The following is a 143596-nucleotide window of genomic DNA, read 5'->3' as shown; positions in this document are numbered from 1 at the left end:
ATGAATGAATTATTTAGGTATGTCGGAGGAGGAAGCAACCATTTGGTACCTTCAACGTAGTCAAGAACCAAGAATGGTTTAGCTTCCGCATCCGATAGTTGTTTGACGAATTTCTCTCGTGTAGCAGGAGTCGCGCCTTTCCCCGTGCATTTGTATTCCCCGTAGTACACAGTGCTGCGTGTCAAACCATTCTCACATTATATATCTTAAAAAATTTATCAATAAGTTGGGAAATATTAGTTTACTTGTAGGCATGTAACGTTGTAATGTTGAGAAAGTAAAGAAACAGTTGTAGAAAGATTTCTGTATATATTTTGTAAAACCACAGAATACACGTATTTAATGCATACAGAAAGTTGTTACTTAACTGCTTTTCTAACTAACAGTAACTACTAACAGAAACAGAATTGTTTTACTTCCTAATATTCCCCATACTTCTCTACTCTTCTTAATCACCCTCTAACTAACAGTAGCTACTCTAAGTTGACTGCGAAATCTACTGAACAATGGTACGGAGAGGGGCTTTGTTAAGATGTCCGCAAGTTGAAAGGAACCTGGAACATGACCAACTTGAAGTTTTCCAGCTGCCACCTTTTCTCTAACAAAGAAGACATCCAACTCCACATGTTTGAATTTGGAGTGCATGACGGGATTTCCTGCTACAGCAACCGCAGCAGAACTATCACTCCATATTAAGGCTTTAGATGGAACAGAAACACCCAATTCAGCTAGCAATGACTGAATCCAAAGTATCTCTACGGTTGTATGCGCAACACTTCGATACTCCGCCTCGGCTGTGGATCGGGAGACCACAGATTGCTTCTTGGAACTCCAAGAAATGGGATTACCTCTAAGAAAAATACAGAACCCGGAAGTAGACCGACGGTCATCAATATCAGCCCCCCAACTGGCATCCGAATATCCTTCTAAGAGAAACTTTGAGGCTCGAGTGAACCGTATCCCATAGTTTAAGGTTCCTTGTAAATATCGTAGAATCCGTTTGACAGCTTTGAAGTGAACATCCAGTGGATTATGCATGAATTGGCATACCTTGTTCACTGAATAAGCTATGTCGGGCCTGGTGATGACTACATATTGTAGTGCACCAACGATACTTCGGTAGTAACTTTGATCTTCAACTGGATTTCCTTCACTGGCAGATAGGTGACAAGCTGCGACCATGGGCGTTGGAAGGCTATTCGACCGATCCATAGAGGCTTTGTGAAGCAAGTCTCGAATATATTTGGTTTGAGATAGAAACACCCCGTCAGCCATGTATTGGACCTCAATACCGAGAAAATAACTTAGCTTGCCTAGGTCCTTCAAGGAAAAACGATCATTGAGTTGAGTGACAAAGTTGTCAATAGCCTGAGAATCACTTCCGGTGACGATGATGTCATCGACATAAACCAGAACATGCAACAATTGATCACCCGATCGAAGAATAAACAATGAGCTGTCCGCCTTCGAGACCATAAATCCTGTAGAAACCAAAAAATCCCGTAACTTTTGAAACCATGCACGAGGGGCTTGTTTAAGCCCATATAGTGCTTTGTTCAACTTGCAGACAAGTGGTTCACCATTTAACCCACTCTGCTCAAAACCGGGTGGCTGAAACATGTAGATATCTTCACTTAAGTCCCCATTCAAAAAGGCATTATTGATATCAACCTGTCTAAGGGGCCAATTAAGAGACACGGCCAAAGCAAGTACCACCCTTATAGTGGTTGGTTTGACCACAGGGCTAAAAGTTTCTTGGAAGTCCACTCCAGCTTCCTGTAGATATCCTTTAACAACTAACCTGCCCTTATACCTGGCAATAGAGCCATCCGCATGCTTCTTAAGCTTGAAGACCCACTTGCAACCGACAGCACGACGACCTACTGGTAAGGCAACAAGGTCCCACGTATGATTGGCAAGCAAGGCATCATACTCATCAGTAGCTACTTTTGTCCACTCAGGACTTTGAAACGCCTCACGAATGGTAGTAGGCTCGGTTTCATCCAAAACAGAAGCAAACACCTTGGGTTTAAAAATCCCATTCTTCGAGCGAGTTACCATGGAATGACGGTTCCTAGGAATGTCAGCAGGAACGGAAGGTAGTTGAGCTGGTGCTGTGTTAGTACGTTGAGTAGTACACACAGGATCCCCTACAGCTTCAGAAACATCATGAGAGGAAGACACTGGGCTACGTTCAGAGTAAGGCCCCGCACCAGAACATGCATCCATAATGGGACTTATTGGTAGATTCGGAACTGTAGTAGGTAAACTCGGAGAAAAGGCAGGTTGAGTAGTGGCCTTAACCACAGGAAGAACAGACCGAGAAGAACACCGTGGAACATCTCCAGAAGATGAAACTGTTTGAAAACCTTCATTAAAGGGAAACTTGGTCTCATCAAAGCGGACATGGCGCGACAAGAATATTCGACCATCCTCTGCAAGACAACGATATCCTTTAGCTGTAGGAGCACTGCCTAAAAACACACAACGTTGAGACCTGAAACTGAATTTGTGCTGTTGAAACGGCCTAAGATCGGGAAAACAGGCACACCCGAAAACCCTTAGGGAATCATAATCGGGTCTAGCTTTGTGCAGTAGTTCATAAGGACTGGACTGATCCAAAACAGGTGTAGGCAACCGGTTAGTCAAATGAGCAGCATGTATAAATGCATAAAACCAAAACTTCAATGGCATATGAGACTGTGCTAACAGGGACAGGCCCATATCAACAATTTGGCGATGTTTCCTTTCAGCAATGCCGTTTTGCTCCGAGGTATAGGGACAAGTTGTCCGATGTTGTATACCAAGTTGAGATAAAACAGTCGTTAAGACACGATATGCACCTCCCCCATCCGTCTGAAGGACCTTAACAGAACAGCCAAATTGTACAGTAACCATGCGATGAAAGTTGATGAAGCTTTGAGCCACTTCAGACTTGGTTTTGAGAAAATAAAGCTAAGTGTATCTGCTATAGACATCAATAAAAGAAACATAGTAACGATAGCCTCCTGAAGGCACACTTGCAGGACCCCATACATCCGAAACTACAAGTGAAAAAGGGGAAGTATATACTGTTGTGGAAGCTGAAAAGGGAAGTTTATGTGCTTTCCCCAGCTGACAAGCTGTACATAACAGTTGGAAACAATCTCTTTTGAAGGAAACATTACATGACTTTAAAACACGAGCAAGAACATTACTACACGGATGACCGAGTCTATTGTGCCATAAGGAGAATGAAGATAGTTCAGCATTATTTAGCAAACTGGAACGGGGCTTCAAGGTAGTGGTGGGTGTCGACTTGGTAAGATGAAAGCGATACAACCCGTCATGCATGCGGCCCTCGAGTAGTGTCACCCCTATCTGAATATCCTTCACAAAACACAAAACTAGATGAAATTCAAAATAGACACCATTATCCTTGGAAAATTGTGCCACAGACATCAAGTTCTTGCACACTGCAGGAACATGTAAAACATTCTGAAGTTTCAGTAATCTATCCCCAGCTAAGAAGGAAGAAGAGCCTATGTTAGCAATAGAAACTGATTCTCCGTTGCCCATAGTTACACGACTGTTACCTGCGTATGTAGAGGCCGTTGTAAGATTTGATACATCAGAAGTAATATGATTAGTAGCACCCGAGTCAGGATACCAGACGGTGTCAGACTGCGAGGACGGTGTAGACTGAGAATGTAAACGACCACAACAATGAACCCCCGTTTGACAAGAATGGACAGTAAAAGAGCACCCAGATTCATGTAACTGATGACAGTTAACCTGAACCGAATTGGACCCTGTAGCACCAGAAAAGCTCTCATCAAATCGGTGATAACACGTTTGAACCATGTGCCCTACTTTTCCACACAACTGACACTCGGCCTGGAACGAGACCAGCCCCTTCCATTTCCGCGGGACCGTCCACGAGACCAACCTCTCCCCGACCCCTTAGAATCCTGTTGAGTGCGAGGAAAAGAACCACCAGATTGTTTCAAAGGAGCTTCCGTGCCTTGTTGATGAGTTGCAAGATTAGCTTGACAAGACCCATCTGTTAACTACTCTAACTGACGAGATTCACAATCAAGCAACAGTTCCGTTAACAAGTCAAGCGACAAAGGAGTGGCAGAAGCAAATATTCTGATTGACTCAAACTCAACCAAAAGACCGGCCAAAATCACACTAACTTGTTCTTGTTCTGAGATAAAACTACCAGCAGCAGTCAAGTCATCACTTAGTTGTCTGACCTTAGAGACATAATCTTTAACAGATAAAGATGACTTCTTGAGGGAATATAATGCATGTCTCATGCTGGAGATCTTAAGATTGGACTTTGCACTAAATCGTCGTTCAATAACAGTCCAGATATCAAAACTAGTTTTGGAATTAGTGAGATGAACTAATAACTCATCAGTAACAGTTGACAAAAGCCAGGAGGCAAGAACCTTATCTTGTTTACGATCCACAAGAAATTCTAGATTATCAACTTCCTGACCATCTGAACCAAGAACAACAGGAGGAGGAGAAGGAGTAGTACCTAACACAAAACTTTCAAGGCCATAGCCTTCAAGAATCAACAAAATCTGATGCTTCCAGCGAAGAAAATTATGCGGAGCAAGCTTTATAGTATCATGTTTAGAGAAATATTGAAATGTTGTAGTACATACACCATTTCCTTGCGAATGACCAGCCTCACGAGTATTGGAACAGTGACGCGGTGTATCAACTGTAGGAACACCATCAGGAGCTGTATCTGTAGCCATGAGAGGAAAAAAAAAATATGACTGCAATCAAAGAACCTTAGCTCTTGATACCATGTTGAGAAAGTAAAGAAACTGTTGTAGAAAGATTGGCTAAGTCTTATCTTACTCGGCTCGTTCAGGTTGGCGATTACTAGACCATCCACCAGGATGGACGATTTCGTCCATTTCAGTATAAGAATAAACAACCCTCGGACTGCTCTTCCAGGCCCTGCCCAAAAATACGTCCTTCGCTGTTCCTGTAATTCTGCCATGCACGAACGAATAACCCGTGTCCTCCGATGAACTTTCTCGCGCTTGTGCTGTAATTATTGCCATTTTGGAATCTCCTTCTGGATCTCCTACCACGAATATTTCCGTGTTCTGCATCCCACTTTTCTTGTCAAATATATATATGGGGGTATAATACATCATATTTCACGCATTGGGAATATGAATACCAGATATAAAGATGTCCCGCTTCCGAAAATGAAATCAACAGTGCCACGAATATGGCAATCCTTAAAGAAATGGTTGCCCCTGTCATCGCACAAAGTGTCCTGGAAGCCAATGATCTTGCAGTTATAGAAAGCCGACCTGTCGCCGGAGACTCTCAGAGCAACCGCTTGTGCTCCTACCATTTTCCCGTCTGGCCTTGGAGCAGAGTTCTATATGCATAACATGCCACCATAAAAAAAATCCCTTTAATAATCAATTCAATAAAGGACAGATCATGGTTGTCTAAACTCTACATTAACTTACCACTATATTGAGATTAGCACCCACAAAGTAATTACTCTCAGTAATAAGAGTGGCACTATCTACGGTTCCATATTGCTTGGCGGTGCCGTCAAATGTCAAATTTGGCATGTTTTTAGGATCTCCTAACAATGTAATGAAAGGCTTATTTCTTTCAATTCTAATTTTCTCTTTGTAAGATCCAGGTCCGATGGATATAATCACGCGTTTGGCGTTCCCTGATGGAACGCTCTCGATGGCTTTGGTTATGGTATCGAATTCTCCACCCCCACCTTGCATCACCTTTATGATTCTAGGTTCTGTCTCGGCTTGAACCAATTCAGGGTCTAAGGTTGTACCCCTTTCCTTCACCGGCTTGATAATGCCATTAAACCAAGCTTCTACTTGGGATTTATCTGCCGGTATTGGTTGTGACACAACAATCGGAGCAAAGAGGAGAATACTTGCACACATTGCTAAAGCATAAACTTCATTGCCCTCGATTCTTTTTCCATCCATTTCCTCCTCCTGCTTCTTTCCTTTTAATAAAAAGAGTAATTTGTTTATTTTCTTCGTTTATTGATTATTGAGGTTGTCTTTGAATTCTAAGTGACTCCAATTTATAAGATAAATTGGTGACAAAAAAAATATTAAAAAAAATGAGCCTTGGAGGATTCCTCGCATTGCCACTCATTTGCGTAGTTCGTGGTGCAAGCATTGCTACAGTTCAGACCGAGCATTTGGCAGTTGATCGCCATTAATGAGTATAAATTGAATATAATTGTTGCCAAATACACGGAATTTGGACTTCAGACACCCATGATCATTGAACAATAATCCTAAGTGCAAAACCTAAACCGGTTGAATTTAATGTAAGGAATGGAAATATTTTATGTTGTTGCCTTCCTTTGTTGCCCCGTTAATACTTACTTGTTTATTTTAAAGTTATTACTAAATTAATTATCTATTAGGTTTATATAAATGAGGAAAAGTTTGATTCTAATTGGAAATTGCCAATTAAGTTTTATGTTTCCTTTTCTTTCATTCGTGAAAGGTGGAAAAAATTTGTTGATAGAATCTACTGAAACACAATACCGAACATAAAATATCTATAACGTACTAAATTTCTAAATAAAACTACAAATTTTATAGGGCAATTTCACACGAGTTGTGATTATATAAAACATAGGGAATAAATCTTAAAGTATATTATAGGAACAGATTTAAATTAAGCAAGTATTTATATTACTGAAAAGGAATCAAATGGTAATTAGCAAAGTTAATATTTATATTACTTCCATACTTTGTGGTCACGACATCAGCAGCGGTTTTGGCCTGAAATTCCATTATTAACTCTCGGTTCATCTTGTAGAACCACATAACCTTTTTTTAGCTATCAAATACAATAAAATCTATTAAAAAAAAAACTAAGTTAACTATTTAACCTGTAAAAACATATATTATTGCAAAATGACTTGATTTAGCTATTAAAAAAAAGCCAAAATTTTGTGAAAAGGGCTATAAATAACATTATAAATCGTGGATTCGAGCATGAAGTCGTGTACTTGATATACCGTAATTCCGTGTATTAGATTAAACTAATTTCTGCACTTTAGGAGGTTAAAAGCAAGCATTTTCGTTAGATTTTAATTATGTTCTTGCAACTTTTCTTAAATGTAATGTGATGTACAAATTGAGCCTTTTATTAACCTTAAGGGCTGGATGAGGTTTAAGGGGAAGCTAATGAACTGTGTAAGTGTGCAGGAGAGCATCAGAAGGAGTAATTAACAGATGCTGGTCACTATGTCTCAACACAAAATGATCAATGTAGCAAATTAGGGAGCAGAATAAAGAAATCACGAAACTGCTTTCGATGTTGCGACACAATATAAGGGTGTTGCGACATACCCCTAAAGATATCCCAAGAGGAGTGTATAGAATCCTTTGTTGCGACACAGGTCCTGATGTATCGCGACATCGACTCTGGACGGAAACTAACACGAGCCAGAGGGCGTTTTGGTTTGCATAATCAAACTTAAAGCTCTAGAACTTCAACTAACCTAGGGTTGACGATGAAGGCCAGTTGAAATCTATAAATAGGATCTTTTTTCACATGTTACGGACATCAATTACTTAGTATAGTTTTTTTTCTTTTAATTCCAGTTCAGATATTCTTTCTTTTAGGTTTTTAGAATTATTTTCAAGTTGTTCTTGCTTTATCTCGAGAGATCTGATTTGTAAAGACGATCAAACTTTGTGAATTCATATTCATCTTTACTACAAATCAGGTATTTTTTTTAACTCTACACCTCAATTCAATTATCATGTTCTATCTTTAACTCAATTCCATATTATTTATGAAAACCTTGAGGATCTAATCCCTCTATGGGGGATTAGCGAGTGGAGGTATGATTTGTTAGCTGTTTTATAGGGCTACTCAACGGACCAACTGTTTGGGAAAGGAAGAACCTAAACCCTAGGAAGTCATTAAGGGGGGCATGAACCCAGCAAATACTAAATAAATAATTAAAATAAGTTTATCAAAGAAAAATTAATTAAAATACTGACTGCTTGTCAAAATCGTGGTCCCAATTCCACTATTTACGCACTCTCGAAAACGAATTTATTACACAAATATCTGATAATGGTCCATTTATTTGCTAAAATGCAAAATTTTGTGAAATCACCTTGACTTATTGAATCAATGAACTTGGATATATGATGGATATTATTACATAATTTTAACTTGATATGATGGAAATTTTCTACATAATGGCAAATATCAACATCCTTACTATTAATAAAAATAAGACTAAATTCTGCTTCTTATTGACATTTGGCTATTTGTTAAAATACAAGCCGTGGGAAGGAAAAAAAAAAAAAAAAATGGACGGCTAGTTATTTCCACCCAGCAAAGAGGTAGACGAGAGTCTGCTTGAATTAGCAATACTGTGAGGATATGTTGCCGGCATGAAAAAGTTGGGAATGAATGAATTATTTAGGTACTGTCGGAGGAGGAAGCAACCATTTGGTACCTTCAACGTAGTCAAGAACCAAGAATGGTTTAGCTTCCGCATCCGATAGTTGTTTGACGAATTTCTCTCGTGTAGCAGGAGTCGCGCCTTTCCCCGTGCATTTGTATTCCCCGTAGTACACAGTGCTGCGTGTCAAACCATTCTCACATTATATATCTTAAAAAATTTATCAATAAGTTGGGAAAGATTAGTTTACTTGTAGGCATGTAACGTTGTAAGGCTGAGTATTATCTTACTCGGCTCGTTCAGGTTGGCGATTACTAGACCATCCACCAGGATGGACGATTTCGTCCATTTCAGTATAAGAATAAACAACCCTCGGACTGCTCTTCCAGGCCCTGCCCAAAAATACGTCCTTCGCTGTTCCTGTAATTCTGCCATGCACGAACGAATAACCCGTGTCCTCCGATGAACTTTCTCGCGCTTGTGCTGTAATTATTGCCATTTCCGGATCTCCTTCTGGATCTCCTACCACGAATATTTCCGTGTTCTGCATCCCACTTTTCTTGTCAAATATATATATGGGGGTATAATACATCATATTTCACGCATTGGGAATATGAATACCAGATATAAAGATGTCCCGCTTCCGAAAATGAAATCAACAGTGCCACGAATATGGCAATCCTTAAAGAAATGGTTGCCCCTGTCATCGCACAAAGTGTCCTGGAAGCCAATGATCTTGCAGTTATAGAAAGCCGACCTGTCGCCGGAGACTCTCAGAGCAACCGCTTGTGCTCCTACCATTTTCCCGTCTGGCCTTGGAGCAGAGTTCTATATGCATAACATGCCACCATAAAAAAAATCCCTTTAATAATCAATTCAATAAAGGACAGATCATGGTTGTCTAAACTCTACATTAACTTACCACTATATTGAGATTAGCACCCACAAAGTAATTACTCTCAGTAATAAGAGTGGCACTATCTACGGTTCCATATTGCTTGGCGGTGCCGTCAAATGTCAAATTTGGCATGTTTTTAGGATCTCCTAACAATGTAATGAAAGGCTTATTTCTTTCAATTCTAATTTTCTCTTTGTAAGATCCAGGTCCGATGGATATAATCACGCGTTTGGCGTTCCCTGATGGAACGCTCTCGATGGCTTTGGTTATGGTATCGAATTCTCCACCCCCACCTTGCATCACCTTTATGATTCTAGGTTCTGTCTCGGCTTGAACCAATTCAGGGTCTAAGGTTGTACCCCTTTCCTTCACCGGCTTGATAATGCCATTAAACCAAGCTTCTACTTGGGATTTATCTGCCGGTATTGGTTGTGACACAACAATCGGAGCAAAGAGGAGAATACTTGCACACATTGCTAAAGCATAAACTTCATTGCCCTCGATTCTTTTTCCATCCATTTCCTCCTCCTGCTTCTTTCCTTTTAATAAAAAGAGTAATTTGTTTATTTTCTTCGTTTATTGATTATTGAGGTTGTCTTTGAATTCTAAGTGACTCCAATTTATAAGATAAATTGGTGACAAAAAAAATATTAAAAAAAATGAGCCTTGGAGGATTCCTCGCATTGCCACTCATTTGCGTAGTTCGTGGTGCAAGCATTGCTACAGTTCAGACCGAGCATTTGGCAGTTGATCGCCATTAATGAGTATAAATTGAATATAATTGTTGCCAAATACACGGAATTTGGACTTCAGACACCCATGATCATTGAACAATAATCCTAAGTGCAAAACCTAAACCGGTTGAATTTAATGTAAGGAATGGAAATATTTTATGTTGTTGCCTTCCTTTGTTGCCCCGTTAATACTTACTTGTTTATTTTAAAGTTATTACTAAATTAATTATCTATTAGGTTTATATAAATGAGGAAAAGTTTGATTCTAATTGGAAATTGCCAATTAAGTTTTATGTTTCCTTTTCTTTCATTCGTGAAAGGTGGAAAAAATTTGTTGATAGAATCTACGAAACACAATACCGAACATAAAATATCTATAACGTACTAAATTTCTAAATAAAACTACAAATTTTATAGGGCAATTTCACACGAGTTGTGATTATATAAAACATAGGGAATAAATCTTAAAGTATATTATAGGAACAGATTTAAATTAAGCAAGTATTTATATTACTGAAAAGGAATCAAATGGTAATTAGCAAAGTTAATATTTATATTACTTCCATACTTTGTGGTCACGACATCAGCAGCGGTTTTGGCCTGAAATTCCATTATTAACTCTCGGTTCATCTTGTAGAACCACATAACCTTTTTTTAGCTATCAAATACAATAAAATCTATTAAAAAAAAAGTTAACTATTTAACCTGTAAAAACATATATTATTGCAAAATGACTTGATTTAGCTATTAAAAAAAAGCCAAAATTTTGTGAAAAGGGCTATAAATAACATTATAAATCGTGGATTCGAGCATGAAGTCGTGTACTTGATATACCGTAATTCCGTGTATTAGATTAAACTAATTTCCGCACTTTAGGAGGTTAAAAGCAAGCATTTTCGTTAGATTTTAATTATGTTCTTGCAACTTTTCTTAAATGTAATGTGATGTACAAATTGAGCCTTTTATTAACCTTAGGGGCTGGATGAGGTTTAAGGGGAAGCTAATGAACTGTGTAAGTGTGCAGGAGAGCATCAGAAGGAGTAATTAACAGATGCTGGTCACTATGTCTCAACACAAAATGATCAATGTAGCAAATTAGGGAGCAGAATAAAGAAATCACGAAACTGCTTTCGATGTTGCGACACAATATAAGGGTGTTGCGACATACCCCTAAAGATATCCCAAGAGGAGTGTATAGAATCCTTTGTTGCGACACAGGTCCTGATGTATCGCGACATCGACTCTGGACGGAAACTAACACGAGCCAGAGGGCGTTTTGGTTTGCATAATCAAACTTGAAGCTCTAGAACTTCAACTAACCTAGGGTTGACGACGAAGGCCACCTGAAATCTATAAATAGGATCTTTTTTCACATGTTACGGACATCAATTACTTAGTATAGTTTTTTTCTTTTAATTCCAGTTCAGATATTCTTTCTTTTAGGTTTTTAGAATTATTTTCAAGTTGTTCTTGCTTTATCTCGAGAGATCTGATTTGTAAAGACGATCAAACTTTGTGAATTCATATTCATCTTTACTACAAATCAGGTATTTTTTTTAACTCTACACCTCAATTCAATTATCATGTTCTATCTTTAACTCAATTCCATATTATTTATGAAAACCTTGAGGATCTAATCCCTCTATGGGGGATTAGCGAGTGGAGGTATGATTTGTTAGCTGTTTTATAGGGCTACTCAACGGACCAACTGTTTGGGAAAGGAAGAACCTAAACCCTAGGAAGTCATTAAGGGGGGCATGAACCCAGCAAATACTAAATAAATAATTAAAATAAGTTTATCAAAGAAAAATTAATTAAAATACTGACTGCTTGTCAAAATCGTGGTCCCAATTCCACTATTTCTGGCACTACTGAAAACGAGCTGTTACACAAATATACAGTAATGGTCCATTTATTTGCTAAAATGCAAAATTTTGTGAAATCACCTTGACTTATTGAATCAATGAACTTGGATATATGATGGATATTATTACATAATTTTAACTTGATATGATGGAAATTTTCTACATAATGGCAAATATCAACATCCTTACTATTAATAAAAATAAGACTAAATTCTGCTTCTTATTGACATTTGGCTATTTGTTAAAATACAAGCCGTGGGAAGGAAAAAAAAAAAAAAAATGGACGGCTAGTTATTTCCACCCAGCAAAGAGGTAGACGAGAGTCTGCTTGAATTAGCAATACTGTGAGGATATGTTGCCGGCATGAAAAAGTTGGGAATGAATGAATTATTTAGGTACTGTCGGAGGAGGAAGCAACCATTTGGTACCTTCAACGTAGTCAAGAACCAAGAATGGTTTAGCTTCCGCATCCGATAGTTGTTTGACGAATTTCTCTCGTGTAGCAGGAGTCGCGCCTTTCCCCGTGCATTTGTATTCCCCGTAGTACACAGTGCTGCGTGTCAAACCATTCTCACATTATATATCTTAAAAAATTTATCAATAAGTTGGGAAAGATTAGTTTACTTGTAGGCATGTAACGTTGTAAGGCTGAGTATTATCTTACTCGGCTCGTTCAGGTTGGCGATTACTAGACCATCCACCAGGATGGACGATTTCGTCCATTTCAGTATAAGAATAAACAACCCTCGGACTGCTCTTCCAGGCCCTGCCCAAAAATACGTCCTTCGCTGTTCCTGTAATTCTGCCATGCACGAACGAATAACCCGTGTCCTCCGATGAACTTTCTCGCGCTTGTGCTGTAATTATTGCCATTTCCGGATCTCCTTCTGGATCTCCTACCACGAATATTTCCGTGTTCTGCATCCCACTTTTCTTGTCAAATATATATATGGGGGTATAATACATCATATTTCACGCATTGGGAATATGAATACCAGATATAAAGATGTCCCGCTTCCGAAAATGAAATCAACAGTGCCACGAATATGGCAATCCTTAAAGAAATGGTTGCCCCTGTCATCGCACAAAGTGTCCTGGAAGCCAATGATCTTGCAGTTATAGAAAGCCGACCTGTCGCGGAGACTCTCAGAGCAACCGCTTGTGCTCCTACCATTTTCCCGTCTGGCCTTGGAGCAGAGTTCTATATGCATAACATGCCACCATAAAAAAAATCCCTTTAATAATCAATTCAATAAAGGACAGATCATGGTTGTCTAAACTCTACATTAACTTACCACTATATTGAGATTAGCACCCACAAAGTAATTACTCTCAGTAATAAGAGTGGCACTATCTACGGTTCCATATTGCTTGGCGGTGCCGTCAAATGTCAAATTTGGCATGTTTTTAGGATCTCCTAACAATGTAATGAAAGGCTTATTTCTTTCAATTCTAATTTTCTCTTTGTAAGATCCAGGTCCGATGGATATAATCACGCGTTTGGCGTTCCCTGATGGAACGCTCTCGATGGCTTTGGTTATGGTATCGAATTCTCCACCCCCACCTTGCATCACCTTTATGATTCTAGGTTCTGTCTCGGCTTGAACCAATTCAGGGTCTAAGGTTGTACCCCTTTCCTTCACCGGCTTGATAATGCCATTAAACCAAGCTTCTACTTGGGATTTATCTGCCGGTATTGGTTGTGACACAACAATCGGAGCAAAGAGGAGAATACTTGCACACATTGCTAAAGCATAAACTTCATTGCCCTCGATTCTTTTCCATCCATTTCCTCCTCCTGCTTCTTTCCTTTTAATAAAAAGAGTAATTTGTTTATTTTCTTCGTTTATTGATTATTGAGGTTGTCTTTGAATTCTAAGTGACTCCAATTTATAAGATAAATTGGTGACAAAAAAAATATTAAAAAAAATGAGCCTTGGAGGATTCCTCGCATTGCCACTCATTTGCGTAGTTCGTGGTGCAAGCATTGCTACAGTTCAGACCGAGCATTTGGCAGTTGATCGCCATTAATGAGTATAAATTGAATATAATTGTTGCCAAATACACGGAATTTGGACTTGAGACACCATGATCATTGAACAATAATCCTAAGTGCAAAACCTAAACCGTTGAATTTAATGTAAGGAATGGAAATATTTTATGTTGTTGCCTTCCTTTGTTGCCCGTTAATACTTACTTGTTTATTTTAAAGTTATTACTAAATTAATTATCTATTAGGTTTATATAAATGAGGAAAAGTTTGATTCTAATTGAAATTGCCAATTAAGTTTTATGTTTCCTTTTCTTTCATTAAGTGAAAGGTGGAAAAATTTGTTGATAGAATCTCTGAAACACAATACCGAACATAAAATATCTATAACGTACTAAATTTCTAAATAAAACTACAAATTTTATAGGGCAATTTCACACGAGTTGTGATTATATAAAACATAGGGAATAAATCTTAAAGTATATTATAGGAACAGATTTAAATTAAGCAAGTATTTATATTACTAAAAAGGAATCAAATGGTAATTAGCAAAGTTAATATTTATATTACTTCCATACTTTGTGGTCACGACATCAGCAGCGGTTTTGGCCTGAAATTCCATTATTAACTCTCGGTTCATCTTGTAGAACCACATAACCTTTTTTTAGCTATCAAATACAATAAAATCTATTAAAAAAAACTAAGTTAACTATTTAACCTGTAAAAACATATATTATTACAAAATGACTTGATTTAGCTATTAAAAAAAAGCCAAAATTTTGTGAAAAGGGCTATAAATAACATTATAAATCGTGGATTCGAGCATGAAGTCGTGTACTTGATATACCGTAATTCCGTGTATTAGATTAAACTAATTTCTGCACTTTAGGAGGTTAAAAGCAAGCATTTTCGTTAGATTTTAATTATGTTCTTGCAACTTTTCTTAAATGTAATGTGATGTACAAATTGAGCCTTTTATTAACCTTAGGGGTGGATGAGGTTTAAGGGAAGCTAATGAACGTGTAAGTGTGCAGGAGAGCATCAGAAGGAGTAATTAACAGATGCTGGTCACTATGTCTCAACACAAAATGATCAATGTAGCAAATTAGGGAGCAGAATAAAGAAATCACGAAACTGCTTTCGATGTTGCGACACAATATAAGGGTGTTGCGACATACCCCTAAAGATATCCCAAGAGGAGTGTATAGAATCCTTTGTTGCGACACAGGTCCTGATGTATCGCGACATCGACTCTGGACGGAAACTAACACGAGCCAGAGGGCGTTTTGGTTTGCATAATCAAACTTGAAGCTCTAGAACTTCAACTAACCTAGGGTTGACGACGAAGGCCACCTGAAATCTATAAATAGGATCTTTTTTCACATGTTACGGACATCAATTACTTAGTATAGTTTTTTTCTTTTAATTCCAGTTCAGATATTCTTTCTTTTAGGTTTTTAGAATTATTTTCAAGTTGTTCTTGCTTTATCTCGAGAGATCTGATTTGTAAAGACGATCAAACTTTGTGAATTCATATTCATCTTTACTACAAATCAGGTATTTTTTTTAACTCTACACCTCAATTCAATTATATTTAAATTAACCAAGTATTTATATTACTAAAAAAGAATCAAACGGTAATTAACAAAGTTAATATTTATATTACTTCCATACTTTGTGGTCACGACATCAGCAGCAGTTTTGGCCTGAAATTACATTATTAACTCTCGGTTCATCTTATAGAACCACATAACCTTTTTTTAGCTATCAAATACAATAAAATCTATTAAAAAAAACTAAGTTAACTATTTAACCTGTAAAAACATATATTATTACAAAATGACTTGATTTAGCTATTAAAAAAAGCCAAAATTATGTGAAAAGGGCTATAAATGACATTATAAATCGTGGATTCGAGGATGAAGTCGTGTACTTGATATACCGTAATTTCGTGTAGTAGATTAAACTAATTTCCGCACTTTAGGAGGTTGAAAGCAAGCATTTTCGTTAGATTTTAATTATGTTCTTGCAACTTTTCTTAAATGTAATGTGATGTACAAATTGAGCCTTTTATTAACCTTAGGGGCTGGATAAGGTTTAAGGGGAAGCTAATGAACTGTGTAAGTGTGCAGAAGAGCATTAGAAGGAGTAATTAACAGATGCTGGTCACTATGTCTCAACACAAAATGATCAATGTTGCAACTTAGGGAGCAGAATAAAGAAATCACGAAACTGCTTGCGATGTTGCGACACAATATAAGGGTGTTGCGACATACCCCTAAAGATATCCCAAGAGGAGCGTATAGAATCCTTTGTTGCGACACAGGTCCTGATGTATCGCGACATCGACTCTGGACGGAAACTAACACGAGCCAAAGGGCGTTTTGGTTTGCTTAATCAAACTTAAAGCTCTAGAACTTAAACTAACCTAGGGTTGACGACGAAGGCCACCTGAAATCTATAAATAGGATCTTTTTTCACATGTTACGGACATCAATTACTTAGTATAGTTTTTTTCTTTTAATTCCAGTTCAGATATTCTTTCTTTTAGGTTTTTAGAATTATTTTCAAGTTGTTATTGCTTTATCTCGAGAGATCTGATTTGTAAAGACGATCAAACTTTGTGGATTCATATTGATCTTTAATACAAATCAGGCGTTTTCTTAAACTCTACACTCAATTCATTTATTGTAACACCCCTTACCTGTATCCAACACCGGAATAGGGTACGAGGCATTACCAAAACACATACACTTGTAAATATATTTTAACCGAGTTATAAAATTTCATCTAAATTAAAACTTTCAAAATAATTAACATGTTTCTATAACTTTTCACAATATATCCTCAAAATATTATAATCATAATAATTAGGGCCTACGAGACCCGATACATACTCATGCAATTTAATGCTTCATTTCCATTGCATTCAATTTGTAATTTCTCATGCTCATAATTTAAATCATATCACTAACAATTTCCATTTAATTCACGTACAATTCAATGACATTAAGTTCAACACTAATACGTATTTACCATTTAACTCAACGTTTATCGATTATACCATTCTATAACACATTTATGAAATTCTCAATTTTGCAATGAAAATATCACTTTAGCTTAAATAACAACATCATCCTGGTATAAATACACTACCAGTTATCCATTTACTTTAATTCTTTTGGGTCCATTTGTCACTTACCATCCTTAATCAAATTAGGGAACGGTTACGGAAAATTGAGTACTTCACTTCCACTTTGCCATAGTATAACTATGGTCTTACGTATGATCACTTATCACTTGTCCCTGATCAGATAAGTGTAGCTAGGCTACCACTTATCACTTTGTCACTTGATCAGATAAGTGTCGCTAGGCTACCACTTATCACTTTGTCACTTGATCAGATAAGAGTATCTAAAGCTACTACTTTTCACTTTGTCACTTGATCAGATAAGTGTAGCTAGGCTACCACTTATCACTTTGTCACTTGATCAGATAAGTGTAGCTAAAGCTACCACTTATCACTTTGTCACTTGATCAGATAAGTGTAGCTAAAGCTACCACTTATCACTTTATCACTTGTCACTGATTAGAAGTACTCAAATCCGGCGTTCCGCTCAATTTGATTATTTATTCAGTTTTCGCATTTTTATTTTATTCTCATTTCATCAATAAATATATATTTCATCATACATTATATAATTTACGAAATTAACATTTAATCATTAGATTTCAGCCATATGAACTTACTTTTCATTGTCTTTCCACACTCGTTTTCTATGCACATCACACAAGATATAAACATATCATTCAACCATAGTCGCAAGCTAGTGTATTTAAACATAACTCTTTTTGGGGCTAACCACATGATAAACCATTTCAATGCATAACTTATAAATTTAACGTGGCATAGTCTAGCCACTACTTGGCCAAAGCCTAAGCATGTATACCAAATATGTTAGCCAAATAAACATATAGCATAAGCATTATAAGCATGGATGAGCACAACATTTATTCATGTATCAGGCTTACCAACATGTGTTAATTCATAAACCATTCATGACATTATTTCATGCCAAATCATATACCGAATATACCATACACACATACTATGAAACTTTATTTTCACACATAAGCTTAAACCCTGACCAATAATGCACAAATATAAGCATCATTTCTATTTCATCGTTTATCAATTATAATCAAGCATATGACCAATTATACACAAATCATTCATATATTTCCCAATTTTCCTCCACCTCCTCTCCATTCCTCATCCTTAATGTGTATAACACATTTAAACAACATTATTCATACTTTCACTATTTTCTTATATGTAAAATTCAAGCTGTCCATCTGAGTCAGGGTCACTAAATTATTTTTATCTGGAGATACAGAGCTTAAAATTAAGATCCGTAAATTTTCCCTGAAACTAGACTCACATATCTTCTTACCATAAAATTTTCAAAATTTTTGGTTCAGCCAATTATTACAGTTTATTCTTTAAAGTTTCCCATGTTTCGCTGTCTGACAGCTCCAACCACTCTTCACTAAAAATGAATTAGATAATTGTACAGAATTCCGATGATGTTTTCGTTTGTTTCCTATGAAAATGGATTCATTAAAGATTCTAAGAATATAAATTATAACTCATAATTATTTTTCTTCAATTTTTGATTATTTTCCAAATTCAGAACAGGGGAACCCGAAATCATTCTGACCTTATATCACAAAATTTATTATATCTCATGATTTAAAATTCTATTGCTTACACCGTTTCTTCTATGAGAAACTAGACTCAATAAGATTTAATTTCATATTTTATTCACCCTCTAATTAAATTCTCACAATTTTTGGTGATTTTTCAAAGTTATACTACTGCTGCTGTCCAAAACTGCTTTAGTGTAAAATGTTGTTTCCATTTTGCCCCAAATTTCACAATTTATACAATTCGGTCATTTCTCAATTAACCCCTCAATTAATCTAATTTTCTCAATTAATACTTTACCTAGACATTATAAGTTGTACCACAACTATTGAAATTCATAATTTTCACATGTAACTCTATCTTCAAACTCTTTTACTATTAGGTCCCAAACATTCACTTTCTATTCAATTCTTCCAATAAAATCAGCATATGAACAATTTAAAGCTCTAATTCCATGCTAAATCATCATATACTTCCAGCATGTATTCATAACAACTTTCAACTTCTTTCATAGAATCAAAAACTAATGAATACAATAAGTGGGCCTAGTTGTAAAAGTCACAAAACACAAAATTTTCAGGAAATAATCAAGAATTGAACTTACCTGCAGTAAAAATAGGAAGAACCAGCTTAAGGAAACCCTTCTATGGTGTTTTTTCTGATGAGAATGCAGAAAAATAAAGAGAAATCTAGATAATTCCACTTTGGTCCTAACTTTATTAAGTAAATTTTGCAATATTCCAATTTTGCCATTAATTCTCCTTACTTTATTGCTGATTTCATGCCTTTGCCGTCCAGCCCAAATAGGACTTGGGTCTATTTGCCTTTTAAGCCCTCTTCCTTTTATCATTTAAGCTATTTAATCATTTCTCATAATTTTGCATTTGTTACAATTTAGTCCTTTTTGTTCAATTAATTATGGGAACTTTAAAATTTCTTAACGAAAATTTAATACTAACTTTTTTAACACTACATAAATATTTATAAAAATATTTATGGCTCGGTTTAAAATCCCCGAGGTCTCGATACCTCATTTTCGATTCTAATTATTTTAATATTTATTTCTAGTGTACTATTCACTATTTCAAAAATTTTCCTAACTTCACATTAACTTATACTCACTAAATTAATAATATTTTCTACCCATTTGTCGAATTTAGTGATCTCGAATCACCGTTCCGACACCTCTGAAAATTCAGGTCATTACATTTTTCCCCGTCAGATTTGTGGTCCCAAAACCACTGTAACGGCCCAAAATCTGTGGGCACCGGAAAAGTGTGTGTATTATCGGGCCTCCGTCTTAGTGAATTGAGTTCGAAAATAATTATTAGAAGTAATTATGAGTTTAGTTGAGTGATTATTAGGTATTAATTAAGTGGATTTAGTCTAATTAAGAATGATTAGGAAAAAGGATTAAATTGCAATAGAAGTGAAAGTTTAATTATAGATTAAAAGAAAGTTAAAAGGACTAAATAGGCAAATATGCCAAGTCCCATAAATGAGGTGGCATATGCATTAAATTCAAGATTTTGTTTAAGTTATATATAAATATTATATGTACATAACTATTACAATTATTATAATTATTTATTCAAATGGTAATTTATATTAATTGAATTATTTTATTATAGAATAAATTAAAATTAAGACAAAAGTATGGTGAAAAGATGGTACAAGTGTAATAATAATATATATACACTTGTATTATAATTATTATTTACTTAAAATTTAAGTAAAAGACATTAATTAATTAAATAATTATATAATGAGATTTTTAATTGATAAACAAATTAAGTAGTGACAATTGTAAGGTTATGATGTGGTACAAATGTATTAATTATATTTGTTATTAAAGTAGATATTTTATAAATAATAATTAATTAAACATAAAAGGAAATAAAAACAAAGCAAAAGAAAAGAAACAGAATAGAAAGAACAAAGAAACAGAGAAGCAAACGAAACAGGGGAAAGAAAGAAGAAAAAGAAAGAAAAAGGGAAAATAGGGTTTTTAAAGCTTGGAATTTAATTTGCTAATATCGCACCCGAGGCATCCACGAGGAAAGGAAAAGAAAAAGTGGACGAGGAATAGACACGAGAATCACGGTTTGTATCACTATAATTCAAACTTTATTATTATTAAGTGTTTAATTTGCTAATTATGTGTGGTAAGTATTTTAAGGTAAGTGTTTAATAAATGATAAATTTATAACATGGTATTGAAATTGAAACTGATACTGAATTGATTTATTGGAATACTGGATATTGTTTTGAGTACTGAGTGAATTGTGAAAATACTGAATATTGTTATATATAATGCATTGAATTGTGAAATTACTGAAGTAATAATTTCTCTTGTATCTTGTGGCCCGATTGAAATAAGGAATTTATAATTGATACTGAACTAAGATGAAAAACTGTTCTGAAAAGTGAATTAAATACCCTATTAACTAGTCGGGCTAGTCGGATATAGTTGGCATTCCATAGGATATGGAAGAGTACGGGGTAATTGTCGGCTTACTGATCAGGCACTTATGTGCTGACTACTATTACTATTACTGATTTGGCACTTTGTGTGTCGAATACTGTTACTGTTATTGTTATCGACTCGGCACTTTGTGTGTCGAATCTTTATTACCGTTCTTTATTACGAGTTCAAGACTTTGTGTGTTGAATCTTTATCTTTATTCTTATTCTTCGCTACCGTTCTTGATTCTTTTTTCTTGGTGTGTTTGGTTGGAATCCGTGTATCCGCCGAGTCCAAGTCAAGTTAATAGGGATAAATAAAATAAATTTACTGATAAAACTAATCTTGTATGATATAGTATATGTGAAAAGTGAAATTTGAAATAAAGAAATAAAAATGATATATATAATTAACTGATAATATTAAAAGATTGAATTGTTTATTTGTGGTGATAATTGTAATGAAAAGTATGCGTGTGATTTAATGTATTTAATTATAAATTGAATTATAGTGATACCACTGAGTATATGCATACTCAATGTTTGTTGTTTCCGTCTTGAGTTGTAGAAGTCAAATCTTGAACCGACATCCAAAGCCGGACGACTTGACAAACTTTTGGTGATGTATATTTTCTTTTGGTAATGTGGCATGTACATAGGATGTGTATAAAGGTTATTATGTTTTTAATATAAATGGTTAAAAAAATGTTAGTATTATAAGTTTATGCATTAAAATGAAAGAAGTTTAATTATTTTTATTTAATTTAGTATATTGTTAAATTTAAATTGATATTATGTTGATTAGGTTGATTAGAAGATATTTGGAATAGAAATTGAGAATGTGAAATGAATTGGTTGAATTGATTGAATTGGTTGTGATTGGAAATGATATGGTTTTTAAATTGCAGGGGGTTTTATGTAAAAATAAGCAAAAATGCTGCCGAAATTTTTTTAAAAATAAAAATAATAATTCGGAGAACTCGAAGGAGTTTCATTTTACTTTAATTTATGTTTTAAACATTGAAAGTTTATTACAGAGACTTAGTTATACAATTATATTACGATTGATATTTTATTACGACTTATCCGTAAATTGTTTGATATGTCTGGTAATGCCTCGTAAACTTATTCCGGCGACGGTTTGGGGTTAGGGGGTGTTACAACCACTGTTCCGACTAGACCCAAAATCGGGCTTTTACATTTATCATGTTCTATATTTACCCCAATTCCATACTGTTTATGAAAACCATGAGGAACTAATCCCTCTATGGGGGATTAGCGAGTGGAGGTATGATTTGTTAACTGTTTTATATGGCTACTCAACGGATCAACTGTTTGGGAAAGGAAGAACCTAAACCCTAGGAAGTCATTAAGGGGGGAATTAACCCTGTAAATATTAAATAATTAATTAAAATGCGTTTATAAAAAAATAATTAAAATACTGACTGCTTGTCAAAATCATGGTCCCAAATCCACTATTTTTGTCACCACTGAAAATGAGCTATTACACAAATATACAGTAATTATCCATTTATTTGCTAAAATACAAAAGTTTGTGAAATCACCTTGACTTATCGAATCAGTGAACTTGGATATATGATGGATATTTTTACATAATTTTAACTTGATATGATGGAATTTGTTTACGTAATGGAAAATATCAACATCCTTACTATTAATAAAAATAAGACTAAATTCCGCTTCTTATTGACATTTGGCTATTTGTTAAAATACAAGCCATGGGAAGGGAAAATAAAATAAAATAAAATAAAATGGATGGCTAGGTATTTCCACCCAGCAAAGATGTAGACGAGAGTCTGCTTGAATTAGCAATATTGTGAGGATATGTTACTGGCATGAATAAGTTGGGGATGAATGAATTATTTAGGTACCGTCGGAGGAGGAAGCAACCATTTGGTACCTTCAACGTAGTCAAGAACCAAGAATGGCTCAGCTTCCGCATCCGATCGTTATTTGACGAATTTCTCTCATGTAACAGGAGTCGCGCCTTTCCCCATGCATTTGTAATCTCCGTAGTACACAGTTCTGCATGTCAAACCATTCTCACATTATATATCTTAATAAATTTATCAATAAGTTAGGAAAGATTAGTTTACTTGTAGGCATGTAATGTTGTAAGGCTGAGTATTTTCTTACTCGGCCCGTTCAGGTTGGCGATTACTAGACCATCCACCAGGGTGGACGATTTCGTCCATTTCAGTATAAGAATAAACAACCCTCGGACTGCTCTTCCAAGCCCTGCCCAAAAATACGTCCTTCGATGTTCCTGTAATTCTGCCATGCACGAACGAATAACTCTTGTCCTCCGATGAACTTTCTCTCACTTGTGCTATAATTATTGCCATTTCTAGATCTCCTTCTGGATCTCCTTCTACAAATATTTTCGAGTTCTGCATCCCTCTTTTCTTGTCAAATATATATATGGGGGTATAATACATCATATTTCATGCATTAGGGATATTAATACCAGATATAAAGATGTCACGCTTCCGAAAATGAAATCAACAGTGCCACGAATATGGCAATCCTTAAAAAAATGGTTGCCCCTGTCATCGCACAAAGTGTCCTGGAAGCCAATGATCTTGCAGTTATAGAAAGCCGACTTGTCGCCGGAGACTCTCAAAGAAACCGCTTGTGCTCCTACCATCTTCCCATTTGGCCTTGGAGCAGAGTTCTATATGCATAACATGCCACCATAAAAAACCCTTTAATAATCAATTCAATAAGGGACAGATTGTAACACCCCTTACCCAAGACCATCACCGGAATCACGCACGAGATGTCATCTAACTTAACTTACTAGTTCGGAGCATAAAAATTTGCTTTTAAAATTAATTTCACTATTCACAATAAAACTATCCACCTGAGTGACTGTCACTAATTTAATTATAACTCGATTTACGAAACTCAAAATTTAAATCTGTAAATTTTTCCTAAAACTAGACTCATATACCTTCTTTCTGTAAAATTTTTAGAATTTTTGACTTGGCCAATTAGTATAGTTTATTCATTAAAATCTCCCATGTTTCATAGCTCGATAGTTCTGACCTCTTGGCACTAAAAATCAATTATGTCTTTTTACAGAATTCATATAATGTTATCGTTTGTTTCTTTTGAAAATAGACTCACTAAGGAATCTAGACATATGAATTATGGCCCATAATTATTTCTGTACTATTTATAATGATTTTATAAAGTCAAAACAGGGGACTTTAAAAACCATTCTGACCGTGTCTCACTAAAATTCAAATATCTCAAAATTTAAAATTCCTTTGCCTACACCGTTTATTTTATGTAAAAATATACTTGATAAGATTGAATTATATATCTCATTCACTCTCTAATTCCGTTTCTACTATTTTTTGTGATTTTTCAAATTCACGTCACTGCTGCTGTCCAAAAATTGCTTCTTTGTATTAGTTACCATTTAAACATAATTAACACCAAAACATATTCTTTACTAACCATTTCAATAGCTAATCTTAGCCATATCATTTGAACATACTCAAAATGATTAAGACTCTATACATTCCATAAATTTAAACATTTTGAAAACACATAATACCGAGATGGCTGTGATAGTGTGATACGAGCTCCGAGGATCCCCAATTCGAGTAAGCTCAAAACACTATAAAACAAAGGAAAGGAAGAAAGGTGTAAGCTACTAATAGCTTAATAAGTTACATGTAAACTAAAAGGATCAAATAGCTATGCAATTTAAAATTGAAGGTCCTTATATGGCAAATAAACCATTAAGAGGAGTTAGTAAATAAGTATGATGATTCATCCATGGAAAATTTGATAAAAAAATGACTAAATTGGAAAGTTGAAATAATAAAAGATGATAAGTTAAAAATAATAAAATATCATCTTTTTCATCATCTTTCCCAAATTTTTTTTATGGAAACCCTAGCTAAGAGAAAAAAAACTCAAGAAAGCTTATTTGGCTTAATTGGGTAAGCATTATTGTCCTGTTTTTAATGATTTTTATGTTTTCGAGATCGTAATAGCTTAATCTAGCTATCTCGGGGATTAATTTGTAAAGTTATCAAAGTACTAGGTTTTTTCCATGGTTGAATATGTATGAATTATGAAATTTATGGTAGAAAATGAAAGGTTGTTTATAGATAAACAACTTTTGTAAAGTGAATTTTGATGAAATTGTGATTTAGGGACTAAATTGTAAAGATGTAAAATTTATGGAAAAATTCTAAATTTTATGAATTACTTGGGCTGTAAATGTTACACGTAAAAATTGGTTAGGCTTGGAATAAGGATTAAATTGCATGAATTTCATTTTCCGAGCCTAGGGACGAAATCGTCATTAATTAAAAGTATAGGGGCAAAATGGTAATTTTGCCTAGGATGTGACTTGAATATGAATTTTATTAAATTGAGCTAAATTTACTCATATAGATCCAGATAGATCAAATATAGAGCTAGATCGAGGTAAAGAAAAAGTAACGAATTAGTAGTATACAAGTTCACGAACATTGTCGAGGTAAGTTCATGTAACTAAATTGTGTACATTTATATGTTTGAATTGATTGTTGTATATATATGAATTGTGTAATTGCTAATTGTATGAAATTGAGTACATATTTGACAAAGCCCGATAAATGTCAAGACTGGTTTGAATAAATGAAATTCGATGGATTTAGGATTTCCCGTATTGGTTGTGGTCCCGTATATGTTGCGGACACACCATATCTTGAAAGAGCGTCTCGTTAACAGCCCTCTCGAGTTTTTCATTATATGGTTCTTGCGAGCTTCCCGATAATAGCTCTTCGGAGCATCCCGATTGGTTGTGATTCTGCATGTTTTGTAGACACACCACAGCTCTTATGAGTGTCCCGTTATATGGCTTTTGTGAGCTTCCCGATATGGCTCACTTGAACTTCTCGATATATGGCTATTCAAAGCTTCCCATTAATGGCTCTTCGGAGCTACCCGTTATTGGCTCGCATGAGCTTCCCAATTATGGCTCTTATGAGCTTCCCATTATACAACCTGGATAAGCTTCCCGTTATATGGCTCACATGAGCTTCCCATTATATGGCTCGAGAGAGGGCTTCCTAATTATGTGCTCTAACGAGCACTCCTGAATATGAATTGACGGATTACAGTTTGTACACTTCAAGTGTACTATGTAACACCCCTAACCTGAATCTGTCGTCGAAACAGGGTTACGAAACATTACCGGAGTTTACAAATTAATTATCAGACATTTCATTTCATCTAGCATTCATATTAGAAACCAATCAAAATCATACATATTGTCCCTTAAACGAGCCCTCATGGCCCAAATTACGTATTAGAAATAAATAGGGACTAAATCGAAGACTCAAAAAGTTTTTCGAAAAATATTTAAAATTTTCAACACTACAGGGGTCACACGGTGGTGTCTCAGCCCATGTGAGTATACTGACTTGGGCCACACGGCCAAGTCACACGCCCATGTGTTAGGCCTTGTGAGCATTCTATTTTGTGCAAATTTAAGATACAGGAGACACACAGCCATGTCACCTGGTTGTATGTCACACACGGTTAAGACACACACCCGTGTCTCTGCCCGTGTGGACGAAAATTGGCCATTTTACAAGCCATATTTCTCACCCAATTTTATGTTAATCTATACATGTCATTATAACTAAAATCAAAACATTTGAAAGTACCGATAGAACCAATGGATAGTGTGATACAACTCAGACAAACTTCCAACCCAATCAAGCTTCCGATAATCTGAAAGGTAAAGGAAAACATATACATAAGAAATGAATTATTAGTAAGCTCGTATAACTTTAATCATAATACTTCTTTTCAAATATGAAATTTAAACATATCAAGAATAATCCAATATTTATACCACAATACCCATGAAGTTATATTTAATAGCTTACTAAATGAATAAATCTACAGTATCACTATATATATTATTCCTAACATAGTAGGAATTTTAAACAACTTTAACTCTTCCAAAATTTCTTTATTTTCATTTGCATTTCTTTACCTTCCACACTCATTCCATAAGCATAACACACCAGTTATAAGCATATCATTCAACCACAGCTACAAGCTAGTGCATTTAAACATAGACCTTTTTCGAATTAATCACATGATAACTTATTTCATAAGAAATTCCTTAACTTAAACATTACCACTATTTCATGAGCACAAGCATATTTTCATTTGAGCACTTACCATTTCAATGCACCTTATAATTAAACATATTACCATTCAACCAGTAATTTGGCATTTGCCTAAGCATCAAACAACAACACTTGTTAGCGTACTTGAACATATTTCATATAATTTTAACATCAATGTGGTTTTTAGAAGATTTTTGAATTAGTAATTTGTGTTTTATAAGGCATTCTTACGTCAAGTGATTAAGAAAAAGTGGTATCGAGACCTTGATTTTATAAACCGAGCAAGAGGCATCGAGACCTTGATTTTATAAACCGATCCGTAAATATTTTTATAAATATTTACAGAGTGTCATTAAGGTAGTATTAAAATTTTGTTAGAAAATTTTAACGTTTCGGTAGTCAATTAATTAAAAATGACTAAATTGAAAAAGGTGCTAAACTTGCTAAAGTGATTAAATAGTCTAAATAGTAAATAAATGAGGACTAAAAGGGCAAATAGACTCATATGAATTGCTGAGGTGGCATAGCATGAAAAAAAATCAAGGATTTTATTTGAAATAAGGGCAAAATTGTAAATTTTGCCAAATTAAATAGAAATAAACGGGAAATTGAAAATTCTAGACAAATTCATCATCATTTTCAGCTCAAAAACAACCATTGAATAGGGTTAAGTAGGGGTGAGCATTCGATCGAATCGAATCGAAAATTTTCGAGTTAATCGAGTTTTCGAATCTCATTTTATCATCCTAACTTTATTTGAAGTTTTTTCGAATCGAGTCGAGTGAGATGGAATTCGAATCAAATCGAATATATTTGTTCGAGTTAAATTTTAAAAAATAATTTTGGGTCCTTGTAACCATTGTCACCCATCGTAATAAAATTTGTCCACCTTAATCAAAATTTTTATTAACTTTCATCACTTCATAATTTATTTATTAATTTTTTATATATTGATTAGCTTCTTTGCTTGCTTAGTTGTTTCAATTATCTTGATTCTTGTCGCTATGTATTTTAGAATTAAAAATATATTAAATGTAAAAATATGATTTTTAATAAAAGTTATTTTAAAAATAAAATGTGAAATTGATACCAATATAAAATTTTAACACGAATATTTTATGGCATAATTAATAAATCAATTTTAATATAAAAATTCAATATGACTAAACAATTTAATAATATAAATAATATAAAATGTGAAATTTAATTTAATAATATAAATAGTAGATATAAATAAAATTATTACTATTTATGTTTAGTGATTTTTTGGATAATTTTGATTTTTATTTGAGAGTAAAGGGTGAGAAGTAAAAGTTTAGGGGAAAAATAAAAAGTTTTGGAGAATAAAAGTTTGAGGGAAAGTAAATAGTTTGGAGGGAAAATATTAAAAAAAAATTGGAGAGGGGAGGGTTTGGGATAGATGGGAGGTGGGATGGGAAGGAAATAAAAGTTTTAGGGGAAAAGTGGGAGGAAGTAAAAATTTTAGGGGAAAATAAAAGGTTTTGAGGGTTTTTGGGAGTAAAATTTTGAGAAAAAATAAATGGGAGAGTAAAATTTTGGTGGGAAATGGATTTTGGGTAGATTTTGGGGTTGGTAGGGGAGGGGAATAAAAGTTTTGGGGGGAAAGTGGGAAGGAGTAAAAGTTTTGAGGGAAAAGTAAAAAGGTTTGGGAGTTTGGGGTAAAATGTAAAATATTATAGTTTGATATTGAATTATTGAATTATTGAGTTATTCGAATTGAAAACTCAACTCGATTCGAACTCGAAATTGAAAAAATTGAGTTGATTGAATAACTCGATTAACTCGAATAACTCGATTCGTTTAACTCGAAATTCAAATTTTTTTCGATTTTTTCGAGTCGAATCGAGTTTTGCTCACCCCTAGGGTTAAGTTGGTTTTTCATATTTTAGCTTCATCTAAGTTTAATTCTTACATTTTCCTTGAAATTTTTATGTTTTTGGACTTTTACAACTAGGTCTAACTTACTATTTCATTAGTTTTTGATTTTGTTGAAAGTTTTGGAAGATACCATTGATAAGTTCATATGATTTTAGTTATTAGATGATGAAATTGAGATGTTGATGGGTATTTAAAGGTATTGTATTAAGGAATTTTGGACGAAATCATGTTTTAGGGATTAATTTGTAAAATTGTTGAATTTATGTGAAATTCTAAAATTTCATTGAATTTATGGGCTACTATTGATATATATGAAAGTATTTAGGCTTGGAATAAGGAATAAAATTACATGAATTTCATTTTCCGAGCCTAGGGACGAAATCATATTTAGTAAAAGTATAGGGGCAAAATATTGACTTGGATAGAATTGAATGTAAATTATATTAAACTGAGCTAAATTTACTTATATAGATCTGGATAGACCAAGTACGGAAGTAGATCGTGGTAAAGAAAAAGTATCAAATTAGTAGATTACAAGTCACGAACAATTAGTCGAGGTAATTCGTGTAACTTAATTGTGTAATTATATGTTTGAATTGATTTGAATAAATTGTATGTGATTTGTGTATTGGCTATGTATATGAAATCTGATCACATATCCAAAAAAACTGATAAATGTCAAATCCCATTTGAACGAATGAAATTCGATTGGATACAAGGTTCTGTTTCCTGAAATAGTAGTGGTCCTGCATTTGTTGCAAACATATCATAGCTCGAAAGAGCATCCCGTTATAAGCCCTCTAAAGCTTCCCATTATAGTGTTCTTGCGAGCTTCCCGTTAAATTCTCTTCGGAGCATCCCAACTGGTTGTGATATGCATATGTTGTAGACACACCTACGCTCTTATGAGTGTTCTGTTTATAGGCTCTTTGTGAGCTTCCCGTTAAAGGCTCTTCGGAGCTTTCTGTTAGTGCTCGCTTGAACTTCCCGTTATATGGCTATCCGGTGCTCTCTGTTAAAGTGCTATTCGGAGCTTCTCGTTAAGTGCTCTTCAGAGCTACCCGATATAGGCTCTTTGTGAGCTTTCCATTATTAAGCCCGAATAAGCCTCCCGTTACATGGCTCAACGAGCTTCCCGTTATAGTGCTTGAGAGAGAGCCTTCTGTTTAAGTGCTCTAATGAGTACTCTCGGAAATGAATTGATGGGTTTCTAATTTGTACACTTTATGTGTACTACCCTCGTATCCGTCGAGATTTCAAATGATTCAACGGGTGAAATTCTTACATGAAGACAAGTGAAATCAATATCTAAAATCAATATTTGAAAAATACATGAAATGCATGGAACTTGGTATTTGATGAGCTCATCTTTGTTATTGACATTTACATGAAATGAATAACTAATATATTTGATGAGATTGTGTGCTTAACCTATGACCAAGTTGTTTGGAATGCATGTGTATTTTTACTTAATGTTCAAATGAATGGTAAGTTAATTTATTGTTATATGGACTTACTAAGCATAATATGCTTACTCTGTTTCATTTTATCTATTTTGTAGTAATACGAAAGCTCATTGGACTGGACGCTTGGCAGAGATCACTCACATTATCCACCGGCACATTTCGGTACAAATATGATACTGATTATAGATATAATGGCATGTATAGGTTTTGGTTAGCCAATGTTAGCATACAAATATTTTGGTTGTAAATAGCCATTGGAATGGCTTGTGATGAATGTGTTTTGGTATATTAATATATGAGTTAATTTCATGTTTGATATAAGTGCTTAATTTGGTTTATGAATATTAGTATGATATTGAGTAAATATGGTCAAGTAGATAAATTCACAAACATGGATTTATGAAGTGATATGGCATGTATGATACTTGAGTTTGGCATGATTTAAATGTTTTGGATTGGCTTTTGGATGTGTTAAAATGTTTGTGTAGGTGGATGATCAAATGGGTGAGAAATAAGGCTTGGAAATGGCCTTATTTTGTCCATACGGGCAGAGACATGGGCATGTGTCTCAGTCGTGTGTGACACACGGCCTAGCACATGGGCATGTGTTCTGGTCGTGTGTCCCCTGCATCTTAAAATTCAAAATAGAATGCTCAGTATTTTTCACACGACCTGGCACACGGGCATGTGGCTTGGCCATGTGACCTCTGCACCTTAATGTTTTCCAAGTCAGAGAGTTACACAAGCTGGGGACATGGCCGTGTGACCTACTTCATATACCACACGGCCTAGGACATGGGTGTGTCACTTGGTCGTGTGAGCCGCACGGCCTGACCATACGGGCGTGTGACCCCTGTACCTAGGAAAAATTTTGAAATTTTGCGAAAAATTCTCTGAGTTTCTGATTTAGTCCCGACTTGTTTCTAATGTATGTTTTGGGCCTCGAGGGCCCTAATAAGGAACGTTACGATAAATTTTCTGACACATATGATAAAATAGTATAAAATGTCTGTAATCATTCTGTAAGTTCTGGTAATACTCCATAACCCTATTTCGGTGACGGATACGAGTTAGGGGTGTTACATACATTTTATGATACATATCATCTTTTACTATTTCTTCATATACATATATCATCGAAGAAAACTCCCGATAACTTACCATTCGAAGAATGACTTACGGGCTAAACAAAAGCTCATGAGAGCTAAACGGAAACCCATAAGGGTTGAACGGAAGCTCGTAAGACCTGAACGGAAACCCATAAGGGTTAAACTGAAGCTCAAAAGAGTTGAATGGAAACTCATAGGGGTTAAACGGAAACTCATATGAGTTAACTAAAGCTGTAACACCCCTTACCTGAGACCGTCGCCGGAATCGAGTACGAGATGTTATCCAATTTAACTTACCAATTCAGAGCATAAAAATTTGCTTTTAAAATTAAATTCACTGTTCACAACAAAACTGTCCACCTGCGCGACTGTCACTAATTTACTTATAACTTAAGTTACAAAACTCAAAATTTAAATCCGTAAATTTTCCCTGAAACTAGACTCATATTCCTACTTACCATCTAATTTTCAGAATTTTTGGCTTAGCCAATTAGTATAGTTTATTCATTAAAGTATCCCCTGTTTCACAGCTCGACAGATCCGACCTCTTGCCACTAAAAATAAATTATCTCATTTTAAAGAATTCATATAAGGTTACCGTTTATTTATTTTGAAAATAGACTCACTAAGGAATCTAGGCATATAAATTATGACCCATAATTATTCCTGTACAATTTATAATGATTTTCCAAAGTCATAACAGGGGACTTCAAAAACCATTCTGACCCTGTCTCACTAAAATTAAAATATCTCAAAATACAGAATTCCCTTGCCTACACCGTTTCTTTCATATAAAAATAGACTTGATAAGCTTTAATTACATATATAATTCACTCTCTAATTCCATTTCTACTATTTATGGTGAATTTTAACATTCACGTCACTGATGCTGTCAAAGAAACTGCTTCTTTGAATTAGTTACTATTTAACATACATAACACCCAAAACATAATTTTTACGAACTATTTCAATAGCTAATCTTAGCCATATCATTTGAACATGCTCAAAATGATTAAGACTCTATACATGCCATAGTTTTAAACATTCTAAAAAGCACATAATACCGAGATGATTATGATAGTGTGATACGAGCTCCGACGATCCCCAATTCGATCAAGTTCAAATCACTATAAAACAAAGGAAAAGAAAGAAAGGTGTAAGCTATAAATAGCTTAGTAAGTTACATGTAAACAATAATTACTCATTTAATAATTAACACTTTTAACATATAACTAATCAAAACATTTCTTAGCAATTTCAATCACTTACACATGCACAATCTTACCAATTCACTTGCATATACATTTCACACTTTAACATTTATCACATATGCTCAATTCTTTCAATTGTACTGCATACACACTTCATTTCATATTCACTTTAACCCATCATTAATCCCGTTGAACACTCGAATATACACAGATACGTAGAGATTTAGCACATAAGTGCAACAACGATATGTAGCGAAGCTACCATTGAAATGTAGCCGGTTACCATTTGTTATGTAGCCGAAGCTACCATGAAACGTAGCAAAGCTACCAGATCAATAACACTGGAAATGTCCACGGGCCTGCTCACACAAGCTGTCAGTGTGCGCAACACATGCTAGATCACCCAGCACCGGGACTCAACTGTAACATCAGTAACAACGATCTCTAGTGACATGTCACTTGTATCCACTTCTATTCCTAAGTTCAACCGGAATTTACACTTAACACTTTATTTTCAACACTTTAACACTTGAATAATTCATGAACAATTTTCCTTCCACATTCAATATTGATTCACATATCAAATAAAATTCACAATTTATAAAATATATTACTATTATTTACACATAACTTATCTCGGATGCAAAACGACTATTTTTGTAATTTAGTCGATAACTTTCTCTTTCCCGATCACTTGCACTATTTCTTCTTTCTTGATCTATATTAACACAATTTAATACATTTTATCAACATTTCATTCAAATACAATTCATACACAACATTTTGGAAAATTTACATTTTCCCCAAAACTTTTCAAAATTCCACTTTTGTCCCTAAGCTCGTAAAAATAAAATTCACTAAATTCTTAAATTTCAAACTTCACTAAATCATATTTCATGCTCATAACAGCCCTCAATTTCACAAAATCACAACTTTATGCACACTTTACCATCTTTTACAATTTAGCCCTTTTCAACATTTTCATTGAAATTCATCTAGTAAAACTTGTAATTAACACTTCAAACATTCATTATCTAACATCACTAATCAATTTACAATTACATCATGAATGGATCAATTTTTAAACTTCAATTTCATTTAAATTAAATGGTAGAAACATGAAATTCAAGCTTCAATAAGCATAAAAATACGAAAATAATTAAAAACGGGGCAAGAAATCACTTACAATTGAGCTTAGGAAGATCAAGAACCCTAGCTATGGTGACATGAATTTTTTTGGCAGCAAACGTCTGATTTTGAAGAAGATGGACACTTATTTTCACTTTATTTTGTCTTTTATTCAATTTGGACAAAAATGCCATTGACCCATTACTTAGATATTTTTCTAGAAATACCCTTTTGTGTCCATAACACTAATTTATGGTCTAATTTCCACATAAACACTTCCAATTTTATGCAATAATTCAATTAAGTCATTTAATCACTAATTAGACACACTTTGCATTTTCTCGATTTAGTCCTAAAAATTCAATTAGGCACTAAATCATTAAAATTTTCTATCCATATTTTCACACAATATTTCAATCAATCAGTAACTAATAAAAATTTATAAAATAAAATTATTTCACTTCGAATTTGTGGTTACGAAACCACTATTCCGATTAGGCCCTATTTCGGGCTATCACAATTCTCCCCCTTAGGGATTTTCGTCCCCGAAAATCTTACCAGTGAATAAGTTGGGATACTGTTTCCTCATAGCCTCCTCGGTTTCCCATGTTGCCTCTTCCATCCCATGTCGTTGCCATAACACTTTCACTAATGCAATTTCTTTGTTTCTCAACTGTTTCACTTCTCGTGCCAAGATTCGAATCGACTCTTCTTTGTATGTCATATCCGATCGAATTTCCACTTCAGTTGGTGAAATCACATGCGATGGGTCTGATCGATATCGCCTCGAGATAGAAACATGAAACACATTATGAATTCTTTCCAATTCTGGTGGTAAAGACAATCGATAAGCCACTGGACCAATTTTTTCTATCACTTCATACGGGCCAATAAATCTTGGACTTAATTTACCTTTACGGCCAAATCTCAAAATTTTCTTCCATGGAGACACTTTCAAAAATACTTTATCACCCACTTGAAACTCAATCTCTTTTCTTTTCAAATCCGCATACGACTTCTGTCGATCCGATGCACCTTTCAAACAATCACGGATTACCTTCACTTTTTCTTCGGTTTCTTTTACCAAATCAACTCCATGTAACTGATTTTCATTAAGTTCAGTCCAATTTAATGGAGTCCGACACTTTCGTCCATACAACGCTTCATAAGGTGCCATTTTTATGCTCGATTGATAACTATTATTATATGCAAATTCCACCAAAGGTAGATATCTCTCCCAATTACCTTCAAATTCCAATACACAACATCTCAACATATCTTCTAGTACTTGAATTACTCTTTCAGACTATCCATCGGTCTGGGGATGGAATGCTGTACTAAAATTCAATTTAGTACCCAATGCCTCTTGTAATTTCTTCCAAAACCTTGAAGTAAACCGTGGATCTCTATCAGATATAATAGACACAGGCACACCATGTAATTGGACTATCTCAGCAATATACAATTCAGCTAACTTGTCAAGTGAAAAACTCATTCACACAGGAATGAAATGAGCCGACTTAGTCAATCGATCAACTATAACCCAAATTGAGTCTTTCTTTTTCGGTGACAATGGCAATCCGGAAACAAAATCCATAGTAATTCTATCCCAATTCCACTCGGGCACCATAATAGGTTGAAGTAACCCTGAAGGTACTTGGTGTTCAGCTTTTACTTGTTGGCACACAAAACACTTTGTCACATACTCAGAGATATCCCGTTTCATACCCGGCCACCAATATAATTTCTTCAAATCATTGTACATTTTTACACTACAGGGGTGAACTGCCAAACGACTATCATGTGCTTCCTGCAAAATTTTCTGAATTAAATCAATATTTTTCGGAACACATATTCTGTCACGAAACATTAAACATCCATCTGAATCAATCCGAAAATCAGAATTATTGTCCACTGCACACTGAGTCTTTCTTCTTTGCAATTCATTATCCACTTTCTGAGCCTCACAAATTTCTTGAAGAAACAATGGTCTAGCTTTTAACTCTGCAAGCAATGATCCATCTTTAGTCAATGTTAATCTCGTATTCAAAGCTCTCAAAGCAAAGAGAGACTTTCTGCTCAAAGCATCAGCAACTATATTGGCTTTTCCTGGATGATAATCTATCACAAGTTCATAATCTTTCATCATTTCCAACCACCTTCGTTGCCACAAATTCAGATCTTTTTGTGTCATAACATATTTCAAACTTTTATGATCTGTGAAAACACGACATTTCTCACCATATAAATAATAACGCCAAATCTTCAAAGCAAAGACAATAGCAGCCAGCTCTAAATCATGGGTAGGATAATTTCGTTCATGCAGTTTCAATTGTCGAGAAGCATATGCTATCACTTTTCCTTCTTGCATCAATACACATCCGAGCCCATTTAACGACGCGTCACTATAAACAACAAATTCCTTTCCTGACTCGAGTTGCACTAACACTGGTGCCTCAGTTAAACACTTCTTTAATTTCTCAAAACTTTGTTGACACTCCTCAGTCCATTCGAACTTAACATCTTTTTGCAACAATTTTGTCATCGGTGAAGCTATCATCGAAAAACCTTCTACTGAATCGACGGTAATATCTGGCTAAGCCGAAAAACTCTTAACCAGATACATTTCTTGGAGGCTTCCATTCAACTATTCTTGATATCTTATTCGGATCCACTCGAATGCCATCTCCGAGACAACATGTCCCAAAATCCCGCTTCATTGAGCCAAAATTCACTTTTACTAAATTTAGCAAACAATTTCTTTTCTCATGATCAGTAGCACAATTCTTAAATGTTCGGCGTGCTCGGCTTCACTTGGAATAAATAAGAATATCATCTATAAACACCACCACAAATTTATCCAAATAGGGTAAAAATCGATTCATCAAATCCATAAAAATAAATGGAGCATTAGTCGACGAAAAGGCATTACAAGAAACTCATAGTGACCATACCGGGTTCGGCGATCTTTGGCACATCTGACTCTTTAACCCTCAATTGGTAATATCTGGATCTCAAATCGATTTTGGAAAACACTATGGCATCATTTAACTGATCAAACAAGTCATCTATTCGGGGCAATGGATACTTATTCTTTACTGTCACTTTGTTAAGTTGACGATAATCAATACACAATCTCAATGTCCCATCCTTTTCTTCACAAATAGTACAGAGCACCCACGGAGTAACTTGGTCTTACTGAATCCTTTATCCGTCAACTCTTGTAATTGCACTTTTAATTCTTTTAATTGAGTTGGTGCCATTCAGAAGGAGCAATCGATATTGGAGCGATGACTGCATTACTTCAATACCAAACTCTACTTCTCTAATCGGAGGCAAACACGCAACTCTTACGGGAACACATCTAGATATTCACATACCACTGCATCGATTCGATCTTTGTTTGAGACACTTTTGTATTCAACACATAAGCAAGATATGCTCACAACCATTTTCAAACATTTACGGCGGACATGGCGAAATCACAATTGGCATCACATTTGACTTATCTGTTTCAACCCGAAGAACTGTACCACTACTACACTTCAACTCAAGAATTTTCTGACTACAGTCTATCTTGGCCTGATGTAATGTCAACCAATCCATTCCCAAAATAACATCAAATTCATCAAATGGCAACAACATCAAATTGGCAGGGAAACACTGACCTTGTATCATCAAAGGAAAATTTTTGCATATTTTTTCAACTATCACATGCTTGCCTAAAGGATTCGACACTTTAACCACATACTTAGGCAATTTAACACACAAATTCTTATCAGACACTAAATTCATGCATACATACGAGTGAGTAGAACCAGGATCAATCAATGCAAGAACATTAGTGTCGTAAAGAGAAAATATACCAGTGATCACATTAGGAGAAGATGCTTCTTCTCTAGCTCGGATGGCATAAGCTCTTGCTGGAGCTCCCACTTCAGATCTTACAGTCGTGTCTTTTGTTACACCTTTACCGCTAGTTCCAGTCCCCACATTTCTCGGTGTCTTCCTCTAGTAGTCACACTGCTCGATCTCACATTCTGAAACTTTTCTATCTCTTCTCTTTCTGGACAATCGTTCACAAAATGATCTTGAGATCCACATTTAAAACATGCTCGACTGATTAAATAACATTCCCCTAAATGTCATTTTCCACAATGTTGACATTCCAGTCTAGTAGGTTTAACACTACCTACACTTGCCATAGAAGTCGCTTGAGCTTTAGAACCTGAATATTGTCTTCCTCGATCTCTTTGAAAATTCACACTAGAAACATTCGGTCGAGTATTCATTTCTCTAGACTTCTTCACTTGAAATTGAAATGACTTGCCCATTGATCTTTTTCTTGCATCTCTTGCTTCACTTTCCATCTTTCTTTTCTCTTTGCTCAATTCTTCACCCTTGATAGCTCTTTCAACTAGTACCACTAACTCTTTAATTTCAAGAATTCCCACTAGCAATCGGATATCCTCGTTTAATCCATCTTCAAACCTTTTGCACAATGTAGCTTCATTAGATACACACTCTTGGGCATACTTGCTTAATTTGACAAATTCTCGTTCATATTCGGCTCTAGTCATGCGCCTTGTTTCAATTCAAGAAACTCTTTTCTCTTTGATCAATGAAACGCTGACTTACATACTTCTTTCGAATTCTTCTTGAAAGAAATCCCATGTAACTTTCTCTTTAGGCACCACTTGACACTAAAGTTTTCCACCAATTATAAGCGAATCCTCAAAGAATGAGATAGCACATTTGAGACTTTCTTCGGAATACAAGATAATTCATCCAACACTCGATGGTATTATCAAGCGAACTCGCTCTTCGGGATCATCATTTACATTAGCTCGGAACTCTTCGACTCCATACTTTCGAATTTTGTCCACTGGAGGCTTTGACAATCTTAACACTTCAGTTTGTTGAGGAGCTATGGGAACAGCTTGAGGAATAGGAGGGGGCGGAGGAGGTTGAGCATTTGGATTAGTTCTAACAAACTCAGTGTACCAATTGTTCATCATCTGGAGAAAAGCTTCTCGAGCCTCATCTCCTTGACCTTGAGTCTCGACTCGACTTTCAAAAGGCACATTACTTTGAGCATCATCAGTTGTATCTCGATTAGGATCCATTACTATAAAAAAACATTTTAAGATGTCAGGAGTCGTCACACTATCATTATTGAACTATTGCATGTATAGATAGTCTATTACACTCGCTACGTTAGTCCGAGAATCGACTAAACTGTAGCTCTGATACCACTAAATGTAATACCCCTTACCCGATACCGTCTCCGGAATCGAGTACGAGATGTTATCCAATTTAACTTACCAATTCAGAGCATAAAAATTTGCTTTTAAAATTAAATTCACTATTCACAACAAAACTGTCCACCTGCGCGACTGTAACTAATTTACTTAGAACTCCAGTTACGAAACTCAAAATTTAAATACGTAAATTTTACTTGAAACTAGACTCATATTCCTACTTACCATATAATTTTCAGAATTTTTGACTTATCCAATTAGTACATTTTATTCATTAAAGTATCCCCTATTTCACAGCTCGACAGATCTGACCTCTTGCGACTAAAAATCAATTATCTCATTGTACAGAATTCATATAAGGTTACTGTTTATTTATTTTGAAAATAGACTCACTAAGGAATCTAGACATATAAATTATGACCCATAATTATTCTTGTACAATTTATAATGATTTTCCAAAGTCAGAATAGGGGACTTCAAAAACCATTCTGACCCTGTCTCACTAAAATTCAAATATCTCAAAATACAGAATTCACTTGCCTACACCGTTTCTTTCATATAAAAATAGACTTGATAAGATTTAATTCCATATATAATTCACTCTCTAATTCCATTTCTAATATTTATGGTGAATTTTAACATTCATGTCACTGCTGCTGTCAAAGAAACTACTTCTTTGAATTAGTTACTATTTAACATACATAACACCCAAAACATAATTTTTACTAACTATTTCAATAGCTAATCTTAGCCATATCATTTGAACATGCTCAAAATGATTAAGACTCTATACATGCCATAGTTTTAAACATTCTGAAAAGCACATAATACCGAGATGATTATGATAGTGTGATACGAGCTCCGACGATCCCCAATTCGATCAAGTTCAAATCACTATAAAACAAAGGAAAAGAAAGAAAGGTGTAAGCTATAAATAGCTTAGTAAGTTACATGTAAACAATAATTACTCATTTAATAATTAACACTTTTAACATATAACTAATCAAAACATTTCTTAGCAATTTCAATCACTTACACATGCACAATCTTACCAATTCACTTGCATATACATTTTCACACTTAACATTTATCACATATGCTCAATTCTTTCAATTGTATCTGCATACACACTTCATTTCATATTCACTTTAACCCATCATTAATCCCGTTGAACACTCGGAATATACACAAATACGTAGAGATTTAGCACATAAGTGCAACAACGATATGTAGCCGGCTACAAGCATTATGTTGCTTGAAGCTACCACTAAAATGTAGCCGGCTACCATTTTATGTAGCCGGCTACCATGAAACGTGGCAAGCTACCAGCGATCAATAACACTGAAATGTCCACGGGCCTGCTCACACAAGTGTCCGATATCGCAATACATGCTAGATCACCCAGCACCGGGACTCAACTGTAACACTTGTAACAACGATCTCTAGTGACATGTCACTTGTATCCACTTCTATTCCTAAATTCAACAGGAATTTACACTTAACACTTTATTTTCAACACTTTAACACTTGAATAATTCATGAACAATTTTCCTTCCACATTCAATATTGATTCACATATCAAATAAAATTCACAATTTATAAAATATATTACTATTATTTACACATAACTTACCTCGGATGCAAAACGACTATTTTTGTAATTTAGTCGATAACTTTCTCTTTTCCCCGATCACTTGCACCATTTCTTCTTTCTTGATCTATATTAACACAATTTAATACATTTTATCAACATTTCATTCAAATACAATTCATACACAACATTTTGGAAAATTTACATTTTTCCCTAAAACTTTTCAAAAATTCCACTTTTGTCCCTAAGCTCGTAAAAATAAAATTCACTAAATTCTTAAATTTCAAACTTCACTAAATCATATTTCATGCTCATAACAGCCCTCAATTTCACAAAATCACAACTTTATGCACACTTTACCATCTTTCACAATTTAGCCCTTTTCAACATTTTCATTGAAATTCATCTAGTAAAACTTGTAATTAACACTTCAAACATTCATTATCTAACATCACTAATCAATTTACAATTACATCATGAATGGGTCAATTTTTAAACTTCAATTTCATTTAAATTAAATGGTAGAAACATGAAATTCAAGCTTCAATAAGCATAAAAATACGAAAATAATTAAAAGCAGGGCAAGAAATCACTTACAATTGAGCTTAGGAAGATCAAGAACCCTAGCTATGGTGACATGAATTTTTTTGGCAGCAAACGTCTGATTTTGAAGAAGATGGACACTTATTTTCACTTTATTTTGTCTTTTATTCAATTTGGACAAAAATGCCCTTGACCCATTACTTAGATATTTTTCTAGAAATACCCTTTTGTGTCCATAACACTAATTTATGGTCTAATTTCCACATAAACACTTCCAATTTTATGCAATAATTCAATTAAGTCATTTAATCACTAATTAGACACACTTTGCATTTTTCTCGATTTAGTCCTAAAAATTCAATTAGGCACTAAATCATTAAAATTTTCTATCCATATTTTCACACAATATTTCAATCAATCAGTAACTAATAAAAATTTATAAAATAAAATTATTTCACTTCAGATTTGTGGTTACGAAACCACTATTCCGATTAGGCCCTATTTCGGGCTATCACAAAAGCTCATAAGATCTAAACGGAAAGTAAACATGAAAGTTCACACGAAAGTCGTAACAAATTCTGAACCTCGGTTTACTGGGGTAATTTGCCGTCGATTCACCCTTTACATTAGTACTGCCAAAACCCAGTTATGGTTTTATCATCAAAATGCTATAGCCCTACTATGGTCTTACATATAAACATTGCCATGGCCCAACCATGGTCTTACATTCATAGTGCCATAACCCAATTATCGTTTTATTCGTCAATTCATCCTTTGCCACAGAATGATTGTACTCAATCCCACGTTCCACTCGTTTTGAACATTTAATTCAATTTCATAATTTAAAAATAATTTTATTTTCAGAAATAAATATGAATAAATACATAATATCATTCATCAATTCAATAAATAAAAATCATAGTTTAACCATACGAACTTACCTGAATTGAATTGTAATAATTGCAGAAGTTTAGGGACTATTCGCTATTTTTCCTTTTCCTCAAGTATCTCTGAAATTTTGATCTTTAATTTGAAATTACTCATTCATTAGCATATATTTCAGTTCCAATTCATTTCACAATTTATACCTTCATTTTTCAAATTTACACAATTACCTCCACTTTTACAAGTTTTATAATTTAGTCCCTTAACTAGTTAATCTATCAAATCAACTAATTTTTATCAATTAATAATTTATCCAAATATTCTAGGCTATCATACAGCCCTTAATAAAATAGAAATTTAATACCAAACCCTAATATTTTAACTATTTTCATAATTTGATACTAACATTAATATTTAACAAAATCACTTTATAATATCATCATACAACAAAATTAAAGCACTAAACCCACTTGATATTAATAATTTCTTTCAATATATTAATTTAGACAATATAACAATTCATTTCATGCAATTTGGAAATTTTGAAATTTTACAAAATTGCCCTAAAATTTTACTTTTATTCAATTTAGTCTCGAGCCTAAAACATGCAAATTAGCCATTTTTAATGTAAACTCATGCTAGCTGAATATTCATATATATTTTCCTCCTCCTCTCCATTCCACATCTTTAATGTGTATATACATTTGTTAGAATCTTTAGCTTTTAGTATATAACATGCTTATATGTTCATATCAAAGTTGTCCACTTGAGTCATATTCACTAAATTATTTATATCTTGAGCTACAGAATTCTAAATTAAGATCCACTTGATGTTTTTAAAACTAGACTCAAAAATATTTCTACCATAAAACTTTCAGAATTTATAAATTATCCAATAAGTACAGTAAAATCTTCAAATTTATCCCTATTCGCTATTTAACAGCTTCGACCTTTCTTTACTAAAAATAAATTATCTCTTAGTACGGGGTTTGGATGATGTCTACGTTTGTTTTATTAAAAATAGTCTCATTAAAAATTTTAATATATAAATTTAAAACCTTAATTTTTTTTTTACAATTTTTGACAAATTTCCAAAGTCAAAACAGGGGAACCCGAAATCAATCTGACCTTGTCTCACAAAAATTCATATATCTCATAATATGAAACTCTTTTGCTTACATCATTTCTTATATGTAAAACTACGCTCAATAGGCTTTAATTTAATACTTTAATTAACCTCTAATTCAATTTCTACAATTTTTGGTGAATTTTCAAAGTCAGACTACTGTTGCTGTCCAAAACTGTTTTAGTGAAAAATGTTGATAACCAAGTTTATAACACCCTCCTTTCCTTTCTCTACAATATTTCCCTTCACTAACATATCATGAACATAGAACCTTATATAAGAAAACACTACTTTAACATCATTTTCATTCTTTTTCAATAATATAAAACTTAAAAAAATATTAAAATCTTGATGTTCTTACCTTGTTCTATTGATTTCAATCTTTAACTTGATTTTATCTCTCCTCCGGCTTCTATTTCTTGAATCTAACTTGATATTCTAGCTCCCCATAGTCTCCTTATTATTTTGCTCTCTTGGTAGCTATGGGAATTCTTTTGATTTCTAAGTGAAAATGGTGAATTTTTGGTTAAAGGACCAAATTATAAAAAAAAAGGAAAATTTCTTTCTTCTTTTCTCTTCTCACGTAGGTGCATGGAAAGATGAAGAGAATTCTTCTTCTTTCTTTCCTTATATACTAAATAAAATAATAATAAAATATCTTATTAAAATATTAATAAAATAATATTTATCTAATTAAATAATTATAATATATCATCAAAATATCTCTAATATCACCATTGCCTTCTAGAGTTCTCTCTCTTCTAATTGACCATTTTCCCTTTATAATATTTTAAAATTTCATCCTTGAGTCATCACTTAATTTGGTAAAATTGTGATTTAGTCCCTCATAATTCTTCACCTATTCAATTTGGTCCTAATTCATCCATTTTCCTTAGTTTCTAGATCATTACACCCTTAAAATATTTACACTATTGGTTTTTAACTTTTCATATTTACACTTTAACCCTTAAATTTTGAATATTTACTCTTGGACCACAAAACTTTTCTTACTTTTACGATTTAGTCCTTTCTTGAATTAATAAATCATAATACACTTCCCAATGTTGACATAACTCAAAATTTCCTTTTTGTCACTTTATTTCCTTATTTTACTATATCAAGGATAATACATTACTTTCTTCTTGTAGTAATTTTCGAGGTATTACATACTACCTGTGTATCCCTCGATATTTCAAATAAATTCAATAGGCAAAGTTTTGACATGAAATAATCTGAACTTGAGATGAATTATTATGGAAATGTACATGTTATATGGATATATGATGTGGAAAGCATATGTATATGAAAATTATTACATGATGAGCTCATCATTGTTTCATGATGCTCACATGAACTACATGACTAACATGTTTCTTGAGGTTATATGTGTTTAGGAAAATTGCCAAATTTCTTTGGATGAACTTTGCATGCTTACTTTAAATGTAAATGATTGGTAAGTTAATTTACCGTTATACGAACTTACTAAGCATAATACGCTTACTCTGTTTATTTCCCTCTATTCTATAGTAATTCAGAGGCTCGTTGGGTTGGAAGCTTGGCAGAGATATCATCACACTATCCATCGACTCATATCAGTATATTTAGTAAATTAACTTTGGTTATAATGGCATGTATAGGTTAACTTGGCCAATGTTGGCATATAAATGGTTTGGTTGTAATTAGCCATTGGAATGGCTTGTAATGGTCATGTTTTGATGTAAATATATGGTATTATCATGTTTGAAGTATGAAATTGATTAAGCATATATGCATTTGGTATCTAGGTAAGTATAAGTTTTGGAATGACATATTAATAAATTGTCTATTGGGGTGCCTAAAAGCACTTTGGTTGTATGTGTAATATGTCAAGTTTAAGATATGGTTTTGGTTTGTTTTAAGTGCTTTGATATGGTTTGAGAATGTATTTAAGTGTTATTGTAGGTGGAAGAGAAGTTTGGGTGAGAAATATGGCTAGGAAATGGCCTTATTTTGTCCACACGAGCAGAGACACGAGCGTGTGTCTCAGCCATTTGTCACATGGGCGTGTGTTTTGACCGTGTGCCCCCTGCATCTTTAAAATTAAAAACAGAATGCTCAAGATTTTTCACACAGCCTGGCACACGGGCGTGTGGCTTGGCCGAGTGACCCCTGCACCTACACACAACCTAGCACACAGGCATGTGACTTGGCCATATGACCCAAGTCAGAGAGTTACATTGGTACAGACACGGGCTGGGACACGACCATGTGCCCTATTTTGAATGCCCACATGGCCTAAGACATGGGCGTGTCTATTAGCCATGTGAGCCACACGGCCTAACCACACAGGCGTGTGTCCCCTACACCTAGGAAAAATTTTGAAATTTCTTAAAAAATCCCTGAGTACCCGGTTTAGTCCCAACTTGTTTCTAATGTATGTTTTGAGCCTCGAGGGATCATATAAGGGACTTTATGAATAATATTTGACATGAATGTTAAATAATATGAAATGTTTCTATTTGATCTATATATTTCGGTAATGCTCCGTAACCCTGTTCTGGCAACGGATACGGGTTAGGGGTGTTACACAGGAGACCATTAGAAGGCATACTAACTCGATACTAGTCGCTAGGTTGTAACACGGAGCATTTGACATCGCAACATAGGGAGCAAAATAGAAGAATTCCAAGATTGCCTTCAATGTCACAACATAGCCTGAGGATGTCGTGACATACCCCTAAAGACACCTTGAAGTTGAGTATACTACCCTCGATGTCGCGACACAGGACCTGGTGTGTCCGACATCACCTCTGTATGGCAACTAATGTTAAGCACGAGTACAGTAACTAACCTAGGGTTGAAGACAACGACCACCCTAAAATCTATAAATAGGCTCATTTAGCACATGTTATAGACACCTTTCATATTGTATAATTCTCTCTTTAGATTTATTCTTTAGTTTTTCCCTTTTCTTAGGTTTTAGATTTTTGTTCTTGTTATTTACTTTTGTGGAGAAATCAAATTCTAGAATTACTGTCAAAATCTGTGAGGATTCTTAGTTTAATTTCAATACAAATGAGGCTTCTCCTAAACTCTATTCTTGAATTGTTCTTTAGATTCATTCTTTACATAAATTTTATATCGTTTATTAGATCCATGAGGAACTAATCCTCCTGTTGAGGATTAGCAAGTGGAGGTATGAATAATTAACTGTTTTATAGGGATTTCTTAACGGATCAGTTGTTCAGGAAATGAAGAATCTAAACTATAACAGCCCAAATTTTAGTGGTGTCAGAAATAGTGGTTCGAGACCACTAAATACGACGTGTGAGTTTGAAAATTTTATTATTTAATATTTATGAATTAAATGTGATTTTAGGAAGACTTTTGAAATAGTGAATTGTGTTTTAGAATAAAGTATTAAGTTAAGTGGTTTCGAAATAGAGGTATCGAGAGCTCAATTTCATAAATCTAGCCATAAATATTTTTATAAATATTTACAGAGTGTCATTGAGTTATTAATAAAGTTTCGTTAGAAAATTTTAACGTTTTGATAGTTAATTAAATAAAAAGGACTAGATTGAAAAAGGTGCAAAACTTGTTAATTAAAGAAATAGTGACTAAATAGCTTAAGTTGTGAATAAAAGAGGACCAAAAAGGTAATTAGACGCCTATTATAAGCCTGAGGCCGCATAAGCAGAGAAAAATCTTGAAATTAGGTGATTTAGGGACAAAATGGTCATTTGGGAAATTAAGGTAAAAATAAAACAATGACCAAAATGAATTTCTAGACATTTCTTCATCAATCTTCAGCCAAAAACAGCCATAGGAGAGCTTCTAAAGCTGGCTTTTCATAGTTTTACTCCATATCAAGAGCCTGTAGATAATGGTGAAAAAGGGAAATTAGCAGAATAGCCCCTGAACTACTACAAATTCCACAATTTAACCCAAGTAAGTTCGTATGGTTAAACTTTAATTTTATATATTAAACTAATGAATTGTATTATGTATTTATTCATATCATTTGTTGAAAATAACAGTATTGTTAAAGTTAAGAAATTGAATTGAATGTTCAAAACGAACGGAACGCGAGATTGAGTACTGTCATTTGTGCAAAGGATGAATGGACGATAAATTACTCAAGTAAACTAAGGTTCAGCATTTGTTGCAATCTTTCATGTTTACTTTTCGTTTAGCTCTCATGAGCTCCATTTAACTCATATGAGTTTCAGTTTAACCCTTATGGGTTTCCGTTCAGCTTTTTTGAGCTTCAGTTTAACCCGTATGGGTTTTCGTTCAGCTCCTATGAGCTTCTGTCCAACCTTTATGGGTTTCTGTTTAGCACGTATGTGCTTCTGTGTAGCCTTCAGGCTTCTATATAAGATGTACTCATATCCGTAAGACATTCTCCGATTTGACAAGGGTTGGTAAGTGACATATAGAATTAATGTTTAAAGACTTAAAGTTATTATTGATATTGAGCTAAAATAAGTGAATTCATCAACTGAAGTTGTGATTTGTAGGAAATGTATATCGAACGATGTATATATATTTAAATGAATTGTTTTAGTGTGTTCGGTAAGATTTATGTTTAAAGCCAACGAACTTACTAAGCTTCATTAAGCTTACTTGTATTGTTTAATATTCTTTGTATATTTTTTAGAAGTCGAGAGGTCGGGTCAACACATTGAGCCACACTATCCAACTTGTTCTGGTAGATTTTGCAATACATTTTATGGTTTATATGGCATGTATAACGATTGAAATGGTTGTGTAAATGTCAATAATTACATTTTGTTTATGTTTCAAGTTAATTTATATATGAATGGTTCTATCATGTTTGGTATAGTATTAGGGTGGTTAATGGATGGATAGTTCCTAGGCTTAGTGATGAATAAATTGGTAAAACATGTTGATATAAGTAGTTGTATGTGTGAATTGTTTCATGTTCTAATTAGAATGTTGAAATATATATATAATAATTTGACCATATTAAAGTTAGGAATTGGTTGTTTTAGAAATCTTATTATGGCCTATATGTAAGAAATTGGAGGTGTGTCGGTAGAAGTCATGAATGGGTGAGAAAAGAAGCCAAAAAATGGCTTATTTTCGTCCATACAGGTAGAGACACACACGGCCTAGCACATGGGCATGTGGTCTGGCCATGTGTCCCTTGCATATTAAAATTTAGAAATAAAATGTCCAGGTTTTTGCACACGGCCTAGCACATAGGCGTATGGCTTGGCTGTGTAACCCCTACACCCTACACATGGCCAAACACACAGGCATGTGGTTAGCCGTGTGACCCAAGTCAGAGAGTTACACAAGTATGGACACGGGCTAGGACATGGCCGTGTGCCTCACACAAATGCCCACACAGCCTAAGACATGGGCGTGTCTCCTAACCATGTGAGCCACACGGCCGGCCACACGGGCGTGTGTCCCTTGCTCCTAAGAAAATTTTTGAGATTTTGGGAAAAATTCTCTGAGTATCCGGTTTAGTCCCGATTCACTTCTAAGGTGTATATTGGGCATCGAGGGCTCATACAAGGGACAATATGAGTATTTTATGATTGGTTTCTAATATGTTTACTAAATGTTATGAATTGTTCGTATTTTATCTGTAAAGTTCGGTGATGCTTCATAACCCTATTTCGGTGACAAATAAGGGTTATGGGTGTTACATAAACCCTGGGCCTGACAACCCTAGGAAGTTAATAAGGTGAGAATTAACCCAAATTTGGTATGGCCTATCCGTGAACACCCTAACCCTGAACTAGTCTAGACTATAAGGTCAAAAGATAAGTAGTTCTTGTTGACTCAGTATTTCAATGGACAAATCAGAAGCTCCTACTAGGGTATTGACTAGTTGATTGAACAAGAAACCCTAAGACGATAGTTGATTATGACTACCAAAGCAAGCTACTCACTCATGCCCAGATTTGATACATATTTGATTATTTGATTTCTTGTTTTTCATTTATTTACTGTTCTTTTACTTTATTTCCTTCCTTATTATTTTGAGTATAGTTTATCCAAAACCCTTTTTTTAATGCTTTGTACTATAATTCAATTCAAGTACCAATTAGATCTATTTATATTTAGATTAGAATTAATTTACTGCTCGCTTCCCTTACATACGATCCTCGGAGCACTTACCTACTTTGTTTTAACTATATTAGAATCTGACCTATATACTTGCAGATACCGCCTTTCATTTCTTTTGTGTAGGATTTCTACTCTGGACGTTGATAAGTCTGGAGGCGATTAGCTATATATCATGCCAAGATTATGTGTAAATATGAAATGCTTAGTCATGTGTTCCAAAACCTACATTTGTACCATATTTTCTCAAAGGTCTTCTTTTAATTACCATTTTTGTTTGCTTTGCTTGAGGATAAGCAATGACTTAAGTGTGGGGGATTTTGATCTGCCGTAATTCTATGTAGTAGATTAAACTAGTTTTCGTACTTGAAGAGCTTGAATACAAGCATTTTTATTATGTTTTAATAAAGTTTTCTTTGTATCATTTACATTCAATAAAAAGTATAATTTGAGTCTTTTATTGACCTTAGGGGTCGAATGATGCCTAAAGGGGAGCCAATATACTTTGTGAGTGTGCAGGAGACTATTAAAGGCATACCAACTCAATATTGGTCACTATGTTGCAACACGGGGAGTTTGATGTTGCAACATAGGGAGCAAAGACCAAGAATTACAATATTGTCTTCACTGTAGAGACACGCCCCTGAAGTTAACCTAAGTACGAGCATACTACCTTTGATGTTGTGACACCAGTCCTATACGAGAAATACTTACAAATTAGGGGTGTTTTGGTCTGCACAATCAAATATTAAACACGAGAATGTCAACTGACCTAGGGTTGAAGACGATAGCAACCCTAACACTATAAATAGGATTATTTAACACTTGTTAAGCACAACTTTTCATATTGTATAATTTTCTTCATAGTTTTAGTTTTTAGTTTTTCGCTTTTTATTAGGCTTTATGTTATTTTCATTTTTGTTATTTACATTTGTCAGGAGATCTGACTTTTGGAACTTGATCAACTCTTTGTGGATTTCGTCCTCTAATCAATACGATTCAGGCTTTTTTTTAAACCTTTCTCTCTTGATTTTTATTAATGTTTATCTTTCGCATCAAGTTTATTACATTTTTTAGATCCATGGTGAACTAATCCTCTTATGGGGGTTAGTGAGTGGAGGTATGATTGATTGATTGTTGTGTAGGGTTTTCTCAACGAATCAACTGTTCAGGAGATGAAGAACTTAAACACTAGGCTTGACGACCCTAGAAAGTCATTTAGGTAGCAATTAACCCAAAATTGGTATGGTTTATCCGTGAACACCTTAGCCCTAAATCAGTTTGAACTGTGAGGTCGAGAGATAAGTAGTTCATGTCGACTCGTTAGTTTAGTGGAAGATCGAGAGATCCTGCTGGGGTAACAACTAGTTGATTGAACAAGGAACCCAAAGTGAAAGTTAGTTATGTTGCTGAAGTGAGCTAATTACCTATGCTCAAATTTGATACAATTTTCTCATTGATTTCCCAAAGTTTATTTCCTTTTTGTTATTTTCATTATTATTATAAAAACCCCAAAAAAATCTATCTTTATGTTTTATCTTAATATAATTTATCTAAAGTACTAGTTAGATCTATTTATGTTTAGGTTAGAGTTAATTTAGTGTTCGCCTCCCTTGGGTACAATCCTCGAAGTACTCATCTACTTCATTGTAACTATATTACAACATGAACCGTATACATGCGGACACCACCTATTTAACATAATTTGTGCAGGACTTCTACTTTAGACGTTGGTACATTCAAAGGTAGTCACTACTACCCTACATTGTAATAATCGCAGTGCAATCCATATCGCTAATAATGATGTGTTTCATGAATGTACAAAACACATAGATTGATTTTCATTTTGTACAATATCATGTTACTCAGGGCATTCTACATCTTGCTTCTATCTCCTTATCAGCTCAGATCGCAAACATTTTCATAAAGACTCATCTTGCAACCAGATTTCACGACCTAGTTTCCAAACTCAAGCTACGGTCCATAGCACCACATTGAGTTTGAGGAAGGATGTTCATGTAAATATGTATTCTAACATGATTCTAGCATGCAAACTAGGCTATAACTTAGGATTTTGTCTAGTTAGTTTTCATGTATAATTCCTAGGTACTAGTATAAATACCAAGCACTTGTACAACAATAGGTATACAAAAAGTCATTCCTCTTCCTTTTCCTAAGTTTCATAACAACCTCCAATTGACATTTGTTCTTTATGACTAGAATAAGGACCCCCTTATCATTCGAGCACATTGTCACTGTATTAATTTTAACCTTCTACATAGCCACATCACGAGCCACTTCTTTCCAAAGCCTAACCAACTCCAAAGCTCGTTCCAAGGAACTATAGCCTCAGAATCACAAACTCGATATCATAATAAATTGTAGATACTCGGGCTTCACTTCTTGTTTCGAACTGAAAATAGATATGCTTGTTAAGTTCATCAGTTGGTTGCTTTACAAAAATGATTGGAAAGTGTGTTGGCTCATTGATACCTTCACTTAGTTCCCGTTTAAGTTCATCTTCAATATCTAATTCTACATCTACGCTTACTCCTACTCCTAATCCTATGTCAATCGGAGTGAAGATACCTTCTTCGTTTGTCACACCTGTACGCCCTGACGTGTGTGCGTCGGGGCTGATAATTGTGCAATTAAAAATAAAAGTGAAAGTATGGTATCTGCAAATGAACAAGTCGAAATGTAATATAGTTAGTTTAAAACAAAACACTTGGAAAGTATTATGAGGATAGTACCCAAGGGATTGTTATATTGGAGAAAAGTATTACTAAATTAATTACTTGGAAATAATTACTAATCTATTTGAGTCACAAATTAGAAGTGCAAATTCTAAATTGGTTTAAATCAAAATTAATTAATTAATTAATTAAAACTAAAACTAACCTTAAGTTAAATTATCGGAACTTCCTATTGCAAGTTTCAATGATGCTACCTATATTATTTTTATATATTGTTATAGATATTTGTTTATTGTATTTATATTAAATGTACTTTATATTTTATATATTTTAACTTTTTTTCATTTGTAATTTACAAATAATTTATTTCATTTACAAAACCGTAAAATTTTTAAAAATATTAACTTTGTTAATTACTATTTGATTCTTTTTAAGTAATATAAATACTAGATTAGTTTAAATTTGTGCCTATAATATACTTTAACATTTATTCCCTATCTTGTATATAATCACAACTTGTTTAAAATAATTGATATTTTATTTAGAATCTTGTACTTAATAGATATTTTATGTTCATTTTGTGTTTCCTAAAATGAATCAATAAAATTTTGTCACCTTTCATGAATGAATGGTAAGTTCCATTTAGTACTAAACTGTTCTTCATTTATATAAACCTAACAAATAAGTAATTTCAAAAGAAATTTAAAATAAACAAATAAGTATTAACGGGCAACAAATGAAGGCAACAACGTAAAACATTTTCAATCCTTAAATTAAATTCACACGGTTCAGGTTTTGCATTTAAGATTATTATTCAATGATCATAGTTGTCCCAAGTCCGAATGTCGTGTATTTGGCAACAAATTTATCCAATGTATACTCTGTAATACTCAATTATTGCCCGGCCCAGTAAACACCAAAAATGAATAAAAACAATAAATAAAATAAAAATCCAAATGTCCATTACATTGACCCAATTTAAAATCCCAAAATTACATACCCAAACCCCACTAAACAGAGACCCAGTACAATCCTGGCCCAAAACTGAAACAAAATCTGAAACCCTAGCAAGCTCCAGCCATCGCGCCGCAGCAGTAGCCCAGGCGCGCCTCTTCCCCGCGCGTGCATCTCCAGGCTGGCCATGTACCTGCAACTCAACAAACAAGGAAACAAGCAGCAAAAAGAAAGGGACTAATAGCAAAATGGAAGCAAAGAACTATTTTCCTTTTTTTATATCTATTTTTCAGTTTCGTTTTGACTATAAAAGCCAATTAAAATCTGTAACAAGTGAACGGAACACGAAATAAATAAATAAATAACAAATCGAATAGCTCTGTTATTTCAAGGTGATTTTTCAGATTCTGTCAATTTTTTTATCTCTTTGCATTATCATCTTTTTATTAAGATACAAAACGAAAAGAAGGAAGAGGGAAGATTTACCTCTGCTAGTCTGCCGTCGGCCCTTGTCTGCTCTGTTAAAATCAGAGTTGAAGGGGCTATTGTTTCGGCTGTGAACAGCGGGGAGAAGATAGCCTAAGGCATTGTTTTTCGTTTTATTTTCTTTAAAAGTGGTAAAAAATTTCTAATTAGGTTTTATTTTGTTTTATTTTCTAATTAGGTTTGGGATTTTATAAAGTAATAAAAACGACGTCGTTTAGGGCCTGCTTCAGTGTCCCCAAAACGGCGTCGTATAAGGCCATACCCGACTGACCCGACCCGGATGCAGCTTGATCCGCGCGTTTTGTCTCAAGGGTCAATTTACGCGTTTGTTCCTCCCTCTTTTGTGGCGCGTTCAAATCAGTTTTTTAAATTTTTTTTAATTTTTCCTTGCATTTTGTTTTTGTTTCATTTCGGCCCAGGTTGAAACGCTGCATTTTGAAGGGACGGGAATTATTTCCTACTTGGTCCCCCAAGTTATTCGCGCATTACATGTGGCCCTTTTTTATCTTATTTTCATTTTTTCCTTCAATTCTGTTTTTAATTTAATTTAATCCTTACCTATTTAATATGTTATTTATTTATTTATTTATTTTAATATTCATTATTCTGTTCTTTAAATATATTTAATTTTACATCTAGCATTATTTTATGTTCAAGCTTAATATATTTTTAAATTTATTATCAATATTATTTTAATTTTTAATATGTTATTATTTTAAACTCATCATTAACATTATTTAAATTTATCATGTATATTTATTTCAAATTTATTATTAATATTTTTAAATTTATTATATATTAATATTTTGAATTTATCACGTATGATTATTCTAGAATTATCATCAAAATTTTTAAATTTTATATGTATTGTTATTTGAATATTTTTATACTATTTATTGTAAATTACCCAATTCATTTCAAATTGTAGATATTATTTGTATTAAATTCTACATTCATATATACTATTTGTTTTAATCCATGTATTGTTTTAAACTCCATCCATATGCATACTATTTATTTTGAATTATACATATTACTTATTTTTAATTATTTTTTATTATTTTTTCTATATAATGTATATTCTAATTTTTCTTTAAACTTCGTTTGCTTAAATATTTTTGTATATTGCGTTTTATTAGTTGTTTTAAACAATTTATTAAATAATTTATTTCAATTCATTTCATGTATTCATTTTATCTTAAATTGATTCGCATACTAGTTTTTTTAGCCTATTACTTACTTCATGTTGTTTTATTTATGTACTTTTTCTTTGGAATTAAGTTTGCTTTATATATTATTTCGAGTTCGATAATTATTATGTGTGTTTGGGGTTTGTATGTGCATATTTGTTTAGTATTTTGCCCATGTATATTGTTCCAGGTTTGTAAAATTGCTTTTCACTTCCGAGCATTGCATTATAGTAGAAATTTCCAACTTATTTGCCAAAAATTGATCATTTCATTTCTTTTCATTTCGAATAAATTAAATTTACATCATTGTTAATATTGCATTAAACTTTCGCTTTAATCCAAATTCGTAAAAAAGGAGAAAATGAAGTTTGCAATATGTCGTTTTTGGAACGATGAGAAATCGTGCCCTAACTTACTGGGTTTCGATCTTTCTCGTCGAACTAAAACGGCTAAATATCTTTTAGTTTTCAAATATAAAAAGTTTCAATAAAGATTTTAAAGGTTATCTTATGCTCGTGAATTCAAATGTTGCATCCTAACTTACGGGATACGACATTTTGTCGTCTCGGGATGAAAAGGCCTTTTTACATTCATTCAAATTTATCCAAGTATTATTTTAAAATATGTTATTAATAAAAGGAGATCGTTTTTAATCTTTTCCAATTTTCGACATTCGACTATAAGACATTAATAATCAAATAGATACCAATTTTGGGCGTTGCGAGGGTGCTAACCCTTCCTCGTGCGTAATTGACTCCCGAACCCGTTTTCTTACTAAAATTCGTAGCCCAAAATTGTTTTCAAGGCGATCCGGTCTCACCTCAATAAAATATCAGTGGTGACTCCAATTTTTATTTTTAATAAATCAACACTGTTTTTTTGTTTTCAAAAAGGGGTTTCGACATACTACTTAATAACGATCAACCGCGAAATGCTCGGTCTGAACTGTAGCAAAACTTGCACCAAAAACTGCGCAAATGAATGGAAATGCAAGGAATCCTCCAATGCCCAGTTTTTTAGTTTTTTTTTTCTTCATAAATTTATCTTATAAATTGGAGTCACTAGAATGCAAACACATCAATATTCAATAAACAAAGAAAACAAACATATTACTCTTATTTTAAAAATAAAAAAGGAAAAAAAAAGTAAATGGAAGGAAAAAGAATCGAGAGCAGTGAAGTTTATGTTGCAGCAATGTGTGTAAGTATTCTCCTCTTTGCTCCGGTTGGTGTGTCCCAACCAATACCAGCGGATAAATCTCAAGTAAATGCTTGGTTTAATGGCATTATCAAGCCCGTGAAAGAAAGGGGTAACACCTTAGACCCTGAATTGGTTGAGGCCGAGACAGAACCTAGAATTATAAAGGTGATGCAAGGTGGGGGTGGAGAATTCGATACCATAACCAAAGCCATCGAGAGCGTTCCATCAGGGAACACCAAACGTGTGATTATATCCATCGGACCCGGATCTTACAAAGAGAAAATCAGAATTGAAAGAAATAAGCCTTTTATTACATTTTTAGGAGATCCTAAAAGCATGCCAAATTTGACATTTGATGGAACCGCCAAGCAGTATGGAACCGTAGATAGTGCCACTCTTATTACTGAGTGTAGTTACTTTGTGGGTGCTAATCTCAATATAGTGGTAAGTTAATGTAGAGTTTAGAAATTCATGATCCATCTTTTATTGATTTGATTATTAAAGGGTTTTTGTTTTTATGGTGGCATATTATGTACATAGAACACTGCTCCTAAGCCAGACGGGAAAATGGTAGGAGCCCAAGCGGTTGCTTTGAGAGTCTCTGGTGATAGGTCAGCTTTCTATAACTGTAAAATCATCGGCTTCCAAGACACTTTGTGCGATGACAAGGGCAACCATTTCTTTAAAGATTGCCATATTCGTGGTACTGTTGATTTCATTTTTGGAAGCGGGAAATCTTTGTATCTGGTATTAATATTCTCAACATGTACTGAAATATGATGTATTATACCCCATATATAATTATATATATTTGACCGGGAAAGTGGGATGCAGAACACAAAAATATTTGTGGAAGGAGATCCGGGACTTACAGTAATTACAGCACAAGCGAGAGAAAGTTCATCAGAGGACACGGGTTATTCGTTTGTGCATGGTAGCATTTCTGGAACAGCGAAGAATGCATTTTTGGGCAGGGCCTGGAAGAGCAGCCCAAGGGTTGTTTATGCATATACTGAAATGGGCAACGTTGTCAATCCTGCTGGTTGGTCTCATAATCTCCAACCTGAACGAGCCAAGTAAGATAATACTCAACCTTACAACATGACATGCCTACAAGTAAACTAATCTTTCCCAACTTATTAATAAAGTTATTAAGATATATAAGGTGAGAATGGCTTGACACGCAGAACTGTTTACTATGGAGAATATAAATGCACGGGGCAAGGCGCCAATCCCAAGACACGGGAGCCATTCGTCAAACAACTACCGGATGCAGAAGCTCAACCATTCTTGGTTCTTGACTATGTTGAAGCTACCAAATGGTTGCTTCCTTCTCCAACAGTACCTAATTAATTCATTCATTGTCAACTTAATCACGCAAGTAGCATATCTTCGCAATATTAGAAATTCAAGTAGACCCTCATCTACCTCTTCGCCGGGTGGAAATAACTAGCCTTCTATTTCATTTTATTTTTCCTTCCAAAGGCTTGTATTTTTAACAAATAGGAAGTTTTCAATAAGAAGCAGAATTCATTATTATTTCTATTAATAGTAAGGATGTTGATATTTGTCAACTTTTTTTAAAACAAAATCAATCGTATCAAGTTAAAATTAGGTAATAATCTCCATTATATACCCAAGTACGCTGGTTCAATAAGTCAACTTAATTTTACGAACTTTTATATTTTAGCAAATAAGTGGATAATGAGTGTATATTTTGATATTTGATTCCATTATTTATAAAAATAAAGTGGAATGGAATATCCAAATTTATTATTTATATAATTAATTCAAATCCAAATTTCTATCTACTCTAAATACAATGCTAATAATATTCAAGCAACAGTTGGAATGTTCACCGCACAAGTGTGTTACATGTGCAGTATATCTTCTTAAAGAAGAGGCATATCAATGGTGGTTGACCGTCTGTAACGACCTAATTTCTAGTAGTGTCAAAAAAGGCAGTTTCAACACCTCGTTTTCATTAATCAAGTCTAAAAATATTTAATAGTGATATTTACAGAGTTATTATATTGATGAATTGAGATTTGGTTAAGTAATTTAACCAAAATTGTAAGAAATAATGGCTCAGGGATTAAATTGTAAAAGTTTAATCGCTACAGATTTTTATTTAGATTAAGACTTGGGGACTTAGGACCAAAATAAAAAGTAAATTGCTTTTATATATATGCTAGTGGATGGCATGATGGATGGTAATTAGTTTTTGTAAATAAACTTTAAATTAACTAAAACCTAATTAAACTTTAATCTAAGTATATATATAAAAAGTTAGTGGAAAAAAAAATGAACATCACTTTTTTCCTTTTTTGTCCCCCATAGCCAAGAAAAACTTTATAATTTCTCAAAATTTTTCCAAGCAATTAGGTATGTAATTCAAGTCATTTTCTTCCAATTTTTTTATAGATTTGAGGTCATGCGAGCTTGATTTAGCCAGCCCAGATGCCAATTTGTAAAATCGTTAAAGTTTTAGAAAGTTTTCATGGTTGAGAATTGAATGACTTTGGTGTTAAATTGTTAGAAATTAAGCTTAGTATATGAAAAGAACTAAATTGCAAATATTAATTGTTAGATTCATAAATTAGGGACCAAATTGAATAAAATACAAAATTTTCATGAATTTTTGGTAAGGATAGAAAATAGATGGTCCCTAATGAGTTTTGGTGTAATCAAATTCTAATCCGAGGCTTTAAATTCAAAGTTATGTTTGTCTAGATTTTAGGGACTAAATTGAATAATTCACAAAATTTGTAAAAAAAATTAGTATTTGATTCTGTTTTGATTGGAACTTGATGATGGGAGGTGTTTGTGATTATTCGTAACTAACGACAACACCGAATCGTCAAGATGGAAAGGAAGAACGAAAGTGATCGACGAGTAGCCGAAAATTATGGTTTGTAAATTTATAATTTAAAGTAATATAAATTGCTTGCATTTTCATGTTACACGTATACGGGAGCACCAAGGTAAGTATATAGTAATGATATAAGTTATAGGATCGAGCTTCAATGTGAATTCTCGAAGTAGAGGACTAAATTGAACAAAATAAAAAAAATAACACGAATCGCTTGAAATATGAATTATGCTATGGAATTGAGTGAGAGTATGTATTGGATGATATGAAATACATATGTTATGTTAATGAATTGAATTTTTATAGTGTATATTATTGCAAGTTTGATATGTAATAGGCCAATTTAGCCCAGGCTCACAAAAAATAATAATAAACCCAAAATAATAAAACAAAGTCCAAGTCCAGTCCAAAATTATATCATTTGGCCCGATCGGAATGACCCATTACTTGAAAAGGTTGAAGGTCCATCTACAAGCTTGACGCATATGGAAACATAATCTTCCAAGGATATGCAATGTTAGATATGATATGCAATCTTAGAAGATATGATTTTGTAATCTTAGAGATTTAATTTGTAGATACCCTTTAATCTTAGCCGTTGATGTAATTGATCTATACCGTTGGATTTGGGGAGGCTCAACTATAAATAGAGGCCTCTCCCTTCATTGTAAAAACACTTGAGTCTGGAGCAATAATAATTCTTAAGAGCATTCACTCAAATTTCTCCCTCTCTTGCGTTCTTATTTTCTGTGGCTTGTTCTTATTTTGTTCTTCGCTCATCTTCGTTTCTTTTTAAGTTGCTTTCATTTGAGTTGGATTTTGGTGGAGGAATTTCGTTGAATCTTCATATTGTGAGAGTTAGGATGACTTAAGCATTTTTTTAACCTTTTTTTTATCCATTTAATTGTTTAATCATTAATTATTCTTTTACTTTTATTCGTTTATTTATCCATCAACTTTTTTATTTACATATGGTTCATTCATTTAACCATTCTTATCATTCTTTATTTTCTTCCATTAATTATATACTTTATTTGTTTTAATATTATGTCACACATGTTGTTTATTTTTAAAAGCGGTGTTATAAATCATCCATTTTAAATTGTTTGATTATTTACTTTAAATTTTTTTCCATATATTATCAATTGCAAAAAAATTTATATTATCTATTTTATATACCATTTATTTTTAAGATGTTTTGTGTATAACTTGTTCTAAATTCCTTATTACACAATATTATTTTTAAACTCGTTTATATATTATTACTTTAAATATTACCTATTTTCATTTTTATATTATTTATTCCAAACTTATACATATATTACCTACTTTTTATATATAATTTATTTATTGATTTGTATATTGTTGATTTCAAATTCATTATTTTTAAATTTGTTTACATTTTATTTTGCCTTATATCTTTATTTTATTTTATTTTATTTTATACTCTTTGTTTTAAATTCATTGGCCTTTGATTATTGATGCTAGTATTTAAATAATTGTCATTATGTGTTTTATAAATTGTTTATTTGTATTTTCATATTGTTGTTTTTTTATCAAATTTTTTACGCATCGTTTTAATATTGCGTCAATTTTCCCCAATTTAAAAAAGAAAACTTTTAAAAATAAGGCAATATTCGGTACTTTGGAGCTTTGAGAAAATCGTGCCCTAACTTACTTGGTTTCGATTTTTTTATCCAAATAACCGAATATCCTTTTTAAACTTTAATGCATGAGACAAGCTTAGTTTCGAGGGTTAAAATGTCATATCCTAACTTTCTGGATGTGACATCTTATTACTTCGGGACAATGAGGTCTTAACATCAAATTCGATTTATTCAGGTTTTTAAAGAGGATCGTATTTTAAAATCTTTTCAAATTTTTGACATTAGGACGTTAAATAATCAATTAGGTACCAATTTTTGGGCGTTACGAGGGCGCTAATCAAAATGTTTTATTAAAATGATTAATCTCAAGGTAACCCAATCACACCTCGAAAAAAGATTGGTGGCGACTCCATTTTCGTTTTAAAAGTTAACCTCGTTTTTCAAAATAAAAATGGTTTCGACATGATAAGTGTACTAAATTGGAATTTGAATTGGAATTGGAATTTGATACCCTATTAACTAATCGGGGCGAGTTGGATATAGTTGACGTGCCATAGGACTGGATTGAGTACAATATTATGAGCTTATGTGCCAGTATGCACTTCATGTGCCAAATATGCGCTTATGCACCAGTATGCACTTCATGTGCCAAGTTTGTGTTTTGCACACCAAGATGCACTGGAATTTTTTTATGGTGCGTTGGTTGGACGATTCGAGTATTTGCCCAAGTCTGAGTTAGGCTAATAGGGGTTGTAAATGTAACTTAGTGAATGATGCGAATATGTATTAAATGGTACTATTTCAATGATCTGTAATTAAATGTGAACAAAATGTCAAAATCACACAGCTGAGTATACAAATAAAATGAAATCAAGTCCTGCGAGCCAAAACATATTTGAATGAGTAAGTAGACTCCTGAAGCTAGTGAATAATATGAAATTAGAGAGTGAATTATGTATCATAGATTGTATATGATATGGGAAAATTATTATTTTGAATGCTCAATGTTGAAATCGAATTGGGATGATATAACATTTGGTAATATACATATTCATGTACAAAGACTGATGATGTTAAGTAATGTAACCAAGAATGTAACTTAGTAGGATGTTATTTGCATATAGATATACATGTATAGTATTGAAATGTTTTGCTAATGTTTATGATATATGCTCTGAATTACAAATTTACTATTAAGCCCTATTGTTTATTGTACGGTTTGTTTTTCTGTGCGCAGGTTTAGGTGATTCTCGAAGGCCCGAAACTTGAATCCAACATCTAGACTATCGATTTCGTCCCAACAATGTTTTCATAAAGTGGTTCATTTTAGTTTCTTTGGCATGTACCTGGTAGTATTTTGGTTTAATGTTTCAATGATTAAGTTGTCAAATTGTGATTGTAAATAAATGTTAGAAAACATGTTTATATATGTTTCTAAAATTTATTCCGAACCTTAGAGTTAAAAGTTATGCAATCTTATAGTTGTGTAGGTTGGTTTTGGATATATGAAATGGCATAAACTAAATTGATTTGTTAATATTTGAAGTTGGTAAATTGATGGTACTTGAAAATGCCAATTTTGTATAACTTGTCTTGTATTCTTTGGTAAGTGTTTGACATGGTAGTTTGGAAGGTGTTTAATGATGTTTTTAGCTAATCTAAAGTTGTACCAGGTTGATTCTCGTGAAAATAGTGTGTCACATCACAATGATGAACCTCTGACGTTGCAACAAGAAATAGAGCAAAATCTAGGTGGCGACACCATTGCTCTAGGTCACGACGAGCACCAATCAGTGCTTTGCATTGTAACTAGGAACCCCTGATGTTACGGCGTCAATTCAAAACTTTAAAATCCTTACAATTTGGTTCTATTTCTATCTAAGGTTAACAAAAGAGCTTTCGTAACCTCATATAAGACCCAAAAATGATTATGTATTGTTTAAAGCACATGATTTATTTGTATTTGAATATATAATGGTGTCAAACTAAGTTTTATTGATCGTAGCTGCTCCGAAAACAAATGTGGCACTTTATAGCTCAAACCCGACGACCGAATTGAGTAATAGGGTGTTACACTTAGTGGTATCAAAGCTATAGGTTTAGTCGATTCTCGAACTAAATCAATCTTGGATTTGATTCTAAAGGTACATGCCAAGTTTATTCAAGTTTGAGTCGATATTTGAATGGTGATTATGAAATTTATCTATCTTATAGCTGAAATGTCTAGGGAATCAAAGAATGATACTAGTAATGATAACCTGTAACAACCCGATTTTGGGTCTAGCCGGAATAGTGGTTTCGGGACCACAAATTCAACGAGGACAAAATTTGTTTTTATTATATTTTTATGGTCTAAGATTTCACGAAATAATTTTGTGAAAAATTTGTTCGAAAATTTTGACGTTTGGGCACTCAATTTAGTCAAAAGGAAGAAATTGTAAAAAGTGCAAAAGTTGAGTTCTACATGTTAGAAGTGTCCAATTATTATGAAACTTTAAATTGGAGGACTTTATATGGTAATTAGACCATTGGTTAAGTTATGGACAAAAATAGACATGAGATAAGTGAAATAGGAAATTTTTAAGTTAGGGGCAATTTGGTAATTTAGTAATAAAAAGAATTAAAAAGGGAAAAAGGTGGCAAAATGTGTTTATCTTCTCCATGATGAACGAAAATAGCAAGGGGGAAGCCATAGTTAGGGTTTTCAAGCTTCCAAGCTCCATAGTAAGTGATTCCAAGCCCCGTTTTTAATGTTCATTACGATTTTAGAGTCCCAGTAACTTGATTTAGCTTATTCTAGCAATAATTTAACCTAGGGTTTATATTTAGAAAAATTCCCATAAGTTAAATGTGTTTATTTTGATGTTTTATGGTAGAATATGAAGCTTGAAATTATGTTAAACAACTTTTGCTAAGTGATTTTAAGTGAAAACGACTCAAACGACATAATCGGTAAAAATACCTAATGTTCATAAGTAAGTGTTAGAGTGGGAATTTGATGTTGCCATAGAAGGGAAAAATGTTTAGCATGTCATAATACATAAGAATACGGGATGAAGTTTAATTTACGAGCTTTGGAGAAAAAGTGTAAATATGCAAAAGTTTAGGGGTAAAATTATAATTTTGCCAAAGTTTGAGTCAAGGACTATTTTGATAAATATGAGTATTAAATAAGTCAAATGTGTTCTTATATATCAAGAAAGAAGTGGAATCGACCTTGATCGAAGAAAAGAAAAGATTAAAGACTAAATTACTAAATTTTTATATTGTTGCACCAAAGTAAGTTGTGTGTAAATAATAGCAATATATTTTTATAAATTGTGAATTATATTTGATATGTCAATTATTATTGAATGTGGAAGGAAAATTGTTCATGAATTATTCAAGTGATAAAGTGTTTAAAATAAAATGTTAAGTGTAAATTCCCGGTTGAACTTAAAAATAGAAGTGGATACAAGTGACATGTCACTAGAGACCAGTGTTACAGTGTTACAGTGAGTCCCGGGTGGTGGGTGATCTAGCATGTGTTGCTGACACCTGACAGCTTGTGTGAGCTGGCCAGTGGACATTTCCAGTGTTATTGATCAGTGGTAGCTACGGCTACACATTAGTGGTAGCTTCGGCTACATTTCAGTGGTAGCTACAGTTACTTATCAGTGGTAGCTTCGGCTACATATTAGTGTGGCACTTATGTGCTAATTCTCTACGTATCTGTGTATATTTCGAGTGTTCAACGGGAAATTGACTAAGTGAAAATATATGAAATTATGTAACGACTAAGTGTAATTGAATGATGAATATATGTGTGGAATTGAATTGAATAGTGATCGAAAGTGAAAAAGTGAAATTATGAAAAGTAGAATTAGCAGCAAAATAGTTTTGGACAAAAACAGTTGCATGAATTTGAAAAATAACAAAAAATGGTGGAAATCAAATTAGAGAATGAATAAGATATGAAATGAAAGGTTAATGAGTCTATTTATACATAAAACAAACAGAGTAAGCAAAAGAGTTATATATTTTGAGATATTTTAAGTTTAGTGAGACAGGGTCATATTGAATTTGGAATCCCCTATTCTAACTTTGGAAAATTTTTAAAAATTGTAAAAAAATAATTACGGGCTAAACTTTAAATGTTTAGAACCCTTAATGAGTCTATTTTCAAGTGAAATAAACGTAACTACCATCTGAATTCTGTATAGTGAGATAATTAATTTTTAGTGAAGAGAGGTCAGAACTGTTGAGCAATGAAATAGGGGAAATTTTAAAGAATAAACTGTACTTATTGGCTAAGCCAAAAATTATGAAAATTTTATGGTAAGAATATATCTGAATCTGTTTCAGGGAAAATTAATGGATCTTAATTTGGAGCTCTGTAGCTCTAGATAAAAATAATTTAGTGACTCTGACTCGGATTAACAGCTTTGAATATACATGTGAGTGAATAGTAAAATTATAGAAAATGTTATTTATAAGAGTGTTATGTACATTAAGGATGTGGAATGGAGAGAAGGAGGAGGAAATATAAAATATATGAATGATTTGTATATAAATTGGTCATATGCCTAATTATATTTGATAAACGTTGAATTAGAAATGACATAATGTTTCATTTCAATTAGTTATTATGAATTGAATTGTAAATTCATATGGCTAAAACCAAACAATTATTTGTTAGTATTATGCATGACATAATGTATTATTCTATATACATATTCATGGTTGAATTATGATTGTTGAAAAAGATAGATAAATTGGAATGAAAGTTCAAATTGAGTAGAACGCAGGGTTGCGTACTTTCGTTCAGTGATAAAGACGAATTGACGAAAAATACCATGGATGGACCATGGCAATAAGTGATATGTGATTCCATGTAAGACCATAGCTGGGCTATGGCATCGGTATATATTATGTGATTACGTGTAAGACCATAGTTGGACTATGGCATCGAGAAAATAAGTACCCAATTCCGTAAGACGTTCACTAATTTGACAAAGTTGGTAAGTGTTACATGGACTCATATTCAAGTGATAGATTTATTGTGATTGTTGAAGTTGAATTCAATTAAGTGATTTCACCAATTGGATATTGTATATGGCAAGATGTGTTAGTGAATTACATATTTATGAAATGATATATGAAGTTCAGTAAATGATACATGAAATTAATATGAAAAGATTTGTGATTGTTATTAGTATTGTTTCTGACATAATGTGGATTCTTCGATGTTGAAATGATTTAACGGATTTATTGAGCATATGAATGAGTATGAGACTCATACGAGTTAGTATAGATATGTACATGTGTCTTATAAGCTTTGAAATGATAAGACTTGTGAATCGTGAATTAATCTGTGTGAAAGTATATGGGATAGCTTAGAGAATCTTTACAAGATATTGAATATTTAATATATTACAATGGTGGTAGCTATAAGGCTTGGATCGAATGAGTATATATTAGGCCTCGTAAGCCCTAATTAGTGATTCGAAGATAATAATTTAAAAGTTTTAATCTGTATGAAATTTTATAACTCGGTTTAATATGTTTATAAGTGTATATGTTCTGGTAATGCCTCGTACCCTATTCCAGCGTTGAATACGGGTAAGGGATGTTACAATGTGACATCGCCAGATTCGGCCATAACGTTTAGGCCAGGTTTAGGGTGTTACATAACCCCAGTAGTGATCACTTTTTTACGAGAGAGAAACGGATTAGCATTGCAATACCTGGAGTGAATCCAGCTAGTCCTTGACAGTATATGGCTAATAGACCTCGTATGGAAGGTCAAGATAGTGAAAACTTGCTCTACACCTGTAACAGCCCAATTCTCAGTAGTGTCAGAACAGTGATTTGAGATCACTAAATTCGATGAAAAAGTTAGAAAAATTTATTAATTAATAATTCTAACTTAAGCGTGATTTTAGAAATATTTTTGAATTAGTGAATTTTGTGATTTAAAAGAAATTATTAGGTAAATTGGGGCGAAAACGAGGTATCGAGACCTTGATATTATAAACTGAGCCGTAAATATTTTTAGAAATATTTACGGAGTGTCATTAGGGTAGTATTAAAGTTTCGTTAAGAAATTTTAACGTTTCGATAGTTAATTGATTAAAAGGATAAAATTGAAAAAAATATTCCGAGACTCCATTTCGGTAAATTGGATTCGTAAATATTTATCATAAATATTTACGAAGTTAGTTGTAATAGTTAATTAAGTTTTAATTAAGTGAATTTGTCTAAATTGAGGTTAATTATGAAAAGGATTAAATTGCAATAGAGATAAAAGTTTAATTATATATTAAAGAAAAGTTAAAAGGACCAAATAGGCAATTATGCATTTTTCTAAAGTTGAGATGGCATAACTAAAGAAATATCTGAGATATTTTAGTTAATATATATTATATTTATTTACTTAATAAATAAGTATTATATTAATTATATTATTATTATTATTATTATTATATATATAACAAACAGAAAAGAAGGAAAGAAACAGAATTGAAAAACGCAACATAGAAGGAGAAAGGAAAGAAAGAAAAGGGAATTTTGGGGTTTTGAAGTTCCAAGCTCAATTGGTAAGTCAATGTAGTCCATATTCTTGTAATTTTTGAGTTTTTGGAATCCTAGAACAAAACACTACTTGATTTAAGTTGAAATTTTGAAAGTTAGTAAATTTTTAGATGTTGTTCGTGTTGAATTAATTGATGAATTAGGGGTTAAATTGATTGAATTTCAAGTTAGAAGTTAGTAAAGGGTTGATTTGTAAAATAAAACATAAGTTTTGAATTAATAGAGACTAAATTGAGAGAATTTCAAAATTAGGGATTTATGGTGAAATTAGAGAGTTAAATTAGTTTAAAGTGGAAATGGAATGAAAATATGAAATTAGTTTTGAGAATAAAAGTTAGTCTCGGTTCAGGGGCTAAATTAGAATTTAGGAAAATAATGCGTAAAAATTGAAATATTTAATGTGAGATTGAATGGTGTTGTATTGATGGTTTTTAATTGTTTTAATTCTGTAGCTAGCATTGTACCGGAATTCTCAACTAAAAAGGGGAAAATATAGTCGACGAGGAATAGCTCGGAATTCCTGGTTCGTATTTTTATAATCCGAATCTAATTGTTAATTGTTGTATTTTAATTAAATGTTATGGTAAGTGATTGAGGTGAGAATTTTTTTTTTTACAATTGAAATGGATTGTCTTGATATGTGATGAAATTATATTGGTTGAATTAAAGTGGAATATATATTTTGAATATATATGTGTAAATGTGAAATTGTGCAAATATGATAATTTAATTATTTTTGATATGTATAAAATTCAACCTTAATGCCCAAGTAGACGGAATTTAGAACTACTGGGATATTAGTGGCATGCCATTAAGGAACTTTAGCGCGCTCTCTGATTATTAGCACGTTGGTGCTATCTGATTATTAGCACGTTAGTGCTCTCTGATTACTAGCACGTCAGTACTCTCTGTTTAGCACATATGTGCTCTCTGTATAGCACTTTAGTGCTCTCTGTTCATTAGTGCATAACAATGCACCTCTGTATTTGTTCTGTATATCTGGTGTGTTCTATAAAATCTACTTTGGGCTAAGAATAAGAATACGAGATAGTGAATTGAAAATAGAATGTGAAAAACAATAGTGAATTGAAAACAGAATATGAAATATGTTATAAATACATGGAATACACGAGTTATATACTCATGAATTGAATGTGGAAAGCTATTATATATAGCAAGTGATGATAATTGAGTATCGTATGGTTTTAAATGTTCAATTGTGCTTGACATTTTACTATACATATTTTATTGTTTTATTTTTAAATATTCGGATTATAGAAATATCACTGAGTTTACGTGCACAGGTTAAGTACTTAAGTTTGATCGCTGATTCAGCATCGAACAACGATCCCGAACTCAAATATGGTGATGTTTATTTATTTGTGTCGGCATGTACCTAGAGTGTCTAAATATTAGTTATTTTGTGGTTTGATTGTAAATGAAATTATAAGATTAATTTTGGAAAGTTTATAATTTGGATTAAAATGATGCTTTGATGTCTTGTTTCAATGATATAAAATATTTGAGATTTATGTCTGTTTGATCTGTAAATTTCGAAAATACTCCGTAACCCGGTTCCAGCGAGGGATTCGGGTTGGGGGTGTTACAACACCATTACGAAGGCTCTTCAGCGACTAGCAAGAACCGTTCCACCAGTCGTATCGGTAGTCGCAACTCAACGAGCTCCAATAAAAGAGTTGCATAAATATGGAGTGATTGAATGCAGGGGTTTAAAAGGAGTGGATCCTTTTTTAGCTGAGGCTTAGCTTGAATCGGCAAATCGAGTATAACAGTAGCTTAAATCTTCTCCTCATGAATGTATCACATACGTCGTATCTCTCTTGAAAAATGAGGCTCATCAATGGTGGTTGGCTGTTATCTAACACGTGCCAGCTGATAGGATCACTTGGACTTTCTTCCAATTCAAATTCCAAAAGAAATATATCAGTGAGTTGTACTGGAAATAGGAATTTATTATGCTGAGACAAGGGGATATATGCTATTGAATTAATTTCATCTATGGAAGAGAGTTGTAAGTGATTGATTTGGGGATTATGGGATGAGATCAAGGTTCAACTTGTATCATATTAATTGAAGGAATTTTCATATCTAACTGAACATGCGAAGATGGTTGAGCAAGTTACGGGCTTTGATAAAAAGACCAAACCATCCCAAGTCTTCAAAAAGAGACTTGGAATTTCTAGCTCGCATCTGTTACCTAAATAAGAGTCTGGAAGATCTTGGAGGTCAGCTCCAAGAATTGCTAGATCTAAAACAGGTTGAGATCGACAACTGTCTATATCTATAGGTAGTGTCAGAGGCCCTGTGAGATATTCTAAAGTACCGAATTGTGATTTGTGTGGAAGAAAACATCATGGTGGGTGTTGGAAGAAAACGAAGGTTTTTTTTTTTTGCTGTGGATTCCTAGAGTATTTCGTTCGGGAATGCCCAAAAAATGATGAAGCTTCTTTTGTTGCCACTTAAAGGTCCACTCTTACTATTAGGGGTTGGGGAAATCCTCGTGGTGGTTTTATTTCTAGGAGAAGTCAGAGGAAAGGTGTCGATCTAGTTGTTTAGCAATCTGAGGCTAGAGCACCAGCATGAGCGTACATCGTCCAAAACCGTGAAGAGGGTGATGTTACCAATGTCGTAGCATGTATTTTCTTTTTATACTCAACATCTGTGCATGCTTTAATTGATCATGGTTCATCGTATTTGTATATCAACTCTAGCTTTTTGAAATATGGAAATTTCAAATCTGAGTTGTCGAAAGTGGCTATGGTCAACTCGAGTCCTTTGGGATAGATCTTGCTTGTTGATCAAGTATGTAGAAGGTGTACATTAGAAATCCAAAATATATCATTTCCTATTGATTGGTTCATTATGCCGTTTGACGATTTTTGTAACACCCCATACCTAGTCTCGTCGCTGAACCCGAGCTATGGAATATCACATTAGCCACATAAGTGACTCTCCATTAACACCCAACCTATCCTCCAACACACCACAATATAAAGCATGTAATATATTTAATTTTTCAGTTTGCAGCGGAATCTCATATAGGTATTTATCATCAAAACTTAGGGTTCGTTTGTTTACATGTAAAAAGTTTTATGAAAAATATTTTCTGCATTTTCCTGTGTTTGTTTCACAGAAAACAACTTGGTCAACAGAAAATGACTTGCAGGTCAACGTAAAATAAGTCTTTTTTTTCTTATAAAATGACTTACCCTTTTGAAAAGCGTAAGTCATTTTCTAGAAAAGAGCTCTTCTATAGATAATTTTATTTTTATATAAAAATTAACTTAAATCAAGCTTAATACTATTATATTGATAATAAATTTTATTTTTATTTTTAAAATATTTAAAATTATTAAAATATTATATTTTTTAATATTATTAAACATACATATTTAATTATTTATATTAACTCATATAATAAATTATTAATATAATAAATATAATATATTATTTTAATAAATTATTTAATATTTCAATTTTATTTTAATAATAAATTTTAAAATAATAATTTAAACAATATTATTCACATATTGTTGAAAATATTCAATATTAATATTTTAATAATAAATATTTATTACAATTATAAATATATTAATAATAAATGTTTTCTAGTATAAAGGTTAAAATATGTCACAAGTCTATGTACACTTCACAGATTTGCAATTTAGTCTTTGTACTTTTATTTTCAAGAATTTAGTCCATTTACTTTTCAAATTTGAAAATCAAGTCCAATTGTTGACATCATTAAATTTTTTCTCAATTTTGTTGATGTCACATTTTAAATAAAAATACTCACTTGGTAGTCATGAAATTAAAAATGACGTTGTAAAGAACCTCAATTTAACATAATATTTTTAATATATGCAAAAACAATATAAAATTATAGATAAAAATAAATTCAATTAAATAATGAAAAATAATAAAATCTCATATGTATGTTTGTTTCATTGAAAACAACTTTTATGAAATATTTTTAAGAAATCTACCAAACAACAGAAAATATTTTACACATATTCATCCAAACATCAAAAAATATTAGCTTTTCCAGAAAAGTAAATCATTTTCCAGAAACCATTTTTCGGAAGTCATTTTCAGTGAAACAAACAAAGCCTTAAAAACAACTCGCATACAAATAAGGGTTCGCATACCTAATAAGTTAAGGGTTCACATATACAAGTAAAATATGCACAAACTTAAGACAACCTAAACTCGCAAACTCACTTCGCAAGTAAAATACGCAGCGGTGGAAACATACGAACCTACTTTGCTAGAATTAACTTAACAACTATTTCCTGGAAACATGTGATTTGTCACAATTCGTTGTAACATACTAAACTAGTTTTCATACTTAAGGAGCTTGAATACAAGCAATAGTATTATGTTTTATTTAGTTTTGCTACTTTGGTTTTAATTCAATAAAAAGTGTGATTTGAGCTGATTTTATAACCTTAGGGGCCAAAGGAGGCCTAAGGGAAGACTAACATGTTTGGCAAGTGTGCAGAACAGCATTTGGAGGCTTGAGAACTCAATGCAAAATAAATTGAACACAAAAAATTTAAGATGTAATTCAACCAAATCTAAGCACGGGTAATTAGCTCGCTTCAGTGGTCATAACTAATTCCTATTTTGGGTTTCTACTTAATCAACTAGTCGTTACCCTAGCAAGATCTTTCGATCTTCCACTAAACTAACGAGTCAGCAAGAACTTCTTATCTCTCGACCTCACAGTCTAGACCGAATTGGGGTAAAGGGTTCACAGATAGGCAATGCTAATTTTGGGTTAATTCTTACCTAGATGACATCCTAGGGTTGTCAGGCCTAGGATTTAAGTTTTTCCTATCCCAAACAACTGATCCGCTAAGAAAACCCTACATATAAATTAATTAATCACACTTCCACTCACTAATCCCCCCATAAGAGAATTAGTTCCTCATGGATTTCATAAACAATGTAAACTAGATAAAATTGTTGGGCTAATTAGTGATCAACTGAAAAAAGATGCCAAGAAGGTAGTAATGAATCCATGGGCTAATCTAACTAATGGAACTAGGAGTTCTAAACAGTAAAGGTTGGTTATTTCTCTTCTGTCTCATTTATGAATTTATCAATTTTTTCTTGGAATTCTCAAGACTGTGCTAGTGTTATATTATCACGAATCTTGCGAGAGTATAATTTGGATCATAAGCCAAATATTATAAGCCTTCTTGAGACAAGGGTTAGTGGTGGCAAGGCTAACAGTATTATCACTAAACTGGGGTTCCAAAATTCTCATAGAGTTGAGGCGATTGGGTTTTCAGGTGGTATTTGGATAGGTTGGAAGAAAACGGTGCAATTAGATATTATTTTTAACAACCCTCAGTTTATATTAACTCGGGTTCTCGATGTTAATTTGAATCGGTCTATTCTTATAGCTTTTTGACTGCCTTTGGACGTACCAACGTCCAGAGTAGAAATCCTGCACAAAATATATAGAAAGGCAGTATCCGCAAGTATACGGATCAGGTTGTAATATAGTTACAACGGAGTTGATGGGTACTCCGAGGATCGTACCCAAGGGAGGGGAGCACTAAATTAATTCTAACCTAAGCAGAAATATATCTAATTAGTACTTTAAATGAATTATATTACGATGAAATAAAAAGAAGGGTTTTGTGATCTATGCTAATAATAATAAATAAATAAATAAATAAAATAGGAGAAATCAAATAATAAAATATATCAAATCTGGGCATGGGTGATTAGCTCACTTCGGTAATCATAATCAACTGTCGCTTCAGGTTTCCTTGTTCAATCAACTAGTCGATATCCCAATAGGATTTTTTGATCTTCCACTAGAATAATGAGTCGACAAAAACTACTTATCTCTCGACCTCACTGTCCAGATCAGTTTAGGATTAAGGTGCTCACAGATAGGCCATACCAAATTTGGGTCAATTCCCACTTTAATGACTTCCTAGGGTTGTCAACCCTAGGGTTTAGGTTCTTCCTTTCCTGAACAGCTGATCTGCTAAGAGAACCTTACAACATAGCTAATTAGTCATACCTCCACTCACTAATTCCCCACAGGAAGATTAGTTCATCATGGATCTCATAAACAATATAAACTTGATAGAAAGAGTTGACATGAATAATAATTCAAGAGTATACAGTTTTAGCAAAAGCATGATTTGTATTATAATTGAGTGCAGAATCCTCAAAGAGTTTTATTATGTTTCACAAATTTGATTTCTTCCACAAAAGAAAATAACAAAAACTAAAATAAACCTAAAGCCTAAGAAAAGAGAAAAAACTAAAGACTAAATCTAAGAAGAAAATTATACAATATAAAAATTCGTCCATCACATGTGTTAATTGAGCCTATTTATAGACTTTAAAGTGGCTTCATCTTCAAGGTGTCTTCAAGGGTGTATCGCGATATCCTCAAGCTGTGTCGCGACATCGAAGGCAGTCTTGAAATTCTTCTATTATACTTCATATGTTGCAACATCTGATGCTCTGTGTTGCAACACAATTACCTGTATCAAGTTAACATACCTTCTAATGGTCTCCTGCACGCTCATGAAGTATATTAGCTTACCCTTAGGCCTCATTCAGCCCCTAAGGTTAATAAAAGACTCAAGTTACAAAATTTATTGAAATTAACTAAACTTACGAAAACGTAATTAAAATAGAATGCTTGTATTCAAGCTCCTAAAGTGCGAAAACTAGTTTAATCTGCTACACTAAATTATAGCAAATCACTTTTGTTTATGGCAGTCCGGATAGGCAAAAAAGAAAGAATTTATAAGAATATTTAAAAATTGTTATTCCTTCTAACGATGTTCCTTGGCTTACGATTGGTGACTTTAATGCCATTCTTGATTCTAGTGAAAAAAAATAAGGTCGTATGGAAGGTAGGAGATGTCCATTTTTCGGTAGCTTTCTAGAAGAAGTTTATTTGCAAGATTTAGGCTATAGGGATACTTCATTCACATAGCAGAGAGTGGGCATCTATGAATATCTTGACCGGGCTATAGGAAACAATACTTGGGTAAATAATTTCCTTCATTGTTCAATTACTCATCTTCCTCGGTTAAAATCTGATCACAAGCCTTTACTTATTTCTCTTAGATCAAAGGTTAACTTACCCAAAGGTCGATCTTTCAGATTTTTGGTTGGTTGGGTGGCGTATCTTTCTATCTCAAATTTTGTAAAATATAATTAGTGCTTTATTGGTAACATGGCAGAGTCTCTATTTAGTTTCACCTCTAATATCAAACATTGGAATAAAACAGTGTATAGTCATCTTAGGTTTCAGAAAAAATAGTTGATGTGTAACCTTTATGAGATTCAAGGGGCAATGGAAAGAACAGAGTCAGATTATTTAGTTCAGAAAGAAGCTTTGATTCGTGAGGAGCTTGAAATTGTCCTTCATCATTAAGAGCTTCTTTGGAAACAGAAAGCTAGGTGTGACTGGTTTGCATCTAGCTGATCGTAATACTAAATTGTATCACTCCCACATAATCCAAAAAAAGAAAAAAAATCAGATTACAGCTTTGAAGAAAGAAAGTGGAGAATGGGTTTATGATATAGAAGAACTTCAGTCAGAGGCAGTTAAGTTCTTCTCGAAGCTTTATGGTGAAAGCCCAAGCCAAAGGATTGATTTACCGGCCAGTAAGCTCCTGATTCTTGATCATAGTGATGTTAAGTTTCTGGGCAAAGAAATTTTGAGAGAAGAGATTAAATCAACTTTGTTTCATATAGCACCCTTAAAAGCATCAGGTTGTGATGGGTTTCATGCATTATTCTTTCAAAATCTATGGGACATTATTGGTAGAGCTATATGTGAGTAGATACAAAAAGTATTTGTTGGACATTCAACTGCTCATGAATTGAAAAACACATTGATTGTCTTGTTATCGAAGGTGTCTAACCAATAGAGTTTTGTCTAGTTTAGACCGATAAGCTTGTGCACTGTTCTTTATAAATTGGTAATAAAAATCATAGCCAATCGCTTTATGGCGGTTTTCCCCAAAATTATCACTCTAGAGCAAGCAGAGTTTATTGCAGGGAGGAACATAACTGATAATATCATCATTACCTAGGAAGTGATTGAGAGCAAACAGAAAATAGGAGGTGGATGGAGATTAAGATAGATCTGGAAAAAGCCTACGATTTAGTTAGTTAGGAGTTTATCGACGCCTCGCTTCAAGTGGAAGGTATTCATTTATTCCTCAGTAAAGCCATTATGTCTATCATTACTAATTCTCATATGTAGATTTCATGGGATAGAGTACCATTAAAAAAAATTTGGCCAGCAAGAGGGGTTCGACAAGGCTATCCTCTATCGCCATATCTTTTTTTTTGTATGGAATGTCTTGTGCATAACATTCGTTCCAGTATTAATGTTGGTAATTGGAAGCCAATTCATTTGTTGAGATCTGTCCCAGCGCTTTTGCATTTATTATTTGCAAATGGCTTGTTATTTTTAGTCATACTGATATGAAATAGGCCAGGTTGATAAAGACAATTCATGATAATTTCTGCGCTTTTTCGGGGCATCAAATCAATGCACACAAAACTAATGTTTTTCCTTAAAAGGGGTTGATGAAGAGGTCGGAGATAATCTATGTACTGTGTTAGATTTTCGTAAAGTCTATTACCTCGAAAAGTATTTGGAAATTCCTTTATTTCATCAGAGGGTCATGAATAGCTCATTATGGTTTGTGGTTGATAAGGTTCGAAACAAGCTTCAGAGTTGGGATGCAAGACAATTGTCCTTAGCTGGTAGAGTTACCCTTTCCCAATTGTTCTTCTTTATATTCTCAATTTTTTATGCAATCTTTACTTGTTCCACAAAAGCTTTGTGATAAGATTGAAAGGTTGGTGCAACAATTTATTTGGGGCTTATCAATAGGGAGTTAGATGATTTTTTTAATTAATTAGAAGGTGGTTTGTCAACCAAAGGACTGTGGTGGTCTTGGTTTCCGATCATGGAGAGACCAAAACAATTCCTCTATGTTGAAATTGAGATTCAACATTATGGCCAATCCTAGCTCTTTTTGGGGGGTCCAAGTTCTCAAGTCTAAGTATAGGCTTAAGGAAGGAATCCCCGAAGCCATTTCTAACACAAAGTGTTCCTTCCTTTAGAGATCGCTCTCAAAACTTTGTCCCTTATTACAAGATAATATTTTCTGGTCGATGGGCGATGGAAATAATATTCACAGTTTGAAAGACAACTAGATCCCAAAATATGGTCCTCTGGTTAATCAAATCTCTGCTACTTGATATGGACAATCATCTCAGAGACATGGCTACAGAAGAAAGGGGTGGAACTTGGATCTTTTTCGAGTTTGGCTTTCAGAGGATATTATTAACCGTATTGTAAGTATTCCTCCTCACATCCTTCTATTGGTTGAGATAAAATTGCTTAGGCTAGGTCTCGATATGGGCCGTTCTCTATTAGGAGTGCCTATGCAATGCTCAAGGAGGGTTCATGGAATTAGAAAGAGGAATACTGGAAATTGGCGTGGAAATACCGAGTCCGCAGAGGATTTGAATATTTATTTGGCTTGTTCTAAAGTAGAAATTACTCACACATGTGGAGTGGGTGAGGCTTAAAATTAGAGAGGATGAGCGTTGTTTAATATGCGAACATACCACGGAGGATATTCTCCATGTCATTAGAGATTATTCAACAGCTAAATAAGTCTAGTCACAGATTATTCCAGTTGATAAGCAAGTCTATTTCTTCTTCGGAGGTGTGCAAGAATGGCTCCTTTGCAATTTGGGTAATCAACATAATTTTACTTTTAGAGACATCGATTGTTCGTGTTTCTTTGGGATAATTGCTAGACGCATTTGGAAAAACAAAATTATTTTCATCTTTCAATGTTTGTCATCTTTCAAGGTTTAGAGTATTTGTTGAGTATGACTCTTATTTCAGTCAAATTTGAGAAATAATCTTTCTGTTAAACTCTAATTATTTGTTTCAATCAAACTCTGATTAGTTTAGATTATTTTATTATCATCATTACAAAAAATGATAGGAACAAAAAAAAAATATTTTTTTCTTAGTGCTGCCACTTCCCCAGGCGGCACAAGTATAAAATGTGGTATTTTTAATTTTATTTCTAGAGTTAAACGGAAAAAAAAAGTAAAATATATTTTTTAATATTTGTGGTGCCGCCATGTTATTTGGAGGTGCCAAAATAAAATAAAAATTTATTTTTTGGTGCCGCCACATTATTTGGAGGCACCTAAATTGAATAAAAATTATCTTTTGGTGCCGCCATATTATTTTAATCACTTATTAATATCTTCTCATTAATTCATTTTTTTAATACATTAATTTTTTCAATTAAATTTTCATATTTTATTCATTTTCATTTTTTTATTTCTATTATTATTTTTAAATTTCTTTATTTAACTCGATTTTATTTTATTATATTCCAATATTTTTTACATTTTTAAAGTAAAAAATAATTCTAAAAGACAAACATATTTTTATTTATATATCAAATTACGGGACAATAAATTTATTTTTCTCATCATTAAAATACTTTTTCCTTCCACTAATTGTATTTTATATACATAATTAACAGATTAAATATTTCTTAACACAATAACATTTCAAATATTACAATAATAATAAATTTTTGATTGAAATCATCACATTATAGAGTTGATAATCTAGTAAAATAAATATTTTGCTCAATTCCATCAACTTCTATTTGAATCAGGTCGATCAGGAACCCCACGATTCGTCTTTGGTTGCTCTTGGGGTACGACATTTCGCCGACATTTCTCCCGCCTGAGAGCACTTTTCATGTCGACGCTTCTCTCTTCACAGCACAACCAATTTGCGGTCGTGACCGTGTATCCATTGCCGACAGAAACTCTTGACCACGTAACTACTACCAACTAAAAGCTCATCTCCCTTAGTGTTAAATGGGGTATTTCAATAGGGGATGAACTATTAACCGTGTAACCACTATCAACAAAAGCTCTTAACTGCATAACTACTACCCTAAAAACGACTTATTTTTCGTGTTTTTATATATAACGGTCATGACGAAATAATTTTTCCATTAAAGAACATCATAATAACAATGTCTCTCATTTTTTTTCAATATAACACAATTTTTTTCTTTCAACATAACAAAAAAAATTTAAGACGTCTACATGTGCTAAGTTGAGGCTGGAGTATATATAGTTGGTGGTGCCGCCACATTTATAATAGGCAGCATGAGAAAATAATTTTAAATTATTTTGGATACAACATATGAAGTGGCGGCACCAATAAATTACAAAAAAAATTATTCAATTTGGGTGCTTTCATGTAACAACCCTATACCTGATCTAACCATATAGACCCGGTATAAGACTATTACATTTGGTGCCAAAACGATTATGGCTAGATATTGTTTAAACAAAACATTTATACATAGCATTATAACTTACCAACCATATTTGCAAACATACATATAGTTTTACTAATTCATTTCATATATATATACCAAAATACGTAAAATACCTAAAAATAGATAGAAGTCCAAGAGTTTACATTTTAATTCCTAACACATGGAAGCATAACTGACTGTCTATGTACATGCCATTTTAATTCAAAATATGGTACCTACTTCTGAAGCTCTTGAAGATGTGATGAGATGAGAGATCTTCTATCCGACTTTACCTCTTGAGTCAAAGCTGTACCTCTGCGTTAAAATTAAGCGCGTTAAGCGGTGAAGGCTTAGTAAGCACTACAAGAATAAACAAATAAATAAATCTAAACAAAATATGTCAAACTCATTACATTATTACGTATTTACGTGCGTATAAGCTTCATAAAACTTACCTTAGCATTTTAATGATTCGCTTTTCCACAAATCATAATCTTAGCCCAAAGTAGATTTTATAGAACACACGGATATCTGAACAAATACGAGAGGTGCATTGGTATGCACTAATGAACAGAGAGCACTAAAGTGCTATACAGAGAGCACAGATGTGCTAAACAGAGAGCACTGACGTGCTAAAATCAGATAGCACCAACGTGCTAATAATCAGAGAGCGCGCTAAAGTTCCTTAATGGCATGCCACTAATATCCTGATAGTTCTAAATTCCATCTACTTGGGCATTAAAATGAATCTCATTCAATTAAATACTTTATAGAATTATTTCGAAAAAGATTTCTCATTTCTCCATCATTACAATTTAGTGCACAATTCACAATTCACAATTATCACACCATTTTCACATATATACACTTTTGTCACAATATTTACTTAATGTTCAATCAATATATACCACTACATACTTTCCATCTATAATTTTCTTTACAAATTTCATAGTTCCATAATCTTTTATTTTACTTTATTTTATTTTATTTCTAAATAATTCTATACTATAATATAAGCATTTAAATAAAATAATTTAAAAAAATAAGCTTGTAGTACTTACAACAAAAGGTTGAGATGATATCTTCCTTCACTCCTTAGCCTTCTCTTTTCCTTTTCTTCAATTTCATATAAAACACATAACATTTATATATTAGAAAAACAATCAAATAACTTTCCTATATGATTTAATAAGAATAAACATATATGATATAATAATTTCATAATTTCTTACCTTAGCTAATATTTCAATTTAATTCATAACTAAAATTATTTCTATTTCTATCACAATCTATACATTATTTTTACTTAAATTCTACTTACAACTTGACTTAACTCTCAAATTTTCACTAATAAACCTTAATTTCGAATTTCTTATAATTTTACATTAAACTTATAACTTATTTCTCAATTTAATCTTTTTCCCAATCCTAGTTTGAATTTTCATCAACTCAACCTCTAATTCATCCACTAATTCAATATAAACTACATAAAAAATTCTACTTAACTTTCAAAATTTCAACATATACTTGCTAATATTTTGATCTAGAATCATAAAACTCAAAGATTTGAAGAAAAGGACTTAATTTGACTTACCAATTTGAAATTGAACCTTAAAATCCCTAATTTTCTTCTTTACTTTTCTTTCTTTCTTTCTCCCTGTTTCTCCCCTGTTCCGTTTCGAATTGTATTCTGTTTCTTTCTTTTCATTTCTTTTCTTTTGTTTTATATATATAATATAATAACTTACTTATTAATTAAATAACATAATATAATATATATAACTTAAATTTAAAAAAATAACTTAGATATTTCATTTGTTATGCCGCCTCAATTTTAGAAAAAGGCATAATTGCCTATTTGATCCTTTTAACTTTCTTTAATTTATAATTAAACTTTCATACTTATTTCAATCTAATCCCTTTTCCTAATTACTTCTAATTACATCAAATTCTCCTAGTCAAAACATAATTAGACACACAACTAACTTAGTAAATATTTATAATAAATATGTACAAATCGATTTACGGAACAAAGTCCGGAAATGTATTTTTATTTAATCTATTTAAATAAATTTTACCATATAATCAATAAAGTTTTATTATCAAAATTTTCATGCAACCTTCCTATCATAATATAGACCATATCACAATATTAAAATAAATTTTCTTTCTAACTCGGATTTGTGGTTACGAAACCACTATTCCGATTTACTGAAAATGGGTTATTACATTTCAAATAATGTTGCGGCACCAAAAAATAATTTTTTATTTCATTTTGGTGCCTCGGAATAACGTGGCGGCACCAAGAAAAAATAAATTTTTTTGTTCCTATCATTTTTTGTAATGATGATATAGTGATTTCGGGGTGGTGCCGCCATTTAAGGTGGGAAACCCACTTTTACGGTAGAAACTAGGTTATTTTTCTAAATAATCTAGTATTAAGGTCATTTTCATAAATTTTTAATATTAAGGTCATTTTCATAAATTTTTAATTTTTTTACTTATTATTCTCATTGCGTTTGTCATGGTCCAACTCATTCCATTGTTTCCGGCGCACAAAATTTGACCCTCTTTCTTTGGCAAATAAAGGAAGAAAATGGACTCTCTTCACATTGCCTAAAATTTTTCATTACTTAAAAGAAAAAAAAAAGAATCATATGCAAAACGTGCTCACTTACTCAAAGGAACTTCAAAGAAATTCACATTAGTCAAATACCATTTACTTAAATATGCTAATATTTCCTCTTCACCATATTTAAATTTTTTTATTAAATTAATATCATCAATCAATTCTCAAAGAAAATATTAAAACTTTCACAAAAAAAAATAGAAGCTAAATTTAAAAATAATTAATAAATATTGTTATCAGTTACTTTTGTTTTTATACGTTTATATAAATCTATAAAAATACATAAATAGTAATATTTGAATCTAAGGCATCAAGGTTTTCACTTTACAATTCCAATCAAATTTTATTGTTATTTTACATAAAATTTATCTTTTCTCCCAAACTGTAAGTGTATCATAACTTAATATTAACACCAACAATTTATAAATATTATTATAATGGTGTTTTGTCTTTTATTATTTTTATAAGAAATATTTAAAGAAAACAACTAAAACACAAGACTGTAGGGATCAAACACGATTTCTAAGTACCTAATCATTTCACCGTGATTCAATTGTTGAATAAGACTTTTATATTTTTATTATATAACGTTTTCTCTTTGGTAGAAGCATTTTTGGTCTATTGAGTAAATTAGACCCTTATAAAAATTTAAAGTAATTTAATTCTTATTGATTTTGAAAATAAGTAACTAAAGATAATTAATAATGATATTAATGATTTTTATCAATTATTCATAATTTTGATTAGTATAAAAACAAATTTAGCCCTCAATATTTACATATTTAGCAATTTGATCTTAATTCTAAAAATTCAACAAATGTAGCCTCCTCATTTACAATTTATACAAATATTACAAGTTAAATTTGTTAAACCAATATCAAGTTGATAGAATGTGTAAATATTATTAAACCAATAAAAATTGTATACGATTGACGAAAGAGATAAATATCGTGATTAACTGTACTTATCTACTCACTTTCAAAATTGACAATGATATGAAATAATCTAATATATTATAATCAATTAATTATAATGTTATCCTTCAATAATGAAGACTATCACTAAATATTTAAAATAAATCTTTAGCTCTAAATAAAATTATTTATTTTTACTTTTAAGTTTTATCCTAAAAAGTTATTAGTTACCTCATTAATGAAGTGTTCAGTTGTGGTTAACTAACAACATATAAAAGAAAATTATTGTATTAAATACTGATAATAGTCTAAAATAAAAGAAAATTATAAATATTATAATTTTAATTATAAATATGTTAACCGCCAATTATTAAAATTGTATTATTACCAACAAGTGTTAAGTGCAATGGTAAGATATAGTACAATATCAAAAAGAAAATGTAAGTTCAAATCTTGGAAACAATATTGTTGGGATGGGTAGCATGAACTTCAAACATATGGACCATAAAATAAACATGAAAGATACCCAAAAAAAAAAATAGGGTTTTATCCTTTAAAGGTTGAGGCATTCGAACCTTGAGTGCCTAACTTCGAGCCTTACTTTGCACATTTACGCATGTGTGGGTTCTTAGTACAAATTTTATTTTGGTTTAAGTTCATCAACAATGAGCATTGTCCAAACTTTTTCAAGTTTAGATGCAAATATATTTCGATTATCATTCTGTTCATTTATGCATGTTATAGTTTAATTCTAATTGTTGTTATATAAATGTATTGATTGTAATCAGAATTCTGATTATGCATTGTATTTTTTTATCATTCATATATGTTTTACGGTCTATATTTGAGGTTAATGTCTACCCTTCTCAATAAGGGTGAGCATTCGATCGAATCAAGTCGAACTGAGTGAAAATTTTTGAGCTAATCGAGTTGATGAGCCCTATTTTATCATCCTAATTAACTTTATTTGATTTTTTTCGAATCAAGTTGAGTGACATGAAATTTAAGTCGGGTCAAATCGAATCGAGTGAAATTATTTAAGTTAAATTTAAAATTTGAAATTTGAAATTTAAAATTTAAAATTTAAAATGTCAAATTAAAATCCTGTTACGGTATAACTAATTTCATGTTAGAGTACATAAATTTGAAATCATATATTTGAATAGAGATGAGCGTTTGATCGAATTGAGTCGAATCAAGTGAAAATTTTTGAGCTAATTGAGTTGATGAATCATATTTTATCATCTTAACTCGATTTAAAAATTTTCGATTCAAGTGAAGTGAAATAAAATTTGGGTCAAGTCGAATCTAGTGAAAGAATTTTGCGTTAAATTGAAAATTTAAACATACTAAATTAAAATATTGTTATAGTATAACTAATTTCATATTAAAGCACATAAATTTGAAACCATATATATTTGAAAAAAGTTCAAAACAAAATAATTTAAAAATAAAATACTTTAATATGATAAGAACGTCCTAAAATTATTATTTTAGAAAAATTTAAAATTTTAACTTGCTTTATATATACTTTAGAATTTTTAAAATTTTTATAATTTGTTAAAATATAAGTTTTGAATTTTTATAAATATTTTAATTTTAAAAATTATTTTAGATTTCTTTACAATTTTTGTTGAAAGTGCTTCTAAGAAAACTCAAGGACTAACATACAGTGATTAAATTAATAGTTAGGAGGAGGAAGCAGCCATTTGGTAGCTTCAATGAAGTCAAGAACCAGGAATGGTAGGACTTCCGCACCTGATAGCTGCTTCACGAATGGCTCTCGGTTATTGGGATTTGCACGTGGCCCCTTGCACTTGTATTCTCCATAGTAAACAGTTATGCATCATTCTAGAGGTGCTCATGGGCCGGGCAGCCCGCCCGAAATATGGGAGGATTTGGGTAAAAATATAAGCCCGAAATATGAGCTTGAGCAAAAAAACGAGGCCCGTTTAGAAAGCGAGCCGGGCCTCGGGTACAACTTTTTTAGTCCGGGCCCGGCCCGGCACGGCCTAATATAATAAATATATTTATTTTTAAAATTTTTTTATTTTAAAAATATTTTAATAATTTTAAAATATTTTAAAAATATTTTAAAAATACTTTTTTAAATTTTTTTTAATTTTAAAATATTTTTTAAATACTTTTTTAAATTTTTTAAATTTTTAAAATAAATTTTTGGTATTTTATTAAAAAATGGGCCGGGCCGAGCAGGGCCCGGGCTGAAATTTTTATGGGCCCGGCCCGGTCCATGAGCACCTCTACATCATTCTCACCTTAATAAGATTTCGTTTCTTACAAGGATTAATATATATAGAAAAAGTAATTTATCTTACTTGGCTCTTTCAGGAACCCTATTATGAGACCATCCAGTAGTATTGACAACGTTGCTCATATCAGTAAATACATAAACAACTCCTGGATTGCTCCTTCAAGCCCTCCCCAAAAATGAATTGTTGGTTGTTCTGATAATGCTGCCATGCACGAACGAATAACCCTTGTCCTCCGATGAACTTTCTCTCGCTTGTGTTGTTGTCACTGTAAATCCTTCACCTTCTCGCTTCTCCACAAATAAGTTCGTGTTCTATATCCAACTTTTCCAATCAATATATACATTTAATATAACATGTGTTGTTGTTAAATTTATTTTGGTCAAGAAGAATAGTACCAGATACAAAGATTTCCCACTTCCGAAAATAAAATCAACCGTGCCTAAAACATAGTAGTCCTTGAAGAAATGGTTACCCTTGTCATCTCACGTTTCCTGGAAACCGTAGATATTGTAGTTATAGATAGGCGACCTATCGCCAGACACTCTCAAGGCAACCACTTGTCCTCCTATCGTCTTCCCGCCTTCTGGCTTTGAAGCTAAGTTCTATAAAAACAATCCCAATTCATTACGATTCAAACTTACCCATGCAATGCATTCAGTTCAACCAATTATGTCTACATTAACATACCACTATATTGAGATTAGCTGCCACAAAGTAATTAGACTCAGCAATTAGAGTGGCGCTGTTAACGGTTCCATACTCCTTGGCGGTGCCGCCGAATGTCAAATTGGGCATGTTTTTTGGATTTCCCAACAATGTAATGAATGGCTTTCCTCGTTCAATTTTGATTTTCTCTTTGTAAACCCCAGGTCCGATGGATATAATCACACGCTTGGTATTCCCTAATGCAACACTCTCGATGGCTTTCTTTACGCTATTGAATTCTCCACCACCACCTTGCCTCACCTTTATGACTTTAGGATTGCTCTCAGCCTGAATCAACTCTGGGTCTAAGCTGTCACCCCTTTCTTTCACAGGCTTGATAATGCCTTCAAGCATTTACTTGCCGTTTATCTGCCGGTATTTGTTGGGATACAATTACCGGAGCAATCAAGAGAATACTTATGCAGATTACTGCATAAACTTCACTGTTTTCCATTCTTTTTCTTCCCCCTCTTTTTTTTGGGTAATATTTTTTATTTTTTATTTTTTTTATGGTGTGTTTGCTTTTTGAGTGAGTCCAATTTATAAGATAAATTGGTGACGAAAATGTCTGGGAACGTAAGCTTTTGGAGGATTCCTCGCATTGCCACTCATTTATGGTTTCGTGCCACTCATTTATTGTTTCGGTCTTAAAAATCTTGAGATAATATCTTCTTATTCATTTGAATTTTATTTAAGAATGGAAACTCATGTGTGCCTCATTAATAAATTATTTGTTAGGTTTATATAAATAAAGAAAAAGTTTATCACTAGATGGAATTTGGAATTCAAGTTTCAAATGATTTTTTCTTTCAATTCATGAGATGTGGGAAAAATCTAGTCCACGCACGAGTTTAGGTCTCTTAATCTCAGTATTTTAATTATGTTTTATTATAGTTAATTTGACATCAATTCAATTATGAAATTATCAAAATATTTTTATCTTAAAGGGTAATTAATATTATTATAAAAATATTTTTATCCTTTAATATTTATATATAAGATTTCAAATAAAACAACTAAAAACATTATTTAAGAATCAAACACAAGGTCAACTAATTTAAATAGAAATTTCTTATTACTCCAACACTAATCATTTATTGAAATAATTTTATTAATACAAAATACTTTCATTCATCCACATTGTGAATGTGATAAAATATAATATTGATAATATCATGCACACAAAATGACACCTTTTGATCATCAATTAATTATTGTATTGCGGAATTTTTTTATGAAATTATTGATGTTAAAAATTGAACCATACACAACTCTTAATATTAAAAACAACAATGCACCACGTATAATCTATATTATTATGCAAGAATTTAAGCGGGTTGATATTACTTATCTATTTGGTTCCAACTCATATATACGCTAAAACACGACTAGAGACAAAATTAAAAGCTAAAAGCTAAAACTAAAACCACTATTATTTTCATAGAAAACATGGTAGACAAGAACCAATACAACGTTCAAAGAAAGCAAAATAAAGTGAAACTATAACCACCATAGTTTTTAGAAAAAATAGAGTACACTATAACTAAAAAAACTAATATCTAAAAGAAAAATCTAAAGAAAATTGTTGAAAAGGTCGTGGTCGGCAACTAACCTGGAAGCCAATGCTGCCGCGCGCCGAAAAGACTAAGAGGTAGTTTAGTATTACTTTTAAGAAATACTTTTGAGATAAAAAATATTTTTAGGACAAATAAATAAACTGTTTTTTTTAAGAAAAATGCTTCTCCCAAGTTAAAATTGGCCTAAAACACTTTTAAAAAGCATTTCTAAACTAAGAAAGAAAGTTGAGTGGCTAGATTTTTAAATTGAGAGTAAAATAGTACTAGAAAGCATTGATTATATAAAAAAATCCTCTATTGAACATATCATCTATCTATATATATTATTATTTAAATTCTTGATTAAATTGCTGTGATAGATCAATTGAATACCAACTTGATTTTAAAATTATGAAAATATATTTTATAATTAAAATAAGATATAGTAGTTTAATTTTTTATTTTAAAAACTAATAAAAATTTTCTTGTAATTGGATTTGAATTCTTGTTATTCACATCAATAAAATATTAATTTTATCACTAAACCAAAACTTTATTTTAATATAATATTTATATTCTAATTTTATTTTATATTATTATTTAAATCCTTAATTGAGTTGGTGCCATGAGTCAATCGAGAACCAACTCAAGTTTAGAAAATTATAAAAATGTCCTTTCGTAATTAAAATAAGGTAGATATATTATTCGAGAGTATTTAATCATTTTATTTTTATTTAAAACCCAATAAAATGTGTATGTAATTAGATTTGAACACATGCAAATCACATAAATAAAACATTAATTTTACCACTAAACCAAAGCTTTACTTAAATATAATATTCACATTCTAATTTTATTATACATACTTGTATTACTTTTGTCAATTGTATATATTAAAATTTCTATTTTAATATTGTACATATTACATGTGTTATTATTAATTAATTTCAAACCATATGTTTCATTATTTATTGTATGTTGATTTTAAACAAATCCATGTGTTCTAATTATGTAATTCTTACACGCATATGCACGTGATAGAAATTTTAGTTTATATTAAATGTTTTACTGCGTTGGTGTTACGGGTCAATCAGCAGGGGTAAAGTCAGGAAATTTTTTTAGGGGGGCCAAAATTAAATTGTAATTTTTTAAGATAGTAAAAATGTAATTTCATCATTTTAATAGTCTATATCTTTATAATATTTAAATGGGTAAATCAATTTTTTATCATTTTAAGGGGGGCCAAAGTGTAATTTGACCTTTATTAATTTAAAATTTTAAAAAATTTAGAGGGTCTAAATGAAAATTTTTCTCATTTTAGGAGGGTCGGGGCCCTACTAGCCCCCTAGCTACACCCCTGTCAATAAGGCACCAATCAGTTGTGAAATTATTAAAATAATCTCTTATATACAAATTAAGTTATATTTTATAAGTGTGTTTTTGTCTTTTTTTTTTCTATATAATAAAGAGATTTAAACAAAAAAACACTGTGTTCCATAAATCTAGTATCATAGGTTAGAATTTGATCCCTAGAATTCAATTCCTTTATTTTTGAATTTAAAATTGTTAAATTCAAGTTCAATAAATGATTATGAAGTAAATTCTTTTTATCTCAAATATTTTTTTTTGAATAATTTGACTGGAATTATTTCATAAGAAAATGGAAAACATAAAAAAGCAGACGGAAAACAAAAGAGAAACTAAATTGAGATAAATTAAATTTGGAAAGATTTTAATCGGTATTATATTATTTGTTTAATATATTTCATATTTTATTATTTTCATTTCGGTTTCGAGGAACATAAGGCGTAGACCCCAAGTCAAAGTCGTGTGATAGTTGAGCTTCCGCCCCACCTTCCCTTCCAGTCAATTTTTTCACTTTATATTCTTTCAATCATCAATTTACTTATTACTAAACAACACCATATTCCAAGCCTCTCCCTTTCAACATCATCAACACCCATGTTAATGCAGGTCAACTGTTCTAATTGCCACGCGCCACTGCAGCTCCCGCCGGCTGCAAACTCCATATGCTGCGTCCTCTGCCAAGCTATCACCCTCATAGCTGACCCTCGCTCCCTACCCCTACCTCTTCCCTCTTCCTCCTACCAACAACAACCTCTTCCATCTCCTTACAACCACGCGCCGCCCGGTCCCCCACCGCAGGCTCATGGCCGCAAGCGCGCTGTTATTTGCGGCGTGTCTTACAAAAACACCCAGTATGAACTTAATGGTTGTATTAACGATGCCAACTGCATGAAGTTCTTGTTGGTGAATCGCTTCATGTTTCCCGAGTCCTCCATTATTATGCTTACGGGTAACCTTTGTTTTTCTTCTCCTCCTTTTAGTTATTTATTCATTCCAATTGCTTAATTCAATTGGAATATACACACACACAAAATTTAATGACTATGCCATAACTTAAAATTCTTGATTAATTTAGAATGTCAAGAAAGGAAGGCGTTTCAACTTGTGTATATCATTATCACCCATTGGTTTAATTTTTGTTCTCAAGTATTGGACTTGAAAATGGTACTAGTTGACATTAGTATATAGTTTCTGATAAACTTCTCGAATCATTCTGTGGGTCAATTTGGATAAAAGGAAAAAAAATCATGTCTCGCATTCATGTTGGATATCAACTTCATAGATAACACTTCTGCAGAATATTTGACAATTTTTTTTTAAAGAAGCAAAAAGAATGGTTTCAATTTTTGTTTAAATATTGGTAATAATCGAGACTTCTTGTGATCTGAATATCATTTGCAGAAGAAGAAACTGATCCTTACAAGCGTCCAACGAAACGCAACATAAGAATGGCATTGCGTTGGCTTGTCCAAGGTTGTCAGCCTGGAGATTCCTTAGTGTTCCATTACTCTGGTCATGGCTCGCAGCAAAAGGACGACAATGGAGATGAGGTGGACGGATACGACGAGACCCTTTGTCCATTGGACTTCGAGTCTCAGGGAATGATCATAGATGATGAAATCAATGCAACCATCGTCAGGCCTCTGCCTTGCGGTGTTAAGCTTCACGCAATCATTGACGCTTGCCATAGTGGCACCGTATTAGATTTACCATACCTCTGTAAAATGGACAGGTTAGTCAAATGTTTCCGTATGTCACATTTTCCTGGCGATACTAATTTCGTAACGCATAACTGTATATTGTTCCATTGGGATATAATATAGGAAGGGGAGATACGTCTGGGAGGATCACCGTCCTCGGAGCGGAATGTGGAAAGGAACAAATGGTGGGGAAGTCATTTCCTTCAGTGGCTGTGCCGATGATCAAACCTCCGCAGACACTTCAGTAATGTCATAATCATACTCCGGTACTTCAAGCTTGATCATCCAGTCCAGAGTTCTAAAATGTTCAGTTTATGCTATGTGAAAACAGGCCTTATCTAAGATTACTTCCACCGGTGCAATGACTTACTCCTTCATCCAAGCTATTGAATATGGGCATGCGACCACTTACGGTAACATGCTAAACGCAATGCGTTCCAACATTCGTCATGTGGATGAGGGCGGATTTGTTACCTCTCTTCTCACAATGCTCTTAACAGGCGGCAGCCTCGGTGGCAGATCAAGACAGGTATCATCAAACATGTTGAATGCATCCATTTTATTTACTTCGTATATGCTTGTAAGCCAAGGCAAGATTAGTATCAGATCTCTCATGCTGTACTAATGTACTTTGTTGCAGGAGCCACAGTTAACAGCCACCGAGCCATTTGATGTGTATAATAAACCTTTTTCCTTGTAATTGGTAAACATGTGCGCGGCATGCTTTTCATTCTTTTGACGAAGCCTAAGCCCGAGCTTTGTACAGTTTTTGAGGGACAAAAAGAAAAAGGAAATAAATTCATCTTCTATTTATCATAAATAATTTTATTATTTAGGCGAATGTTGATGCGACTGACACTGACATGAATGTGTTGGACACGGTTATTGGACATAAATAAAGAGCACGGTTAATTTTAAATAATTTTATTATTTAGGTTTATTAACTCGGAACTTTTGTGCACAATGGATAAAATGGGCAAATTATGTATTCTTTTCATTAATTTTTGCTTATGCTACTTGCATGAACTAATTTCCTTAATAATATCAGTAGTAAAGGTATACAGTGAGAGGAAAAAAGAAAAAGAAACTAGCTCTGAATATCTAAGAACAACCAAAATAAATTAAAAGGATGGTAGCATGTTTCGAATGATTGCACCCCATGCTATTACCTTAATAGGGATGTTCTAAAAGACAAAAGACCTTGAAGATCTGAAACCATTGAGTTCCCAGCACCAGCAGTAGGGGGTCCAAACACGTCCCAAAATCGAAGGGTCTCATCTGCCCCAGCAGATATCACAGTTATTCCATCAGGGCTCTACAACAAACAAACATGGAAAACATAAAACTTTCATGTTGTTTTGCAAATGATTTTTTTTTCCTACTAGCTTCTCAACTTATAAAAGTCTGAATAGTTAAAACCTGGCATAGGTTGATAATTCTGGATTTGTGATTCCCTAACTCCCCCACTTTGGTCATTGAAGGGTACCTCCATAGGCACAGTTTGTTCTGATTCTCCCTTATGCTGTAACCATGGCCACTCAATATCTCCTTGTGATGTCTGTTCCACTCCAGGCCACAAATCTGCCCCATTTGAAGCAAATGGTTAATGCTTTCCCAGAAAAGCATTGCTGCAGTTTCAATCCTAAAACCAAGCATATCAATTCTTTTTAATGATGAAAAGTTGGTAGCTATGTTACTTAGGGTCCGGTGTGAGCGTTGGATACAGAAGTGCGTTTGGCACGAGTATGTTAAAAGAGTAACAATGAGTTGTAATTTACCTGTGCTTTGGTTTCTATGTTGTTAATGCAAATTCCTTTTTCTGTATTCCATATCTTAATACAACCATCACTCAAGCCTCCCCCAGAGGCAAGAACATTGTTCTGGTAAGGGCACCAAGCAAGGGCCTTGACTGCAGCACAATGATCACTGAGTCGATGTAGAAATTTGGATGAACTCATTTTTGAAGCTTCCCATATATATAACAGATTTTCATTGCCTCCACTTGCCAATCTATTGCCTTCAGTTGACCATTTCAAGCCACACACTTCATCAGCATGTCTTTTTATGCAGGAAGCCAAGCTGTTTGCTGCTCTAACTGCAAATCAGAACGTGTATGAGAGAGATTTCCCGGAAATGTTAAGATAGTTCAGTGAAAGAATATGGTATTCGAATACCATCATGATTGATAATGGATTTGTCACGGCTTCCTGATGTTAAAATGTGACCATTCCATGCTGTGGATGCTATCCTTCCACTATGACCTTGAAGGCTTCTGATCTGTAATGTTAGCATATCATTACTTCATACTTCTAAGCAACCTTCAAAGAGCCTGGAAACAATCAATCAATCTCGTCAACAGAGGGAGAACAAAAGACATACAAGTTTGGAAGACTCAACATCCCAGAGCTGAAGATTGGAGCACATATATCCAACAGCTAAAGTACTGGCATCCTCGGACCAGGTTACACTCGTAGGCCAATCGTTCCCACCACGAACCTGCAACAACTTGTGTACTGCCTGGTCCTCTGAGTTCCATAAGTAGAGTTCGGGACCCAAAGCAACAGCAAGAATGTTGTTTATACCCCAACTCATGATGTTCGAATAGTAGTCATTTCTGAGCCTTGGTGCATCCAAAACCCTCTTTTCTCCCTGCACCCACATCCCACAATTAACATATAGGAGGCCATAGATTTCATTTAAGAAAACATGAAGCTAATTGTTCCAAACTACTATCTGTCAGTTATAATTGCTCTTAAGGACCGAGTGCATGGGCGGTATTGTTCATTTTGGGTACTCGTACTATAAACCTCTCAAGGATTTGTGAAGAACTAAGTAGCCCAGTGGATACTTTTTGCCAAAGAAGAATATCTTTGATGGTGTGTAAATTGTAAGCTCACAACCAAAATCCCATTGAGACAAGAATGGATAATACAACAAGAGGGAGGAAAAATGGGAAGTATGTGGCATTGAATTAAACACCTTGGGGATGCATCGGTATGGAGTTTGTTTGCAATCTTTTTCAAATATGGCTGCAACTTCTTGTCTCAACTCATCAACAAAACGAATGGATTTTCGACTGGATTTTGGGCTTCCCCTGAAAACCATTATCTTAAATGGTCTCCCTTGAGAATCTAAAGATAGATTCTCTATCAGTTTTTGACGATATGCTTGCTGCCCGAGCAATCAAGATAAACAAAATTAGAAATCAACTGTCAGTTTCCATCTGAAGAAAACAAAATTCAAGATATATTGAAACTGATTGATAGATTATATCCATAAAATTTCAGAAATTCAAGACAAATAATGGAGAAGAAGACAGAGGTACATTGAAATTTGAACTAGTGTTGAACTGCGGGGTCTTGCTGGTCAACAAAGTGTGGGCTTTATCAAGATCCATCAAACATCTGTTGGGTAAGAAGCGATCCCCCTTTTTGCATTTCATAAACCCAGTAAGGAAAAACAAATGAAATCAAGAAAGAAGCAAATAACTAATACTTACAACAGATGGAATGAAGAAGAATGCAGAAACAGGGTGTTTCTTGATTGAAGAAGAAAAAGATGAATGGTACCGGAAAACTGTAATGGGTGGGACAGTCGTGGAGTCGTCTTGGAGAGTACCAATCCGATTCAAGGAGTCTCCACGTTGCGCTTTCATCCATTATTGGAAGTCAAGGTTCCAAATTACTTTCTTTGTGCATAAAACTAACAAACTAAAGGGTAGGGTAGAGAGGCTTTCATTTCTCTTTATCGCGCGCCAAGAGGGCCAACCGTTGTTTTCGTTCAAAGAGTCGGGTCGGGTCGACATATAATCACCCATATTCTTCGCCAATTCCTTTTAAAACTAATCGCGTCCCTTAGGTAGTTTAAATTATCCTAACTGAATTATTATTAATTAAATTATTCGAAATGTAAAAATTACCTAATTTTGATAATAATTTGAAAAATACATTGCTAATATAAAAAATATATTATATATAATATATATTACTTATTTTGGTTAATTACCTGATTTCGAATTGAATTAATCGATAATTAAAATTTCAAAAATTATTAATTGATTTTCGGTCAAACTAAATTTAATCACCAACCGATTAACGAATTAGATCAATTCGTCAGTAAATTCTATTTTAACTGAACTATGAACACCCTAACATATCTTACATAGATGGACGATAAATAGAAGAGAAAATGTGTTTAAAATATATTTTTTTAATTTTGGATTAGAATTTAAATGTTTAGTTCTTATTTTAAATATGATGTTATAAAATAAAGAAAATATGTAATATTCAAATTCGTTATTATTATAATATTTTAATAAAAATTGAAAAATAATTTTTAACTTATTATTAATATTTCGTATATAAAATATAAATTTGAAATATTTTTAAGTAATTTATATAAATTTGTATTATTTAATTTAAATATATAAATTATATTTTAGATATTAAAATATAACCTTTACAAATAGTTAACTTATAAGTATATGCTGAAAAATAATAAAAATTGAGAAATTATGTTGTTGTTTTTTAAATTTACCAATCTATGTTGTTTTTTACGCGAGAAAGGAAAACACGTCCTATAGGGTGCGCTTTCAGCCACGTCAGCTGAAAAGGCGTCCTATAAGACTCATTTTCACTAAAAATTAACAAATTAATTTTTTTTGGTTATATGGTTAAATATTAGTGTTTTTGTCCTTGAGTCTTGGGTTCAATTATTCTCCATTATTTTTTATTTTATGTTGTTTTAAGTTTTTTATATTTTTTTATATTTTTAATTAATACTTTTGACACATTAGTTATTTTGGTTAGATGGTTAGATAATTGTGATTTCATCATTGAGTGTTAGTTTGATTCCTCTTATCAACATTTTAATATGTATTTTTATTTCAAGTTTTTTATTATTTTTAATTAATGTTTATAATTAATAAATATTTTTTAATTCATCTTTTTATTTATAAAATTAAATAATTATTGCAAATATCATTATTTTTAGTAAATATAATTTTTATATATGTGATATTTATCTTTCAATCTATATCATGAGTGTAGTAAATTGACATATTATATATATATAAGGTGTTATGGCGAATACTATAAGTGAGAAAGGATTGTATGAAACTGTGATTTCACATCATTCCTATCCATTTCCTAGGAGAATGACAAATTAAATTTTTCCTCCTGATTTTTAGCATTTTTAGTTGGATTTGAATTTTTTCAGAAGGAAAAAGTTAAATATCACAGGAAAAATTTGATTTGTCATTCTCCTATTAAAAAGGGATGGGAATGACGTGGAATCATAGTTTCATACCATCTCTTTTCTACCGTAAGTAAGAAGAGATTTTGTGGGAAAATAGTAAGCCTTGAGGATTGTAACAATCAGCTCTAATGGGTTTCTTTAGGATATGGCGATATGCCAAACCTGTTTTGCCATTAAAATAATGAAAGTTTAATGATAAAGCATAATTAACAAAGAACTTAAATTTGAAATGATAGCCCAGGTTATTGGATTTTAGGATAAAGAAAAATTATAAATCTATAAATTAACTATGGATAAAAAGAATGTCTCTTCTTTTTTCCATATTATAGCAAAATAATTTTATTCAGTTTTGGTCTCTTACATTTGAGATTTAATTTTGTATTTTGATTTTTAATATAATTTAGTTCTTATATTTTTATAATGTTATTAGTTAGTCCAAATATTAATTATTTAGATTAAAATATTAAAGTGATTTTTTTATAAAAGATACTATTATAACAAAAAATTTATATTTTTAATATTATGAGTTGAAATAAATGTTTGAAAAAATTCACGTCAATTACTGAAATTATTAATGGTGTTAATGATTTAGACTAACTAATAAGGTTATAATAATAAAAGGAGAAAATTAGATAAAATAAGAATGTACAAATTAAATCATAAATTTAAGCATAATAGAGTGAGTTGTATACTATAATATGACTCAAGACAATATGAACTTAACACAATCATTCTTTATATATATATAGGCATTAAATGTATAATAAAAATTTTAATATTCAAATTTGTTTCAATTTTTTTAAAATATATATATATAACATATTTGAATTATAAGATTTGTTATTTTGTATTAATTCATAGGAATATGAGGTAAGAATATTTATTATTTAAATTTACTTTGATTTTAATATAAATATTTTGGATATTAGAATTTGCTACTCAGGATAATAAAGATTTCGAATATTCAATTTCTAAAATTTTATTTTTATAAAATAATTTAATAATATCAATATTTTCAAAAGTTTATTTAATTCATTTTATTTTTCTTATATTTTATATTTAAATCTTTCGAGCGAAAAGATGATGAAAGAAGTAATTGAATTGCTTTCATTTTTAAGTATCAAACTTTAAAAAGATTTAAGTCATGATTGAATTTTGTGTGCAAAGTAGGGGAAATAAAAAGGGAGGTTTTTTCTTAATGCTAAAAGAATTTGTTGGTTGTTAATTAAGACAAATGTGAAAGTATTATAATCCACAGTTAAGTTTTCTAATCACAATTATTTAGTATTAGTATTTTCAGATGGGACTCCTATTTTCAGACAAATTAGAGAAGAAATAGAATCGACGTTACGATAAGGAGGAGTACGACGTTGTGACAATGCAATGAACGACGCCTTGACAAGGTGATATCTCACGTCACAACATAGCGACATGTATTCAACTTAAATCGGGCTTCTTCTCCTAGTTAAACTTTGTTATCTTTTCCTGGTCATATTAAGGCTTTAATATTAGTCTATTTAAAGGATCTCTGTAATCCTGTTTAGAGAGTTGACAGAATATCTCTTATATAACAATTGATTAAGAGTTTTTGAGAGATTTGCTCATTTAGGTTATTTTCTCATTAAGTAAAGTCTCATTTACCCGTTGTTTTATCCTCTTCAAAGAAATTTTTCACGTAAATATTTATGTGTTTAATCTTCTTTATTTTACTTATTCGTTACTTATATAGATCAATCCCCAATAATTATTATAATAATTCATAAATAGATAAGCACATAAGGATCAATTAATGTACAACATTCTAAAGAAACTTTTAGAAGTGCACAATTTGACTTAACAAAGAACTTAATTCATAAGGCTTTTTAATCTCGACTTAAATTGGGTTTTTTTTGTTGTTGTTGTTGTTGTTGACTGTATTACAACTATTTAAGATCAGAATTTGATTGGTAAGAATAACTTTTACTTGGTTTTGAGAAATGACGTTTATGGCATGTCTTAAGGAAGATAATAAAATTATAGATTTTTTTAGCTAAAATAGGTTTTGCCCAAAAGTATCCAGGTGTAAGGTAATAGTTGTTTTGAATGTTGAAACAGTACTTTGATGTAATTATTTTTTTACTCAAAAAATCAGTCTTTTTATTTTAAAAATACTTAAAAAAGTTAAAAGTTATCAGCTTAATAATACTTATGTATTCAATTTTTTTAATTTATATGCTGTGAATGTCGGACATAAATAAAATAGGCGAGAGCAGGACACAGGTTGTGTTTATAATGAAATGTAGATTATTATTGTGTTAAATTATATAATATGCAACCCCTTAAATACTATAAATTATGAATTCCTTTTTATTTTATTTTTGAGACTTGTTTTACCCATGTTCTTGACACCAACTTTCATGTTGGACCTTTCTCCAAATTCTCATTTTAAACACTACTGTAAACCAACGGTGTTTGTTCAAATGAAAAACTTCTTTTTAAGATTTGTTTATTTATTTCAAAATACATGAATCCATCATTTCGATTTTTTTCCCGACTCTTTCATATACGTCTGCTTTACTTTGGATGAACATTCTAAATAAATTTTACTTTAGTTCTACTATTAAAATAAATAAGGATTTTTGAATTGTGTTTTTCCCTCCCAGCAATAAAGTTTTTATTCTGCAATTTATTTCAGAAAACTTCAATCAGTACACGCAAAAATAGGCCAATTCAACAATTTTTTGTTCAATTTCACGCGGAGTCAAATTTTTATCAGTACGAGGTAAGGGAATGACCTCCTAACCTCTGAATCCATATAAAGGACACGACAAACATAAATACCCTCTTTAACTTCTATTTTGATAGACCGAATATCTTTTATAAGTAATCGTAGAAAGATGCGACGATTTTTTCCAAGAAAACCCCAACGAAAAATACATACTATTCCCTCTTTTCTATCGAATCAATCAAAATCACTATCTACATTCTAAAAAAATCATGAACCACAAATAGGGACTAATGAAAATACTTGCAATCCCATAGATAGATATCACGATTCCTTGTGGAAAACAACTATTTGTTTAGATAGAAATAAATATATCAAATTCCTACCAAGATAACTAAAAGTTCTAACTACTAAAAACCCTAATAAACCAAAAAAAGGGATAAAGGCCAACAAAAATTGCCTTTTTTTTAGATCCCACTATAAATTCTATCCATATAGATTTTTATCGCCTTATACATACTAGATCCAGTTGCATTTTTTTCAAATTGAGAGAATAACAAAAAAAAAATCGACTTTACTTTTTTTTGTTTTCGAAGTAACTATGTTATAAAATAAAAGAATACTCTTTTTTATATAGTATTATTTATTATGATAAGAAAGCGCTCTTAGTTCAGTTAGATAGAACGTGGGTCTCCAAAACTCAATGTCGTGGGTTCAAATCCTATAAAGTGTGATTCCGCTTTTGTTAGGTCCAAAATTACACCGAACTGGGAAAAAAAATTGAACAACAATATAAATTAGATATGGATCAATTTTATTTAGTTCATTTATATGAAGGAACAAGTTTTTTTATGTTTACTTAAATTTCTTTCATTACTCAATTACTATATAATTAATAATATTATTATTGTTTGTGTGTTTGTTTTATTTTATAATATAATATTAATATTTAATTTTTATATCTAAAAATAAGATGTATCATATATGATTATTAATTGTTTATTTGTGAACATGTTGCAAATATATTTGTTTAATTTAAATGAACGAACGCGAATATGAACACATATAATTTTAAATAAATGAACATAAATAAAATTTGAAATTCTTAATTATAATGAACAAAACATCAACAATCTCTGTAACACCCCTTACCCGTATCCAACACCGGAATAAGGTACGAGGCATTACCAAAACACATACACTTGTAAACGTATTTAACCGAGTTATAAAATTTCATCTAAATAAAAACTTTCAAAATAATTAACATGTTTCTATAACTTTTCACAATATATCCTCAAAATATTATAATCATAATAATTAGGGCCTACGAGACCCGGTACATACTCATACAATTCAATGCTTCATTTCCATTTCATTTAATTCGCAATTTCTCATGCTCACAATTTAGATCATATCACTAGCAATTTCCATTTAATTCACGTACAATTCAATGTCACTAAGATTAACACTAATACGTATTTACCATTTAACTCAACGTTTATCGATTATATCATTCAATAACACATTTATGAAATTCTTAATTTTGCAATGAAAATATCACTTTAGCTTAAATAACAACATCATCCTGGTATAAATACACTACCACTTATTCATTTACTTTAATTCATTTGGGCCCATTTGTCACTTACCATCCTTAATCAAATTAGGGAACGGTTACGGAAAATTGAGTACTTCATTTTCACTTTGACATATGACCTCTTATCACTTGTCCTTGATCAGATAAGTGTAGCTAGGCTACCACTTATCACTTTGCCACTTGATCAGATAAGTGTAGCTGAAGCTACCACTTATCACTTTATCACTTGATCAGATAAGTGTAGCCACTTATCACTTTGTCTCTTGATCAGATAAGTGTAACCACTTATCACTTTGTTTCTTGATCAGATAAGTGTAGCCACTTATCACTTTGTCACTTGATCAGATAAGTGTAGCTAAAACTACCACTTATCACTTTGTCACTTGATCAGAAGTACTCAAATCCGGCGTTCCACTTAATTTGATCATTTATTCGATTTTCACATTTTTATTTTATTCTCATTTCAACAATAAATACATTTCATCATACATTGTATAATTCATGAAATTAACATTTAATCATTAAATTTCAGCCATATGAACTTACTATTTCATTATCTTCCACACTTGTTTCCTATGCACATTACACAAGATATAAACATATCATTCAACCATAGTTGCAAGCTAGTGTATTGAAACATAACTCTTTTTGGAACTAATCACATGATAAACCATTCATGACATTATTTCATGCCAAATCATATACCGAATATACCATACACACATGCTATGAAACTTTATTTTCACACATGAGCTTAAACCATGTCCAATAATGCACAAATTTAAGCATCATTTCTATTTCATCATCTATCAATTATAATCAAACATATGACCAATTATACACAAATCATTCATATATTTCTCAATTTTCCTCCTCCTCCTCTCCATTCCACATCCTTAATGTGTATAACACACTTAAACAACATTAACCATAATTTCAATATTCACTAACATGTATATTCAAAGCTGTTTATCCGAGTCAGAGTCACTAAATTATTTTTACCCAGAGCTACAGAGCTCCAAATTAAGATCCGTTAATTTTCCCTGAAACTAGACTCACATATATTCATAGCATAAAATTTTCAGAATTTTTGGTTGAGCCAAATAATACAGTTTATTCTTTAAAGTTTCCCCTGTTTCGCTGTCTGACAGTTTCGACCACTCTTCACTAAAAATTAATTATCTCATTGTACAGAATTCAGATGATGTTTTCGTTTGTTTCTTCTAAAAATAGACTCATTAAGGATTATAACCATATAAATTATAACTCATAATAATTTTTTTACAATTTTTAATGATTTTCCAAAGTCGGAACAGGGGAACCTGAATTCATTCTGACATTGTCTCACAAAATCTATTATATCTCATGATTTACAATTCCATTGCTCACATCGTTTCTTTTATAAAAAACTAGACTCAATAAGCTTTAGTTTCATATTTTATTCATCCTCTAATTCAATCTCTACAATTTTTGGTGATTTTTCAAAGTTACACTACTGCTGCTGTCCAAAACTGCTTTAGTGCAAAATGTTGATTTCCATTTTGCCCCAAATTTCACAGTTTATACAATTCGGTCCTTTCTCAATTAACCCTCAATTAATCTAATTTTCTCTATTATTACTTTACTAGGCATTATAAGTTGTTACACAACTATTGGAATTCAGAATTTCCACATATAACTCTATCTTCAAACTCTTTTACTATTAGGTCCCAAACATTCACTTTCTATTCAATTCTTTCAATAAAATCAGCATATGAACAATTTAAAGCTCTAATTTCATGATAAATCATCATATACTTCCAGCACATATTCATATCAACTTTCAACTTCTTTCATAAAATCAAAAACTAATGAATTTAACAAGTGGGCCTAGTTGTAAAAGTCATAAAAATACAAAAATTTCAAGAAATAGTCAAGAATTGAACTTACTTGTAATAAAAATATGAAGAACCAGCTTGAAGAAGCCCTTCCATGGTGTTTTAGCTGATGAGAATTCAGAAAAAATGAAGAGAAATCTAGATAATTCCACTTTGGTCCTAACTTTGTTAAGCAAATTTTGCAATATTCCAATTTTACCCTTAATTCTCTTTACTTTCTGCTGATTTCATGCCCTGCCGTCCAGCCCAAATAGGCCTTGGGTCTATTTACCTTTTAAGCCCTCTTCCTTTTATCATTTAAGCTATTTAATTATTTCCTATAATTTTGCATTTGTTACAATTTAGTCCTTTTGTTCAATTAATTATCGGAACTTTAAAATTTCTTAACTAAACTTTAATACTAACTTTTAACACTCCATAAATATTTATAAAAATATTTATGGCTCGGTTTAAAATCCCGAGGTCTTGATACCTCATTTTGATTCTAATTATTTTAATATTTATTTCTAGTGCACTATTCACTATTTCAAAAATTTTCCTAACTTCACATTTAACTTATACTTACTAAATTAATAATATTTTTAACCATTTTTCAATTTAGTGATCTCGAATCACCGTTCCGACACCTCTGAAAATTCAAGCCATTACATTTTTTTTTTCGTCGGATTTGTGGTCCCGAAACCACTGTTCCGACTAGGCCTAAAATCGGGCTATTACAATCTCAAAAATAATCAAAGGAATACGAACAAAGGTTTGTTCTTTCAAGCTTAGTTCATTTATAGCCTTAGTTATGAGGAAGATTTTTTTTATTTTTTATTTTGTGAGGAGGCAAAATTAAGTAATATATTTTTATGAAAGCTAAAATGCAATTTCACCATTATATTAGTTTCTATCTCTATGATTTTCAAAAGAACTTAATTGAAATATTAGCATTGGGGACAATCTATAATTTTACCATATGTATTGACTTATAATTTTATATTTGGGGGGTTTAAAGCAAAAATTTTCCGTTTTAAAAGGGACCATGGCTAAACTTGTCCATAGATTGGGTCGGGCCATGACTTGATTCCAAAAAGTTTAAGCTTAGGCTTGTTTTCACCCAAAAAGCTTGTTTCATATGTTCAAAAATAATATATATGTTACATTTTATAATTAAATTTAAATTGAATTTGAGCTAGGACAGATTGACTTGAGAAATAAAACCTTTATCTAAGCTACGTTAATATTTGTTTTATTATTCGGTAGGAAACCCAAAAAATAATCTGAAATAGTTAAATGAAAAATATAATTAACTCGTACATGTTAAATTTTCTTTAGACATTATTTTATTTTAAATAACTCCGCAATTAAAAATAATTATTTGTTGAATAATAAGAAAAACATCTTTATCATTACTAAAGTGTTTCTCTTCAATTCTAAAAAACTATATTTATTTTCTTCAATTGTTAAAAATTAAAACATAAAATGTAAGTCTTTTTTATTTTACCCATGCCACATATAATAATAATAATAAAGGACTTGAAACTTAAAGATAAGGAATATAAACTTGGTATTCTAAACAAAGAGAGGTGTTTGAATTTGTGTGGGTAGACTCTGTGCTTTTTCTTTTCAAGTTTATTTTAATTCAACTTTTATAATTAATTTTAATTTCATGTATAAAAATTAAAAGTAAAAGTCCTCAATCTTTTAAAAATAAAAGTAATTAAGCTCCTCCTTTTTTTTGGCACTTAATTGAGCACTTGAGCTTTCAAAGTATATCAAAAAGGCCCTCAAACTTCTTCAAAAAAAAGTAATTAATCCCCTCCTTTTTTATTCACTCAATTGAGTACTTGAACTTTTAAAATACATCAAAATACCCTCAAAAATTTTCAAAAAGCAATTAAGCCCTGCTCTTATTAAAACTAGAAAAAAATTACAAAAACAATAAATTTGATAAAATTATTAAATTTAAAATTTATTAAAATTAGAATTTTTATAAAATTATAAAATTTTATAAAAATCATTAAAAATTAATGACTTCTAGTTTTTTCAATTAAAGTCATCACGTGTTGCAACACAAACATGACATGTGACGAAAAAAGATAAACAATATAAAAATCAATAAAAGTTATAGAAAATTATAAAATGCTTCTTTTGATGCGGAAATTTTTATAAAATTTTTATGAAATTTATATTTCTTTACATTTTGTATAATTTTCTTACAATTTTATAAAATTTTATAATTTTTTCTAATTTTTAATAAGAGCAGGGCTTAATTGCTTATTTGAAAAATTGAGGGCTTTTAGATTGTTAAGCCTTAATTTTATATATATATGTCAATATGGTTTTATAATATATAATAATGACCCTTTTACTTCTAAGATTCTCATAGCAGTTAAAAATAAATATATCATATATTTAAGTTAAATGAAAAATAAAAAATAATTATTAATAATAAAACCTAAAAAATATAAAAGAAGAAAACCATTATCATCTATTTACTCCTAAAACATGAAAATTATAACGTAATAACTAACTTAATTAAACATATGCTACAAATAATATATTTTTTTAAAATTTTGTTATGATAATAAATTTAGATGGAGAGGTATTTATAAAAAAAAAACTGAAAGTGACAATAAAATAATTAGAAATTTATTACAAAAGTAATTTTGAGTATAATTAATTACCATTCTTTCTAAAATATCAAACACAACATAACTTTGGGTTACTAAAATCAGAAAGATTTCGTGAATGAGTGATTAAGAGGGTATATTAATAAAAGAAAAGAAAAATCTAATAACAAATATCAACATTACGAACAAAGATAAAACACTATATCAAAATTAAAATACTATTTATCATAACAATCACGTTATTAAATATTTTAACATTAAATTTCTAAAAGGGTTGTTGGTTTTGTTTTGAATTTTGAGAGAAAAAATATTAATTTTAATAGTAAATGATAATATCCTAATTTTTTTATTTAAAATAATAAATGATAATCTCATTGACTCGTTAAGAAGTTGGAAATATAAATAACATATACATTAATTACAAGTATAACTCAAAAACAAAAAGAACCCATCCAATTTCCATTACCCTTATAAAGAAAGTAGCCATTAAAGTTTACTCTAAACTCTTTAGGGTGGAAAAAGAAAAGAAAAAGAAAGTAAAATTGAATGTTGAATGCACGTTGTAGAAAAGCTAAAATCAGTTCCCGCAAGTATGTAGAACAAAATTAGATCTTATACCATACACAGTTCAAGATAAATGCATTTTTATACGTTTATACATTTTAATTCACACCATTAATAATTTATATTGTTTTTCTATGCCACATGGCAGCTTGTAATTGACTACTTTTTAGTAAATTAAAGAACACAAACAATAGATATTATGATGAGAAAAATGAAATAATTTATCATTTAATTCTTACAATAAATACTAGATTGTTGAAAGTTATAGAAACAAATACTATTGTTTTTGTGAAATATATAAAAATAACAAAATCGTCCATAAAATAATATAATTTATCCGTATTTTCATCTTTTAAATGGAGATTACTATCAAGCCCATGCAAGTCATTGTCTGATGATAATCACAAAGGAATACATTCATCATTCCCTGGTCAAACCTTCATTTCTCTAGCTCAATCCCTATAAATACATATACTGATAAAACCTGCAGAACCCAGAAATAACATATATATATATATATATTCAGAACAGGCCAAGCAAATTAGAATTGTTGTGTATATTGTGTTTGTTTTCTTCCAGTTTTCAGATTGTTTATAGCTATATCATATCTAGCTGGCGAAAATATTGTACTGGCTAATTGGGAATCGAGGAACATGGAGAAAATGAGTTCTGAGGATGGAGATCGTTACCACCATCGACATCATTACTCTGATACAGATGTTTTAGGGTCCGAGAAAGTGCCCCATAGTGGTCCATTGAGCGGACCATTAAACAAAAAGGTTGCAGCAGGGAAGAAAACTGCCCACTTTAACATTCCAGACTCCAGCTCTTCCAACGACGACCGTTACGTTGAGATCACCCTCGATGTTACTGCCGATTCGGTAGCGGTTCAGAGCGTAAAGGCTGCGAATGGTGGCGATTTGCAGGAAGATCCTGAGCTGAGTTTGCTGGCTAAAGGTCTGGAGAAGAAATCTAAGGTGGTGAGGAATGCTTCGGCCAAGATTAGGCAGGTGGGGCACGAACTCAAGCGCTTGACATCTTTCTCCAAGAAGCCTGCTCGGTTCGATCGGACTAAATCCGCAGCGGCTCATGCTCTCATGGGCCTCAAGTTCATTAGCAAGAATGAATGTGGACATGGATGGGAGGCTGTTGAGAAGCGGTTTGATGATATCACTGCTTCCAACAATGGAGTTTTGCCTCGTTACCGGTTCGGTGAATGCATAGGTATGCATATTGCTATCAACTTTTTTTGAGTATTGATGATATGCAAGTGTTTCAGTTCAGTGAGAATTTTTGAGTGAAAATCAATGGCAGGAATGGAGTCTAAGGAGTTTGCACTGCAGTTGTTCGATGCACTTGCTCGAAAACGAAACATTCATGGTGATGCCATCGATAAGGCTCATCTGAAAGAGTTTTGGGATCAGATCTCGAATCAAAGCTTCGATGCTCGCCTTCAAACTTTCTTCGACATGTAAAGTTGTTAATTATGGTTTCTTACATAAGTTCTTTATTTAGAGTTTGGTCTTAAATCAAATGATTCACACAAGAAAGAATGCAGGGTGGATAAAGATGCAGATGGAAGAATAACAGAACAAGAAGTCAAAGAAGTATGGCATATGAATCAATTGCTTGCGGCTATTAAAAGTAATATGTTGATAGATTTACCAAGAACCTGATATATTTCTGAAATGTTGATTTAACTTTTACAGATTATTAGTCTCAGTGCATCTGCAAACAGACTCTCAAATATCCAGAAACAAGCTGAGGAATATGCAGCTTTGATTATGGAAGAATTAGACCCAGACCGCCTGGGGTACATCATGGTAAATTTCAAAAGCTTCTTACAATTTTTGTTTGGTTTTTAGCTTCAATTCCATAACCAGAAATCTTATGTTCTAAACAGATAAACAACTTAGAAATGCTTCTGCTACAAGCACCAAACCAGTCAGTACGAGGCGAAAGCCGGAAATTGAGCCAAATGCTAAGCCAGAAGCTTAAGCCTACATATGACGGTAATCCAGTTAGGAGATTCTGCAGGAACACCAAGTATTTCTTGCAAGATAACTGGCAGAGAGCTTGGGTGACGGTTTTATGGATTGCAGTTATGTGTGGGTTGTTTGCATACAAATACATCGAATATCAAAGGAGGGAAGATGTATTTAAAGTACTGGGGAATTGTGTTTGCTTTGCCAAAGGTGCAGCTGAGACAATTAAACTGAACATGGCACTGATACTGCTACCGGTATGTCGTAACACCCTCACCTGGTTAAGAAACAAGACGAAACTAGGCGTTGTCGTTCCCTTCGATGACAACCTCAACTTCCACAAGGTAACAAAGAACATGTCTTTATAAGCTAAGTTGAGCTATGAAGTTTGTTTTGATTGCTCTCAACATATTGCAGGTTATAGCAGTGGGGGTTGCATTTGGGGTTGCCATACATGGGATTGCCCATTTAGCATGTGATTTCCCTCGCCTGCTTCATGCCACTCCAGATGAATATGTACCAATGGAACAATATTTTGGTGAACAAGCCAAAAGTTACTGGCATTTTGTGGAGCACGTTGAAGGAATAACTGGGGTACTAATGGTGATTTTAATGGCCATTGCATTCACGCTAGCGGCACCGTGTTTCAGGCGGGGTCGGATCAACCTCCCAAAGCATCTAAAGAAACTAAGTGGCTTCAATGCCTTCTGGTACTCCCACCATCTGTTTGTCATTGTTTACACTCTCCTTATTGTACATGGAATTAAGCTCTTCTTGACCAAGAAATGGTACAAGAAAACGGTAAGCAATGATCAAAATCCCCAAACATCCCTGTTAAGGTAATTGATATTAATTTATCCAAAACTAATTTCATTTTTATTGGAAATGGACAGACTTGGATGTACTTGGCAGTTCCAATTATCCTTTATTCATGTGAAAGATTGACAAGGCTGCTTAGGTCAAGCATCAAGGCTGTTACAATACAAAAGGTAAGCAATCTATCATGATTACATATGATCAAACTCAGGTTTAACCCAAGGTGGCATTCAACAACTTTGCGGGTTCGAATTGGGGATTCCTAATATGTCGTAGAAAATTTACAGGTTGCTGTTTATCCTGGAAATGTATTGGCACTTCAAATGTCAAGGCCCCATGGATTTAGATACAAAAGTGGACAATACATGTTTGTCAACTGTGCTGCAGTGTCTCCATTTGAATGGTACGTAATTTGCCTTGGCCTTCAAAACAGAACATATCCAGTAACTAATGACCATTATTTGTCTGATCTTCATTAACGTGACATTGATTTGTCATATGAGAAACAGGCACCCCTTTTCTATTACTTCAGCTCCCGGGGATGACTATCTGAGTGTGCATATTAGGACACTTGGTGACTGGACTCGACAACTCAGGACAGTGTTTTCGGAGGTATGTTTCAACAACCATCTTGGAACATATTGTCAATGGCTGTCGCCTGTCAGGGATTTATGTTCAACTAACATTGTGCTTCCAGGTGTGTCAACAACCTACTAATGGAAAAAGTGGCCTCCTTAGAGCCGACTGCGTGCATGGAACTAACATCCCAGAGTAAGTCATTCAACTTGGCAATTTGATTTTATATCAACAAAAACATGGCCAACACAACAGTAACCCCAAAAAATAAAGAATAAAATAGAATAAACGGAAGAACGTGATGTAAGGCATGTCTGAAAGAGTCAACGTTAATATGGATCTTTAGGCTTAAACAATTTGGGGTTAATGCTGCAAACGTGAAAAGCATTATTTAGGTCAAACAAACCTTGTTAATTTAATCAGATTGAGTAGGAGTTGTTCTATACAACTCCTTTTTTTGCTCCGTTTAGAGAATCATGACACCTAACTTGTGATTGTTTTCAAATAATTTTACTCTGTTTTTTTACGACACATATTAATGCTTGTCAATGGCTGAAGAAAAGCAAGCAAATCCTAGCAATTAATCAGAAATGAGATTTGACAATCTCTTGTTTGATAGAATAAAAGATAATTGATGAAAGTAGTGTATGATAATAATTCACCTTACCCCCATCACAACTAATCTGGCCCCACTCCATTTCATAATTGCACTTATTTGACAGCATATATGGACCCTTATTATCTTTTCTGATTAGCACAAAGGATAGTTTAATAAGGAAGTCGATGATCAATTCAAGATTTTTATTTAAAACCCAAACTTTAATTTTATAATCTTAATTAGTTTATCTTTTTTTACTATGGAATGGTGTTTAATGTTCATGCTCACTGACATTGGCTGCTTTAGAAATCTCTCTCTCTCTCTTTTTCTGTCATTTCTCCTTGACATGTGATGCCATATGCCATATGAAATCAGAAATGACTTCTATATTTCATTAGTTCTCTCTCTCTCTCTCTTTTTATTAAATATCTGTCGGCTATAAGCAAGAAGACAAGAAACTCAGCATCAAGATCATAAAAGAGAATATAAATTTCAGCTATAGGCTTCTAGCTAGGCCATTGAAACTTGGATTTTCCTAAGAAAGCTAAAGACAACAATTTCAAAACTCTGACTAATGAACTAATAATCATTTGTTTGGTAATGAAGAAAAAAATTGGTAACATGGTGTCTGTCTGCTTTAAAGCAATGGAAACTGGAAAGTGGAATCAAAATGTCATTTTCTGCGCTTGGTGGTTGTGAATTTCACGTGACAAGTAATATGCTAAGAAAGAGAATGTAATACACTTCAATGTGATTGATGATTTTGAACAGTTTCCCAAGAGTGTTAATCGATGGACCATATGGAGCACCGGCACAAGACTACAAGAAATACGAAGTGGTTTTGTTGGTGGGTTTGGGGATTGGAGCAACCCCCATGATTAGCATTGTGAAGGACATAGTGAATAACATCAGGGCCATGGAAGAAGAGGAAGAAGAAGAGAAAAGTTGTGGTATAGATGAAGGAAACGGGGTTAATAAAACGAATTCCACATCACCAAATTCAAAAAGGAAAGAAAACTTCAAGACAAGGAGGGCATACTTTTATTGGGTGACGAGGGAACAAGGTTCCTTCGATTGGTTCAAAGGGATAATGAATGAAGTGGCTGAAATGGACCATAACCATGTAATCGAGCTTCATAATTACTGCACAAGTGTGTATGAAGAAGGCGATGCTCGCTCAGCTCTCATTACTATGCTTCAATCACTCAATCATGCTAAAAATGGGGTCGACATCGTCTCTGGTACGAGAGTAAAATCCCACTTCGCCAAGCCTAATTGGCGCAGTGTCTACAAGCATATTGCTGTCAATCACAACAACTCTCGAGTGGGTACGTTCACCCACCACTACCCTTTCCTTTGTTTTCTTTTTCATACACTTAGATGTAATCCTACATTAGACCTAATTAAAAATGCTTACATCAATGGCTATAAGCCTATAACTTAACATGGAATTAATTAACATGCTTTTACATGTAATAATTGATAAAGTTAAAAGAGTTAGGGAAGAAATCACCATGCTTTTAAAAGATCTCCTCTAACTGTTAACTTTAGAGACTCCATTATCTTCTATATTTTTATTTAGCTGCTTTATTCATTAAAGCAATGTTTTGCTACCTCTTTTGTCCCTTGTCTAAAAAGCAATAAAAGATATATACCTTTTGAAAATGAACAAAAGATATACTTTGCAAAAGGTTACTATTAGCAACTGTGTTGCCATTGCTTGTTACAACTATGATATTAATATCTACTATGATTTTTCATAAATATAAATATTTATTTAACAAATAAACATTTTCACATTTATAATAATTAATAACTTAATTTATATTTTATTTAAAAAAGCTTGATTTATATATTTTTATATTATTAATATGTAAATTAATGCTTTATTAGTGTATAGAACCATATGATGCAATCTCAACAAAATTTTGTGAAAATATATAAAGTTAACATAGTTTTTTTGAAGGTAAAGTTAACATTGTTTTTAACAAATGAATATCACGTGATTTGTTGATATATTAAAAAATACATTGCTTCTTACATTCGCATGGGATTTTAGTGCTTTTCATGATAAAGATAAACAACACAACCAAGTATCGGACAATAATGTTGCGGAATGTTATTGGCAGGGGTTTTTTATTGTGGGGCACCGGCGCTGACAAAAGAGCTTCGCCAGCTAGCTTCAGATTTCTCCCACAAGACGTCCACCAAGTTTGATTTCCATAAAGAGAACTTTTAATCCCATGCCAGGGTCCCGGATAAGGAGAACCTAAAAAAGAAATGCTTTGGAGCTAACCAGACTCTAGAGACAGTTACAAGCACCTTCATCCCACTGTGTCTCTCAATTGTACAAAGATCTTGGACCCGTCCATTTACAAATTGCTTTTCTTCTTTGTAATCTTGCATCCAAGTTTTCTAATCCAATAAATTCAAAATTTTCGCATTTTCATACTATTCTTTTTCAATATAAAAATAGTTTTTTCTTTTCTGTTGAAAACAATTGAGGGCAAACAAACGATAGTGCGTTGGTTGATTGAGATTTAAAAAGAGATTCTGGTGTTTGATGAGAGGAAAGCACGTAAGCGTGAGTGCGTAACCCATAGTCATGCTTTGCACATCAAGACACCTTTTATTTGTGTTTTCGTTTTAGCCTCTGGAAACTGGGCCTGATTAGTTGGCTTGATGTCACGCCTTGATCAGCAGCCTGATTGGGCTGGAAAGGGATTGGAGGTTTCTTCATTGACATGTTGGCAACATCTAAGATTCTGTTGCTGTTGTTGCCGGGAGAGCCTTGCTTTGATTTTAACTGTCTTGGCAACTCCAGCCTCTCTAGTATCCTTGTCGTGTTTATATCGAGCTGCTTGCTGTTGTCCGGTGAGGATAAAAGTATAACCGATTGATCTGACTTGGGTTTGGTGGGAGAATACTTGACCGGAATTTCATTGGCAACTAGCCGCTCCCATTCTTCAGCAATTGAAGTTGGTTTTTTGCGTTCTTCAGCTGTTTGATCTAGCTGTGACATCTCATCGAATACTACCATGACACCGACTGATGAAATTGGTCGTGCATTCACTTCGGTTGAGTCAGGGTTGGTTGGGTTTGGTTCACATGTTGCATCATTCCGTTTAGGAGCTACACACCTAGAATATTCACGTCATCAATGAAACAAAATATCAGAAATCATTCAACATTCAGTCATTCACCCTTCAATCTCACTCAATGCTGAATTGTAATACCTAAACTTTTTTGTTTTTCTTTTAAATAAATGCCATACACATTTTGAAACAAAAATACAAATGAATACTCCTCATACTTTTATCCGGTACTCAACCAGGTCCGGATAACATAAGTGATGAGTTGAGAAAGCTTAGATATATAGTTACGAAAATAAAGGAATTAGTTCATGTTATGGTGTTAATAAAAAAATCAATTATCCGAATAATGCAATAATAACAGCAATTTGCAACACAAACATACTAAAAAATTAACAAATTTTGTATTTCAAGCAACACTCTAGGCAGAAAGCTGATCTAAAACAAGATCTTTGCTGAAAATGAGGCAATATTATGAAATCTTCTAGTATCCATGTAATGTAAAACCCACCTCGTTTTCCTTGCAAACAAAATTATACTAACATAAGGCATTATTCTTTCTAAAATTTATGATCTGAATGTTCACAGAAAAGATCTTTAACCACTATTAGGCCTTGATAATTACTCGCCATCTACTCTGAAGTTGTTAGAAATCTTCAAGGAATAAAGTGGGGGAGAAAAAGAAAAGAGAAAGAGAAAAGATCTTGAGTCATAAAATGGGGAAAACAAATGCATGCATATTGGACTGTTTCTAAGCATGTTAAGACAGAGAGTGTTAGATACGAATATATTCAAATTTTTTCGAAGTATTTTCTTATATTAAGATTCTTTGGAGGGTCATACCACTATCCAAATATGCACCAGGTGAATATGAGTACTTCAAAAAATTAAACAGTCGGAACAACCTAGATTTTTATGACCACATATATGGGCAGTTCGAAGCAGATGCGAGTGAGATTACCCAAATTGTAAGCTTTCCTTTACAAGCAAGTTAAGTTTTTGATGGAAACCTCTATCATATAGGACTGGATTGTAGTCTCTAGATTCCAACTGCCAAAGAGTCAAAAATCACAAAATTGGAGCAAAATATGAACATGCCAGTAATCAAATACTAACTTGGCAAAAGTAAGAACAACATAGAGTGTGTGAGTGCAGTTGTATCCCATGATACATCGAAAGTATTTACAGCTTCCATACCAAATCCAAGTGGCACGACTTGATATTCATACATAATATTTTAACTATAGTTGCTGAGATTCGGGAGTGAGTATTATGGAGCTTGAACAACAAAGAACATTGGCTCTGAACAAACGTGAAATTAAACAAATAAAAGAACGGGGACAGAAGAAAAACGTCAAAGGAAAACTTTTTACCTTGGATAAGGAGGACTGAATGGAAATCTCAATCTCCTTAGGCACTGAGTGAGCAACAAATCGATTGACATCAGAAAAAGGCAAGACTTCCTCTGATCCTGCAAGGCGCTGAAAGTTTTAAAAAATCAAACAAAATAGTTACCAGCTGAGCTTAACTCTGTTCGCAAGAAGCAAAAAGTTATTAGGAGGATTACTGGATTACAATGAAGATACTGGACTACAAATATTATTTAGAAATGAACAGAGAGAACATCAACTAATAATGAAGTAGATTAATGTGCACCCTGAGAAGCATTGGTCCATTATCTGAAGGTTGAAGAATATAATAGCAATTGAATGTCGCCTCCCTCATAGTTTCTAAATTGCAATTTGAAGAGCATATCAAGCCTTGATCCATTAAATGTAGAGCACTGCAAAGCCCTTTGAAAACTGAAAAATTGTATTTGGATCAGGAAAATGAAATAATAAAAAGGTTGAAAAGAAAGGAAGAACAGTTTACATTAAAATTCTTTCTCACAATTGTATATAACAAGAACTTCTAATGGTATTAAAACTCGAGGTAAGTTTGCAATTAAGGCAAAGTCAGAAATCACAGAAAAACCAACTCACTAAACATTTACATTGCAGAATGATAGCAAACAAAAGGACTTCCACGCACCTTGAGCATTCAATTCTAGCTGATCCATTTCATCTGAAGCAGCTTCTATCTCTGGAGAAGCTGATGGAGTTACAAAATAGGGATTTCCAAATATAAGTCCTGTGTAGAATTCCAATAAAGGAGAATATGAACCAAGGCATCGTATAAATAAAATACTAGCAGCATTTTCTTCAAGCTCCTATATTTCAGGGAAATTGCCTGGACCAGCAGTTTAAATTATCTAATAACCAAGAATCCTTTTAAAAGATGCAATAACTGCAAGATATCCACAAAGATGACAAAAAGAACTTCATACTGAGATTTACCCTCACTCAAAGACCCTAAGTTGGTTCTGTCTATTATATTGAAGTTGACAGGTGAAGAAGCCTGTTGGAGTTTCACAGAGCTCTGAAAAGAGGGCATAAATAGGATAGCGTTTTCTCCAACCTTCACAGAATTTTGAATCACATCAAAAGCCCCAAGTTCATGACCAGAGACTTGACAAGAAGGCCTTTCAATCCTAGTTTTTTCTGAATTGCCCAATGGAACACCATGGCACCTGCATGTCTATAGGTAGTGGATCGAAGGATTGTTATTCTGCTTGCTAAAGGGTTGAATTAAGATACATGTTGAGTACCTTACAAGGGTTGAATCCATCAATTATATGATTGACAGAAGCAGATAAATTGCAGGATATCTGCTTCACTGAACCTGCAAGGTTACTATTAAAGATAAAATGAGCTTGTAATGGCTCTTCCATGTCGTCCCTTAGATCTTGTAGCCATCGTTTCACCAAGCCATGAAATACTTTGATCTCTGTCAAAGTTGATAAAATATTAAATCAAAGGTTTACGTATTTATACGATAATCTAGTGTCTCAGTTGGCTTAACCTACTAAACATCTGATGTAGCTTGAAATTGTTAACAATAGTACACAATTGTTTTGTAATCAGGGTTCAAGCACAGAATGCAAAATAGCTCAACAACAATGATAGTGCCTGGAACGAAATCCTCAATCAGTTTTAAGGATTTCAATATTTCTGTGAAACCTGGTCAAGACTTTGAAAGACGCATTTGCCTCCAACTCAAGCTTCAATCTCATCACAGCAAGCATAATGGTGATTCATGACACTTACGAAGATAGAAGTCCCATATTTTGTTTTAATTTGAATCTGTTATCATAAATGCTAAAGACTTGTTGAACTCTAAAGCTGCTCATAAATGTTAAAACTTAAAACACCTTGAAATTTAGAGCCGATTTTCTAAATGACATGCAGGGGAAGAGTGTAACCTGGAAGGCAGCACCGAAAGGAGCAGTTATCAAGATCGGATATACATCTGGAAAAGGTGCTGATATTCGCCCTTATATCACTAAGATGGTTTGATCTTTGCTCAAGCAAAATGAACTCGACAGAAACACACTTATCTGCAGCATCCTGGCCAGAAAACCGAGGTTGAAAGTGATTTCAACAAAACCAAAGGGATACAAATCCCAACTGTGGTAATATATTGCTCACCGTAAGAGTTTCTTTCAAGGCAGAGTCTATAGTTTCAGGTAAACATGAACTCAACACAATAACTTTTCGCACGATATCTCTTCCTCCCCACGAATATAGAACTTGATCACTCAAAACACTTGCAAGTTTCATATCTGCTAAACATAATCTAAGGAAAAATCAGCAAACACAAACAAAATTATACTTGATTTAAAACGAATAAATAAATAACATGTAACATTGATTTCGATATATTGCTTTCATAAAAGTGAAATTTCGAAACTTATAGTTTTTAAATCTTGAAAATTGTTGTTACATTTATATCAAAACCTAATAAATTTTTCATTTCACTTCCAGTTTTCTAACCAAAGCATCTTGAGAGAGAGAGAGAGAGAGACCGTAGCAAGAGATAGATCCAGACTCATTGATCACAGGGGAAAACGAATCGGTGGGCAAACTATTAACAGCATGGTGAAAATCACGAAGACTATAGTCTCCTCTCGGACCATACGCCACCTTTAGCTGTTGACAATGCATCAGATTTAAGTCGAAATTGAAAAACACATCTCATCCATTGGAATCTCCGATTAAATCAAAACGAGTTACCTCATCGGAAGAAGAAATGCGGTTTTTGATGACGTAGCACAAACCGATTCTATCTCTGAGAGAATCTAATTTATTCCTCCAATTCGATGAAATAGTGTAGAAATTAGCCATCTGTAACAGTGACTGCAAAAATCGCAACTAAATTTCTTAATTGATCGATTCAATTTAAAGCAAATTCCGATTTTCAGGTTGTGCGATCGGTTACCTGCTTTATGTCTCTAAGCAATGGAGGCGAGAGGCTTCGTAGATCCAGCAAAAAACAAACGAGAACCATTAACTTTTCTTATGCTTCGGTTCTTCTTTCAGTTGATTTTCGGAGCTATGGTTTGGCGCGGAATAGCTTGACAAAATGTCGATTTTGAAATTTTATTTTATATAGAGGATAAAATATTTCTATTTCACCGCCTGAATTTTATTGGTTTTAAAAATATGGCTCTCTCTTTTTTCTTTTTTCTTTTTTCTTTTTTCTTTTTGTACGCATTTCCCCTCTTTTTTCAGTTGTTTAAAAAACACTCTAACAATATAACTTATTTACCAAATATGAGATGATATTTTTATCAAAACTCTTTTCATTTTACATAAACTTTATATTTTTTTACATAATTATTTTCTTTTCGAATATATAATTTTTTCTTAAAAAAGTCATTATTCAACACAATGCCATTTCAAACAAATCAAGATTTAGAGACATTAATTATGACTCTAAATACAAGAGAAAATTAATACTATACATAGACTAAAAGGCAGATTCCCAAGAAATAACTTTCTTTTCTACAAAGTGAAACATGAAATCACTCAAATAATTAAGCACTTTTTAAATCACAGGTTGCAATTTTTCACCTCATGCAGTAGAAAAACCATGTACTTAAAACACCATGTTTCCAAGGCTTTTACTGGATATGAATTTTTGAAAAGTTAGCCATATTTGTTCCCCGAACGGAGATCAATCTTCTTACAATCTTATCTATCAGTAGTTTGTCAGTCTCAAAGACGGCGCCACCAATGCTCACCACACCAGGGTTCTGGCTATTCATCACAGAGAACGCAATGGCCGGCTCATAACCAGCGTTCATGCAAAAATGGAGCAGGCCCCTGGGAAACAAGAACACATCTCCTTCATTGATTAAGGACTCAAAGAGATTATTGTTGGTGTCAATGAAACCTGCAAGAACGATGCCTTTGCGAACAAAGAATAACTCAGAGGCTCTGGGGTGAGAATGAGGCATTACCATGCCATCCAGATCGAGGTCGGTTCGAGCAATGGATAGGCCGAGGGTGTTCAGGCCTGGGAAATCTGCAGCAGTGACTATATTTACTGAGGAATGAAGAAAGTTGTCTGTATCTCCAGCATCTTTTAGATTTGATGTCGTGAAATCTGCAGAACTGATGCTTGAAGGGTTCTTGCAAGGGAAACCGTTTATGAACACCATTCGTGTAACTGTCGTGTTGGTCGGACAAGCATCCTGAAGATTATCATTATCTGCCAGGCAAATGCTGATGGAAGTACTGCATAAGATGATGATGAATAAAACAAGAGTTGGATTCATACTTGGTTTTCTATTCTGTTTTTCTCTCTTTTATGAAACTATGGATGTCAGCTTGTTTTATTGGCAGTGTTTGTATATATAATAACATTTAGAGGTTGGAAGAACTGAAAGGTATTCATTTAGGCTTGGAGTTCACTACTGGGTTTCATGTGGATTTCATTTCAAGAAGTCCGTTGCTTTAAAGAAAAGATTATCTATGCTTCAAATACTAGGATGGGTCTTCTTTTGCTGATAATTCCCTTCAATCTTTCATGAAAACAACAGCAAACTCTGGCATGGACCCAATATTTTCAACTTGTCTACACATGATTCAGATGTTAATTGACTCTGCAACTTTTCTTTGCCATAACGGGAAAGGAAAAAGAGTCTACAGGTTAGCCTTAGGCCGAAGGTCTTAACCTTTGCCTTCTTAGTGCAACTAGCAGAAGCAACATGACATGAGTCTAATTATAATTTGCGGGCACTGGTAGTGAAACAATTTTAATAAGGTGTGCAGTCAATTCTGGGAGCACTATATCTAAACACTTATGGCGTTACTAAGTCTTGGTGTCCTAAACTTTAAGCTAAACCTTAATGCTTACTCTTCTATGTCCTTTATTCCTTCTGTTTTTGACAGTTTCTTAATCATGGTAACTTAGAGGCCATGCTGTCAGGGTTTAAGCCATTCAAGTCAAACCTGGCCCCATGAAATGGAAACTAATTATAGAACCGTCATGATGCCTTGATCGCCCAATGTCATTTGGAGGTCTTGTTTAAATTTATTCTGATTTGAATTCGAATATATTTCGGTTTTATGTTGAGTAGGTATTATTTAAGACTTGCGATTGTACTACTAAATAAAAACCATCCACATGCTCTTATGTGTTAACATGGACAATTGCAGTGAAACATCGATGATAAAAAGACCATATATCGCAAAACAGCTACTGGAACATCGCATTGTAATGGTGGAAATCTTTACACATATTGCAGACTTTCAAATCAAACATTGCTAGTACCTGTTAACCAGGCATTCCAGCAAGCTTGATAGTGTTAACAGATAATGGACCATAGCAATGATGTTGAAACGAAAGTGGCGTTGATTTACAGGAAAGGGAAAAAAAAGCGACTAAGTTATGGTATACGTGGATCATACTTAGAGGTCTCCACCGTCATGGCTTGTTAACACCTTTTTGACAGCATTCCATCACAGTGAAGCATCTATTAGCTTTTAGCCTTTCCACCACTATCAATCTCCAGGAACAATAAACTGAATGTCTAATACCATGCCAAAAAGTGATACAGTTAAAGAGAAAGGGATCTTCATTTCTGAAAATTTTTTTTGAAACATAAATATCAATCTCTAAACCAAAAAGAAAGAAATCACAATTTTCCCGGGGAAAAGAACCAACACTCAAAACAGAGCAAAAAACAAACTAAGAACTCTGGAAACGGTGTCCTTCCATTTTAACTCTATTGGCAATTTCCATTATCGGTACAAATGCCTGGCTTCTCAGATTCCACACGATCTTTGATTGAGGATTCCTTTGAATCAGAGAGAACTTCGGAAACAAACTTTATCAAAGAGCAGAGTCCACCCAAGAAATTATGATCAATAACACCTTTACCTTCCACAACATGAGCGAAATCTATGAGTTTAATTTCAGGAACTGAAGCACTTCCCTTTGAAACAGATTCCTTATCAAAGAAGATGAGAAGTGAACATGAATGAAAATGGTAAATCGTTTGATCCTCAAACCATGCTTTCAGCTCCAATAATTGTTCCAAAATCCCCGCTGATCCACCATATATGCTAGGAGCAAACGAACAATCAGAGTTCTCATTACCAATGGAAGAATTTGATGAAACAAATCTTCTCAGAATGGATCTGACATTATAAACTGTAAAACTCTGGACTTCCTTCCTTCCTGGTCTCCAGTATCCTGATTCCTTTCCCTCATATAGCTGCAAACCAGCTATTCTAAAGCCTAGGGACACAGTGGTGGTTCTTCTATCCTTCTCAAGGCACTTCTGGATGTAGTTGTCAGATGCTTCAGGGTACCATGTTCTGGAACCAATCTTAACATCCATGATGGATGGATTGCGATGACTTGAAACTATATCTTGCAAAACAAGGTGATGGAGCAAGCCAGATCCGTTTGATGCTTCCAAAAGTTGACTGCCATAGCAAACAGGAAAATATTTGCGGATGTGGTCTGGAACCCGTGTATCAGAAGAAAAAGATTCATAGAAAGCCAACTCCTTGTTACCACGTCCATCACCCTGGAGAGGCTTGTAGAAACGTCCTGAATCATCTACGAGGGGGCCAAGTTTTCCATCAACGGCTAGGTGACCTGCAACCTGATGCTCTGGGACCTTAAGCATGTTGTAGAAACTAGAATGTGCAATCGACCTGATAACATAGATGAAATTTATTCTTCACTTAGTATTTCATTTACTCAATAAATTGAAAAACGACCATCAGAATGTCAACGGATTTGGTTCTTAAACAATTAGGAACCCAGTCCCCAAAGGTGCTTCAAGGATAGAACTTTTAGAAACCAACTCAAGAGATAAGGAGTTATTGTCATAAAAGGCATAGATAAAAGACATTTTCTTACATTTACAGATTGTAGATCATGCAAGTAGAAGACAGCTAAAATGGAATGAGCAGCAAACAACCTATCCCAACTCCTAAGAGAACACCGTCTCCTTCAAGTTATACAAACTGTTTAAAGCTCACTACTTATTTTATGCATATACAAAGTCTTAAACTTTTAAACTACAATAAGAACCATTAAAAGAGAAGCTTTATTCGCATGTTATACAAACACTCTTCAGCATCAGCCCCACTTAACCCAAAAAAAAAGTGCATAAAGAAATCAGATTAACTAAGGGATATTTGGCCAAAATTCAAGTTCAATTAAGCTAGTAATGAAGGCAGATTTCATCAAAGCAGTACCAATGCAATAGCATTGTTTTTAGGCGTTTTGTTTCTTTTGTGATGCTTATACCCATTCAATGTATTTAACAGCCCAAAATTCGAAGGAAAGAAATCAATAAAATATGGGCTACATATTTTAAGATCTAAAGCTAATCTCTCCAGAATCACATCGTTGTTCAAGAAATCCCAATCCTAGAATCTAACCGACTAATCGAAAACCTGGAGACCTTATCTAATGTCAACTACCAAGAATCGTTTGTGCCAACAAAAAGAAAAAAAAAAACAGAAAGAAATGAAAATCTGCAAAATTGAAAGAGATCACCAAAAAAAGAACTCACGGGTGGAGAGATGGAGGCCTTGGGAGGTTGAAATATGATAAGGACAAGTGTATATTAATTTTAAGTGAGTTGCATTTAAATCCAGGTTGAAAATAGGAGAGAGGGTCCGAGCGAGGCCGTTGTTTTGAAGTAATCCAGTGTATGAACGTGCAGGTAAGGCAGTTTAAAAAAAAACTTTAAAAGTTAAACAGTTAAATCTTTTATTTTGATTCCCAAGTTCCCTTCCTTTTTCAGCTGAAATAGTCCAGAAAGGTTGATTTGTTTTTGGTGAGGGGGGAACTAAATAAATAAAATTATTTAATAATAAGACAGACCACCAATTGACAAAACTATACTGTGTAGTGTCTCTTTATTTTTAATATTACAGACGCTAACTCAAGCATCTCCATCTCCATCCCCATCCACATTTCATCTTTGATATAACAATTAACTTCACATGATTTAAAATTTTATATAATATGAATATTAATATTGTTGAGGCAAGCTTATTTTAGGTATGTTGTGCAGCATCAATGGAAGTGGCTATTGTAATTAGCACTACGTCAGATATTTTGAAGCAATATATTTTGAGGATTTGATTGTATTAAGTAATAAGCTTTCTTAAATTATGTAAGATTAGATTGAGACTGCATTGAAAACATATCTCAAGTGATCCTATTTTATCTTGTGCTTTATTCTATTGTATATGTTATCTTAGCTACATTTTAATTGGAGGAATTTATTATACTAATATGTTAATATGTCTCAAATTTATATATATTTAAAGGATTGTAGTGAGAGTGCAAACAAATTCATTGGTTGTAAATAGGAAGAAAACTTTAAATAAATGATTTACAATTTTTTGGTACAAAATTGAAATGATTACTATAAGGTGAAATTAAAATAGTAGTTTGAATTAAGTCAAAATTGTAATAGCGAGGAGGAAATTTTTATATATAATTGATTTTTCAAAATTGACGTTTTGAATAAAAAAGTGTTTAACGTTTTAAAATTAATAATTATAAAATATCAAATTATTTGTATATAAAGTTTTATTTTAATAAATAAAAATTATTGATAATGATAATCTTATTTAAATAATATTTTTATTCTTTATTTATAGTTAAGCTATATTACTTATATAATAAATAGTTTATTAATTTATTAGATAAAAATAAATCTTATTTTTAAGTTAAAAATTACCAATTACCATTATTTTTAAAATTAGAAAGAAAGACATTATGTGAAAAATTTGGAAGTATAATAGAAAGATGGTAGAATAACAGCTTTTATTCTATTCTATTCAATCAAACAATTAAATTAATGATTATAACTCTATTACATTATATTTCTATTCTATTACAATGAACCAAATATAATGTAATTTTTTGGCACTCGATTTTACTATATAAGTTATTTTAGTATTTCATTTAATTTTTCACTTTTTAAATTTTTGAACATGTAATTTTTTTCAAATCAATCCAAAATGAATAAAAAGTTCATGTTTGTTAATTTCACGACGTAGCATACATATGAATTGTCACGTGAATGACATGTCAAGATATTTAATTAATTTTTAAATTTAAAAATATTATTTTTAGAAAATAAATTTTATACTTTTAAATAATTTTAATAATTTTAATTTTAAAAATAAATTTATAATTTTTTATTTTAGAAATCTTAAAATTAATTAAATCTTGACGTGCCATTTATGAAACAATTCACATGTCACGTCGATAAAATTAAAAAATTGTTTTCATCAATTTTAAAATAATTTGATAAAGACGTAAATCTAGAAATTTTATAAAGTTAGAAATGCGAAATAAATGGTTAAAAAAGGAAAAGTGGGAGTAGGCATAACCCAAACACCATTTCAGTCCAATTAAAAGTGCTAAACACATCTCATTGAAGCTTACTGGGAATCCAAAGGGCCCTAAATAAGTTTTTCGTGCAAATTAAATAATCCACAGTGGCGTGAATTTCAAGCGCAATGTAGGTCAAGGAACATGCCAAGCAGAGGCAAATGAATTGCTTTAATCCACTGTTAAACGCCACTCCACCTACCATAATTAAGCTTAATTGAACCCATAATCAACCCAATTAAGTACTTTTTTCGGTTGAAAGCCAAATAAGTAAATAAATGCTCTTCACAGACACCAAATTTTTCAATAACTTCTAATTACCATGTTCCACTTATAATTCGGGTTAGGTCGATTATTTAAATATGTTAAATTATATAATAAATATTTAGAGATTAAAATTTATTTTATATTTTTATATTTTTAAAATATTTTTTGTTTTTATTTTTAAGAATTTTTAATTTAAATTTTAATTTTCAAATTAGATATAATTTTATAAGATTTTAATAAAAAGTTTAACGATATTAATTATCTAGATTAATTAATAATATTATAAAAATATAAAGACTAAATTATATTATAAATTAATATATAAAGGTTAAATATAAAATTAGACCTAAGAGACCTAAAATGTAAAAAATAAATAAATATCTGCCACGTGTGGACAAAATGGAAGGTCCCTTTTATATGGAGTAATGTAGATTCCAATTCAGTGGCATGACGGTCAGTCGGTCATTGAAGAAGCAAAGCCCTACACCCGCCGGGAACACAGCGACTTGGTTTCTCGACAAGTGTCGGAACATGTCATCTCGGCCTTCGACACGTTTCATGGCCTCCCTCCTTTTACTACTCTTCTATTCCTTGGCCGATTCTTTTGCAGATCTGCCGTCACAGTTTCAAGCCCAACAAGAGTTGACCGACATCAACAAGTCAGCTATTTTACCAACTTGTCCTTGCCGTCGAGCTGCCACTCTCCTAGAAATGGTACAAACCCTCGCCGTCTCCTCCTATATCTGTTGTCATAAGCTAGTCAATGTCTATCTACTTGTAGAGGAGAGGCCGCTTGATGAATGCGTGCTTTGAATTTGATACTTCAAATTTATTCCCATTATGAACATAAATTCTGCCTTACAATTTTAAAGCATATGATTGATATTTGAACATAATCCTTATAGTTGAAGGAGCTATAGTTACTGTCAGAATCTTCTTTTAGGCACGTCTGAATTTACTATTTTATCTGGGTTCCATGATCTATTAAGCATTTCGAGAATCAAGCCTTTTTGAATATATGTCCATCCTAGATACTTTAACCCAAAAAAATGAACTAACAAAATATAGGGGAAGTCATGAAAAACTGAGCATACCAATGTTAGAAACGTATTCATATCGAACACTTGGACCTTAGTCCAAGAAACATAGATCATGATCATATGTGCTATGCTTTTTTTCCTCTTCAGTCACATTCTTTTATAGGAGATATTTTCCCCTTTTACCTAACATCTGTAAAACAGGTGAAAAACTATAAAAAAAATCTGGGATATGTTTTGTCAGAAAGTTATGGACCTTATGATTCATTCTCGTAGCCTTGCACCCAGGTATTGAAACATCACAAGCAAATGCAAGGCATTGTGGGTCTGCTTTATTTCCTAACCTTATTTTTATGGACATTTCACTCATGCTTTTGTCAGGACAGTAAAAATGGCAATAAATGTCCGAAAAACATTACTGAAGCTTCACAAAGTAGACATGGGTTGACTTTTTTGGATGCTGATTTCTTTAACGATATAAAGGTGATGAATTTTAGCATTATGACTTCATTTCAGATAATCCTGCTTGAAGTGGGTATGCTTTATCTAATATTATCATCTTTAATTTGATTAATTCTTTCAGGTTCTTGAGATTGCAAAGGGTGCAAAAGAGTTCAATATTCCTATAATAAGAACCAACAGGAAGTTAGTTGCTTCTATTAATGGAGGGCTGCATAACCCTTCTCCTCTGGTTTTTAACCCCGAGTGGAGCAAGGAGCAATCACAAGGCAAGGCCAGCAGGTTTAATCATCCTTCAGCCTTCGGCATTCAAAGGCCAATTAATGAAGAAGATATAGCCTTTATGAGTGTGAGTCAATTGATATAGCCTTTATAAAATAAAACAAATGGCTTTGACCTGATTATTGTATGCGACTTTCCGAGTCTTTATTATCAGGTTCTCGAACTAGGAGAACTCATAAAGAAAAAGCAGATTACTTCCGAGGAGCTTACAGGAATTTTTCTTAAGAGATTGAGAAGGTAGAAATAAAAAATCCGGTTATGTTTATGCATTTATAATGTCTAATACCCTTTTTGTCCCTCAAACACATTGATTCTTTATTGCTAAAATACCAGATACAATCCTGTACTTGAATCTGTAGTTACTTATACTGAAGATTTAGCTTACCAGCAAGCGAAAGAAGCTGACAAGTTGCTCTCTCAAGGAGTGCATTTAGGTACCTTTTAAACAACTTGCTGCACTATAGATTATCACCTTCGGCCATAATGTTAAAAACTTTTTGTCAGAATAAATTTGCTGCAATTTTCTACTTCTTTCGCTCACAATTTGTTCTTGTTCAGGTTACATAATTTTATCCAACTTTTTAGAATGGTGACAAATGCTTGCCTGCTTAACGAAGTTAAAAAAAATAGCTCTTTTTGTATTAGTTTATTGTCAATTTTTTTATTGGTTTGAGAGTTATATATTACTTGGTATTTTAGGACCTCTACATGGCATCCCTTATGGATTGAAGGATATAATCTCAGTACCTCTCTACAAGACAACTTGGGTTTCAACAACTTTCAAAAATCAAGTGCTTAATATTGACGCATGGGTGTATAAGAGGTATTATGCATCACTGAAACTGAAATCATTGTGATCTCATGGAAAGTTTTTATAGTTAGATGACATTATTCACTCTTATGAATTGTCAATGCAGGTTAAAATCTGCAGGGGCAGTTCTTGTTGCAAAGCTTGTTACTGGATCACTGGCATATGATGACATCTGGTTCGGTGGTGGACTAGGAACCCTTGGAACATTGAGGAATTCTCTACGGGCTCATCAGCTGGGCCTGCTGCCTGCACCTCAGCTGGTATTTTTTATTTTAAGTTCAATTTATCATACATGTCCTCCAGTATTTATCCTAAACATGTAATAAGCCATAGTATTTTTAGGTCTAACAATCTTTTTCATGATCAAACATGTTGATCTAGTATTGAACCTAAACCAGATGCACATTACTTCGTCTAAGAAATTAAATTTTCATTACAGGTATGATTCCATTTGCAATTGGTTCAGAAACAGCCGGTTCCATTACTTATCCTGCATCTCGGTGTGGTGTGACAACATTGCGGCCAACTTTTGGTTCAGTCGGACGAACTGGTGTGATGAGCCTATCAGAAAGCTTGGTAATACCATTAGGGAGAGGAATCTTCTTTGACTGAAAGTATTTAATTATCCAGCCCCCATTTTTGCTCCAGCCTCTGGGTGTGATGTTCCAATAACTTTCTATGCTCTCCTTTTAACAGGACAGCTTGGTCCATTCTGTCGAAATGCTGCTGATTGTGCAGTTATTCTAGATGCCATCCGAGGGAAAGATCCAGATGATCTTTCTTCAGGAGACATTCCCTTTGGTGACCCATTCTCTGTTGATATCACAAAGCTTACGGTTGGTTATCTTGACGATGCTGACATGGAGGTTAGATTTCATAAACATCTGGCTAAAGCTTGAGTTTGTTATGCAACCGCAACAGATGCACAATAATAAATAAATAAAAACAACATATGTCAGAATTGGTATGAATTAATTGATTGAACTGAAATATTATATCTTTTTCTCTTAGAGATAACTTTGATATAAAGTAACTATCGAAGTAACTCTTAAGGTCTGACTTTTTTCTAAAACCAGGTTGTTCATGTGCTTGAATCAAAAGGTATTAAGGTGGTTCCTTTCAAACTGAATTACACTGTCGATTCTGTTCAAGGCATCCTAAATTTCACGATGGATGTTGACATGTTAGCACATTTTGATGAATGGCAACGATCTGGGAAGGATGATGATTATGAAGCTCAAGATCAATGGCCTGTTGAGTTACGTCGTGCACGTGTAGTTTCAGCTGTAGATTATTTGCAGGTCTGTTTTATACTATCTAATTATTGGTTGATATTATAGTTTGGATGAAATCATATAACTTTTGAAAACATTTTCTAATGAGCTATTAGAAGACACTTCTTTTACTTTCAATTTTTGAGTAGGAAAACCGAAAACAGTCTTCAAAGATATGGAGATTTAGGATGTGGAACATCAGCAGGAATGCATGGAAATCGGGGATTTAGGTCTAAAAGTAACCCTCTGGTCATTTAGCACTGGAGTGGATAGCGCTTAATCCGAAATCTAGAGAGAAAAGATAGATTCATTTTTCATTTTTTCTCGTGATGTTTTTTCCCCTCTATTTTCACTATTTTTATAATGTTCCACAGGCACAAAGAGCTCGTGGAAAGTTAATCCAAGAAGTGAAAGAAAACTTCAATATTGATGCATTCATTGGAAATGCAACGGATTGGGAGCGAGTATGCGTGGGAAATCTCGTAGGTTTGCCAGTAATTGTTGTTCCAACTGGGTTCAAAAACATACCCAATCCACCTCCAACTGGTACTCGGAGACGAACCACAGTCAACACGGGCATATATGCTCCTCCTAACCATGATCACATCGTAAGTTTCCGGATTCGTGATCCACGGACTTGATCCACTTTTAGTTCTAATGTGGATTGTAACATACAGTGGATATAGAAAGTAACTATAATCATCAGAAATCTCAGAATGCAGCTGTGTTGTGTCTCATTTTATTCCTCCCATTTTCTCACTGCAGGCATTAGCCTTAGCAATGGCTTACCAGTCTGCAACAAATCATCATAAGCAGCGGCCCCCCATAGATGATCTGGGACCAAACGGCACAATACCCAATCCCCCTACCGTTCCCATCCCTCCTAGACGCTTGCATATGTAACAGAGTTTGTAAGAAACCTTTTAGTGCCTTACAATTGTCAAAGCCTGCTCCAGACTGTAACCTGTACCTAAGAACAATATCATCATTCAAAATGGCAAGATTTGATGGATACCCCGTTTAGGTTTTTTTTTCCTTCTTGTTTCTTTCGTCATATCACGATTCTGTTTAACATCTGATTCAGTAGGCAAGCGTAAGTTGATGTATTGAGAGTTTGAAACTTCAGTTTTCAGCTGGAAGTTTTGCAGGTTTAATCCATCTTATTACTTACCCCAGAACTTCATTCCCTTCTTTAGGTCTAATAATTGGTATAATAATAACAATAGATAATTGAGTATTTTACCGTGTTTACCTTATACACATCTGATTTAACTAAAATATTGGGAATAAATACGCAGCATATTTTGTATTATGTTCAAATGTTTAGTGTGGATATAAGTGTTAAAACTTTTTAATGTTAATTTATGTTTTAGAGTTGATTTCAAAATACTTAGCTTTTGTTGGGTTATTGTAAGTAACCAATAGTTATTACTAAAAAAACTAATGAAAGAATAGGGCAAAATACAAGAAAAAGTCTTTTTTTTTTAATTTATCGAAATGGGCTCAGTATTTTATTATTTACCGGGATGGTCCATTTTCCTCGAAAGCGAGTCCACATCAGCGCAATGTCAGGGGATGTGGCAGAAAAACGCGTCCCTAAGGGCACACTTTGTTTACGTGGACATAAATCGTTCCCTCAAGGGCGCGTTTTGTTGCCACGTAAGAGCTCCTTTAGGGACGCGTTTTGCCCGCGCGTGAACAGTAGCAATGGCTACTTTTTTTACTGTTGGTGACCCCCCCAACGGTCAAAAAAAAACTATAAAAACTCCCCCAACCTTCATTTCTTTTCACAACTAAATCCTTTCTCTCAATTTCTCTCTAATATTTTCTCAAATTCCTCTCAAATTCCTATTTAAAAGAGCTTCAAATTTTTAATTATTTTTAAAATAGTTTTAAAATTTATTTTTTTGAATTCTTTTTTTAAATCGTAAATTTTTTTACCAATTTAGCAATGGCCGGGGAATTGATTCATTTTGATGACAAGCATATATCCGTGGAACAAATTAAAATGGTAAGTGTTAAATTTAATTTTTAAATATTATTTAGGATTTTTTATTTATGCAATTTTAAATAATTATTATTTTATTATTTGTTATAAAAGTCTGTAGATCGGATATTGCAATGTTATATCCGCAATATGCATGGTCCTCCATCACCGTTGGTAGAGAATTACCTGCAGGAGGCGGGTTTTTGGCACGTGGCGACGGTAGGCCGGGGATGCAAGTTGAACCCGAAACTCATCAGTGCGTTGATTGAGAGATGGAGACCTGAGACGCGCACATTCCATCTTCCATGTGGAGAGTGCACTATCACTTTGGAAGATGTCAATTTGCAATTGGAGTTGCCAGTCGACGGGTACGCAGTCACCGGGTTTGTTCAATCTGGTGATTGGGGAGCGGTATGCTACGAGCTGTTGGGCGCTATTTCGGAGAATATTAACGAAGGTTGAATCAAGATGGGCTGATTACGAGACACATTTCCGGATCCGGATGATGATTTAACTGAAATAGAAAGAATCAGATATGCTCGGGCATACATTCTTCAGATAATTGGAGGTTATCTGATGCCAGACTTGTCACAGAACCTAGTGCATCTAAGATGGCTGCTGAAACTCGTTGATTTTCGAGTAGCTGGTGAATTTAGCTGTGGGTCTGTCGTGTTGGCAACATTGTACCGGGAGATGTGCGGGGCGACGCGACCGAATAAAGCGAAAATCAGAGGTTGCTTGTCACTACTGCAGTCATGGGCATGGTTTTGCTTTCCATTTTTACGTCCTCAAGTGGACCACCTGTATACATTCCCATTTATAACGAGGTAAATTTTATATTAGAGTTTACAATTATTACGTAGATTTAAAATTTAATCGAATGCTAAAATTTTATTTAATTAGGTGGAACCATCCGACAAGTTATGCTCGATTACCTACCTCTCTTGAAGATATACGGCTTCTATTGGACCAACGGTCGGAAGCACAAGTAAGTATTAAATAAAATACATATTTTCATAATGAGATAGTCGATTGGTATTTAGTATTTAGTACATAACTAATATTTCCATCATGGTCATATAATTTGAATGGACACTATACGAGGATCCGTCAATTTGAGCAGTAATTTCGGATGAGTACTTGCAAAATTCAAATGGTTGGCATGTGAAAGTCCCATTGGTCAACTTTGCGACTGTAGAGATGTACCAGTCGAACAGAGTATTACGGAAATTTAGATTCTGAAAATCGATTTTCGTGTCAGCTAAGGTGTTGGATTATCATCACAAAATCGACCTACGGCAATTGCATACGGATTGGCTGAGATTCTGGTCACACTACATCCAGATGTGGGAAGATCGGTATGACTATATACTTACTCGGGAACCGATCATCGTTCCAGAGTTAGCGTGCGTGCCGGAATACATGCCATGGTTTAAGATCCATGGCAAGCCGTATTTACTCTCGCCAAAGGAGAGGCAGCGGTAATTGCGTGTCCAAAGGGAACGACGTGGCCCTTTAAATCCAATAAGAAGGGACGACGGCGCAGGCCCATCAACGTGGCCCAAAAATTTACCCGGCCCATCATCAGTGCCCATAACTTCATCAGGCCCAGCAACAACACCGACACAGTCACCCGACCCAGTAATTCAACCGACGATACCTATAATGGCCTGAATTTTCAGTGGTGTTGGAATGGTGATTCGAGATCACTAAATCTGATAAATGAGTAGAAAATATTATTAATTTAGTAAGTATAAGTTAAATGTGAAGTTAGGAAAATTTTTGAAATAGTGAATAGTGTACTAGGAATAAATATTAAAATAATTAGAATCGAAAATGAGGTATCAAAACCTCAAACTCATAAATCGAGTGTCATTGAGTTGGTATTAAAATTTCGTTAGAAAATTCTAACGTTTGGGTGGTCAATTAATTAAAAAGGACTAAACTGAAAATAATGTAAAATTTGTTAAAAGTGATTAAATAGCTTAAGTGGTAAATAAAGAGGGACTTAAGGCATAAATATGCCAATATGGAATAGTTGAGACGGCATAAGAGAAGAAAAATCTGAAAAAGTGATGTAATAAGGGCAAAATTGGAAATTTTGTAAAATTTAACAAATAAAAATCTTAATTAAAAGAGTTTCTAGGAAATTCTTCATATTTCTCAGCAAAAAAACGCCATTGAAGGGTCCCTCCAAGCTGGTTTTTCATATATTTGAATCATGTAAGTTTAATTCTTGATTATTCCTTCTAATTTTTGTGATTTTGATACTTTTACAATTAGGTCCAACTAATTATTTCATTAGTTTTTGATTTCATGGCTGATTTTGAGAGTTACCATTGATGAGTGATTAATTTTTACGATGAATGAACATGGAATTAAAGCTTTAATTTTATTATATGATGATTTTATTAAGCAATTTTGATAGAAATTGATTTTAGGGACCTAATTGTAAAAAAGTTTGGAATTAGGGTTTGGTGTTGCGATTTTGAATATAAAAGGCTATATAGTAGTCTAAAATAGTTGGACAAGGTGTTAATTGAGAAAAATTAGATCAATTGAGAGGTTAATTGAGTAGGGACCAAATTGTAAAAACTATAAAGTTTGGGGTAAAAGTGTAATTTCGAAAATTAAAGGGGTATAAATTGTGAAATGAATTAGAATTGAATTAGATGCTGATTAATGAATAAATTTCTATTTTAGATCAAGAATCCGAAGATAAACGAGGAAAGAAGAAAATTACCGATTAGTCACTAAACTTCTGCAACTTTTCCAAAGTAGTCAGGTAAGTTTATATGGCTGAAATTTAACGATTAAATGTTAATTTCATAAATTATATAGTGTATGATGATACATATTTGTTGATGGATTGAAAATAAAATAACAATGCGAAAACCGAATAAATGATCAAATTGAGCGAAACGTCGGATTTGAGTACTTCTGATCAGTGACAAGTGATAAGTGGTAGCTTTAGCTGCACTTATCTGATCAGTGATAAGTGGTAGCTTTAGCTTCACTTATCTGATTAGTAACAAGTAACAAGTGATAAGTGATAAGTGATAAGTGATAAGTGATAAGTGATAAGTGGTAGCTTAGCTACACTTATCTGATCAGTGACAAGTGATAAGTGTTAAGTGGTAGCTTAGCTACACTTATCTGATCAGTGACAAGAGATAAATGATAAGTGATTCCGTGTAAGATCATAGCTGGGCTATGGCATCGGTATGTGTTATATGATTATGTGTAAGACCATAGTTGGACTATGGCATCGAGGAAATGAAGTACTCAATTCCGTAAGACGTTCACTAATTTGATAAAGTCGGTAAGTGTTACATAGACTCATATTCAAGTGGTAGATTTATCGTAGTTGTTGAAATTGAGCTCAATTAAATGATTTCATCAATTGGATATTGTGTATGGCAGGAAGTGTAGTGAATAATAAGATGTGAATTATTATGATTAGTTCGGTAAGATTTATCTTAAATGCCTATGAACTTACTAAGCTTTCTATAAGTTTACTTGTGTGTGTTTATTGTTTCTTGTAGATTTACATATAAATACGTTCGGAGGATCGGATCTACATCAAGAATCACACTATCCAAATTTACTCCGGTCGATTTTGTTAAACAACATTTTGATTTATATGGCATGTATAGGGAATTGAAGTAAAAAGTAATAGTATGAATGATTAAGAATGCAAAGTAAATCTGAATGTGATGGTTGTGTTAGACAATGAAATATACATGTTTTTAGCTTGGAATGGTTGATTAGTTGAACTTTATTAGTATTTAAATGAATTAGTTGAAATATGAAATTGGTTGTAATTTGAAATTTGCAGGGAATGTTAAATAATTAGAAAGGGGTTATATTGAATTTTTTTTTTAAAAATAATAAAATTTCAATGGAACAGTTTTTGGATAGCAGCATTGTCATAACTTTGAAAAATCACCAAAAATGGTGGAAATTTAATTAGAACTTGAGTGGGATATGAAATTAAAGCTGAACGAGTCTACTTTCACATGAAAGAAATAGAGTAAGCAGAAGAGTTATATATTTTTAGATATTTGAATTTTAGTGAGACAGGGTAAGAATGTTTTTTTGAAGTCCCCTATTCCGACTTTAGAAATTCATTAAAAATTGTACAGAAGGAATTTTGAGTTATAATTTATATTTTAGATTCCTTAATGAGTCTATTTTAAGTACAAATAAGTGGAAGTTCCATATAAAGTCTGTACAATGAAATAATTGAATTTTAGTGATGAGAGGTTAGGATAGTCGATTAGTGAAATAAGGGAGATTTTAACTAATAAATTGTACTAATTGGCTCAATAAAAAATTCTGAAAAATTTATGGTATGTCTGAGTCTAGTTTCAGAGAAAATTTATGGATCTAAATTTCAATTTTTTTATCTTGAGTTATAATTAATTTAGTGACTGCTGCGCAGGTGGACAGCCTTATTATGAAAAGTGAAATAACTTTTAAAAGTAAATTTTTATGCCCCGAACTTTTAAGTTAAGTCAAGTAACGCCTCATGCTCGACTCCGGCAACGGTCTCGGGTAAAGGGTGTTACAATACCCACGACACAACCTTTTCAGATGATGCCAAGTGCGTATCCTATCTCTTTTATATATCCTAACCCTTATACGTGTCATTTTCCTAGTCCCATGGCAGATTGGAGTCAATGGCCCGGTTCATCTCCATTTTCGAATACGCCAAGTCAACCGCCGATGTATAGGCCATCGTCACATGAGGGATCACAAGAGGGGGTGTCGGGGAGCTCTTCTTGTTACCAAACCCCATCACCGTATGGGTTTCAAACACATTCGCCGTTGGTGATGCAAACACCTCCACATTCACTATTGTACCAAGGTGGCTCATCGTCCCAACACCGACAACCAGATCCCCTACCGGATGAACCAGAATCCTCACCGGAGCAACCACAACCCCCGCCGAAAGCTGGACAAAGAAAGAATCCAGCGCGTAACCGTCAACGACCGCCATGTGGCACTGAATCCGGTAGGCATGGAGATTGATTTTCATTTTAATTTATTTGTAAATAATAGTAACATTAATGTAATAAAATACAAAATAGTTTATTTTGAATATTTTGATATTATTTGATGTAATAAAATACAAAATAGTTTATTTTGAATTTTTTGATATTATTTCATTTAATAAAATACAAAATAGTTAATATTCTTAATAATAAAAATTATTTTAAATAATTCAATATGTTGAACACTTGGCATATTATTTCATTTCACAAATAGGCAAATATTCTTAATAATACAAAGTTGTTTACAATGACGTTCAACTATTGCGATTTGGGCATGATCGGTTTGTATGGCCTGGATTCCTACACCATCCGCACAACTTGCCTTAACAGACTATTTCTCGGATATCCATATTATTACGTATTCTAGTTAAGCAAGGTTGACCCTTCAGTTTGCGACGCAATTCTCTATCCGGTAATAACTTAAAAGTAGCAAGCGATACGGGCGGCCACTTACGCTCATCTGGGACCTGTGAGAAAACGTGTCTTCAGATGTTGTACATATTTTCTAATTTGTACACTTCGTCGACATAGCTCATCGGATCCAGACAGAGATTCTGACAAGCTGCAATTACATGAGCGCATGGATAACGAAGTGCATCAAACATCCCACAGTCGAAAGTCCTATTTCGCAAGTGTACACGATATTGCCCACCAATAACACCTTGGTGCGGCCTGTCAAACTCTGTCACACGAAACCATAAGTTGTCTCGATCGTGACACACTGTGTGCATGATGTTCGCCTGCGCCTTGGCCTTGTTAATTTCTTGCACTACCTTACTGCACTATACATGGCCTCCATGCATCTGGCCTGCATAACTCACTGCTCGCTTTGGAAATAGCGCCGCCAAACGAAAATATGTCTCTCACACAACCGATGTTATCGGTAGATGGCGCGTTCCTTTTAGAACAGAATTTATGCATTCGGCCAGGTTTGTGGTCATATGACCATATCGTAGGCCGCCGTCGTATGCTTGTGACCACTGTTCGAAACGTATGTTGTAAAGGTAGTCCGCGCATTTGTTGTTAATTGAACGTAAAACTTCCAACATCTCGTGAAAACGGTCTTTATTTATTTCATACCCTGCCAATATAAGTTAATAGCGAACATTACATACCACTTTTTCATTTACAATAAATTTAAAATGACAAACGAAATAATATTAATAGAGACTAAATACTCATGTTGGTCACTTGTCGTCGTTCGCTCCTAGATGGATATTGCCTGTAGTAGTTGGAAGCAACGTGCCTTAGGCAATATCGATGGTGTATGCGCTGCCATAACCTTCCCTGTCGATCAAATACAGCTAGTATATCTGTACCCCGATCTGAAATAACACAGATATCAGGTTGGGGGCACACATGCCTCCTTAACCTAGATAGAAAGAAATCCCAGTCATCAGAAGACTCCCCCGGTGTTATTGCAAACGCAATTGGAAGAATTCTCCCACCGCCATCCTATGCCGCTGCAAGCAATAGCCGATGAGTATACCTACCAAACATAAAAGTACCGTCAATTTGTACCAATGGCTTGCAGTATGGAAATGCGTCTCGGTATTGCTTAAAGGTCCAAAACAGGCGTTTGAACACTTGGCATCCACGTAGCAATCAGTCGTTGTAGTACGCATTTTCCGTTTCAAGGTCTGCGATGCAACCTGGGACGTATCTCTCTAGCACTTGACACCACTGCCATATTTCATTATATGAAGCGTCCCACCCACTATGCATCTTCTCCAACGCCTTCTGCTTAGCTATCCAAGCCTTGCGGTAAGAGGGCGTGTACCCCATTTGGCTACGAATATTGGCAATTAAGACCGGTACTGAAGTCCTGGGATCTGCCTTCATCGTGGGTAGTATCAAGCTAGCTAACATAGCTGAATCCATCTTGGGATGATACTATGAAACACCTATAAATGGAGTACATTAAATAATACAACATTACATAATAACAATATTATTTAAAAACCATCAATATTATACCTGCAGCACATGTATGTGGACCTTTGTACTTTTTTATCTCCCACAACCATGTCCTTTTCTTCAACGAGGCGTAGATTTTCCATGAACATGTGCCGTCTTGCACGGTACACTTTGCCTCAAACTTATCAGATTTAGATTTAACCACGTGGTAGTTAACGCTGTTGGTGATGCTATGTTGTTTCAAAGCACCAATAAAACTATCTTTGTTGGAAAACTGATTACCAACTTCAAATTCACCCGAATCCAGCCCCGAACTTGTATGATCACGCAACTGGTGTGGTAGCTCTGGAAACTCCAACGCATCATCTGCAGACAGATCGACATTATGCATGTGGGATGGAGGTGAGTATGATCTGGATCGTGGATTTTCTTCTTCATCTGAACTCCTTTTAGCATCTTCAGGTTCTGTTGGAATAGGCTCCGGTTCAGAAAATAAGCCAACTTTTGCACCATCAGGCCCAGGCTCTTGAGGTGGATCCACATCGGAGTCATCTTCTAACCCAGCATCATCTGCAACGTACAAGGTTCCCTCACCGGTGGACGTCGTAGAGAGTACATCATCCCTTCTTCTGGGCATTTCATAACGTCCCCAATTGGATGTAGATTGTCAACCACTAGAACTTGATGTCGTTCCTAATACGTATTTCTAGCATCATACATCGAGCCACCGATGTACATGTCCCATCCACCGACAGAGTGTCTTGCAGGGGATGTGCATTCCATACCGCTACCAAACATGGGCTGTTCCATGTTTTGTAACCCGCTAACCGAGTGTCGGCCAGGGGTTGTGTATACCTCTCGAACACCAGTCGCAAGTACATCATTTGGCGATGTAAATTGTACATATAACTCAATATAATGTGCTCCACTAGCAAGATGGGTATGCACCATTGTCTCCAAGCTACAAGCACCTTTTACGTCGAATGAGTCATATGTCACCGGATCAACAGAAGAACAAAATCGATACGTAATAGACAGAACTTTCATTGGCGTCGTTCTGAAAATTTTACGCCTAATTCTTTTACGAAGTTCTCTCAAATCTATGTTCTGGTTAAAAACCAATCGCACTGTATTCTCCGATAAAAAAACAACACCGTTTTTGGTGTGGCAAATCTTACCATCATAGTAAATAACAGCACTAATACGTTCACTCATCTTTAATTTCTAACCTTCTTAGCCTCTCTAAATTGTTTTTGCTGTAACTTATACAATCTGAAAACATTTTTTGCCTCATTTATAGCCTCAGCCGAAACATGCTACTGTAGCAAAAGCGCATCCACGTGGGAGCGATTTCAAAAATTCTTTTGATAAAGCATCCTGCTTGAAGGGTTTTTTATACTTTTTGCTCAAAAACGTTAACTCGAAATTATTTTTTCAGGACCTACTGTAGCAAAAATGCGTCCACGTGGGAGCGATTTCAGAAATTCTTCTGATAAAGCATCCTGCTTAAAGCGTTTTTATACTATTTGCTCAGAAACGTCAACTCGAAATTATTTTTTCAGGACCTACTGTATCAAAAACGCGTCCACATGGAAGCGATTTCCTTAATAAATTTTTAATTAAATTACTCACGTAACCCTAAACCCTAATTTAATTGATTTTTTCTTAAAAAACCATAAACACGAAACCTAATCAAATTTTGAAAAAATTATAACTAATTTAATTAAGAAACCCTAATCCCTTATTCGTTTAATTTTTCTCCAAAACCCTAAAAATCCTAAAAACCTTAAACCCTAACCCTAAAAACCCAAAACCTAACGTAAGAGAAACCGGCAAGAAGCGTCCCTAGGGGAGCGCTTATGTGGCAGCAAAACACGCCCTTGAGGGAGCGATTTATGTCCACGTAGGCAAAGTGTGCCCTCAGGGACTCATTTTTCTGCTACGTCCCCTGACATCGCGCTGACGTGGACACGCTTTCGAGGAAAAAGGCCATTCCGATAAATAATAAAATACCGGGTACATTTCGATAAATTTTTTTAAAAAAAGGGCTTTTAATGGTGTTTTGCCCGAAAGAGTATAAACAATAATGAATGGAGAGAAATCAGAATTAACAAGTAAGAATCTACATACATGGACTTGTGCAGCTAATTACTGTTGTTGACAAACGAACAAAATACAACTAACGTATACCAACTTCACTACACATTCATCACATGCTTCATTTTCTAGAGTTTTTTCATTATATTAACAATTATATCATTGGATTATTAATTGACTATTCTCTATACTTTTTAAATACCAAAAGTTGTATTATTTTTTAAAAAAATAAATATTTATGAATTTATTTAAAAAAATTGTCTATTGAATAATTTATTTTTTATCATGTTTATGTGTAGATACACAATAACTCAAACAATTAAAAAATTTAAAACTATTTTTCTTTCATCTTTTATAAAGTATTATTGCATAAATTATTTACAGAAATTGATGGTTTTGTTATGTACTACTGATGCTTAATGGACTGTTTTCATTAGCGCGAATGACTGATAGTCATTGAATTTTATTTTATCTCTCAAGTTTATTTGTTTATAACTCTTTTGCACACTAAAATACGGGTAAGAGCAAATAGAACTTTAGAGAGTGTCATGATCACATATCTTGAATCTTTCAATTAATATTGGATAGTTTATTTTAATCCACATGCTCTGCTCTAACAATTTTAACGTTCTAATTTTTGTAAGTTTATAAGAAATTAAAGAAAATATATCAATTTATCACACATTCATATAACGCTGCAAAGTATAATAATGTGAGAATGGATATCAACCGTGGACATTGAAATCAATGATGTTGTTAACTTTTGATTTAGAATAGATCTTGGTAACAAGAACAGGCATGCTAGATTATTTATATTATTATTTAAGTTTCGATTGAGTTGGTGTTACAAGTCAATCGAGCACTAACAATCGGAAATTATGAAAATATTTTCTATAATTTATATTATTTGAGATTATTTTAATCTTTTATTTTAATAAAAGGTTGCATATGGTGGCATCTAAACCCATGCTAATTGAATTGGTAAAACCTTAAATTTATCACTTAATCAAAATTTTATTTTTATAAATTTTATACATTTTCACTTGACATAATGATTTTTTTAGCCCTCCAACTTTACGGAAAAAAAAGTCATACAAGCCTTAATTTAATTTTTTGTCTCTTTAGCCCTTGAACTTGCATTTTTTTGGTCAACTTACCACAAATGGATGGAAAAGTTAGCATTTGTTAATTTTGTTGGTTTGACATACACGTGGATTGCCACATAGATAAAACGTTAACATTTAATTAATTTTGAAAATTTTGAAAATATTTAAAAAATGTATTTTTATATTTTTAATAATTTTAAGGATTTTTTAATTTTTAAAAATAGTTTTTTTATAAATTTTATAAAAAAATTTAAGTTTAAAATTTTAATTAAATGCTTACATATAATCTATGTAGCAATTCACATGTATGTCACATCAGCAAAGTTAACAAACGTTGACTTTTCCATCCATTTGGTAGTGAGTTGATAAAAAAATACAAGTTTAAGGACTAAAATAGACGAAAAATTAAATAGAAGTTTAAATGACCTTTTTTTTTGTAAAGTTGGAGGGCCAAAAAAGTCATTATGTCAAATGAAAATGTATAAAATTATAAAATGAAGTTTTGGTTAAGTGGTAAATTTAAGGTTTTATCAATTCAATTAGGTGGGTTCAAATCTCACCATATGCATTTTTATTTTATTTTATTGATTTTTCCATAATTTCCCTGACCGAGTTATTGTTCAATTGATTTGGACAACAATTTAGTGAGATACTTAAATAATAATATATATAATTTTTTGAGAATTAACAATATAGATAATTAAATAGGTATAATAGCATCAATAAACTATTGTCCGGTTTATTACTTAAATAATAACATAAAGAAAAGCTTATTTATTACATGATAATTAAATTACCTCTTAATACAAAAGGAATAATTAACCTAATGTTACTTCTCTTTTTTATGCAGCTGGTAATCGAATGGAATCTCTTGATCAAATTTCTACAAATATTTTGGGGTTTTATCATAATATTCTTGGCATAGTTAATTCCAATGTTGTTGAGTGCCCAGATTCTTTGCTTCAAGAGTTATTGCCTAAACTGTCTAACAATGTTCATTGTGTGTTGACTAGCCCTATTACTAATGAGGAGATAAAGGCAGCTATTTTTGGGCAAGGGAATGAGAAAGCTCCTGGTCCTGACGGTTACACAACTTTCTTCTTCAAAATTGCATGGGGTATAGTTGGGCCTGATTTTCTTGAGGTTGTTCAGTATTTTTTTTTCATCCTCCACTCTATTGGTTGCCTTTAATGCTACTTCAATTTCCTTGGTTCCCAAGTGTGATTATCCTAGCTATGTAAAGGATTTTCGACCTATTTCTTGTTGTAGTGCAGTTTATAAGTGCATAACCAAGGTTTTGGTTAATAGAATGATTCCTTTTTTGTCTGCTTTGATTTCTAATAGTCAGAGTGCCTTTGTTAGAGGACGTTGTATCACTGATAATACCATGTTGGCTTATGAGCTAATGCGAAGGTATGGTAGAAGACATATTTCTCCTAGATGTGCCTTTAAGGTTGATCTTCAAAAGGCATTTGATTCTTTGCACTGGAGCTTTTTGTTTTCAGTACTTTGAGCTCAAGAGTTCCTTGAAAAAGTTCTCGAAGTGGATTAAAGTTTGTTTAACTACTCATCGGTTCTCTATCTCCCTTAATGGAAGCCTTGTGGTGTTCTTTCAAGGGAGGAAATGTATTGGGCAGTTAGATCCTCTCTCTCTTTACCTCTTTGTGCTTGCAATGGATGTGTTATCCAGGTTATTGGATGTTGTTGTCATAAATGCTCTCTTCAAGTATCATCTTAAGTGCCTTCGAGTGTGGTTGACTCATCTAATGTTTGCCGATGATCTTCTTACTTTTCTAAGGGTACTGCTAATTCAGTGGCTAGTGTTTATTGTGTTCTTCAGCAGTTTTACTTACTTTCTGGGTTGCAACTCAACGCCTCCAAAAGTGAATTGTTTGTTGCTGGGAGGTCTCAAGAGGAGTTGGCTCTCATGACTACTTGCACATGATTTAAAGTTGGTAGGCTACCAATGAGGTACCTTGGTGTTCCTCTTGTTTCTCGAAAGTTGTCTCAGTCTGACTATGCTGCTTTAACCAATAGGATTCAAGGGTGGTCTACTAAGCACTTGAGTTATGCTGGTAGACTGTAACTCATTAAGGCTGTGATGTTTAGTGTGCATGTCTATTAGAGTTGTCAATTTCTAATGCCTAAGAGTGTTCTAAAAAGGTTTATCAATACTATCTTAGCTTCTTTTGGAAATGGAATGTTGGTTTGGGTCGAGGAGCTTGTATTTGTTGGAAGATGATTTGTTTACCTAAATCTAATGGGGATTTGGGACTAAAAAATATGGTAGAATGGAATCAAGCTTGTATTTTGCAGTTTATCAGTTCCTTGCTTGTAGGAAAGGGGTCTCTTTGGATCACTTGGGTTAGTAAATATATGTTAAAGGGTAAGAGTTTTTAGGATGTGGCTTCTACTTCAATGAGTAGCTAGAATTGGCGAAGGATGCTTAAGTTGAAGCCTTTGGTTGCTGTCACTTCTCAACAAATTGCTAATGCTAAAATGAGTACTTCTCGATTGTGGGAGGCAATTAGAACTCGTGGCATGAAGGTGGAATGACATTGTTTGCTATAGTTCCCTTTACATATTTCCAAGCATTCTCTTATTGCTTGGATGGTCATTCTTAATAGACTCCCAACCCGGGATTTTTTGCTTGCTTTATTTCAGTTGATACTTGTTGCTTTTTCTGTATGGATGCTGCAGAGAGACGTGATTACATTTTCTTTGAGTGCAATTTTTCAAGGAAGGTGTGGCAATCAGTTTTGCACCTTTGCTCCATTCATAGGGCTGTGAGAACTTGGAGTTAAGAATTAGCTTGGGCGATATTTAAACTTAAAGGAAAGTCCTTACTTGTTGCTATACTCAAGCTTGCTTGGAGTGCATGTTTGTATGTGATATGGAGACAAAGGAACAAGAGGTATTTTGGCGTATCTTTCTTGACTGAAGATGCTGTCTTGGTGCAGATTAAAGAGATTGTACGGGATTGCTTAAGAGGAAGACCAACCAATAGAATTGATCATGTTAATACTTTACTTTGTACTTATTGGGGTATCATTGGTTAATTTGTTTGTATAGCTTAATAAATTTCATCATTCATCCAAAAAATAATTAACGGGGAGGCATTTTAATGCATGTATTTGACTTAGTTTGGTTAAACATATCAATACTAATGTATTATTTTATTAAATGTCATTTGTGAGATATAAAGCATACTTTGAAAAACTTATAAATTGTTGCATTTTTTAATGTCAACAATGTAAACACAAACACAATACAAATACGATTAAAATTACGGATCAAATTCGATTAAAAAATGTAAATAGGACTGTAATAGGCCAATTTTGGCCTGAGCCCAAATTACCAAAATAAAACAAAAACCCAAACCAATAAATAAACAGTCCAAAATTACAAGTCCATTATAGTCCAAGTTTTTACCAAAACCCTAGCCTCCCTAACCCTCTTCAGCCGCCGCTCCTCCCATACACGCCAGCCTCCTCACGCGCGCCACCACCGCCGCACGCCATCACCACACTCGTTTGACACTTGCAAAAATTGAATGCAACAACAAAAAAAGGCACGCCAACAAGCAGTAAAAACAAACGCAAAAAGACAAAAAAAAATAGAAGCAAATAGTCTTAATATTGGCTATAAAAGCCAAGACGATTTCTTTGTATTTTCTTCTCTTTTACGAACACACAATAGAAAATAAAAAAAGAAATAGAATGGAAGTTAAAAAGGTGTTTGCTCTTTTTTCTTTTCTCGTTTTTTTTTTGTTTTCTGTTTATCATTTTTATTTTTTACGAATCTATTTTAATAAAAGAAACATAGAATAAAAAGAAAGAGCTCATTGTCGATTCATTTTTCGTCACCACCGAGGAGAGCTCTGGCAACCCTTCGTGATCTATTCTTTTTTTGGTGTGTGTTTTATTTTAAAACATAGATCTAGTTTTCAAAAGTTTTTTTAAAAAAAAAAACAAAAAAAAGGGAGTTTGAAAAAGGTTGAAAAACTAAACTTTTGGTAGCCTCGGCCACCGTCTATGGCGGAGACGCGTTGGAGGCGCGGTGGCCTCATGGTCGGCCTTTGGGCATGTAAAAAGGGGGTTGAGAGAAAAGAGGAACCCTTTGAATTTAAAAAAAAAACAATGGCAGAAATGAGTATTTTATTTTTATTTTTATAAGGATATAAAACGGTGCCGTTTTGGGCTCAAACGACTCCATTTAGGTCCTATCCGCGTGTGACCCGACCCGCTCCAAGGGGGGATCCGCGTGTTTTCATTCAGTGGGTTATTTACACCCCTGGCCCTTCTGCATTTCTGTTCTTTTTAATTTAGTCCCTTTAGTTTTTTTATTTTAATTTGACCACAAAATTTTGTTTGTTTTTCAACCAGGTCCCTGACCCACTGACGCGCACACGTGTCCAGGAATTGGTTTTTTTACCCATTTGGCCCTCTACCCTTTCGCGCCCTTTCATTTTGGTCCTTCTTTGTTTATTTTATTATAGTTTTTACCTTTAATTTCATTTTTGTCCTGATTTTAGTCCCTAATCTGTTTGATTTCAATTTGTTTTTGCAAATTTGTTATTTATTTATTTTAAACATTTTTCTCATATATTATTTATTTTAAATTGTTTTATTATTATTTATTTTAAGTTTTCCACATATCACGTATTTTTAAACTATTTCAAACTATTATCCATTTTAAATTTTTATATATTATTTATTTTAAATTGTCATATATATTATTTATTTTGAATTGTTTTTTATATATATCATTTATTTTTAAACTGTTTTGTACATTATTTATTTTAAACTTCTTTTTACATATTATTTATTTTAAAATTTTATATATTATTTTAAATTGTCTTATATGTTATTTATTTTAAATTGCTTTGTATATTATTTATTTTAATTTGTTTTACATATTATTTACTTTAAATTGTTTTATACTATTTACTTCAAATTGTTCTATATATTATTTTGTTTCGTTTTCTTTGGTTGTTAATATTGATATTAAAGTGACATGTGTTGTCGATTATTGTCATTATGTGTATTATAATTGTTTATTCGTATTTTCATGTTATTGTGATTCATTAGTGTAACATTTTATTCGTACATTATTACTCCATGTTGTATATTATTATTCCATCACATTTCATTAAA

The 143596-nt window shown here is 33.0% G+C and overlaps 10 protein-coding genes and 2 pseudogenes across 13 annotated transcripts; 4 read left to right on the top strand and 8 right to left on the bottom strand.

Moving 5' to 3' along the window:
* Window positions 1-8163: 8163 nt before the first annotated feature.
* On the bottom strand, window positions 8164-10046 carry LOC105764860 (pectinesterase PPME1). The gene is made up of 4 exons (XM_012583643.2): window positions 9372-10046; window positions 9071-9277; window positions 8740-8993; window positions 8164-8628 (listed from the first exon to the last, which is right to left on the bottom strand). Exons 1-4 carry the CDS (start codon window positions 9864-9866, stop codon window positions 8463-8465), a joined length of 1122 nt encoding a protein of 373 aa, XP_012439097.1. The 5' UTR covers window positions 9867-10046; the 3' UTR covers window positions 8164-8462.
* Window positions 10047-12036: 1990 nt separating this feature from the next.
* Window positions 12037-13715, bottom strand: LOC128035609 (pectinesterase PPME1-like; annotated as a pseudogene).
* Window positions 13716-22987: 9272 nt separating this feature from the next.
* LOC105762249 (putative pectinesterase 63) lies at window positions 22988-85598 on the bottom strand. The gene is given in 5 exon segments (XM_052625305.1): window positions 22988-23153; window positions 23265-23518; window positions 23596-23802; window positions 85064-85430; window positions 85432-85598. Coding segments are annotated over 5 exon segments (1098 nt in total). The 5' UTR covers window positions 85536-85598.
* LOC105762520 (pectinesterase PPME1) lies at window positions 56056-57506 on the top strand. The gene is made up of 4 exons (XM_012580282.2): window positions 56056-56550; window positions 56647-56853; window positions 56941-57182; window positions 57294-57506. Exons 1-4 carry the CDS (start codon window positions 56056-56058, stop codon window positions 57457-57459), a joined length of 1110 nt encoding a protein of 369 aa, XP_012435736.1. The 3' UTR covers window positions 57460-57506.
* Window positions 85599-88540: 2942 nt separating the features above from the next.
* Window positions 88541-90627, top strand: LOC105764857 (metacaspase-1). 2 transcript variants are annotated; one of them, XM_012583642.2, is made up of 5 exons: window positions 88541-88954; window positions 89407-89737; window positions 89829-89949; window positions 90037-90234; window positions 90346-90627. In XM_012583642.2, exons 1-5 carry the CDS (start codon window positions 88600-88602, stop codon window positions 90403-90405), a joined length of 1065 nt encoding a protein of 354 aa, XP_012439096.1. In that variant the 5' UTR covers window positions 88541-88599; the 3' UTR covers window positions 90406-90627. The 2 variants fall into 2 exon arrangements, with proteins under 2 accessions (XP_012439096.1, XP_012439095.1); XM_012583641.2 differs by having other exon boundaries at window positions 90037-90627.
* A 51-nt stretch (window positions 90628-90678) lies between these two features.
* On the bottom strand, window positions 90679-93485 carry LOC105764856 (cell division cycle 20.5, cofactor of APC complex). Its single transcript, XM_012583639.2, has 8 exons — window positions 93275-93485; window positions 93031-93132; window positions 92685-92876; window positions 92085-92354; window positions 91880-91982; window positions 91484-91800; window positions 91125-91286; window positions 90679-91020 (listed from the first exon to the last, which is right to left on the bottom strand). The coding sequence occupies exons 1-8, from the start codon at window positions 93362-93364 to the stop codon at window positions 90871-90873; spliced, it is 1386 nt and encodes a 461-aa protein (XP_012439093.1). The 5' UTR covers window positions 93365-93485; the 3' UTR covers window positions 90679-90870.
* Window positions 93486-97645: 4160 nt separating this feature from the next.
* On the bottom strand, window positions 97646-98167 carry LOC128035522 (photosystem I assembly protein Ycf4-like; annotated as a pseudogene).
* A 6598-nt stretch (window positions 98168-104765) lies between these two features.
* On the top strand, window positions 104766-110736 carry LOC105764853 (respiratory burst oxidase homolog protein C). The gene is made up of 12 exons (XM_012583632.2): window positions 104766-105542; window positions 105633-105789; window positions 105877-105925; window positions 106028-106141; window positions 106222-106647; window positions 106721-107104; window positions 107197-107292; window positions 107407-107522; window positions 107629-107731; window positions 107817-107890; window positions 109065-109621; window positions 110423-110736. The coding sequence occupies exons 1-12, from the start codon at window positions 104972-104974 to the stop codon at window positions 110530-110532; spliced, it is 2757 nt and encodes a 918-aa protein (XP_012439086.1). The 5' UTR covers window positions 104766-104971; the 3' UTR covers window positions 110533-110736.
* LOC105764854 (uncharacterized) lies at window positions 110718-115972 on the bottom strand. Its single transcript, XM_012583634.2, has 12 exons — window positions 115703-115972; window positions 115498-115620; window positions 115290-115413; window positions 114913-115046; window positions 114687-114831; window positions 114033-114211; window positions 113722-113962; window positions 113417-113515; window positions 113042-113187; window positions 112759-112866; window positions 112347-112435; window positions 110718-111433 (listed from the first exon to the last, which is right to left on the bottom strand). The coding sequence occupies exons 1-12, from the start codon at window positions 115769-115771 to the stop codon at window positions 110923-110925; spliced, it is 1968 nt and encodes a 655-aa protein (XP_012439088.1). The 5' UTR covers window positions 115772-115972; the 3' UTR covers window positions 110718-110922.
* Window positions 115973-116142: 170 nt separating this feature from the next.
* Window positions 116143-117204, bottom strand: LOC105764855 (germin-like protein subfamily 3 member 4). Its single transcript, XM_012583638.2, has one exon. It carries the CDS (start codon window positions 117042-117044, stop codon window positions 116388-116390), a length of 657 nt encoding a protein of 218 aa, XP_012439092.1. The 5' UTR covers window positions 117045-117204; the 3' UTR covers window positions 116143-116387.
* A 1124-nt stretch (window positions 117205-118328) lies between these two features.
* On the bottom strand, window positions 118329-120459 carry LOC105764851 (inositol polyphosphate multikinase alpha). Of its 3 annotated transcripts, none has more exons than XM_012583631.2 (2): window positions 120306-120459; window positions 118329-119436 (listed from the first exon to the last, which is right to left on the bottom strand). In XM_012583631.2, the coding sequence occupies exon 2, from the start codon at window positions 119406-119408 to the stop codon at window positions 118497-118499; it is 912 nt and encodes a 303-aa protein (XP_012439085.1). In that variant the 5' UTR covers window positions 119409-119436; window positions 120306-120459; the 3' UTR covers window positions 118329-118496. The 3 variants fall into 3 exon arrangements, with proteins under 3 accessions (XP_012439085.1, XP_012439084.1, XP_012439083.1); XM_012583630.2 differs by lacking the exon at window positions 120306-120459 and adding an exon at window positions 119645-120283; XM_012583629.2 differs by lacking the exon at window positions 120306-120459 and adding an exon at window positions 119986-120283.
* A 2370-nt stretch (window positions 120460-122829) lies between these two features.
* On the top strand, window positions 122830-127454 carry LOC105762248 (uncharacterized). Its single transcript, XM_052625476.1, is given in 13 exon segments — window positions 122830-123127; window positions 123832-123933; window positions 124034-124258; window positions 124346-124428; window positions 124525-124625; window positions 124891-125014; window positions 125109-125185; window positions 125188-125262; window positions 125442-125578; window positions 125704-125868; window positions 126079-126303; window positions 126651-126884; window positions 127042-127454. Coding segments are annotated over 13 exon segments (1953 nt in total). The 5' UTR covers window positions 122830-122860; the 3' UTR covers window positions 127180-127454.
* The last annotated feature ends 16142 nt before the right edge of the window (window positions 127455-143596 follow it).

This window comes from Gossypium raimondii, chromosome 12, assembly GCF_025698545.1.
Source record: "Gossypium raimondii isolate GPD5lz chromosome 12, ASM2569854v1, whole genome shotgun sequence".
Lineage (NCBI taxonomy): Eukaryota > Viridiplantae > Streptophyta > Magnoliopsida > Malvales > Malvaceae > Gossypium > Gossypium raimondii.
Note: the sequence above shows the minus strand (reverse complement) of the source record. Positions and strands in the feature narration are given on the sequence as shown.

Excerpts from the sequence above, each read along its gene's own strand:
- LOC105764860 (XM_012583643.2), bottom strand. The coding sequence starts at position 9,866 with ATGGATGGAAAAAGAATCGAGGGCAATGAAGTTTATGCTTTAGCAATG. Across the intron at positions 9,278-9,371 it reads GTGCTAATCTCAATATAGTG|AACTCTGCTCCAAGGCCAGA; the intron begins GTAAGTTAATGT and ends TTATGCATATAG. Across the intron at positions 8,994-9,070 it reads GCGGGACATCTTTATATCTG|AACACGGAAATATTCGTGGT; the intron begins GTATTCATATTC and ends AGTGGGATGCAG.
- LOC105762520 (XM_012580282.2), top strand. The coding sequence starts at position 56,056 with ATGGAAGGAAAAAGAATCGAGAGCAGTGAAGTTTATGTTGCAGCAATG. Across the intron at positions 56,854-56,940 it reads GCGGGAAATCTTTGTATCTG|AACACAAAAATATTTGTGGA; the intron begins GTATTAATATTC and ends AGTGGGATGCAG. Across the intron at positions 57,183-57,293 it reads CTCCAACCTGAACGAGCCAA|AACTGTTTACTATGGAGAAT; the intron begins GTAAGATAATAC and ends CTTGACACGCAG.
- LOC105764857 (XM_012583641.2), top strand. The coding sequence starts at position 88,600 with ATGTTAATGCAGGTCAACTGTTCTAATTGCCACGCGCCACTGCAGCTC. Across the intron at positions 88,955-89,406 it reads CTCCATTATTATGCTTACGG|AAGAAGAAACTGATCCTTAC; the intron begins GTAACCTTTGTT and ends TATCATTTGCAG. Across the intron at positions 89,950-90,036 it reads AAACCTCCGCAGACACTTCA|GCCTTATCTAAGATTACTTC; the intron begins GTAATGTCATAA and ends ATGTGAAAACAG.
- LOC105764856 (XM_012583639.2), bottom strand. The coding sequence starts at position 93,364 with ATGGATGAAAGCGCAACGTGGAGACTCCTTGAATCGGATTGGTACTCT. Across the intron at positions 91,801-91,879 it reads ATCCATTATCAATCATGATG|TTAGAGCAGCAAACAGCTTG; the intron begins GTATTCGAATAC and ends TCTGATTTGCAG. Across the intron at positions 91,021-91,124 it reads GAATTATCAACCTATGCCAG|AGCCCTGATGGAATAACTGT; the intron begins GTTTTAACTATT and ends TGTTTGTTGTAG.
- LOC105764853 (XM_012583632.2), top strand. The coding sequence starts at position 104,972 with ATGGAGAAAATGAGTTCTGAGGATGGAGATCGTTACCACCATCGACAT. Across the intron at positions 107,293-107,406 it reads AGGCTGTTACAATACAAAAG|GTTGCTGTTTATCCTGGAAA; the intron begins GTAAGCAATCTA and ends GAAAATTTACAG. Across the intron at positions 109,622-110,422 it reads TCACAACAACTCTCGAGTGG|GGGTTTTTTATTGTGGGGCA; the intron begins GTACGTTCACCC and ends TGTTATTGGCAG.
- LOC105764854 (XM_012583634.2), bottom strand. The coding sequence starts at position 115,771 with ATGGTTCTCGTTTGTTTTTTGCTGGATCTACGAAGCCTCTCGCCTCCA. Across the intron at positions 114,832-114,912 it reads CCTTGAAAGAAACTCTTACG|GATGCTGCAGATAAGTGTGT; the intron begins GTGAGCAATATA and ends TTTTCTGGCCAG. Across the intron at positions 113,188-113,416 it reads GCTAGAATTGAATGCTCAAG|TTTTCAAAGGGCTTTGCAGT; the intron begins GTGCGTGGAAGT and ends ACAATTTTTCAG.
- LOC105764855 (XM_012583638.2), bottom strand. The coding sequence starts at position 117,044 with ATGAATCCAACTCTTGTTTTATTCATCATCATCTTATGCAGTACTTCC.
- LOC105764851 (XM_012583629.2), bottom strand. The coding sequence starts at position 120,041 with ATGGGTATAAGCATCACAAAAGAAACAAAACGCCTAAAAACAATGCTA. Across the intron at positions 119,437-119,985 it reads AAAACAATGCTATTGCATTG|GTCGATTGCACATTCTAGTT; the intron begins GTACTGCTTTGA and ends CTATGTTATCAG.